A 144,179-nucleotide genomic window follows, 5' to 3' on the forward strand; every position below is an offset into this window, starting at 1 on the left:
TTTGCTGTTTCTTTGTTGAGCATGAAATGAATGATATGTCTTCTGTTATTATTTAATCTTTGACACACTAAATACAACTCAAGTCTACCTTTTTTAATTCAAATGGTACTTCAACTGCAGGGGCCACTAGGTTGCATTTTCCCAAATGCAAAATGTCCTTGGACTTACTGCTTGCCAATATACCATGATGATTGGTTAAATATTATATCTTTTTTCTTTAGTCACTCACTGGGATGGATGGATCATCAGTGTCGGGTTAGGTAAGAACTATGGGCAAATTGTGAGTGGCAAACAGGTAAACCAGTCTACAACAACTACCACAGCAGAACTACATGTCTGTCTAGTCGTTTTATGGAGTTGTCGAGGCAGTGTAGTGTTGTTATGCCAGGCAGATTACAGAGTACAGCAGTTCATGTAAAATTGGGGCTATGTGGCTTGCTGCATACAATTAGATATGTTTTGTCTGTCTGTTTCAAAGAGCCTAGGTATGCTACATCAGGTTGCTTCACTCAGTGGTGCCTGCCTTGACCGTCTGCATGGCCCTGCTGCAAGCATGGCCCAAAAATCTGTTACGCTCAAGAGTTTGCGAATTTTCGGCAATTTTGTGAGATTCGCGGATTGTGAATTTGCCGCCGAAAAACAGCAAATTTCGCGTGCTGAACAGATTTTTGCCCCAAGCTTGCGGCAGGGCCATGCAGACGGTCAAGGCAGGCATCACTTAGTGAAGCAACCTGGTGTAGCATACCTAGGCCCTTTGAATCAGACAGACAGAGCATATCTAGGGTTTAGTGTTCAGTGCGGTTTACTAGGGTTTTTGTGTTTAATTAATATTTTGGTAGGGCTCCCGGAGTCTAGGGTTCAGGGCCCGATGCAGGCTCTTTCATAATGATGTTGGCAAGGTTTTAGGCAGGTTTACTGTTTTTTCAGAATTGCCCGAATTTTGGCCTTTTTTGGTGTTTTGCGGGCGCGTGTTTTTTGGGTGAACTAGTCGTACTCCTTCCAGTGGATAGATTTTGTTTTGCCTTGCTGAGATTCTTGGGAATCACTGGAACAAGTGTCCTGGTAAGTTTCAAGAGAATCGAAGTAGTGGAAGTGCTGAAAACAGCACTATTTTGTCAAGGCGCAATTTCCCATGTTTTGGGGACAGCAGTATTGCATGTTTTTGGGGGGCTGCTTGGGGGGTTTTAGATCTTTGGGGGTGGGTTGAGGGGTCTGGGAGCACTGCTGGGAAGGTCTTATTTTGATTGCAAGTGGTTTGAATAAAATCCATGGTGGGAAAGGAGGGTTTGGACCTAGTTGCAGACAGTGTTTTGGCACAATTTAATCTGAAGCCAAGCAGTATTGCATGTTTTTGGGGGGCTGCTTGGGGGGGTTCTAGATTTTTGGGGGTGGGTTGAGGGATCTGGAGCACTGCTGGGAAGGTCTAATTTTGATTGCAAGTGGTGTGGAGAAAATCAATGGTGGAAAAGGGGGGTTTGGGCCTAGTTGCAAAGAGCGTTTGGGCACGATTTTAAGTTGGGGCTCGTGCCAGGTAGCAGTATTGTATGTTTTTGGGGGGCTACTTGGGGGTGTTCTAGAGTTTTGCAACTGGGTTTAAGGGTCTGGGAGAACTGCTGGGAAGGTCTAATTTTGATTGCAAGTGGTTTGAAGAAACTCCATGGTGGAAAAGGGGGGTTTGGGCCTAGTTGCATAGAGCGTTTTGGCATGTTTAAACTTAGGCCTAGAAGTTTTGCATGTTTTTGGGTGTTCTAGATTTTTGGGGGTGGGTTGAGGGATCTGGCAGCACTCCTGGGAATGTCTCACTTTGATTGCAAGTGGTTTGAAGAAAATCCATGGTGGAAAAGGGGTGTTTTGGGCCTACTTTCAGAATGCGTTTTAGCAAGATTTTCAAGTAGGCCTCAGCCAGGTCGCAGTACCGCATGTTTTGGGGGGGCTACTTGGGGGTGTTATAGATTTTTGGGGGTGGGTTGAGGGGTCTGGGATACATTCTGGGAAGGTCTAATTTTCATTGCAAGTGGTTTGGAGAAAATCCATGGTAGAAAAGGGGGGTTTGGGACTAGTGCAGAGAGCGTTTGGGCACGATTTTACGTTAGGGTTCGTGCCAGGTAGCAGTATTGCATGTTTTTGGGGGGCTACTTGGGGGTGTTCTAGAGTTTTGCGACTGAGTTTAAGGGTCTGGGAGCTCTGCTGGGAAGGTCTAATTTTGATTGCAAGTGGTTTGAGTAGAATCCCTGGTGGAAAAAGGGGGTTTGGGGCTAGTTGCAGAAAGCATTTTGGCATGTTTAAACTTAGGCCTAGCAGTATTGCATGTTTTTGGGGGGCTGTTTGGGGGTGTTCTAGATTTTTGGGGGTGGGTTGAGGGGTCTGGGAGCACTGCTGGGAAGGTCTAATTTTGATTGCAAGTGGTTTGAAGAAAATCCATGGTTGAAAAGGGGTGTTTTGGGCCTACTTTCAGAGTGTGTTTTAGCAGGATTTTCAAGTAGGCCTCAGCCAGGTTGCAGTACCGCATGTTTTTTGGGGGGCTACTTGCGCTGTTCTAGATTTTTGGGGGTGGGTTGAGGGGTCTGGGAGCACTGATGGGAAGGTCTAATTTTGTTCTAAAATCGCAGTTTACACCTAGCTTGAGGGGAAAGATCCGCAAAATTCACCCACACTTATTTATCCTTGAAAAGGAGACTCAGAGTACACACTTTCGAAATGATGCTTGTATGAATTGTAATACTGTCGTCTCTGAAACTGAAAGTGTTATTTTTGCACTACACAGCGTACCTTATATTTTTTTCTCCGTGGTGTTTTAATATCACTTCCTGTTTTTCCATCAACAATTACAGGCCGGCTTTTACCCTGTGCAATGGGAAAAAGGATGAACTCAGGCTTACCATTAGTGAGCCGCAATTCAGCATCCGTCAGGCAGGCAGTGGACAAGGTGTCTTCTGGTCTCCAACATTGATCGACGGAGCGTCAGATGGAATGGAGGAGTACCATGAAAAAGAGGAATGGCTATATGCATGCAACTTCCCAAATTCAACAGGACAACTACAAGAACATACAGTTACAGTATCCATCTTCATTTCTACTTATCTTTTTTTTTTTTTAATTTTTATTTTGCCGTATATCAGTTGAAAATAGAAGGGGGGTAGACAGTAAGAGGGGAAACAGAAAGGAAAAAGAAAGATAGGCGACATACCGCCACAAAACCCCACACAGGGGGCGCAAAAAAGGGGGGAGGGGCTCATCCAAAGAGAAAGGGCGGTATGGTTCCATAGTCCGCAGGCAATGAAAAGCTCAAGTCCAGTATAGGCACCCTCAGGTCGACAAGACCGCCCAAACTCCGCTCATGGCCCAGTGGCCCTCCCAAGGCATAGCTAGTCGCCGCGAGAGAGCAGGAAGGAAGAAGAACATAAGACACTCACCCCAACTATCCCCCACCCTCGTCCCTCCCCAACATCACCCTCCCCCCAGTGGCGGCGACCAGCAAACATAGCAAACAATACAGACATTCTGGAGATCAAATTTGGAAGAGATGGAGAGATCGCAGCGTTGACGGGCATACAGCCGAGGGCAAACCTCGGGACAGAAATCGCACAAGTGAGCCCCAGTTGTACATGAAATTCTTAAAGTTCCCCAGGAAGATGTCAGAGAGGCGTTCCATGCTCAACAGACGCCACAGTCGGGCATGCCACAAGGAAATAGCCGGGGTAGATGGGGACTTCCACGCTGCCGCCAGAGTCACCTTGGCCGCACCCAAACACAACCACATAACACGCTTATCCGCCCTGGTCTGGTGTTCAAGCAGTGGATCCCTAAGCCCTAATAGGACAAAGTCCATGGAATTCGGAACCGGATAACCCAAAATGTCTCTAATGTGGGACAGAATCTCAGCCCAGTACGGCTGAATGGTGGGGCAATCCCACCATATATGCTTAAAGTCTCCCAGCATCCCACAGCCCCGCCAGTACCTATCCGAGGTGGCCGGGAATATGCGGTGTAATTTGGCGGGGTACATGTACCAATCAAAGATGAGTTTCATATGTGTTTCTCTGAGGTCAGTAGAGTGATTGTGCATTGTCACATCTCTCCATAGGGCCCGCCATTCGGTGGCAGAGATGTCCCTCCCCAGTGTGGATTCCCAATGGTCTTGATATCGAGGTCGTGGTGACACGGCAGAATCTAATAACAATTTGTACAGGAAAGAAATCGTACCCCTCATGGTAGAAGTGTGAAGAAGGAAGGACTCAAATTGTGACAAGGGTCTGGTGGCCGCGTCTACTACGGCTGGCGACGTCGCCCAATGTAGGAGTTGGAGATGCCGAAAGCGTTCTGTCGGGAGGATATCGTAGTCCCTCATACAGTTGTGGAAAGTGAGGGGTTCGGCGCCATGGAACAGGTGGGTGAGGGCTCTACAGCCCCCCTTCCTCCAAGCGTCGAAGGGACCCTCCGCGAGGGCCGGGGGAAAGGCCGGATTGAAGTGAATCGGGGTGAATGGGGACGGGAACGTGGTCCAACGGCCGTCACCGCTCACCGTGTCCCACACCTTCAGCACCGTACTCGTGGGGGTGCTAATGTAAGCATTCTTGGGGCGGTCTGCCTTAGGCTTCCAGGCCAGATCCCAGAAGGAGCGGCCCGCAACGCTACGATCCATGTGGAGCCAATGCTTTTCCGACTTCTGTTGGGACCACTCCACGATGACCCTCAGTTGAGCAGCTTTGTAATACAAATGCATGTCTGGGAAGCCTACCCCCCCCTTCCAAGCGTGGGCGCCTCAGGACGTGGAATGGAAGTCGTGCTCGGCCTCCCTGCCAGACATATCGTAGCATCATGGTCTTTAATCGGCGAAAGTAGTCTAGCCCTACCGGAATAGGCAAAGCCTGAAATGAATACAACAGTTTGGGAAGGAGCACCATTTTAAGGGCGTGGATCCTGCCCAGCCACGAGATGAATTTGGGCTTCCAACGGTCCAGCTCAGTCCTTACCGAGGAAAGCATCGGAGGGAAGTTAGCGTGGAACAGGGCATTCACGGAGGAAGTCAACCGCACGCCCAGGTAGAGCAAAGACTCCGTCGCCCAAGCTAGCGGAGTGAGCTGCCTGGTCATTTGCACCTCCCCCGCCGAGAGGGTCAGGTTTAGGATGTAGGATTTATCGAAATTAACCTTGAAGCCCGCGACTTCCTCGTAGGCAAAGAGCACAGAGTGGACATGCGGCAGCGACAGCGCCGGCTCCTTGATAGACAGTAAGACATCGTCCGCAAAGAGCGAGATTTTGTGCTGCTCGCCCGGAAAGGGAAGTCCTAGAATCCTCTCATTGTCTCTCACCGCTAACGCCAATGGCTCAATGCTAAGAGCAAAGAGAAGGGGTGAGAGGGGGCAGCCCTGGCGCGTCCCTCGGGAGTGGCGAAAACTCGCGGATCTATGGCCATTGATCAGCACACGGGATGTGGGCCCACTGTAATTAGCCTCAATCATCTTCACGAAAGAAGGCGAGAAACCGAAGGCCAATAGAGTCTGGTGCAAAAACCCCCAGTCGACGCGGTCGAAAGCCTTCTCTGCGTCGAGTCCTACTAGCACCGCGGGTATGCGGAAACGCTCCGCCTTTTCGATGAGGTGTATGACGCGGCATAGGTTATCGTGGGTCTGTCTGCCTTTAATAAATCCCGATTGATCAGGATGGATCAGGGCAGGCATCAGGTCTTGCATCCTACCCGCCAATATAGAAGAATACAGTTTGGCGTCCAGGTTGAGAAGTGCTATCGGGCGGTAGGATGTACAAAGAGCAGGATCCTTCCCCGGTTTGGGAATAACACTGATCAACGCCTCAGCCATAGAATCCGTGGTCCTGCCGTCAATCGCCATTGCGTTGAAGAGGGAGACCAGGTAGTCGCACACTTCAGAGGCAAACGTTTTGTAAAAAAGGGCCGTGTAGCCGTCAGGCCCGGGGGCCTTGTGCAGCTTCAGGCCTTTAATGGCCTCCAAGACTTCCTCCCGAGTGATGGGGGAGGATAGGGACTCGTTCCACTCCCTAGAAACCTTTGGGAGAGACAGGCCCTCCAGGAATCTGGATTGTGCGCCGGGATCGAGAGCGTCGCTCGAGTAGAGTGCCGCATAAAAGCGCCCGAAAATGGCCGCTTTGTCCGCGTCTCTATGCTGAACAGAGCCTGCTTGATCACGAATGCCCCCGATATAGTCCTTCTCGCGTTTGTCCCGGAGTTGCCGGGCAAGATGGCGCCCGATCTTGTTGCCCTGGGAGTAGGAGGTACGTCGAAGTCGCAAAAGAGTGAATTCCGCCCTGTTATTATAATGGGCCCTCAGTTTCCCTCGGACCGCCGTCAGGGGGCGAAGGGTCACCCTGGAGGGGTTCGCCTTGTGGGCCTGCTCCAAAGTAGCCAATTCCAATTCCAGAGCCTCCCTCTCTTCGCGCCTTAGCTTGTTCAGATTTGCGTTGAGGGCGAGGCACGTGCCCCGTAAGGAGGCCTTGCACGCGTCCCATGTGGTATACACCGACGTGTCTGACGGCGGGTTAAGGAGGAAAAAATCACCAATTGCCTTGCGTAGGGCCTTACACGATACCTCATCTCGCACCAGCGCTGCCGGGAAATACCACTTGCGCCAACCATCCCCCCCGGTGGCCCAGTGCAGTCCCAGAACCACAAGGCTATGATCCGATAGCGAGAGTGGAAAAATACTAGCTAATTGTACGTCCCCTCGAAGGGCCTGACTCAGCAAGATATAATCAATGCGGGAGTACGAGTGGTGTACGTTGGAAAAAAGGGTGTAATCTCTGGTCTGTGTGTGGAGAAAGCGCCAACTGTCGATCAGTCCCAGGTCTCCCAACTGCCTTTTAGTTTCGTCTGAGAAGACACCAGTGTCTGCCCTGCGGCCCCCAGAGCTATCCAGACCCCTGTCCCACACCATATTGAAATCGCCCAGCAAAAGTAAATGACCCTCCACAAAGTCCCCCATCTTGTCCAACAGATCCTGCAGAAAGCTATTCTGTCCCGCATTAGGGGCATACAACACAGCAAAAGTACACAAGCGCCCCCGCAACAGTCCCTTCACCAATAGCCAACGGCCGTCCCTATCCACACTCACCCCCATGGGCTGAAAATGCAGGGAAGCCCGAAAGAGTAGGGCCACCCCCCTGTGCTTTGTGGCCGCAGAGGCCCTATAGATAAGGGGGAACTGCCGATGTCGAAGCCTCAACTCATCCTTCCTAGCCAGGTGGGTCTCCTGGAGGGCCACCACATCCAAATGGTGATCTATGATGTACTTCCAGAGTTTCTGTCTCTTCTGCGGAGAGTTAAGGCCCTTCACATTCCATGTTCCTATGCTGACAGGCATAAGGGATTATACAGAGTCCACGCCATGCTCACAGCCAAACAGCCACGGTGCTCGCACCGGACCCACACACGCTCCACAAACCAAGCCCAGGGGAGGTAGATAAACACGGGGACTCTAGGGAAGAACCCCAGCCACAACCAACCCAGAAGGCCCGCTCGGTCACTCCGCAAGCCCCGTGAGGCATCCACAGTCCCAGGGTACGCAATGGTCAACGAAGGCAGATCCCCAAACCATATACAAATCACAAAAGAAACTATCGACAAAGGTCCTCTCCACACACACTCGTCACACAACGTCGCCGCCACTCCCCGAACTCCCTTCCCCAACCCAGAACATCCCGCCATGACACCCATGTTCAGAGCGCTAACAATCCCACCCCTAACCCCCCCAAGAACAAAGAATAACAAAATGCAACTCAATGCACTGAACCTGAACCACGCAGTCTTCAGTTCCAGAAGGTCCTGGTTCAAAAGTTCCCCGCTGGTCCGGGGTTGGGGCAGGGGTGACCACCTGGGGACCCCCAGGTCCAAGTTCCGGGGTGTCTTCTCCAAAAGTACCATAGTACCCCGAGGACCTCAGGCCAAGAGCCCCTCCGACGCCACTCCATAAGACCGGGGTCACGCTGCTCCAGAGCTCATCTGGGAATCCGTCATGATGGCGGAGGCCACCGAAGCCACCGCGGCTCCCCTCTCCTGCTCACTAGTCGCCGGATCCGGCCGCCGCCGCTCCGGGGACGGGCCCACCCTGTGCCACGAGGAAGAACGACGCCGTCTCCGGAATGGAGATCCCCGCGGCTCCTGCGACGGCTCTGTGTCCTCAATGCCCAGAAGATCCTTCGCCTCCCGCAGGGAATTGATCTGTCGCAACCGATTCTCCCATCTAAAGATGATCCGGAAAGGATGCCCCCAGGAGTAGGATATGCCACGCTCCCGGAGAAAGGCGGTCACAGGACGGAAGTCCCTTCGTTTCTGCAAGGTCGTCGCTGCCAGGTCCTGGTAAAGCTGGGGGTGATGGCCCCTGAATTGCAGCGAGGCAGTGGTTCTCGCTTTCCTCAATATCTTTTCCTTCAACTGGAAGTCATGTACGCATACGAGGATATCCGGCGGCGGACCCCCGCCCCTCCTGGGCAGCCCCACTCTGTGCACCCTATCCATCTGGACGTCGCGCACCTCTTCGTCCTCTAGGATCTGGAGAAACAGCGCCAGGACGTATCCACGCAGGTCTCCCGCTTCCCCGTCCCACGGCACTGCTTTGATACGAATGTTATTTCTTCTGGAGCGGTTCTCCAAATCCTCCGCATGGGTTTGCAAATCCAGATTTTGCTCTGTGAGGCGTATGATATCCTGTTGGAGTTGGTGCACATCGTTCGCAATGCTAAGGTCATGGTCCTCCAACGTTGCCACTCTCTCCCCAATCCCATCCACGTCTCTCCGCACCTCCCTGAGATCCGAGGCCAGCTGGGTACGAAGCTCTGAGATGTCGTCTTTGATAGTCGCAAAGAGTTCCTTCATGAAGGCTTTAGTTGCCGGCGCTTCATCATCCGATTACCTGGAGGAACTGCTGGCACCGGGCGACGCCGGTTGCTGCGACGATTTGGGGGCTACCTCCTTCCCCGTCTTCCCCCCTCTGCGCTGTGAGTTGGACATGGCTGCGGTCTGCTCCCATGCACTTCCACCTGGGCCCAGGATAACCGCAGCCGGGAGGTCGAGGTGCGGGCCGGCGATGTACCGCGCCGGGGCGGTCCACTGAAGACGCTATTCGCCCTCTCCGATACTAGAGCACCGACCAAAGTGCGGCTCTTCTTCCACCAGGCCACCTCCACGCAGTGACGCCGCTAGCATTCAGGGGTCCCTCTGGCCCTAGGGAGGCCCATACCCCAAGGCTGGTGACCGGCGCGGGTTCCCAATACAGCTTGTGTCCTCACCAGTGCCCAGGACCCGGGAGGGGCCGGTCCAGACGGTCACCGTCAGAACCTCTCCAAGGTAGCGCCAGGCGCTCCGCCGCCAGTAGGGCCCACCCAGGTGGGCAGCAGTCCAAGTGCCCCGCTCTCCAGAACTGCGCTAGCAAGCCGCAAGGTCTCCGCTCCCCCTGGTGCCAGTGTATAGCTGAAGGTCGTAGCTGCGCCGGCGGGGCTTTCCTCGGGGGGGGGGTGCACCACAGTCGCAATGGCAGGCCACTCCACAAGGTCCATCAGCAGGGCCACTGAAGAATTAAAGCCCCTCCACTACTACGGGCCAGCCACCCACGCTGCACGGCACTTCTTGCGTTATGCCGGCGCGTAGAAGACCACGCGCCGGCCCCCCAGCCACTCGTAGTCACCCGGCCTAAGTATGGAAGGCCTCAGCGTGGCGTGTGTCCCAGGGAGGTACTGGGCCTCGCTACTCTGCAGCTCCGCTTTCCTTCCCCCGCCGGTACGCTCACCAGTCCGCAGCTTTCCGAGGGGGGGGGATCTGCTCGCTCTGCTCCCGCCGGGCCTGTGTACAACGCCCGTTGTCGGCGTTTTCAGGGGCTGCCCTCAAGCTCGTCGCCGGCTCCTCAGTCAGCTCCCGGCGGCTCCAGTCCCCGGCGTGGTCCGCCAAGGCACCTTCAAGCGCTGAGCAGCAAGCGTCCCTCGGCTGGCGCGGTCCGCATTCCGCCTCACCCGGTCACCGCGGCATAGCCCACGCCGATGTCGCGTCAGGGCCCAGGACCGCTCCGCCTCCTCCGGCCTCCGGGTCACGCGAGGCCGCTGCTTCACAGGCCTCAGCTCGGCTCCCTCCGAACAGCTCCTGACGGTCACCCCTCACCGAGGCGACGACACCGGGACACGCCGCCAGCAAGCGGCAGCCTCCGCCGATCGAGCAGCACAGGCAGAACGCCTCAGGACCCCGCTGTAAGTTGCTGTGCAGGATCGGGGTCGGAGAGGCTCGAGAAAGCGTCCTACTCCGACGCCATCTTGGCCACGCCCCCAATCTCTACTTATCTTTTAAGTAATGTTATTGATGTGAACTTCTTTGAGTGTGACTCTGTGCATTTGTTTGCTCTCTGCTTCAATTCATCCCTCCAGCCATTGTATATTTTTTTCTTTGCTATCTTTTAAACAAATTTAATGTACTAAGTGGTTCTTCTCTCTGAGGGCAGATAGGCAAGTGAAATTGCCTAATTGCTGCAGCCCTGTACTGTCACATTGTTTCTTCATAGTTAGTACATTGTAGAAAGTACTACTTACTTTTCCGTAGCCTATCCATTTAGCAAACAGCTTCATGCATGCAGTAGTGCATGCACTTCCTTTATGTCCCTTAAAATATTTATGGATAGCTTTGTATCCAAATATTTGTTTATGTTCATTTGTTTGTCCATGCTGTGTTTTTTTTTCCTCTCTCCACAAAACTTTCCCCACAAACCCCATTCCCATCCTAGTTTCAAACCCTAACCCTTTTCCCCCCGCTCTGTGGTTTTCATTGAGGTGTGAGTAAATTACAACAATAATTCCACACACTTGCTGGGGAGGATAAGGTGCAAGCAACCTCCTGAAATCAATTTTAAGGCAGCTAGATGAATCCTAGGAAATTGTAATTCTGGTTAAAAAAACAACAATGAGTATTTTTAAATAAATTCTGAATTTCATGCCCACCATCGATTGGATCCATCGTCAACATCATCCTCCTACATGTCAATAAGACTTGTTACGCTGCTGTGTCACTGTTCTTGTTATAGCCATAATCATTCATGCAATCCTTTTTTCCCCATACTTATCTTCAGCATTGCTTAGGCTACTCTTCCTTCCAATACTCCTCTCAGGCCACTCAATGTCTCATTGTTTTACCTTGTTTTTCATATGCTGCTACTGCTAGTGTGGTACCACTCCTAATAACACCACAAAAACGGAATTTCGGTCCGGGATGGCGTAATCACCATTTGCCATGCAGCCAGTGCTGTGCCTAGCTCTATTCTAAAACACGAATCACAGGTAAGATAAGCATTTTGAGTAGGTAGAATAATGGACTAGGACTCGGGGGAGAGACTGACAGTAGGACTAGTAAAGTACTAGTAGGCCAATTGAACATTTTTGGATGTTTTAGATAATTCATGCTGGTAAGTTTGAGGAAACCAAACGTGCTGTAACCACCGCCCACCACCCCACAAAATAACATCAACACGTACACTATGTTGAAGTATGTAAAATAACTAGTTATATATTTACCCCAATAAAAATTAACTAGTCCCACCCCTCCCTAACCCAGACAATTGTCCATTTCAAATAGTCCGCTGAAAAGGCCCAAATAATCCCCAGCTCCCGATTCCCACCCCCCAACAGTCTTTAAAAAAAAGGGCAAGGGACACAGTCACTTCCGGGGGTGTGTGGACAGGCTGTCCCGCCGCTCCTTGCGGAGGTCCCGGAGCTGTTGCTCAAGATTGTTTACCTTGCGTTCCAGGTAGTCCACTCTGAGGCGTAGGCGGCACAGGCGTGCCATCCAGGCTCTGGGGGGGCCAGCTGCTGGTGTTTTTGCAGCTGAGCGGCGGCGGGAGGCTGTTCGAGCACAGCGCCGTGCTGGAGGCTGCTGTCTGGTGGACTTGGGGACACTGGAGGACGTTGTTGATGCCCCCTCCTCCTTTTCCCGAGCCCACAGCCGGTGATATTCCACACAAATGGTCTCCAGCTCCCAGGCCCTGGCCCGGACAGCCATCTCCTGTCTGGTGAGCTTTTTTGGAGCATCTATATGAAGAAAGAAAGAATAATAATGTAACCAATACTCTTTAACAATAACACAAAATAATTCAACAAAAAGTTGTCTCGCAGTAACACTAGCAATTTGCAAACACAGTATAACATTTTGGCATGTACCTTTCCACCGTCTTTGTAGGCCTGTAACAGTGGGAGTTTCATGAATTCTACTACCAGGCAGCACTATGGACTCAATTCATAGCCAGAGAGTCAGAGAGTACACCAGTATTCTTCTTTTTTTCTCTAGTTTTGCAAAATAAATTACTTGTACGTGAACTTGTGGTAGCGGCATAATGCCAGCTCAGTCAGCTTGCACCCAAGAAAAAGAGACACGAGCCATGATGACGCAGACTTGCATGCATTACTTTAAGCAGTACATGCAGGAGGGGATAGGGAAGCTCTTACTTTTGTAGAAGGGTGGCACTGGCCATACTCGGTTACATCAAGGGCTACTGCTCAATGTAATTTATATTTCCACTGCCCCCCTGGGCCTTCAGTACTACAAAAGGAAAATGATGATTATTCATTTCTGATCATGTATCCATCCGATCACATGATCTCTTTGCTTATATGATGAATGACTTTAGGTGCTTTGTTGTGATAGATTGAGTGAACAACAGCGATAGTCCACCCATGATTAACACAGCAAAAAGAAAATTATGAACATAGGGAATGAGTGTGGTAACCATAATTGCCGGAGGAAGGGACTTGACTTGATATAATTGTCAACTATACCATACATACACAATATATGCTGTACTTGCAAAGTAAACTACTGTACTGTTACTTTAGTCAAGGGAGAGTTTCTGAACAATCACAATTTGTAGTATTTGGATTTCCTCTGCTTTGCTACTCTGGCACAGACATGCTGTTCGAACAAAGTAACACTCTTCACGCACTGAGCCTCAGTTCTACATACACCTCTGCTGTGTATGAGGAAGAAGATACCACCCAGGCTTCCAAAGTAAACGTCTATCATTCTTCTTAATGTGTCAACTGTAACAACTTTACTTTTTCTCAACAACCAAATAACACCCTTTTCATTTTATTTGGTAAACCACCGTCTTGACTTGCATTTGAGTTTCACCCAAATGATATATTGCAATGACCACCACACATGAATTTTCTGATTCGCCCACACAGGCGGTAATATTTTCTTTCTCCTCCAACCATCCTTGCTTCAAGCAGTCATGCATATGATTCCTTCCTATCAGCCACCTCTGCCTGCATTCAAAAACACGTATCATTCTTTACAGTCATAAATGTTACGACTCGCTCGTCCTTCCATTGACCCTAAGTTCTTTCCCTTTTCGTTCATCACATCCCTCAAGTTCATCTGATATGACTTGGCTTCACGATAAGAGTTTCCCAGCTGATTTGAAGTCAAATAGAGGGGGCCATTGCTTACTCAAGAACTACAGCCGCTAATGCTATTGCTAAGTCAAGGGTGACTGTCTTCTCCGTGATTGGATAAAATGTAGTTCTAAATCAGTAACTGTTCTTAACAGTACAGTGTACTTGTAGTAGTGTACTGTCTACTGTACAGTACATCATACACTCCTTTGCGAGCCTACTCTAAAATGTCAATAAGTAAGGAGTATAATAATAACTTACCACCGTCCGCCGCTGCTGAGCCATCCCCCTCAGCTCCTCCTGGTGGTACTTGTGGCACCGCCGCATCCGCCCCTGGAGTGGACCCCTCCACGCTGCTGGCCCCGGCACTGGTGGTGGGAAGTGCTGCATCAGATGTTGTGACGCCTAGAAAATACAAGTCATATTTTTAGATGCCAGACACCACCCCCTATTTCGTCTCGTAATGGAAGAGAAAATATTAAACAATTTTAAATTATTGGGACTGAAAAGAAGTCACGGTTTTGGGTGTTAACTTATATGCTTAGCCATAACATGCAACTCTTTTTGGCACAACTGATGAATGCTTGCTCTTTAAGGTGCAACATTTTTATAATTACAGATAGCACCAACTACTCCTCATCACCACCAGGAGGACTTGAAGTTCCAACAAGGTGAGGGCTCCCGAATCCCGCACAGTTACTTCTGACTGAGGTATGTAGAAAGTCGAAGTGCACCTATCGTCAACATTGTCCTATTTCTCTTGTCCATACTTCTGTATGTGCAGAATAGTCCCTGAAACACTAGTGGTATGCTATGTGCTACTAACAAATCAAAAAGCCAACTGCTAGCTTATTCTTGGTGGACATTGACATTTTGTTTTTTGGAAATTGTCAAAGCACTAACATTAAGAAGACTGGAATAGACAGCAAGGGCAACACAGAGGACTGCACTGAGTGCCGCTAGAGCTATTGCTGGATCAGAGTTTTGTTTAACACCGTTTGCCAACTGGGCAAGCTTAGCTACATACACAGACCAACTCATAATAATAGTAAATAGTAGTAGCACAGAGAGTGATGGTAGAGAGGCAGGATAAGAATGTAGAAACAGTCTACAAGAAGATCAAAGACTATTTTGTAAAAATTAGAATTAGGAAACAGTTTGAAATGAATAGGAGTAGTAAAAGTAAGGGACCTTTAATTATATTAACAACAGAACAACTTAATGGGGCCAGCAGAAGAGCCTGCAGAGGACCGTTCCTGCCCACTCTGTTCTGCCGGAGTCTGGGTTGTTGCTGTCTTCTTGCCCCTGGGAGGTTGCTGATGATCATAAAATAACCACAAACATGGATGATTGTTTTTTTGAAATATTTGATTTCTTTGACCACAATCTAAAATGATCTCGGGGAAACAAAGTAGCAACAATTGCACTAAATGTATTGACCTATCTGATCTGGTCAACTAGGAGGATACTAGTACAGTATTGCTGGATTCGCAGACCGTCTACTTGGAAAGTTATGTAAATCACTAACTAAACCAACAACAAAAAGGTTCTACTACGACTGCCAGCACTCAGCAGCACGCGACGTGACAGCCACAGTCGGTCATCATGATTGCAGACCACTAAAAAAAATCCTACTATTAAGAACAAGTCATACTATACTCAACCTATCAATCCACCACTATCTCTTCTTCTTAGTGGCAGCAAGATTGCAAAGGAAGGACTAGACTTGAGTCTCTAGTCTCTCTAGCATTACGCAGTTCTGTAAAGTACTACACTCATACATATTCAGGCCAAATGAGCACAAAGTTGCAAATAGGTAAGCATAGTAGCAACACCACTGAGCAGGCGAGCACCCACAGAAGCTATTTAAACATTAATTTACCTGCAATGTAATCGAATCGACAGCATTCTTGATCTTTGGGAAAAACATATTTTAATTAGCAATATAACACAGAGAAGAAGAAAACAAAGTAGTTATTAAATAGCTACTCACCAAGGCCAGGGATCTCCACGCCTAGCAGGTTGAGCAGGTCCTGCTCCTGGTCGAGGATGTCGGCCCACCGGCGCGTCGCTTGGTCATAGGTGCGCCGGACCCCCGACTCCCTACGCATGGCCTGGCACACCTTATCCCACCGCTGGCGATGCTCCCAGAGGCCATACCCTTGAACGGGGCTGCCCCTTGCTGCCACGGTCTTAGGGAGGTGGCGCAGAACAAAAAATATAAGAGCAGCCACCTTCACCGCGGTGAAAATCTCCCTGGCCACTACATCCTCCCTCTTCAATCGCCTGCATGGGAGCCGGGTACGGGGTGTGGGACCCTTCCCCTTCCTCTTCCCGGGTCCCTTTGCCATGGTCCTGGACAGCTGAAAAAAAATAGGAAAGAATAGGGAAAAAGTAAAGAAAAGAGTTAAAAAAAAATAGCTTTAACCCCTTCCCTGCTCATGACGTGCTCAGCTCGTCATGCAGTACACTGGTCATGTGCTCATGACGAGCTGAGCTCGTCATGATACATGGACTATAACAATTTCCAGCACAGGAGGGGAATTGCCTTAGCAGTCATGTGGTTAAAGTTAGCAAAAGTAGAAAAAACGCAAAATGTAGAGGTAGAAATATAGAGAGATAGATAATTAGCAAAAAAGATTAAAAAAAAGGTTAAAGAAACAAAGGATAATAAAGATTAGGGAAGGATTAAAAAACAATGCCTAGAACCATAGCAATGAATGAAAAACAAGATGGCCGTGCCCATAAAGGACCGCATGGGTAAGTTCGCGCGATATTTCCCCCACGAGCACGCAAAAACGCACGTGACCAGGTATTCGCGCCCCGCGCACAACGCGAGCATGCAACTGTGCCCGGAAACGGAAATACGCAATGCCGACAAGATGGCTGCGCCCATATACGACCGCATGGGTAACTTTGCGGTCAGTGCGCTGCAAGAGGCCTGCGAACACGCAAAGCGCCCCGTGAACACGCAAAAAAAATCTGCAAATTTGCATGAATTCACAGATTATGCGGACCGTGAATTCGCTTTTGCACGAATTCGCGGACCGCAAATTTGCAAATTTCGCCCATACTTAGTCAGCAGTAGCATTCTATTGGGTACCCGTCCTGCCCTGTGGTCTTGCCGGATTGCATTTCTGCCACAACCTCCCTATCCTCTACTGTGATGGGCTACTTAAGGGAGCAGTGCACTGAAGGGCTAAGCTATGACAGAGAGAGGTCTATGAAGGGCAGTGCGAAGTTTCCTGTTTGGGACGTTTCAGGGCAGCATACAGGTTTTGGTAATATTCAGCAAACTCCTTTGCAATATCATTAGTCCTTGATAACTATTCACCAATGTCCTGTATTATGTGGTTAATTAGGTGAGAGGAAAGGTCAATGATTGCCAGAAAGGTCAATGATTGCCAGCCAGTAGATAAACTTGCCAGACATCATCCCATTCATATAGTCTGGTTGTTGAGGGCAACCGACACTGTTTGGTCTCCATAAGGAAAACCTACCTGAAAGTTGCATGTGCATCCTCCAGTGGTTTTATTGTCCGCTTGTTGGGTTGGCCATAGTAGGAACACTCCAGTGTCACAGTCTTGGCATGCAGGAACATCACCTTTTAGTGTTTTGCCCGCTCCTTTCCTTTGCAATAGGAATGTGCCTTCACTCCCATGGTGGCCTTCTTGGCCTCCTAGGGTACTCCTGGAGATGACATGGAGTCCTTGTTAAGTGTTAAGAGCTCTTGAAATTAGTGTGTCAGAGTCAATGTCAATTTCTGAGTAGCAAGTCAATGCTTGAGCGTGTTTTGTGTGCTGCAGAAAAGCTGTCTGTCTTTAAAGGTGCCCTATCCGCCATGCGTTGCCATCCACCCAATCTTTCAGTGGATTACCGTCACCTGGCCATCGGGATTCAGTAGATTCCAAAGCAGGATTTCTGACAGCATTAAAACCATCTCCCATTTTTGTGGTTCTCTGGGGTAACCACTGTGTGAAGATTTTGTAAAGTAGCTTAGCCAGGAGGAGTGGAACATATACGTTTAGCAGTTGAAGGGGGTGACCTTCGAGCATGTTTTCCAGCATCACATATCTCCCCAAGGTATCAGAAGTGACCCTGGAAAGTGCCATGGGATAGGATCTGTGTAACAGAGTGACTATTTATTTATTTATTTGTGTATTTTGTATAGCGCGCAGCTACCCCAACTGGGTGTCCCGGCGCTCATGCTCAGAATACTAGGTCTTGTCCGGAGGGGCATTTAGCAGAAAAGAAAAGTTTTATGGAGGGAAATGGGGAGTTTGTCCCACTGGGAGGAGGCACACACTTGAAAGTTTCTACCACCAGAGCGAGCTTTTTTATATCTGGGAGTGGTCAACAGAAGTTTCGCATTTGATCGAAGGTTTATGGCATTGCTATAGGGCAGGAGACAGGATGAAATATAGGCAGATCCATGCCCTTTTATTGCCCGATGAGCCAGAGTCAATGCTTTAAACTCTGCCCTTTTATGGACTGGCAGCCAGTGCAGATTCCGCCGATGAGGCGATATGTGCTCTCAGAGGGAGATGCCACAGACAAGCCAGACCGCGGCATTTTGAACTATTTGTAGTCTGTTACACAGAACAGAAGCGAGTCCGAGATAGAGACCATTGGCATGGACCAGGTGAGATGTAAATACTGAATGGACGATGATTTTCCTGGTATTGCTGGGTAGGTAATTAATGAATTTTTTAATCATAATGATTTTTGAGAAGCAGGCAGCAGAAACAGCATGAATTTGGCTGTGGAAAGAGAGACTTGTGTCCCATCTAACCCCAAGGTTTCTTACTGATTCCTTGGGTGAGGGGGCCTCACTCAAATCCACTGGCCACCAGAGGTTCGAGTCCAGGGGGAAGGCTAATGGAAGAAAAGGACCTCGTTTTTTCCTGCGTTCAATCTCAGGAAGTTGTAATCCATCCAGCAGGCTACATCACGAAGGCAATCTTTTTTTAAAGGGTCCAAAGTGGTCGGGTGGTATCATCATATGAGAACAAGAGCTGTATGTCATCAGCATAGGAAGTCACCTTTATTCCTGTCTGGGAAAGTAACTCAGCCAGCGGGGAAAAATAAACATTAAAAAGAAGAGAACTCAATGAAGAGCCTTGGGGTACTCCCCATTTGAGCGGGCGACTGATGGAGGTGTAAGGTGGTGCAAACACTGTTTGCGTACGATTGGACAAAAAAGAAGACAGCCAGTTGAGAGCTCTGCCCTGGATGCCTATTGACCGAAGACGGTCCAGCAGGACAGGGTGAGAGACGGTGTTGAATGCTGCGGAAAGATCCAGCAGCACCAACACCGCCCTTGAACCCCTGTCCAGCGTCCAACATACAGAGTCGGCCATCTCTATCAGGGCTGACTCAGTGCTATAACCGGATCTAAATCCATGTTGGGAATCATGGAATAATCCATGAGTTTCTATCACACCTGCCAGTTGTTGATGCGCCAGCTTTTCAAGAATCTTAGCCGGGGCAGGAAGTAATGAAATAGGCCTGTAATTGGCCGGGTTGTCAGGGTCGGCGCTGGCCTTTTTGAGGATGGGGACCAGACGGGCGTGTTTCCAGGATTCCGGGTATACACCAGAACTGAGGGAGTCATTCCAAATTCAATTAAGAATAGGATTAAGGAGAGAAGCAAGAGCTTTATATTGCTTGGCCGTTCAGGGGTCACTAGGTGATCCTGACTTACACTTAAGAAGCTCTGAGAGAGAACGATCTTCAGAAATCTCCTCAAATTCTGAGAAGACTGGAGCTAGGGCGTGATGGACAAGTAATTTTTCCCCAGTTCCATAGCTGTCAGTATTGGTGAAAGAATCGTATAAAGTTGCTATTTTCTCATCAAAGTAATCAGAGAGTCGGGTGCAGAGAGATTGCGACATTGGAAGTTGGGGGTTAAGGGCCTGAGGGTCAGTGAAGGTTTTTACTGCGTTGAAAATCTCCCTAGTGGAGCACTGCGCCTTGTTATTTTCTCCGCAAGGTTGCACCGTTTATGATTTATAATCTTTTTCCGATAATCCTTAAGGGCGGCTCTTTACTTAGATTTACTATCCGCAGAATAGGAATTTCTCCAGCAGCGTTCCAGAAGTTTACATGCCGATTTACATTTGCAAAGTTCATCGGAATACCAGGGTGCGGCGGGGACAGATCGGTGGGTTTTTATAGGATGGAGAGGGGCAATAGAGTCAATAGCCGTGGAAACCCAGTTGTTAAGATTGACCAGGCGTGAGTCAAAATCTAAAGCATCTGGAGGGGCAGCAGAAGGGAGGTGGTCAACTATGCAATCCAAGGAGATCTTACTCCAATTTCTGCCAATCTCCTTGGCCGATATCCTTGGTCTGTCCTGATGGTACAAAAGGACGGAAAAGGGAATAAGATAGTGATCGGACCAGATCACCGGGCTGGGTTCGCTGACCATGATATCCGCAACATTGGAACAAATAAGGTCCAGAGTGTGGCCATCCTTGTGAGTGGAAAAGGTGATCAGCTGATTTAGTCCACAATCGGTCAGGGTAGATATAAAGTTATTACTTGTAGTATCAGAAATGTCCTCCACATGGAGATTAAAATCCCCAAGCAGGGTAAAGTTTGCGTAACGGGAGCTGGCCTGGAGCACGAAGTCTAAAAATAAAGGTAGGTAAGATGAACTTGATTTCGGGGGTCGGTATACTAGTAGGCCTGAGCATGTAATGTTGGGGGTGAGTTTTATACAGAAAGGCAGAGCTTTAATAGATTCAGTTTGATTATAGGGGAAAGACGAAATCGTCCATTGCGATCTGTATATGATAGCAACTCCTTCTCCACGGTTGTTACTTTGCTGATTGGCGCATAAGATGTTATATCCTTTGGGGATGGCCAGACACAGTGCTGGATTGGTTTCATCTCCCAGCCAGGTTTCTGTTAAAAAGAGGAGATCCCAATTATTGTCAGTGAGAGTATGGAAAATATCTAATGAATGTTTCACAAGAGAGCGACAGTTAATAAGTCCCGCCTTAGGAGTTAAGGCCTTTTGATTAGTGAGGGGCAAGGCAGGGAACTTGGATACTGGGTATTGATGCACACGACTCCCTCCCTTTAGTATGGGGCTACAGGCTACACAAGGGTAGGACTTGAAGGCGAAATCCTGTGGAATAGAGTGTAGATAGGCGCACTCATTAGACCTAAGGGAAAGCAATATCTGTCTAATATAGGAAATAGAGTGCAAGGGGCCAAAACTTGCAGCATCTCTGGCACCGGCCGCGGAAGGGTCGCGGACGGGCGCAGACGGGCTCGCCTTTGGCGCGGCCGGATGGAGATGGCCATTTAAAGCGGAAGAGGGTGGGAGGGAACAGGCTGCTGAACCGATACCCTTCCAATTCCCCCAAGATGGTGGCTATTGCTATATCGCAGCCCCATAGCAGCACCTCAATCGGCTGCTGGGGGGCCAGTAGTGAGCTAAATACACCGGCTCTCCGGCGGGTGCAGTGGGTAGGGTGATGTGCAATTTAAAATAAAACAAAAATAAATGGAACAAAAATTCCGCAACTACTCCCCTGGGGCCCTTGTATGACTAGCATGATATACTGTGCTGTTCTCATATTGTACAAGTATTGTACAGTTAGTACCAAGCAGATGTGTTTCATGCAGCATTAGGACAGCAGGGGCATTTTTCTTGGCAAAGCAGAGAATTGTCTCTTGCTTTATCCTGTCATTAAGGTCATTAACATGCTAAGACATGATTGGTACAGATGGCCTCCAAATGTGTGTTGCACTCCGCTAGTGGTAGTGAAAGGTAAACAGTACTAGGCCAGGGTGTTGACTAAAACTTGAGGTATGCAACAACAACCAGAAACATGCCCTGTGGACAATCAATTTGAACTCCTGAAGTACCATAAAAATATACCATAGAGCTATACTTACTAATAGCCCATATACCTTATTTACCAAGAATAAGTCAGCCGGCAATGGAGAAGGTTCAAGCGTTTATTTTGCAAAAGCACCCTATATAGGGGAGCCTGCCTCTCGTCACAACTACCAAAAGTGTGCAGAGGAGACTGCTGGATCACTTTGAAAACAATGCATATATACTTTCAGCATACCTCATTGAAACCTCGTACATGGAAAAGTACCAGTAATTGAGAAACCAACAGGAAAACCCATATAAGGCACAATAGATTGATTCGAAACTCAGCTCAAGCTATTCTGGGGGTAGGTCAGTAAAGGTGCCTCTCTTTTGTTCTGGTGCACGGGAGTACAGGCATGGCACCTGAATATGCTCATCCTAGAAGAAATACGGATGTGACCTTGAGTTTCCTAAGTTAGAATCAATGCTCTGTTCATAGCCCGGGCCAACCCTTCAGACTCTCCTCTTAGCAGTATGTCATGTGTTTTCCTTGCTAACAAGAGAGGCCCAGAGAAATGAAACCAAGATGGCGTTTGTTCAGTTGAGGCCCAAATTTTTGGATATACATGGGTCGAGTGTATTTACAAGGGGTTTCTGTCAGAACAGCATTCATATATTGGATACATCAAGACAACATCATATAGTACCGATTTTATATTTCTTCACTCCCCTGAACAACTCTCCACCCTACACCTCCCAAAGAAACATCTGTTACCCTCCCAACACAACTAGGTGCAATTTCTGTATGTGGATCCTTCATCGTCCTCCCGATGTGATCAGGGTTATTCAGGATACCATGGTGCTGTCTAGAACAGGGTCAGGGGCTATTGGAACAGCAGACACAGTGTTGGAGTAGATTTCCAGATCCATTGAGAAAGGCGACACAGATTTCAGTTTCCCTCTCATGTTGAATTTACAACTTGTGACATGGCACTGGGTACCCGCAGAAGAGCAGACTTGTCCATAGACCCCCAGGAAGGGAGCAGGCTATGGTGAAACTACTGCTATTATGTTGCCCATTCCCAGACCGCCTCTGGTAATTCAAAGAAGTAGGATTGGAGGCTGTTAGACTTGGCTGTCTCTAGTTGGCAGAGGTATACACTTCTGACAAATAGGGACTCACCTCCTCTAGTCAGGGCAAGGGGATCACACACTTAGATAACACCTGCTCACCCCCTTGGTAGCTTGGCAAAGCAGACAGGCTTATCTCAGAGGCAGTGCGTTAAGCAGTTATGACCACATACAGTAATAAAGTGAATACACTACAAATGGACACGACACAGTAGTATTATAAAAATAAGGATTTTTATATAAGGCTTAGCACAAGACCAAATAACGACAAAAATATACCACCATAATAAATACTCTTGGAAGGAAACAAATTAATAGTTTAAGTGTAGTTTCTTCTTAGCACAAAGTCTTTAGTAACAAAAGCAACTCTTCTTCTTTAAATCACAGTTCTTGGCAACAATGTAACCTACACGGGAGTCACACGACGTCGAGGCAAAGTTAATCCAAAGGTTCGGCGTCGACTGCGAGGAGCGCTACGTCGAGCCCGGAGTCACACGGACCCACCACAACACAGTACCTTAGAAAACCGAAGCACATGATGATCAGCGGGCGCCGAGATGTCCGGCGTCGCGTCTTCGCCGTCGATCGGGCCTCAGAGTCGGGGCGATCTGCAGCGGCGTCGAAGATGTCAGGCAGGAGCAGCACTCCTGAGGCGAAGCAGGATGCGGCGTCATCAACGATGTCAATGTTGCAAGAGTGAGCAGCGTTCACGGCGTCGAGAGGGCTTGGGGTTGATGCGATCAGCGGCGGCGTCGACACAGGGTCACTTGAAGCTGGAGCCGAACTCGCTACTCACTGGCGTTGCTACTGGCATAGATCGGGCCCGGCGGCCGGCGTCGAGGAAGCGGGACACTGGAGCCGTTACTCGTTACTCACGATGTCGAGCTGGATTCGGCGGCGTCCGCCGGCGTCGAGATTGCTGGATTCTTTCAGAGGTGCTGGATTTTCAGGTTCCAGAAAGAAGCACTTTTAGCAAATAAATGAAGTCCTTTAGCCCTGTGACTTCAACAGGAGGCTGGCACTCTTCCAGCCCTTGGAGATTTTCTTTAGCAAAGTTTGAGAGTACACACAGTTCCTCTCTCCTGGTCCTTGGCAAAAATAAAGAAGCAACTGCAGTATTCCCCCCAGCAAACAGCACTCTGGCAGAGGGGGTAGGCAAGTCCTTGGATCAGCAGGCTTCTTGTCCTTGGTTCAGGGTTCCTTGTCATAATTGATCTAAAGTCTTGGTTCAGGGGTACTTCTCTTATACCCCTTTTTGGCTTTGATCCCTTTGTCCATGCAGGGGAATTCCCCTCATCCTGGGTTTGTTGTGGGTGTAGCCAGGCAGAGGCACCTGGCCTATTCACTGTGCAGGTCTGGGTCCTCAGACGCCCAGCAGGAGGTGGAGCCAGAATTGTCACTGGCAGGAGCAGAGTTATCAGTCGCCCGGCAGGAGGTGGAGCCAGCATTGTATCAGGCAGGGCAGGCTATCAGGAACTACTCTCCCCCTACTCTCAATGCAAATGCAATACTCACCCCACACTGACTCATTCAGAACTCTGGAGCCACCCGGCCCCTGTCACACACACACCAAACCTGCAGAAACCAGAATTAGTTAGACAAGAAAATAGCCACTTTCTAAAAGTGCAATTTTCAAACCCAGAGTCCAAAAACCATCCACACAAACCGATGCGTTATTAAACCCTGAGTTCAGGGATACCAAACTCGACATTGCACCACGCTCCCCGAGCCAGCTAGGATTGTAGCAATAATAACCCCGGCAGCCCATTCTAACTTATGGAGAGCAGGTAACCTTACAATAGTGAAAAACGAATATGGCTGTAATTCACTATTAGGACATGCCAACCTAGTCAGGCTTGTCCTACCTTACGCTTACAACGCACCCTGCCCGTGGGCCTACCATAGGGGTGACTAACATGAAGTTAAGGGAAGGTTTAGGGACTGGCAAGTAGGTGTACTTGCGCAGTCTGCGTGACAGTACCAGACTGCACGTAGGTCTAGCAATGGCAGACCTTTAGACATACTTTTACTAGGTCGCTCTTGTGGGTGGCACAACATGTGCTGCAAGCCCACGAGCAGCATTTGTATTTACAAGCCCTGGCACTCCTGGTGCACTAGACTAGGGACTGACAGTAAACCAAATAAGCCAAACATGGAATTCAATCAATACAGCAATTTTACATAGGGAGCACTTGCACTGTAGCACTGATCAGCAGTGGCACAGTGCCCAAAGCAATATACCAGCAAAAACATCGTAAACAGAGGAAGCAAACAGAAAAAAATGGAGGAGAGACTCAGGCCAATGATGTCAGGTCTAACAGAGGCATATATTACTTTCTGTTTTGCAGGATTTATAGTTTTTTGGACCCTTAATCTCTGCTTGACTTTATCAGAGGATTTCCTCAACTGTTACATGTTCCAGGAGTAGTCTGAGAATATCATGATTCATTGTGTGAGTGTGCTGATCTCCCATTGTACGTGTTACATATAGGATTTTCTCCAAGTATTTGTAATTGAGGATTTTAGAGATCATGGGTTACTTGTTAGCTCCAGGTGGGGGGTTTTGCATAAGGACTTTGTGGGCCCTTTTGATGACAAAACACAAGGAATGTATCTCTAGGAGGGTCAAGGTTTGAATCCATTGTTCCAAAAAAGTCACTGGATTTTTGCCCTCTACTCCCTTTGGAATACCACAAAGTGCAGGTTACAGTGCCTTGCTCTATTCCTGGCATCATCCACTCCATGTTCCATAATTTGGCAGTATCAGTACAATAGAGATACTTAAATCCCAACTTTCCCTATTTTAGATTTGAGTGTGTGGCTGCACATATGTGGTATGATCAGGGTTTCCTGATGTCGGGGCAGTAAATTTGTCTATTTTACTTTGGGGCTGTGATGCCGGAGTTTAGTCTCGGGCCATGGCTTGTTGCAATGTAGGTTAGGGCTCTGAGCAAGAAGGGTTGCTGGTGAAAGCTGTCGGTCCAAGCTGGGCAGAGGCAAGCTGCGGTCTCTATGCTTTAGTTGCAATCTGAGTTGCATACACTGTTGGACATCAAAGCGGGAAGCACGAACAGCAGGTGTGGGTCACCCATTAGACTGACCCAGATAATCCAAGCCAGCTCCATGTCCTTGAGCATCACTCACCGATGGAGGCCTCTGTTGTGCTCTCCATTGTGATAGTTGTGCCCAGCATCCTGGCAGCCCGAGCCCCAGCAGTCATATCCTCTGGCCCCACACAATCTGGGGCTATTTAAAGCATGGGGTTGCAGCAGCATTGGGGGCTCCTGGGTCGGTGTTCTGCTGCCCCCAGAATGTCAAACCCACTGTAGGTGGTTCAGGAGTTCCCACCCCATTGTCTAGCTGCCCCAAGGTGGACTGAGGAGAGAGCGAAAGAGAATATTAGCTTTAACCACAGCCACCTTAGTGGCCGCGACCCCCCATACCACTCACTACACCAGCCAGGGACCGCCGTCAAGCAGGTCCAGTCCTGCCAAAGCCTCTCTCCTCGAAGTCATTGGTGGAGATGGGCCTCGGCTGTCACAGACTCCAGGCACTGGCCCTGCAAGCTCAGGCTTGAGGCCACCAGAGTCTATGCCCAGAGTGAGGCTGACATCGCCCGACTCCACGGCCAACCGGCATCCCCCTCATCCATGCGCCAGCCCGCGCTCCACACGTCGTGACCCGTGGTCACCTACATCAACTTCACCTGCATCGAAGTCAGCCTCACAGGACTTGGACAGGCCCCAGATGCAGTGGGGCACCAGCGCCGGAGTCCCCAGCTGTAGTCCTAGAACCACCGGAGTCCACACCAGGCATGAGGCCTGTCTCGCCGGAGCCTTCAGACTGTCGATTCTTACAGCAGGCCTGACCAGTAGAGCTGGTCTGCCATCTTGCACTCTTCCCAGCATGGTCTGCTCCTCCTGGACGCTCCAGCCTTGTGTGCCGCACTCACTGCCCTGGACTCCTGGGAGTTATAGCACCAGGATTATAAAAACGCTACCAGGAAGTGTTAGCTCAAGCAGGTTTTTCAACTGTCTTGTCCTGCTCGGCCATGCCCCCCACCATTGGATTATGCGGTTTTTTTGTGTTTTTTTACAAAAAGTTTTTTTTAGGATTGTTGATGTGCAGGAAGAGTCACCTTCCTACACATAAACAATCAAAGGCATTGTGCTTTTTTTGCAAGGCGGTACACATGGAAAAAGCAAAAACAAGGAGAAATAAAGCATTTCTCCTCATTTCGGCAAATTAAGAACAGATTTTTCCTGGTTTTAATTTTGGCGCTGCCTCCTTTCTACGCTGCCTTTATAAATAGGGGGTAACATCAAAGTCAATAAGTGTTGCTGTGGAACACCCACCACAACACCCACTGCCCATCCCTTTCGCACTAAGCATAGTGTGAAATGGAGCCTTATTTTCGAGGCAGCGGTAAACCACCTTAAGTTGTTTAAAGCTGCCTTGTAAATAAAGCAAAGGCCATATCGCCACAGAAATGTCACAAAAAGTGACATTCCCGTGGCGATAGGAGCTTGTGCATATGGCCCAAGGTCTCTTCTAGACAGTGCATGCACTATCACTGACCTAAAAAGGAGTAATATCAGGGAAATCAACAGTACAAACTGGCCATAAAACCAGTGCAAAACAGCTACAAAAATGGCCCACACACTTATCTGTTGGATCAGCCCATCCGGCACTACCTAATTGCCTATAGATCGTTCAGACCCTGTATTCCTTACTTTTTGTGGCATTATCTTAGAAGGGATTAATTACTGTATGCACCATTCTCTAGGCAGTTAGATATGTTAAGAGCTTCTAGCTGCCACCCAGTTTCAATTGCAGATCCCAATTTTATATCTTGAAAGGGACAACCAAGACTTTTGTCCTTCCAAGTCAATAAAATAAAATCCTATCATTTCTTTGTCAGTGACGTCTGCTAATTAGAATACTTAGGAATAGCTATGCTGTGCTATTAAATATTGTATACAAACATATTTTGGGTAAAAAAATGTTCCAATTATCACAGTGAAGGTAGTTTACAATTTATTGAATTTTATTGTCACAAAGGGGGCTACCTCAAATTTGTATACGTGTGATTAACAGATATATACAGATCCAATGTTACGGTCAATAGTTTTGCAACACTGTCTTCTTTCTTTTATTCAGTAAGGTTCTCTATAAAAATCTGCGGCTTAAAAGTTAGAAAGTAACCATTTAAGTCCCAAACTAACGGATTATATAATAAAATGTACATTAAACCAAAAGTAATAAACTGGGGCAAGCTAGTATCCTCCTCTTTATTTAAAATATTGGCCTTCATTAAAATCCCAGTTCAAGGGTACAGAAATTCCGCTAAAAAGTCTGATAATATTTCGTATTTCAGCTAAAGGTGATACTTTAGAGACCTCATAGTTAAATCTTATCATTGAGACCCATCTTTTGGACAAATAATTGCTAGCCACAATCAATACAAGCTAAAAGGTGATAGCTTAAATCTCAATTACAGAGAGTGAGCGAGACATGTAAAGACATACTTAGCGAGCATTCACGATTTGATCAGCCCTGATAAGTTTTCAAATTAGTGGAAGACTGCAATTGTGTAACAGCAGGAAGTTCATTTTCTCTTGTATTTCACGAGGTGCGCCTAATTACGAAAAAGACAGTTAGGTCTCCAGATGTTTACTGGATTAAAAGATCTGCACGCAGCAATAGCTGTAGTCGCTTTACAAAGTGAATTAATTGATTGTAATGAGTTTGCAGGGTTTGGAAAAAACTCCCCGATTCAAGCACATGCATTAGGAAGCCCTCTAACCAGCGTGCTAAAGCAGAACTCGCATCTAATTGTCTAATTTATACACAGACATACACCCACACGCACACACACACACAATGATAATAGAAAACAGAAGGGGCAATTATAAAATGAATATATTCCAAATCTTCTGCAGTCTTTTTTTAGTATTAGGAGTCCGCACTTATATAACAATCCATCTAAAACACGAAAGCTCCAAGGGCCAGATGCATAAACATTCACATTTGCGAGTCGCAAATTGTGTCAGATCGCGACTCGCAAATTGTGACTCGCAAAAGTGAATGTACAACAGTGTCTCAGACACTGAAAGGCGATTCCCGGTCGGGTCGCAAATTGCATGCCTCATTAATATTGATGAGGCAAACTCAATTTGCGAACCCATTGGGAATGGGTAGCACTCCCAGGCATGGTGGCCTGCTGGGGTCTGCAGCCCACCAAGTCTGGGACTGCTTTTTAAAAAAGCAGTTTTTTCATTTTTTACCTGCAGTCCATTTTCCTTAAAGGAAAATGGGATGCATTTTTTAAAAAAAAGAAAGGTTTCAGGTTCATTTTTTTAGGGGAGCCAGAGGTCCCTGGGACCACTACCTGCACTTAAAAATATTCATGCACCCATTCACAAAGGGGAAGACCCCTTCCCGTTTGCAAGTGGTTTACCATCCACTTGAAGTAGGTGGTTAACTGTGAGTGTTTTGCGGCCGCAAAAGTAGACACTGTCTCAGACACTGAAAGGCGATTCCCGGTCGGGTCGCAAATTGCATGCCTCATTAATATTGATGAGGCAAACTCAATTTGCGAACCCATTGGGAATGGGTAGCACTCCCAGGCATGGTGGCCTGCTTGGGTCTGCAGCCCACCAAGTCTGGGACTGCTTTTTAAAAAAGCAGTTTTTTCATTTTTTACCTGCAGTCCATTTTCCTTAAAGGAAAATGGGATGCATTTTTTAAAAAAAAGAAAGGTTTCAGGTTCATTTTTTTAGGGGAGCCAGAGGTCCCTGGGACCACTACCTGCACTTAAAAATATTCATGCACCAATTCACAAAGGGGAAGACCCCTTCCCGTTTGCAAGTGGTTTACCATCCACTTGAAGTAGGTGGTTAACTGTGAGTGTTTTGCGGCCGCAAAAGTAGTCCCAAAACAATAGTAAATGGCATTGAGTCTTGCTATTATGAAGGGACGCCCCTTCCTAAAAGCAAAAGTTGCAAATGCTATTTTGCGAGTCAGTGCCTCGCAAAATAGTGTTTGTACATGCCATGACCCTTTTTTGGGGTCGCAAACGGGCCAAAGTCCCATTTGCGAGCTCAAAAAAGGGTCATACATCTGGCCCCAAATTCCTAGAGCCCAAGTTGTTTTAGTAGCTTTACTACTTCTCTTGGAAGGAAACAATACCAGCCTTTTTTAATGTCATGTTGAATTACATTTTATTGTTCCCTTTAATTTTACATATATATATATTCACTGAAAAAACCATAGGTTTTAGCCCATATATAGTTAGGGATTAGCATTTACAAAACCTTAATTTACTCGCACAAAACCATAGAAATTCGCATATATAGTTAGATGCAATAACTATATATCGCGCACCCGCAACCCACTGCTGATGATGTCACTTATTACATCATCCATGACATGGTCAGTGACATCACTGATGATATCACTGATGACATCTCAAATGAAATGTGGTATAATTTGCACAAATATACACCTTCTTGTATTAAAACATTGTTTTTTAATTGTAGACATACCCCTGACGAAGGGCCATGTTAAGGCCCGAAATGCATTGGGTTATCGTGATGAAATTATGAAGATTACTTGAGTACACTCCTAGCTACTGATTAAGGCCTCGGCATGTCTGTAGCTTTTGAGGTTACAGTGATGAAAGTAAAACGCCTCGCACGTGACTATGGATTAATCCTAGATACTGTGAACAACTTTGATGAACTTAGAATAAACGTTGGATTGAACTTGGTCTAAAATGTTGCATTATTGAAATGCTTCCATTATCGCTGTGCGTCCGGAAATGGGGTGAAAGGTCGCCCCATTATTTCAAGTGTGTTTCACAAGTACGTGGTTTTCGGCAGACCACGATTCTGGGCCAGCACGCAAATAAACTCGAAAGCAACGAACAATTGACTAAACCGGTGTGCACTCGGTCACTCCCCCTTTGACATCTCAAATGACATCACTGATGACATCTCAAATGACATCACTGATGTCATGCCATGACCCTTTTTTGGGGTCGCAAACGGGCCAAAGTCCCATTTGCGAGCTCAAAAAAGGGTCATACATCTGGCCCCAAATTCCTAGAGCCCAAGTTGTTTTAGTAGCTTTACTACTTCTCTTGGAAGGAAACAATACCAGCCTTTTTTAATGTCATGTTGAATTACATTTTATTGTTCCCTTTAATTTTACATATATATATATTCACTGAAAAAACCATAGGTTTTAGCCCATATATAGTTAGGGATTAGCATTTACAAAACCTTAATTTACTCGCACAAAACCATAGAAATTCGCATATATAGTTAGATGCAATAACTATATATCGCGCACCCGCAACCCACTGCTGATGATGTCACTTATTACATCATTCATGACATGGTCAGTGACATCACTGATGATATCACTGATGACATCTCAAATGACATCACTGATGACATCTCAAATGACGTCACTGATGACATCTCAAATGACAACATCCAGTGACTGTATGTTTCTGTAAAGTTAAAATATGTCTTACATATTGAAGAATGAGTGGATGTATAAGTGTTTGGATGAAGGATTTAGTAGGTGCATGACTGACTGTATGAGAGAATGATTAAATGTGTCTCACTGAGTGCATGGGTTAGTGACTAAACTGTCTTAATTTGTGCATCATTATTACTGTAGTTCTGTAAACTGCTGCATGTGTTGATCAGTAGCTATATGAGTAACTATATGGGTTATTGATTGGTTGCCCAAATATTTGTATGGGAGAGTGAGTGTGTGTGTGGGGCTGGCTGGGAGGTGTGTGACTCTGTGCATAGATGTGTGAGCAGTTGATTCAGTAGATGTATGGGTTCAAAAGTGCATGTGGAAACAGCTGTATGGGCGGTTGACTATCTGCATGAGTGCATTGGTGAGTAATTGGATTTCTCAGTGCTACATGTCAAAGTAAGTACATATGTAAAACACAGTACATGTAAGAGTTGACATATATAAATAACTGTGCACAAGAGCCAGTGAATGTGTGAGTGGCTGTATGGATCATTGTGAACTTGTATCAGGGATTGTATCAGAGAGTAAATATGTGTTAGTATATGTTTGATTAAGTAAGGTGTGTATAACTGTGTACTTGAGGAAATGGAGGTGTGATTGATTCTTTGCATGACTGACTAGGTGTGTGAGTAACTCCATGGATGAGTGACAGTCTGTGAGAGTCTGTTTACACTGATTGTATCTAAGGTTATATTAGAGTCTGAAGAGGTTGATCGTATTATCACATGAATGATATCATCAGTGATGTGATCAGTAATGACAAATGAGATGTTATCAGTGATTTTATCAGTGATGTCATTTGAGATGTCACCAGTGATGTCATCAGTGATGTCATTTGAGATGTCATCAGTGATGTCATTTGAGATGTCATCAGTGATGTCATCAGTGATGTCACTGACCATGTCATGAATGATGTAATATGTGACATCATCAGCAGTGGGTTGCGGGTGCGCGATATATAGTTATTGCATCTAACTATATATGCGAATTTCTATGGTTTTGTGCGAGTAAATTAAGGTTTTGTAAATGCTAATCCCTAACTATATATGGGCTAAAACCTTTGGTTTTTTCAGTGAATTTCAATGTTTTTTTAATAGCAAATATCAAAAGCTGTCAAATGTCAAGTACGTGATAGGTAAAAACATTTTCGTGTTTATGCACGCTGATGTGCTTTGAACGCTGCCCCCCCCCTCTTTTCTCTTAGTAGTACTCTCTCTTTGCAGATAGTGAAGGATACTTAACGCAGGCCTTTTCCCCATTGTAATCCGTCGTGCCTGCTTGTCTCTCCATTTGATTGTTATCCAAGCATTTACTATTTTAGAATTGATTCTCTTTGGTTCATTCTCTATTTACTAACAAGCACAAAGTCGCAATACTCTGTTTAGTCTATGCAGATAGTGAAAAATCATGTAAAAAAAAAAATAATCGAGCAAAATCAGTAGGCCACTAATGGGATCTCTTTTTGACCTCGCTAAAATAGAAACATTAGGAACAACCCTTCGTGAGAAATACGAAACTAGTGAGATGAACTGAGCTCCACACCATGATGGCTGCAAGACAGCTCGGCTCCGCCAACCACCCCGCCCAAAATAACGATAAACTCTATGCAAATATTATAAATATATACAACACACCAGCAAAGTAACAGGGTAAAACGTTTTATTAAATAACTATTTACAAAACTATTTTATACTTTTTGTTGCCTGATCCGGCTAGCTCAATCGATCGAGCATGAAACTCATGCACTCTGATAGCAAGCGTTGCTGCTGATGCTATGCAGACAAAAACTGATTTTCAGTTTGTACATTCTTCAAGATTTTTCCATCCAAGGCTGGTTGAGAGTTTGTAGAACGATGGCTTCAGATTTTCAACATACGGTGTGGTGGCGCGGACTGGGAGAGGGCGCTTGGCTCCTGCCCCCTCCCCAAGTCGTGTTGCCCTGGCGTGGCCTAAGATCGCCCCCAACATAGGCGGCCGGCTCCCGGGGTCCGGCGGAACTTTTTGCCTTTTGATGACTCTTCCATTCTGGACCTTGTCCCACAATCCGTTTGACCTGAAGACACGCTGTAGTGGGGCGCCCCTTTACCGTTTCAGTTGCCATTCCGCCCGCTGTTGCTACACTGTGCCTCTTCCGCCATTCAGCTGTTTACCGCCCGCTCTTGCGACTACAGCGTCTCGCTGACCATGTAGTTGAGTTGCTCCCGCTCTTGCGATGCAGCGATAGGCGGCTGCCACAGGACTCTCAAAATGGCGGCCGGCTCTTCAGATTTGGGCGTCGTCCACTAAAATGGCCCTGGGACACCTTGGAACTCGGACGCTTGTCTGCTAGGGCTTGGGCCCCATTCTTGAAAGCGTCCACTGAGCCTTGAAGATTCTACAAAAGTCTTGGGGGTGCCGACTCCCGCAGGCTTCTGGTGGGGAGCGGCTGCCATGATTGCTCGTGGAATGGCCACGACTGAGCTACGAGATGGTGGTGCTCTCATGCTGACGCCAGCTTCAGTCTGAAACATCCAGAAACACTGTAGACTACCAATTCGATCAGTTCCGGTAGCGCCCCAACGTGACCCGGTAGGGAAGAACTTGCCCTCCCCTCTTTGACTGATGGTTCTTGTTGCCTGTCCCTTCTGTTGTCATTTAACAGAACTTTTTAGACTGCTGAGAGGGGTTGTGTTCCGACCGCTGGTTGGTGGAGACATTTTGACTATATTCTGGACCTACGTTGTCGCGTAATGCGTTATATGACACGCCGCGTTAGCGCACCCGGAAGTGCTCCGGTGCGCGAAGCGCAGCTTCCCGGAAGCGATCCGGGGCGCGGCGCGCAGCGCGTAACGTAAGCATAACAGGTCATGTGACTTGTTAATAAAACTTTTCATTGGTTCATTTTACTTTTGTTATTCTAATGATGAAAGGCTTGGTCATATGACCTAAAAATTACGCTTTTTATTGCTTTCGAACATTATTTTTTCTTAAACATATATGTTATAATGTTCCAGGCTAATGTACTTTCCCGGAAAATTTACAACTGTCCTGCAAGTAAAATATATTCCTTTTTCTAGAAAAAGGGCGATTCTTCGTCCCATGACGGAGCCGTTGAGCAAAAGATGCTCGGCCTACTGTCTTAGTCTCCGATACGCCTGAATATCAGATTCTTATCGATCACTTTATGTTGCAGGGGTAGAAAACACAACAGCCCTTCACCATTTATATTTACTGCGTTCCTGCGTATTATACCTTTTATCCGTCATGTAATTGGACTGCTTTATTTCACTTGCCTTTTACTGATTCGAAAACAGTGACTAAAATTAAAAACTTTACCAATGTAAATACTACTACCATGTTTTGTTTTAAAAACCTTTATTGTGAAAATGTCAGTATACAAATACGGGCCTATAACCACGTGGGCCGGCCACGGAGCAAACTGGAATCGTATATGATGAGGAGACATTTACACTGTAGAGGAACGTAACGAGCGGGCCATTAGGTTGCAAGAACTAAGGTGTCTAACAGTTGCGGAATCGCTGGACGTACATTTTGTAATTAAAATACGACAGGGCCACTTACAATAAAATTATCTAGATATACATTTGAGGGCAAGTACCATGGGTGACGTTAATTCGAACTTTCAATAGTACAGTAATCAATAACACATCAGAACTTAATATCAATAGGGATGTCGAAATATTCAATCAATTCTCGTCCCCGCCCGCCATGTGCTTCAAAACTGCATACGTATCTCGTGATATCAAGGTTGTGCAACCAGTACACAACAAGGAGTTACGAGTCCCATTTATACCGGCGCCATTTTGGGCAAGGCCGGGCAGGTCCAGGATATAGTCAAAATGTCTCCACCAACCAGCGGTCGGACCAGAACCCCTTTCGGCAGTCAAAAAAGGTTCAGTTAAATGACAACAGAAGAGATAGGCAACAAGAACCAATAGTCAAAAGAGGGGAGGGCAAGATCTGAAGCCATTGTTCTACAAACTCTCAACCAGCCTTGGATGGAAAAATCCTGAAGAATGTACAAACTGAAAACCAGTTTTTGTCTGTATAGCATCAGCAGCAACGCTTGAGTCAGCTTTGTGTGAAGCCGCCATTTTGATTCAATCAATAGCGTCCCCCTGCACACATTCAGGGACCTGGTCGTGTCTTCAGGTCAAACGGATTGTGGGACAAGATGCAGAAAAGAAAAGGAAAAAAGTTCCGCCGGACCCCGGGAGCCGGCCGCCTATGTCATGGGCGATCTTTGGCCACACCAGGGCAATAGTGAAGCTGCAGCAGGTGCAAATAAGCTTCAGACAGTGTTACAAGCGCTGCTCAGAACTCTCAACTATGACACCACCTCCGTGCCATCCGGATCTTGGCGCCTTGTGCTGGTTCCGACCTATTCACACATCGGTCCGCTACTGACACCACCTCATAGGCCAACGGGGCACCCCACGCCAACTTTCGGCGCAGCATTGTAGGATGGCCACACCAGTGCGGCAACTTGCTACACACCACCTCGGTGCCATCCAGATCTCGGCGCGTTGTGCTGCCTTCGGCCTACTGTAGCCGCAAGTGCGGACGCAACTCAGCTGGAGTGTGCTTCAAAACTTTAGACCTTGTGTCATTTTCAAGCTGTGCACTGGGGAGCCTACCTCTCATCAGGGGTAGCTTTGTAGTAGTCTTTGAATATACGCTGACCGGCGCAGACAGCGTTCATCCCTGGCTGCACGCTACACATTGTTACCTGTTAAAATTACAGATCACCCACAGCTGTGCAAATACCTCCTTCCTTATCTTTGTGAGTCCACTACTTTTCTGTCCCGAGGATTTGGCACGCTACTCTAACCTGCAAAATGAATTATGATTTGGTATCTAACATGACAGAACTCAAGGCCGACACCTTCGCTTTCACGGCGGGGGATGCCGACAAAATCTATGGCATGATTCAGGAGGATGTTGCTGCGGCTACTAGCTCCAGGAGCGCTGAGAGTAACATTCAAACAATTGCTCTACTTACTGAAGAAGGAATCGAATAAAAAACTACACGCATGTACCCTCATGCGGTACCATCGAGCCCAACGGATCCCTAGGGGCCTACGGGTCCCCCTCAAACCCCTACTATGCAAAAACAATACGAGATTTGTTGAGAGGTGGTACGCTATCCTCAACAAATGCTCGTTGGACTTGATCCTACTTATAGTGGAGGAACTGTCTAAAACACTGGATGATTTGGCACAAGAAATACAAACAGTACGCACTGAGCTAGACAATGCCATGGATCCAGCTGAGCTGACTAAAATGTTGGAAGACGTGAATGCCCAACTAGACAAGCACACTCGGGAGACACAGGAACGGAAATTTCGGAAATATAAGAGGGACACCATTGATTATAAGCTCGGCGAGGTGTACACTTGGGCAGAAGTGTACGCCCGCCGACGCCCAAATCGCCCTTATAATCCGTACTCTGAGAATGAAACTTCATCATCTGATGGTGACACAACAACACGTAAAACCCAGAAGCCCACTACTGAACAACAAGCTCAACAACCTGGCACTTCGAATTCTGCGGTTCATTTTTTAGAACAGGATCAGGATCAAACCAGCGACCCAGGCGGGGCAAAACCCGCAGAGGCCGCAAAAGAACAGGCCAAAGCAAAGAGGGGCAATCGACGCAAATGAGTCACCATGAGAACCTGGTTATCAACATCTCTTCCACCCAACTGAATGAGGAAGAAATCCGAGTGCTACAAAAGGGGCAATCTTTTGTTCCCACTACCGGAACCAACACCTTGGAGCTCGAAGTAAGCGTTTTCAAACTCCTACGCAATGTACGCTTGAGACACTACTTTCAGAATGTGATTACCATCCCTTCACGTGATGATGACATGTTGAGAGGACTACGTCCCCACAGTACCTTCATGGCTCCCGTGAGTCACAAAATAATTTATACATTTGAGAATTTAGTAAAATGTGACATTGCAAAACTACCATTCCAATCTAAGGTGAAACGTGAGAATCTAACTAAAACTGAGAAAAACATCATTCAGAAGATTGCCAATAATTCCTCGATTGTTTGCCAAACTGCTGACAAGGGCGGTGCCCTGGTGATCATGGATGCGACATACTATGTTGAACAAATTGAAAAACATACGTCAGACCCCAACACTTATGCTCCTTTACCTACTGATCCAACCAATGAATTTGCTTCAATCCTAGTTAAAATCATAGGTCAGGCATTTGATAATGGCACCATCAATGACAGAGTAAGACGTTACTTGACACCCACTAATCCGAAGCCACCTGTACTATACATGTTACCCAAGGTGCACAAGCACCCCACCAAGCCACCCATGAGACCAATCGTCTCTACCAGAGGGAGCATTCACGAGAACACTGGGAAGTTTCTGGACAAATATCTCCAGCCTTTTGTGTTGAACTCAAGATCTCACGTTAAGGACACAACTGACTTTTTGATTAAGCTTCAACAAGCCGTTACCAAGTTAGAAGATCAAGATCTGATACTGTGTACAGTGGACATTTGTTCGCTGTACACCTCAATACCTCATGACCTAGGCTTAATGGCAGTTGAACATGAACTTTCTCATTCCAATCTTGACTCGGATTTGCAGGTACTGTTGATGGAACTATTGGTCTTCACCCTGTACCATAGTTACTTCACAGTATCTGATAAATGGTTCCACCAGCTCTGCGGGACCGCCATGGGCAATTGCACAGCGCCGTCGTACGCTAATACCTTTATGAAATCTTTTGAGGAATCCCATATACTGAACCAAACTGCTTGGATCAATTGTGGGAAACTGTACTTACGATTTATTGATGACATTTTTATGTTATGGTCTGGGCCTGAACAAGCTCTCTTGGATTTTCTGAATACATGGAATCAAGTCAATGACCGCATACAGTTTACTTGGTGTTTTGACAGATCAAGCATTCACTTCCTGGATGTCAAGGTTGAGAGACATGCAGGCACAGTGACCACCACCATTTTCCGAAAACCTACCGACCGCAACTCAATGTTGCATTACCAAAGCTTTCATCGATTTGGGCTAAAACAGAACTTACCTCTTTCCCAATTGATGCGCGTCAAACGCATCGTTACATCTGATGAGACTTGCCAACTTGAAATGAACAATATGGTTGAGAGGTTCAAGGCTCGTGGCTACCCATCACAAACTCTTCAAAAGGCAGTCACCCGGTGTGGGAACATGACTCGTGATGAACTATTACAGACTCGCACCAAAACTGAAAATACTAGGATGGTTGTAGTATCCAAGTACACAGTGTTGAGCAAACTGTTCAAGAATATCATCTCTAAACATTGGACACTATTAAGCTTGAAACCGGATTTTCAGGGAGCCTTCTCACAACAACCTTTGTTTGCATACACTAGGGGAAGAAACTTGAAGGAGATATTATGCAAACCCAAATCGGAATGTTTACCAGTGAATTACAAGGGCTTACGTCCTTGTTATAACTGCAGCAATTGTCATAATTGTATTCCAGGGAATATTGTGAATCACCCCATGAAGGGTCACCCTATTAAACTGCGTGTCAACGCCACGTGCAACTCTGCAAACGTCATTTATCTACTCAAGTGTCCTTGTGGCAAATGCTATATTGGACACACAGAACGGAAAATCAGGACACGCTTGTTGGAACACAAGAGCAACATCAGGACTGGCAACGTGAAATCCACTGTCGCAGCACATTTTTTGGACCACAATCATACAGTTGCCCAGTGAAATATCAAATTCTTGAACAAGTACCACTGACCCATGACAACAAAAAAACTTTATTGAAAAGGGAGAACTTTTGGATCCGGTACATGGCGACCATGCAGCCGCACGGGCTCAATGATCGTATGGAGTTTCTGTGTTATCTGTGAATTATCCCTGTGTTATCTACCTATTATCTGTATGTTTTTGTTTTTGTTTATCTGTTCTAACCTTTATTCCCCTGTTTCACTTTGTTTTACATTTCTGTTCCACCTTTGAATTCAATGTGGAGGTATATGGTGTACATTTGCCTTGGAGTTTGTTCACCAGTCCAAGATGGCACCCATTTTGGACGCCTCATTGTCCATCTTTTATGTCTAGTAACGTTGTTTTAAACCATGGTACACTCGCGCGTTTACATCTAGCAACCCGATGTCTAATGTGATCTTGCGCTGACAGCGTTCCCTGTAAGTACCTCCTGGTGGTGACTGTTTTTTTAATATGCGGGCGATAATTGCATGGACTTTGTTTACAAACTGTGCGCTAATCACACCGGGGTGCACTCGAGCTCCGTTTCAATTTCAGTATCACGCATTTACTTACACGCTCTGTACACGCTTTGGGCTTTACTGTGTATAGGAAGTTTGGGCTTTCGGCGGCTTCTTATGGAGTTACAAGATCATGATTTATGCAGCAACCTTCACATGTTTAGTGTTTTGCTTTCTATTTTTTGTGACACATGCATCTTGGCAAGTCGGGTTCTTTCACGCTATTTCATCCCTTGTTTCATTTTTTGTTCTTTACACAGTTGGATAATTCAGTATTCTCACACTTGCAGTATTGTTTACCTTACACTAGAATTAGACCTGATGATGATATTTCCTTTGTTTGTAGAGCTAACCCCTGAGGAAGGGCTACGTTTCAGCCCGAAATGCATTGGGATCATTGAATATCGAGATATAATTTTGTGGATGATATATATTACCAATATCTGGAGCATGATGAGTTATACATGGAGCATAATGTATATTCATTAAAAAACGAAGAATCATTGAATCTTGTGGATTGAACTTTATATGAAGTGTGCTTCAAAACTTTAGACCTTGTGTCATTTTCAAGCTGTGCACTGGGAAGCCTACCTCTCATCAGGGGTAGCTTTGTATTAGTCTCCGATACTCCTGAATATCAGATTCTTATCGATCACTTTATGTTGCAGGGGTAGAAAACACAAAAGCCCTTCACCATTTATCTTTACTGCGTTCCTGCGTATTATACCTTTTATCCGTCATGTAATTGGACTGCTTTATTTCACTTGCCTTTTACTGATTCGAAAACAGTGACTAAAATTAAAAACTTTACCAATGTAAATACTACTACCATGTTTTGTTTTAAAAACCTTTATTGTGAAAATGTCAGTATACAAATACGGGCCTATAACCACGTGGGCCGGCCACGGAGCAAACTGGAATCGTATATGATGAGGAGACATTTACACTGTAGAGGAACGTAACGAGCGGGCCATTAGGTTGCAAGAACTAAGGTGTCTAACAGCTGCGGAATCGCTGGACGTACATTTTGTAATTAAAATACGACAGGGCCACTTACAATAAAATTATCTAGATATACATTTGAGGGCAAGTACCATGGGTGACGTTAATTCGAACTTTCAATAGTACAGTAATCAATAACACATCAGAACTTAATATCAATAGGGATGTCGAAATATTCAATCAATTCTCGTCCCCGCCCGCCATGTGCTTCAAAACTGCATACGTATCTCGTGATATCAAGGTTGTGCAACCAGTACACAACAAGGAGTTACGAGTCCCATTTATACCGGCGCCATTTTGGGCAAGGCCGGGCAGGTCCAGGATATAGTCAAAATGTCTCCACCAACCAGCGGTCGGACCAGAACCCCTTTCGGCAGTCAAAAAAGGTTCAGTTAAATGACAACAGAAGAGATAGGCAACAAGAACCAACAGTCAAAAGAGGGGAGGGCAAGATCTGAAGCCATTGTTCTACAAACTCTCAACCAGCCTTGGATGGAAAAATCCTGAAGAATGTACAAACTGAAAACCAGTTTTTGTCTGTATAGCATCAGCAGCAACGCTTGAGTCAGCTTTGTGTGAAGCCGCCATTTTGATTCAATCAATAGCGTCCCCATGCACACATTCAGGGACCTGGTCGTGTCTTCAGGTCAAACGGATTGTGGGACAAGATGCAGAAAAGAAAAGGAAAAAAGTTCCGCCGGACCCCGGGAGCCGGCCGCCTATGTCATGGGCGATCTTTGGCCACACCAGGGCAATAGTGAAGCTGCAGCAGGTGCAAATAAGCTTCAGACAGTGTTACAAGCGCTGCTCAGAACTCTCAACTATGACACCACCTCCGTGCCATCCGGATCTTGGCGCCTTGTGCTGGTTCCGACCTATTCACACATCAGTCCGCTACTGACACCACCTCATAGGCCAACGGGGCACCCCACGCCAACTTTCGGCGCAGCATTGTAGGATGGCCACACCAGTGTGGCAACTTGCTAGACACCACCTCGGTGCCATCCAGATCTCGGCGCGTTGTGCTGCCTTCGGCCTACTGTAGCCGCAAGTGCGGACGCAACTCAGCTGGATAGCGAGTGAAACACCAAGGGGCGCCCCACTGCAGCCGAGGAGCCTCCATCTTGGGGGCGACGCACAGCATCACATTGCTTTCCAATGCAGTCAGATTCTCAAACAGCCCCCACTGACTGAAGCGACCTCACAGGCCAATGGGGCGCCCCACGCCGACTTTCGGCGCAGAATTGTAGGATGGCCACACCAGTGCGGCAACTTGCTGGACACCACCTCGGTGCCATCCGGATCTTGGCGCGTTGTGCTGCCTTCGGCCTATTCGCACATCGGTCCGCTACTGACGCCGCCTCACGTGTAAACGGATTTTCTACGCTTTTTATAGCAGCGCGTAACGTAAGCATAACAGGTCATGTGACTTCTTTCTAAAACTTTTCATTGGTTCATTTTACTTTTGGTTTCCTAATGATGGAAGGCTTGATCATATGACCTAAAAATAACACTTTTCATTGGATTAAAACATTTTTTTTTCCCAAACGATGAAAGCCCCACCTTGTTTCTGGATGTTTCAGACTGAAGCTGGCGTCAGCATGAGAGCACCACCATCTCGTGGCTCCGTCGTGGTCATTCCGCGAGCAATCATGGCAGCCGCTCCCCACCGGAAGACTGCAGGAGTCGGGGGCCCCCAAGACTTTTGTAAAATCTTCAAGGCTCAGGGGACGTCCGAGTTCCAAGGTGTCCCAGGGCCATTTTAGTGGACCAGGCCCAAATCCGAAGAGCCGTCCGCCATTTTTAGAGTCCTGTGGCAGCCGCCTATCGTTGCACCGCAAGAGTAGGCGCAACTCAACTACATGGTGAGCGAGACGCTGTAGCCGCAAGAGCGGGCGATAAACAGCTGAATGGAGGATGAGGCACAGTGTAGCAAAAGCGGGCGGAATGGCAACTGAAACGGTAAAGGGGCGCCCCAGTACAGCAGACGAGCCTCCACCTGGGGAGGCCCGTTCACGCCGCCTCCCCCCCCCCCCCCGGGGCGCCCCACGCCGTTTTTCGGAGCAGCATTGTAGGATGCCAAAACCAGTGCGGCAACTTACTGGACATCACCTGGGTGCCATCCACATCTCAGCGCGTTCTGCTGCCTTGGGACTATTTGCACAACAGACCACTACTGACGAGGCCTCCCCCCGCACTCCCCGGGACGCCCCACACCGTTTTTCGGAGCTGCATTGTAGGATACCAAAAACCAGTGCGGCACCCAGGTAACATCACCTGGATGCCGTCCAGAACTCAGCACGTTGTGCTGCCTTGGGACTATTCGCACAAAACACAGCTACTGACCATTGTTGCTTCTTTTTTCAAAAAAATGTTTAAATGTATTTACTGTTTTTGTTGCGTTGTATATATTTATAAGTTATTAAAGTGTTATAATCCTACTACTTTGTTGGAGTGCTATATATTTTTAATGTGACACATAATTGTAAAAACTTTGATGTACAAAGAGGCATCCCTGGAATCTTCCGCTTCAGGCTCGGACCCACACACCCTCACAGTGAGAATCCCCTCCTCAAGCACAATACAGGATGGTTATCAGATAGTAGGAACGCGTGTGGTGTGACGGATCTCATCGGGTGGGGGCCTTGATCTACTGTAACTCCTTTGAAGAGGGGTGATTCTCTACAGCTGGGGCCATAAACTACATCTGCAGGGCTAGGTGATAGCCTGGGACCGGCCTGGACAATCGGACACAGAGGAAGAGGAGTGTCAGAGGATAGTGAATAGGGTGAAAGGGAGGTGTCGGGCGGGCACAGGGTGGGATTCTCAGAGAAGAACAGCGCAGATGGGAGGAGGTTTCTGGCCCATGCATGAGAGAGAGAGCGGGGGTGACCAGTGCGTGGGGGAGATGCTTGCGAGGGTGGGGAGCCATGCTGAGGATCGGCGGCGTGCAGAGAGTGGGTCTGGTCAAGGCATCTAAAATGGCTGCCGTGCTCAACAAAAGTGTGGCATTGCAAAAAAGGCAAGATGGCGCAGACAATGTTTATCAATAAGGATTAATTTATGACAATTATTTTTAACAAAATATTTACTCGCAGTGACAAAATGGCGGTCAACAGTTCCTGATTTCCATCGAATCGAACGTTAACAGACGTCACGCAGCAAAAAAAAAAAAACGCTCACGCACAGCCGCTGGAAGACATGTATCAACATATATGAGCCTCCTCAGCCACCCTCAGAAAACATAAGGGGTCAGGATACGTCTCCCGTACCCCCTTATACCTAGTAATTTAATTAAATCGAAACACAAAATGGCGAATTCACGTTTCGCTACCAGTTTGCGACCCGGTTCGCAAACCTTGAAACGCTTCTACAGCGAAAAATCAAATTTTTATTATTTGCCCCACGGGACCCTTTAATAACCCCAACATCATTCCTAGGGGGTCAAGAGGGGTCTAACTTGCCCCCTTTCATTAAATTCCCCCTTTGTTTTTCTCCTCCTCTTGTCTCTCGATCCTACCTAGAGACAAGATGGCGGCCGCACCGGACTGTTTAGAATGTTGACAGACACCGGAGAGCCAATCAGCTTCGCTACGCAAAGCTCCGTTACGCAAAAAGTACGCGATCTGGAGCGCTATCTGGGACGCTGTCACAGATATATCTGTTTTTTTAAACGTTAATTTCTCAAAATCCACTGGAGCACATATATTGAGACCCAGCAAAGGCACATCGGGCTAACAGTCCCTATAATTTTGCCAAGTTTCGTGTAAATCCATTCAGCCGTTCGAGCTAAAAGTGAGGCCAAAGGCCCTATGGAAAAATGAATGGGAAAAACGCGTTTTGGGACCCCCCTTTTTTCTCGGCCCCCCCTTGACGGAACCCCCCCAAATTTTCAGAGGCTGCTCAGAAACAAAATGTCCCATTTTCCTGTAAATTTCAGCCGATTCCGTCCACAAACGCCATAGTTATTAGATATAGAATTTTCAAAAGTTCCATAGAGAAAAAATCCTAACTATATATACCTACTGGCGACCGCCAGTAGGTAATATGTATATATATATATATATTTCTTTAAAGCCTGAAAATCTGGGATATGCAGTGTGAAGGATCCCTTCGTTTTATCCACCAATATTTAATTTGTCAGGCACCATACCATAATTTTTAGATATTAACTGAAGGCTGCTGTTTTTGCTTTGTGGTAAATGAGGCAGACCAACTGTACAGTAACATGCAATCCGGTATGCCTACCAGTATGTAATATACATGTGGGTATCTTATTTTAATTAATTGATAATCCGCTAAAGTATTTCTTTCATATCCGTACAGATGCTTCTCAAATTTTCTGTGCCCTAGGTATTGGGCAGCAAATAAAGTGGGCCTGAACAAAATGCATTTGCATTTCTCTATCTATCAGCTAACCTGCCTTTGTGCTGTGGCAGGTGGCACAGATATAGACACAATACCCCTAAAGTCACTTTGTGAATTGACATTAAAAGTGATCAGGGTCCTTTTGTTTTGGTAGTGGTTTAGAGCCCTAACATTCTTAAAACATAGGAGGATGTCGAAAATATACACTCTAAAAGAATGAATATGGCCATGTTTTCTGACGGGCTCAGAAAACCAATTCACAATGACTAAAATAGTAACTGAGTTCAATTTCTTTGCTAATGGAGATCACAGGAAATGTTCTGGGACTGACTAACAAGTAGCGGCGCCCATCTTCATACTAATGACCTCAATGAGCAGAAACAATAATAACAATGGGATCCAACAACATACTCCTGTGACCAAGCAAGGTGAACGGTCCCCTCTCATTCGCTGACAGACAGCATAAGTTCAGGACATAGCAGATCAAGAAGCTCATTCAGTCACATTCCTGTTTTCCTGGTTATCCTTTAATCCCTCTCTTCTACAGATGTTAAACTGTCAGGCGTGGAGACCTTAGGTTAATAAAAGGTGCACATTTCTGATTATACCAATGTCACTTGGTGCAACTCAAGCATTATCCACACTGGCTCTTGCTACTATCCTTGTAGTTTCTGATTCGTCTCATCTCTGCATGTTCTGTATTCTTTGGGGCATCTTACCCCATCTGATCTCCTTCTTTCCAAAGCAATGCTTATTCTCTTGAATTCATTACAACCTTTGAACAACCTAAACCACTGGCAATATGATCACGTCACTTACACTAATTTATTTTTATTGCAAATAACATTATTTTATTTTGCAACCCACCCAAAATCTTTAGACCATTGCTGTATATCCTTTTTTTGTTTAAGAAGTTTTTATTAAGTTTTTCAAATACATAAGAGAAGAGAGAAATGGAAACAATAAAATGGGGAATGGATAGAAGCCATATTAAAATATACATAACATAATTAAAATGAACAATCAGGCAAACACCATATGATAAAATAGAAATATTATAATTAAAGAGAAGGAGAAAGGAAAGGAAAGAAGGCAAGAGAAAGAAAGAAAGAAGAAAAGGGAGATATAGAAAAAGACAGGGGAGAAAGAACCAAAATGGTGTGGGAGAATAGTATAGAGAAGGAGAGAAAAATAATCAATGTATAGAAGAGTGTGATGCAAGGTATGTAGTAAAAGGAAGCCAAAGAAGGTCTGATTTAATTTTTTTGAGAAAGAGAAGAGAAGGAAACAGTGGCAATCCTGTGTTCATCGTAAATAAAATTCCAACAAGTTAGCAAAGAAATTTTAGAATTGTCTTTCCAGGATGACAGAATAACTTTAAAAGCTAATGTAATGAAAAGATCAAATAATCTGGGAACAGAAGATACAACATCCACATCAGGAGATATGGAACCTAGAAAAACATTCTGTAGTGTTAAAGTAACATTGAATTTAAATACTAACATGCAAATATTCCAAACAGAGTTCCAAAGGATAAACCATTAGAACACTCATAAAGTTGATGCTTTAACGTGCCCGTTTTAGTGGAACATGACCAACATAATGGAGAAGAGATTGGAGAAAATTTACAAATACTAACAGGAGTAATAATCGCTCTATGATAAATAAAATACAAAGCTTGGGTTATTTGAGCAGGAGTAGAAACTTTAAATAGTTTGGACCATAGTTTATCCCAGGTGTTAATAGGTAAAGAAATGGACAAATCTGTTTCCCATGCAATCTCAACATGGGACTTAGGTCTTTCAATAACATTTGCCAACAATAACTTATATACAAGAGCGGCTTTAGGCCTGTGAGTTGAAAATAAAGAGTAAAGAGGTGTAGAAGGGGATATAGACGGTGTGTGAGGTAGAAGGGAAAAAGTGGTGAGATGGGATTGTATGGCATTGACAATAATATTATATTAATTGAGGAAAGAGTCAGGTAATTGATAGCATGCTTGTAAGGTATGAAAGGGAACAACGGAGTAGTTGTGCAGTAACTGATGAACGAAAATAATACCCTTTTCTTTCCAGTATTTGTAGTAGAATAATTTTCATTTATATTTAAGACATGTATTATACCATACAGTGGAGGACAAGAAACATTGAAGTGAAGTAAAATCCTTAGAAAAAGTGTTATATAGTAAAGTTTGGGAGTATTTTAAAATAGGACTAGTAGACAAAAAGGTGCAATTTGACATAAAGAGTACATGTTTGAAAGAGAAATCTTTGATTAAGGAGTGTTCAAAAAGGAACATCTGGGAACAAGAATGTCAACAAAATCATAAGCTAATGTAAAAGATTGTTTAATCAGGAAAGCTGAAAGGTAAGCTGTAAAATTTGGGAAACACAGACCACATTCATCCTTAGGACGTATGAGTTTGTTTAGAGCAATACGTGGGTGTTTATTGTTCCACAAACATTGTGTACATATAGAGTTAACTCTAGAAAAATATACATTGGGAATTCTGAAATAAAGCATAGACAATGTATATAAAACATGAGGTATAATCATCATTTTAATGGTATCTAACCTGCCCCACCAGGAGAGATACAGGGGTGACCAAGTAAGGAGGAGTGATTGGATTTTATTTATTAATGCAGTAAACGTGAATTTAATTGTATCATTTAGCGAAGATGAAAACCAAATGCCAAGGTATTTAATTTTAGAAGGACACCAGGCAAAATTAGTATCACTAACCATAAATTGACAGCATGTAGACTTTCCGGGCAAGACTTCTGTCTTTGAGAGGTTGAGTTTGTAACCCGAAATACTAGAATACAATCGAACTTCATTCAAAAAATGGGGGAGAGATTCACCAGGATTAGACATATAAATCAGTATATCATCTGCATATGCAGATATTTTAGTTTCTTCAGAGTTATGGTTGAAACCAGCAATTTGGGAATTAATGTGACTGCGCTCTAGGAATGGTTCAAGGCATAGGATAAATAATAAAGGGGTAAGGGTGCATCCCTGCCTTGTGCCTTTGGATAAAGAAAAAGGTTTGGAGAAGTGATTATTGACAAAAATACTGGCACGGGGACAAGAATACAAAAGTTTAATGTAAGAAATAAAAGAGGGCCCAAAACCAGACCATTGGAGAGTTTGAAACATGAATTGCCAATTAATACGATCAAATGCCTTTTCAGCATCCAAAGACAGGGCTGCAAGGGGAGTTTTATATTTTTTGCCATAAGAAATGATATTCGCAAACATCCGAGCATTATCAAATGCCAATTTGCACTTCACAAATCCAACTTGATCCGTTTTAATCAAAAGAGGAATAATAGTTTCAAGTCGGGATGCGAGATTTTGGAAACATTTTACAGTCATAATTAATTAACGATATAGGGCGGTAATTTTAACAATATGAGTGATCTTTGTCAGGCTTAGGTATGATAACAATTAAGGCATCCATAAAAGAACCAGATGACTTTGCATCAGCAATACAATAGTTAAAAAGTTGGAGGAACTTGGGGGCAAAAATGGAATTAAAGGTTGTGTAAAACTCTACAGACAAGCCATCAGGTCCAGGGGCTTTTGACTTTTTGAGGGATTTGATAGCATTGGTTACCTCTGGAAGAGTGATGTCTTTTTCTAACGTGTTAAATTCATCAGGTAAAGATGGAGGGGAAGGTAGGCCTAAGAAGAAGGTGTTGAAATTTGGATTAGTAGGAAAGGTATCGTCAGAGTAAAGAGATTGATAATATTCATGGAAAACCTCAGCAATGTGTTCGTCTGACGATACTAGTTTTGTGGTAGATTCATTAAGAATAGGGCCAATAGTCTTACGTTCAGATTTGATTTGTAAATAATTTGCTAACATTTTACCCACTTTATTTTGCCCTCCATGGTATTTAGATTTAATTTTAAGTAAAATATTACATGCTTCAGTCGTCGCTAATTTATTAAGTTCAGTTTTTGCTTTAATCAAATCATAAAGGGCATCAGACGATCGAGAAGTAATATACGTATGTTTTAAGCTTTTGAGTTTTTGTAGTTGATCTTCATATTTCTTTGTTTTGGATTTCATCTTTTTCGATACATAAGAAATGGTGAAGGCACGAAAAGCAGCTTTAAAAGTATCCCAGTTATTAGGAACAGAAGTATCCAATGGGTCATTAATAATGAAAAATTAATTATTAAAAGTGGTAGCTTCTTTGATAAAAACTGTGTCTGATAATAAGAAAGTATTACATTTCCATCGGCTAAATTGAGAGGATGTAAGTGAGAGATCCAAAACTGCATGAACAGGGGCATGATGGATATAAAAATTGGATCCAATTTCAGATTTTTGGATAGAAGGGAGCAAAGATTTACTGGTCAAAATATAGTCAATCCTAGAACGAGTGTGATGTACATTAGAAAAAAAAGTAAATTCAATTAAATCAGGATTACAAGTCTTGCAAACATCATACAGTGAACTAGAGGCAATAGCCGATTGAAAAGCTTTATGAGATTTATCAGGCTGAAATTTACAATTGGATAATCTTCCTTCAAATTATGGTAGGAAAAAACAAGCACTAATGGATCAAAATGACAGTCATGAGAAGGCACTTGGTACTGGAAGCACAAGGCTGATAACTTGACTGAGAAAGCACTGCACACAATATAAACTTGTAAATATGAGTATAGCAGCAACACTGTATAGGAATGGCAAAGCAATAGAGAACACAGAGACATGAGCTCAGCGACCAAAAATGGCGGCCGCCCACTTCACCAATATATGAGGTATTGCCAGATATTGCCAAAGGTCTGGGATAGGCTTAGAGGGAGTGAAATCAGAATCAGGGCATACTTAAATCGTTGCACATGCCCAGCAAGCCGATTATATCACTCCATAAATTGAAGATAAAAGCCTGTCAGTGTTGAAATAGCATCCTGATAAACATGAGGAGGCATTTGTCAAAGTACTAAGCAGTACTATGCAGTATTGCCATTCAAAAACATTGTGCCAATAATAATCCATGAAACAGGTTACCAGTCTTAAAGTTCTGTCGAAGAAATTGAGTGAAGGAGCGAAGAAAAAAAAATAGGTCGATGAGGAGACGCGACCGTTATGACCTAAAATGGCCGTCGCTCATGTCTGAGATGCGATAAAAATGACTGCATTCCAAAACGTAGAATTGCGTTCAAGAAAATGGTTCTAATGCGGTCAAGAGACTCACCGCATGTTCTGACCTCGATGCCCAGCACTTCGGGGAAGAAAACGGCAGAATAGAGGCTCGAAAGATGAATACGAGTTCCGCCTGAGAGCAGAGCTCACGCTGGATCTGCTATTTGCTCTCGGCGTCCAAGCCAGCCCTCATTGCTGTATAACCTTAACCATAAAATGTCATATGTGCTCCGCTGAATGAATCTCTCTTTTACCACCCTTGCACAGCATAGAAGTTTGCAATCTACTTTGCTCCAAAAAATGCTTTTTTTCTTAACAGCCAGCTGCACCTGCCCCGTACTCTGGGGTATCTGTATCTTCAACTGCAGTCTGCATGTTTTTCATATGTTTCTTACTTGGAACCATGACATTTTAGTGCACATTCTACTCCATCTCCATATGAACTAAGATTTCTCTGCTCAAAAATGTTATATAAGCAATCTTAGTTTACTTCTTTGCTATTTATCTATTATCTCTTAATGTGCCTCTTTACAACTGCTTTCTGTCAATCAACATTTCTTGTTATTTTATTCTTCTAAAATGGTCTGATATCTCGCTTAGGCTCATCACCACAGGTAACCCATGGATACAATCAAAACATCCTCTGATTGCTACCCCCTGTCAAAGGTAACTTCCAATACGGAAAATGCTCAGTTTGCCATCTGACTCAAACATAAGTGCAGATTGGCCAGTGACTTAAGATTCCCTGGGTGTTGAATTCCAGCACTAACTCTAAAACCAGTGGGGTTGTTTAGCTGAGCACATGCCCCTGCAAACTCCACTATGATGGGTATGGTGACCCGCAAGATAAAGACAATAGTATTTGAACATCGCAGTTCAGTGAGGTGTCGAAATCTAAAATTAAACTGGCTATACACTCCACAATGGACGGATCATTTCTGATCTTGGGACTGTGGGGCATATTATCAAGCCTGGGCGATAAAATTATCGCCGCTTTATCGGCAGGAAACTGCCTGGAGGGAACACAATGACGAATCATGCCACCCTCAGTGGGTGAGAATTATTGTCCTTTAAAATAGGCATTTTTCCACATACAAGAACATCCTTTCTCTATGATTTGGCATACTCTTATGTGTATTCAATCTCTCTTACACTGTCAATGAAAATTTGTTGACAAAACTGTTAACTCTATAACTCTCTTGTTAAATTAAAGTGAGGCAGTTTTACAACTCCAACCTGGTTTTCTTGTTGAACATTTTGTAGAATCAGCATTTCCCTTTGTGGAAAAAATCTACACTTCAAGCACATCATCAAAAATGTATTCTTGGTCTTAGTTATCCTGACATTTGAGTAAATAAATCACACTCTTTGGTTGCTCAGGCTGTCTTATCTTGATATCTGAGGCACATTCATTACATTTGTTGATATGTTTATACATTTTTACACACACATTCATGTACATACACACTGTAGGCTGTATCAGACCCTTCATTTTGTCAGCCTCATGATTCTTATTAATCTCACAAATTGTTAAAACTTCTCTAAGGTTTGATAGTGGATTATCTCTTTATTGTACAGTGTTCTGCTTCACTCTTTTGTCCAAAATAAGGCGACCATATTTTCAAGCCCAACAAAATGGGACAGAAAGAAGAAGGACTGTAATTGGGCCGCACCAATGAGAGGGCAATGTGCACATGTTCTGGCATATGATTATAATAACAAAAGATCCAGGAAAGCCATATACAATTTGCATTTAAACCTACCAGTGAGATGACCAGTAAGCAGGTAATGAATATTTAATGATTAGTTTTTAATTTGCATATTTCTCTTCAAAGGCATGATTGCGGTTTTGATGCTGGGGCAAAATGGCTCTGCTGAGCTATTGTTGACATGAGACCTGCTGCATGCATGCCTTTTTCATTCCTATTTTTGTTTATCAAAGTCACATTTGTCCTGCATATCATAAAACAAGCATATTTTTGAAATACTATGGAAAATGATATTTCACTCAAGAGTATGACATCCCTTATGACATGACAAATGATACACACAGCTCTTATCCATTCTCTATAAGGCAGCAACGGTGCAGGAAAATAGGTCCTTGCCTTTCTAAAAGCATCATCACAAGAGAGGTCTGAAGAAATTGTGAGTACAAGCAACATTGTAAATGTAGTGCTCCTGCTCACCAGGGGCTCTATTATACAAAGTGCCCCGAGAGTGCAATGCGCGTTTGTGCCCACTCTGCGCATCCCCGGGGCACTTTGGTATTATACAATGGGCAGCAGTCTCTTGAGCGGCCCCTTCTGTAAAACAGATAGCGCTGGTGTGTGAATAGCTCCAGACTGTTCCCTCATTTGCATGGGGGAGTGTCCAGTGGCGGCTGGTATTTGAAGCCGGAGGGGGGCAGGTTGCGGGAATGAGAGGGGGAGAAGGAAATTAAATCAAAACATTAAAAAACACATTTAACTGTCTGCCACCTGCTATCACCGCCCCCTCCTCTAGGTCCTCTTACCCGCTTCTAGGACGGTAAGCAGTATGGACCCATCTCCCGGCCTCCCGCTAGCCAATCACAATGCTGCAATGCAATGTTGTGATTGGTCTGAGTGCCATGGATCTCCAAGCAGGCTTTAATGCAGCCGGCATGGAGAACATGCTAAGTGTGCATGGGTGTTTGGGCGACCACAGGGGGGTGGCCAAACATTCATGCCCATTTTAGGGAATTGTGTGGGGGAATTAAGGGCTTCGCTAATGCTAATTTTATAACACAAGCTTTCCTTATCTAGTTTTCCCAATATGGATTTCAACCTAATGAATGACCATTTTAAGATTGTGCTTGGATGTTGAAGCCCCGTTTAATATCCGCCCAGGTTTTCCAACAGTTCCACTTGGTGAAATCCTGGATCTGGATATACCCGTTTTCTTCCCACAGTCTTGGTATATTGTTCTCTAACAAACCAGTTTCCCCCATGTATATATTCGAAAGCCTAGTTGATATATTGATTCTTAAAATATTGTAGTGTGTTAAAAGCTGAGTTTTTTGTTTGAGTAACTATTGTAAGGTCTTACAGCGCTCTTTTTTAGGGTACTTAGTAACTCTTGTAGGGTCTAATATGTTATACTCCCTTAGAATCATTTTCATGAAGAAGTTATCTGCCTCTTGAGGATCAAAAAAAAAGAATCTAAAACTGTGATGTGCAAATGTCGCATAATAATAATTTCTGATATTCGGAAGAGACTGTCCTCCATCAGCAACAGGACAGTTTAAAGTGCTAAGTGCCAATCTTGGTATCTTGTTTGTCCATAAGAAAGAGGAAAACATACTGTCTATTTCTTTACAAAAGGAGGTCTGTATTGCACAAGGAGCAGCCCTAAAAAGAAAATTGAACAACGGAAGAATAGACATTCGGATTAGCGCAACTCGTTCTATTATTGATTACGGCAACAGATTCCATTGTGTTAACTGAGAGTGTACCTTTCTCGAGAGTGGAATATAGTTGGTTTGCATTATCATCAAAAGCATGTAACATAAAGGTACATTATGTAGCATATATATATTTTTACGCATACACGGATAGTTGAAAATATTCCCAAAACACACACTATTTGCGCTAATTAGAAATGAATCTCGTAAGTATGAATAAACAAAATTAATGTTCAGAATCACAATGCATTTCGGGTTTCAAGAAGAACCCTTCGTCAGGGGTTTAATAATGTATAGATGTAGGTACAAAATTCTTGCAAATGTCGACGTCCTGTAGAGTAGATTCTACGGGATCTATAAGACAGCAACAAAGAGAAACTGTATCCAAACACTGTTCAATGAAAAAGAACTGGGGAGTGCCACTGAGAGAGAGTCCCTTAAATCAACAAACCTGACGCTAGTTGTGAAAGGTGATACCTCCAGATGAGGAAGAATGTGTGGTTCACTATAAAGATAGTGAAAGACCAGGTTAGGTTAGATGGGTATCATGCAAATTTAAAAGTGTCTCAAAGAAAGCGGAACGTGTGATTTGGGTAAATACCAAGTCAAAAAGCCAAAACTAAATAATGATTAAAAAGTTACATGCTGGATTAAAACGTACTCATACTTTCACTATAATACACCCAAGTCGTATTTCCCGAAATAGCTTCTTGCGGTAATGCTCGTACCAATCCCGTAACCTAAAGGAAAACGAGCAAAAGTCAATTGCCCGGTCTGTATTGCACAAGGAGCAGCCCTAAAAAGAAAATTGAACAACGGAAGAATAGACATTCGGATTAGCGCAACTCGTTCTATTATTGATTACGGCAACAGATTCCATTGTGTTAACTGAGAGTGTACCTTTCTCGAGAGTGGAATATAGTTGGTTTGCATTATCATCAAAAGCATGTAACATAAAGGTACATTATGTAGCATATATATATTTTTACGCATACACGGATAGTTGAAAATATTCCCAAAACACACACTATTTGCACTAATTAGAAATGAATCTCGTAAGTATGAATAAACAAAATTAATGTTCAGAATCACAATGCATTTCGGGTTTCAAGAAGAACCCTTCGTCAGGGGTTTAATAATGTATAGATGTAGGTACAAAATTCTTGCAAATGTCGACGTCCTGTAGAGTAGATTCTACGGGATCTATAAGACAGCAACAAAGAGAAACTGTATCCAAACACTGTTCAATGAAAAAGAACTGGGGAGTGCCACTGAGAGAGAGTCCCTTAAATCAACAAACCTGACGCTAGTTGTGAAAGGTGATACCTCCAGGTGAGGAAGAATGTGTGGTTCACTATAAAGATAGTGAAAGACCAGGTTAGGTTAGATGGGTATCATGCAAATTTAAAAGTGTCTCAAAGAAAGCGGAACGTGTGATTTGGGTAAATACCAAGTCAAAAAGCCAAAACTAAATAATGATTAAAAAGTTACATGCTGGATTAAAACGTACTCATACTTTCACTATAATACACCCAAGTCGTATTTCCCGAAATAGCTTCTTGCGGTAATGCTCGTACCAATCCCGTAACCTAAAGGAAAACGAGCAAAAGTCAATTGCCCGGAGGTGTGGAATTTAGAGAAACCACCGTGAACAAAGATGTAAAGAACACTTACCGCCTGCGTTGCAAAACAGTCAGGCTGTTATGAACAGCTGAAAGGTGAACAATCTGTAACGATATGTGTGCCATAGGTATGTTAAAATAGATGCCAAGGGATACAAACATCTGTAAATTGGTTATACATGTCGGACTTCAGTCCGTTCACCGACCTGTATCCGCCAACACCGACACTCTGATTCCAACATTAGATGCGAGTCCACCCATCTGGTCACGTGGTGCGGAATTCGCTGGTTTGTAAAGGGAAAGCCGGGAAACAGAAAGAAGACTTTCTGTTGTGGAAGCAACCACAACCTATGTACACCCTATCAATTACGTGGTTTACAAGGAAACAGAACATGAGGAATAAAGAGCCCATTATAGGGGTAAATACTGGAAAGTCAATTGCCGGATGTACGGGGGAGATCCTAAAAAGGATTCAAAGAGAGACCTGAATAGTGATACAGATACCGTCTAATTAATTACCTAAAGGTGATACAGTGATGCAGTGGAACCTAAGATCAATCATGCCGAGAAAAAGGCGTGAAACCACTAAAGTTAATCTACAAATAGAGTGATACCACAGTGGTTAATCTGATAAAAAGTGCTTGTGTGTGCAAAAACATGCAACTAAGTGAATTCTTGAATAGACCAGTGTGGGGTGAATCCCAGTGTACTCCCTTACAATCTTAAGTAAACATGTCTGCCTTTAAAGAAAACATAATAATTCATAATGGTCATTTAGACCTGCAGGAAAAACAGTTCCTAACAACGTTATCCAATGAGTTTCCCTCCTAGCTAGGAGAGTGTTGAACTCTATGCCTGGGGTGCGTTCAATGCGTTCTAGAACTGTATACCTCAGTTGGGGAATGGTGTGTTTTGCTTCTACCCAATGTTTGGCTAGTGAAGAGGTGGTATTCTGGTTCCTAATGCGACTTTTGTGTTCCACTATTCTTATCTTAATCTTTCTGCTGGTTCGTCCCATATAAACCAACCCGCATGGGCATTTAATCGCATATACCACTTCTCCCGAGGTACAGTCTGAATTGTGTCTTAATTTTATGCTTTGGCCAGTATGTGGATGCATGAATTGGTCACCAAGGATAACATTACGACATTGTCCGCGAATATAACAAGCCCTCGATCACTTTTGCTAGCCTGTTGGCTAGAATCTTTGAGTACACTTTAGAATCTGCATTCATCAAGGTGATTGGCCTGTAAGAACCTGGGGCTGTAGATATCTTCCCTTTTTTAAGAATGACAATGACATCTTCCCCGCCCCAAGATTTCGGGATGGAATTCCCCTGTTGAGCCTGCAGCAACACATTCAGCATCTCTACGACAATCACCCCTTGAAATACCTTGTAGAATTCGACTACAAATAAATCCAGGAGGTCTCCTACTGCTCTGAGCACTTCTTCTAGGCAGATCGGGGCCTATAAAGCTGTCTTCTCTTCAGCCGGGAGGTGTGGGACAGTTCCACCTATGCTCAAGTATTCCGCTATTCCTACTCCTCCGCAACCCTCTTCTATACTATATAGCTCTGCATAGAATTGTCTGAAGACTTCTCTAATTCCCTCTGCATCCCTCGTGAGAGTCCCTTGATTGTCCATAATCTCCTTAATCTCCCCCAAAGCTAATTGCTGCCTGGTCCGGACTGCCAGGATATGTCCGACTCTCTCACTTAGTTCAAACGCTTGCTCTTTTTCAACTAAATATTTCGCCGCTGCCTTACTAATAATATCCTCTACCACCTCTGCTTTAAGCTGGATAATTCTAAGTAGCTGATACTCCAGAGGCGCATTCTGCTGTATTAGAGAACTCAGTTATTCCTCTACCTGCCCAATTGTCCTCACCAGCTGCTCTACCCTGGCTCTTTCCCGTTTCTGATTAGACAAAGTATAGCTCATTGTCTCCCCCGGGCCCCTGCCTTAAACGTATCCCACACAACCCCCGCTGACGCACTCTCTCTATTAAACTCCCAAAACTCCTGTATCCACTTATTCATATGCGTGATATATTCTGAGTCCTTCAGGAGAGCTCTCTCAAATGTCCAGCCGTTATCCTTAGCAGTCACCCCCTCCAGATAAACCACCAGGACGAAAGGACTGTGGTCTGATATGATCCTCGGATATTTCTGAATTCTAGATTTTGCCAGCACGGAGTTAGAAATTAAGAAATAATCTAGTCTTGCCAAAATTCTGTGAGGTGCGGAGTAAACTGTGGTACCATCTACCTGAGGGTGAAGCCCTACCCATACATCACAAAGTGAGTTATTTTGTGCCATGGCTGTGACCGCTCGAAATACTCTTTTTTTCCTACCAGCATATCCCTGACCTACTTGTACTCCAGTAACAGAGGGCATGCTAATGTTGAAATCCCCACAGCATATTATTGGTTCTGGCCAATGCGCCAGCTCTGTGTCAAGGAATTCAAACAACTCTGGGTCATCCATCGTCGAGCCATATACCGAGACAATTGTAACCTTCACCCCCTTATGCCTTATTTCAGTAATCACCCACCTTCCCCACTGGTCTTCAAGTTTCTTAATCACTACACTATACCTCCCTTTGGCCAATATAGCCACACCCCTTGTCCTAGATCCTTGCCTTGTGCAAGCCAGCATATTGAAGCCCAGCTGATCTGGGAGAAATGTCCTCCCTCCCTCAACATGCATTTCCTGCAGGCATACAACATCTAATCTCCTTGTTTTAAGCAATGCGGCCACCCAAGTCCTTTTCTGAGGATCATTCAAACCCCAGACATTAATTGAGGCTATTCTGCAAATCATCTAGAATACATCAAAATGTTCCTCCAGATACCTATCTGACTCTGTTGCTAAAAAAAGTAAACAAGTGCTGTGCTGTATTTGCCCCCCTCTCCCCCTCCCCCCTTGCTCCCACTCCCCTCCCCATGACCCCTCCCCCCCACTTTACCGGCAAATAGGTCAAGCATGACCTATGTGTGTCCGCTTCAGTCTGCACATGCCCCATCACCCTGGCCCAACACCCATCTATTAACTCAATTATTGATATTTGCCCAAGCCCCGGAATTCCCATCCCCTACTTTCTCTCCTATTTTTTTTTTTTTAGGGAAGCCTTTAGTTCCCAGCATGTCAGCGTCCTGGTTCATTCACTATGTAGCTCATCCACTTATTCCTGTGCTTTTATCTCCGAGAAGAAATTCTTGTTTGCCCCCTAGTCAATACTTTTAGTTTGGCAGGATACAATAAGAAAGCCTCTGAGCCTAGGGCCTGCAGGGGGATATAAGCTGCCTCAACCTTCATCTCCTCTCTACAGTCACATGACAGAAGTCAGGCCTTGCAAAAAACGTGATGTTGACTTCCCTCTTAGCCTCAGGTCTCGCCTTATCCAGGATTTCCTTCCTGAGTAAGTAATTGCTGACATGTATTAAGATAGCCCTGGGCCTGTCAATCCTGCCTGCCCATTGTGCCTTCCTAACCAGAGGGAATCTATGTGCTCTCTGAATTTCGGTCTCCCACTGCCAACTAGTTAACTCCGGGAAAGTACCCTTCAGCAGGCCTACCACAAAACGTCTTGTATCGTTCCCCTCCAGCCCTTCCTCCACTCCCAGCAATCTTATGTTGTTCCTTCGCTGGTGATTTTCATAATCTTCCAGCGTACATTGCATATCCGTCGCCATCTTCTGCTGTTCTTGGAAAGGAATTAAAATTGTCCTCCAAACGGCCCGTTCTTTCTTCTACTTGCGTTACTCTTACTGCTACTTCTTCGTACAGCTTATTCATCTTTTGCAGTGAGCTCTGTATTTTTTTTTGTTCCTTGCCTAGCTCTGCGGTTCTCTGCTCTTGCTTCGCTCTGCATCTGCTTCAGCATCCCAAACAGGAGATCTAGTATAGCAGGTTGCGGGGGCTGTGCCTCTGGCCAACAACCTCTGACTGTGGACTTCCCTGCTCCCGATAGATCAGTGAAGTTGCCGAGTAATTCCAAGTAAGTTTTTACTGGGGTCAGAGGGGCTTGCTGATGAGTTGCCTCTCCTCCTGGACCTGTGCCTTTTTTGCGTCGATTTCTGGGCCAAAAGACTGCTGGCAGAATCTGAATGGCTGCCTGTGTCTACTTCGGTTGAGGGGAGAGACCCAGAATCCTTATTCACTGAGTAAAATGTGTCTGTCCGGTGATCCTTCTCCCGCCTTTGCCTGAGCCCCCTCTCCACCAGAGTCTGATGCACCAAATTTTGAGTTAGTACCTTTGTGCGCCGCATTCGAAAAGCCCTCAACAGTCAGCTGGCTTCCCACCTCGCAGTTGCCCTATCCCCGTTTAGCACCTGAATGGTTTTGCTGAGTAAATGCTCCCTCTGCGGTCACCTGTGTATTTACAGCAGCGCTGGGGGCTCCCTCGGGTCCAAACTGCTGCTGCTAGTTTCCGTTCGTGCCTGTCTGTCCTTGTGTAACCGCGCTCTCCTGCACCATCGCTGCCTGCTCCGTCTCCTGGCATTGCCTGGCAACCACGGGTTCTGGCCCCCTTGTAATAAATAATTTGCAAGTCTTAAAAATTTGTGGCAGAGTGCTGTAGAAAATGCTTTAAAAAATTCTGCGGGAATTCCATCCTCTCCGGTAGCTTTACCGTTGGGCAAAGAGCCGATAACTGCATCCAATTCTTCCTTAAGCTAGCAGCAGCTCTTTAAAATTATTTTCCAAAATTGGAATTTGCAGTTCCTGTAACAATTCATTAATCATTTCTGAGGGGGCCTGATGCAATGTCTGATAGATATCTTTATAGTGTTGAAGAAACACCTCACCTATCAGTGGTGTAGTTTTACATGAGTTTTAGTTACTTTGTGCTGGATGCATTTGACTCTATTTCGGACTTGCTTTTCCTTTGCTTGCCAAGCTAACAATCTTCCTGTATACTCGCTATCTTCATAGCTAGTCTGAAGATATATACGACTTGCCCTATCCCCTAAGTCATAATAGAATTCTCCTTCTCTAAATCGGCACACCATTGCTTACCTGCTAAGTTAAGTTTATTAAAATACCACCTTCTTGATGTTTCTTCATCTTTCTTCCCTAAAAGGGTTTCCATCTTAATGAGGGCATGATCTGAGAAGGCATTCACTATATGTTCATATTTACTGACTTCCAGATTATGGGAGGTCAGGAAAAAGTCTAGCCTTGAGGACGAGTCATATTTCGCTTAATAACAGGAGTACTCACATTTGATCGGATTGTTAAGCTGCCAATTAGCCAAAATATATAAATCTGTCTTACAACTCAAGAGTGCAGTGGCTACTGGCGTTTTATTTTGCCCTGGGTCTTTTTTGTAGAATCAACCTCTGGGTTTTGCAAGTAATTAAAATCACCTCCCCATATGATCTGGTCCGGTACACCTGACAGTGCTTGTTTTAACTGTAAAATGGGGAGCGGGTCATCCACAACTGGTGCATAGATTGTAGCAAGTATCACGTTTGTATGGTTTATTTTCCCATGTAAGAAAGTCCATCTGCCCTTCGCATCTGAATGAGATGCTTCAACCTTCAATTGAAAATTGCAGGTGCTGCCAATCACTTACTCTCTTATTTTTGATTTGAACATCTGACCATAAAACAAATGTTGCAAATGACCAAAATGTGTCCTTTTTGATTGAGTTCTTTTATTTAGAAGAATATTTATTTTATATTTTTAGATCTCACCCATTTGGAAATTTCAATGAAAATTTTTTAAGACCTTATGTACAACAACAAAAGATTCACTATTCAAACAAGGAAAAAAACTTTTTTGTCACAAATGGAAATTTTTAGACTTTTTTGGACAACATGTACTACATGCATTCAATCATACCACTCACAAACCACACTATTTACATATATACATACACAACAAAGAACATATAAATCGTATCTACAATGTAATAACTTTGATTTACAAAGAAGCCTAGAAAGCAATCATATTTTTCAAAAACATTTCAAAAATAGATATCACAGGTTTTTTGGTTTTTTAAGGCTTGAAAAGTCTACGCGTTTCGAACTCATATAGATGGATGAGTTCTCGTCAGGACCAAGGTCTGTGAAGAGAGAAGGGGAAACTTATTGGTATGCTATTTATTATGACCACACTGACTACCCCTACTGCTAGCTTCCGTCTCTTACCTCTCAGTCACTGGAGGACCAGAAGTATAAATAAAGTTGCTTGACACCAAAAACGTCTGATAAAATGGTGATAAACCTCATCAAAATCTATCAATATAAGGCCATGTTTCACCACAATCATATCACAAATATTCATATCATGCTTACATGAATGGGTCCGGGCTCCGTACTGATAGGAGGTAATGTGGTCCGGCTGTTTGTAAAAAAACGGAGGGGTATTATGAGTAATCAGAGCTTCTATTTTGTATTCTAGAAACGACATGTGGCTGGAAGGAGAGAGTATGTTCTCACCTGTATAGCCGTAAATCTGTGAATCTGTCCCAATGGTTTGGTACAAAGTCTCGTTAAGAGGCGTTGTCTGCGCGTAAGGACTGAGTCTGGGGAACCGAGAAAAGCAGACTTTGTTTTAAAAGGGGAAATTGAGTGCGATCGGTTTCGTCAAAGGCATGCAACGTGGCTGGAGTAAATCTTACCTTATCGCAAGTGCCCCGGTGCCGAACAGCGTTTCCTATTGCCGGTCGTATGAATGGCGCGAGCAGCGTTTCTCTGGCCGGTCGTCTGAGTAGCGCAATGCTTCCGGGTCCGCAAAGGATCCCGGGAGTATGGGCGGATACCTGATGTTGACTGTTTACGTTCTTTTAAAGGGCTACGAGGCTTGTTGATTAGGCACTCAAACTTCTTCCGTGACTTGATTGTTTGTGGGATAGTCATTCATTTCAGCTGACTCAAGGTCCAAGGAACCATAGTAGTAGGAAAATTAAGGGTGGCAGCCAGAATGGGGCATTGCTGGAAATGACGTGGCTTGGTGTAAACACATGATAAACCTCGATGATGTGTTTATGATGTTCCAAGTAGGAACAGTTGGCTTAGTTGTGATCTTTTGCGATCATGTGCGCGGAGAAGTGATTTTATTAATTTCAGCTTGCCAAACGTTGTAAAAGTCTATGGGTGTGACAAAGTCCGGATGGAATCCAATGTTTGGACATATCTCAGGGCGATTGTGTTTCCTAATGTTTAGACATTTCTCAGGGCGATTGTGTTTCCTAATGTTTATTGGACAGAGTGGTCAGTCCAAGGTGGCGTAGATTGGTATCGACTGAGATTAGCATGACAGAACTTGGTGTCATATTGATTTGATGTGGTTTAACACACGGTTGTACTGACTGGTGTTTTAAGCTACTGTGGAGAATTAGAGTTTATACATTTCTGACATTTCGTTTAACCCATGGAATGCTGTGTTGTATTTGACTATTAGCATTGCTTCCATTCTTGCTAGTTTTGCCTCAAGATTACCACCTCTCGTGTCACTTTCTACTTTAGCGATGACTGTCCAGATTAAGTCTGTCTCATTGTGTTGTTTGTCTTTCCAGTGGTTCACCAAAGGAGCTGTGGCTACATTGTTACGAATTCTGGATTTGTGCTGTTGTATCCGTAGGCGGACTTCCTGATTAGTCTTCCCAATGTATGCCAATTTACAAGGACACACAATCCCATACACCACATTGCGTGATTTGCAGTTGGAAAACTTTTCATGCTTCCAACTGATGTTGTTGTAGGTAAACACAGAACCTTCGATTGTGGTGTCACAGCATGTACATGTACCGCATTTGTGGTGTCCCTGGATAGGTGGAAAATTTAACATAGTCCTCAAGTCTGGGTTTGGTTTTTTGGGCAGAGCAGCTCTGATTAGTTGATTGGCGACACTGTAATTCTTTTTGAAAGCAAAAAGTGGCTCTTGATTGAATGCTTGATCTAAATTGCGCAAAAGATGCCAGTTTTGTTTAACCACTTTCTTCAATGCATTCGAATTAGGGCAAAATGTCGACACAAAAACTAACCTGTCTGTGTCATTCTTTGTTCGTCTTTCGAGAAGGCTTTCCCGTGGCGTCCACCACGCTCTTTTGGCTGATTTTATTAGCAGTTTTTTTGGGTAACCCCGTAGTAGTAGATTTTCCGTGAGTTTATGCGCATGCTTCCAGTATTCATCTTTGAGTTGGCAGTTACGTCTCAGACGTAAATATTGCCCATATGGGAGGTTTTCTTTTAAACTCCGAGGGTGATTGCTTCGGAAGTGTAGTGCCTTATTTCGATCAGTTGGTTTTTTGTATAGCGTTGTTATCAATTGTCCTTCATATGGGTACACCTCTACATCCAGGAATGGCATTTTCTCTGATGAATGTTCCATGATGAATTTTATAGTTGGTACTCTGTTGTTTATCCAGTCATGGAATCTTTTAAGTTCCTCTATTGGTCCAGTCCATATGAAAAAAATATCGTCAATATAACGATACCAATGGCTTATCCATTGTATGTAGGGATTGTTCTTGTATACAAATGCCTCCTCATATCTAGCCATTAATAACACTGCCAGTTCCGGGGCAAATGGGCACCCCATTGCCACGCCACTGACTTGGAAGTAGAATTCTCCATCAAAATTGAAATATTTCTTTTTTAGTGCGAATTCTGCAAGTTTCAAGATGAAATCCGTTGGTATTGGGTGAGGTCTTGATCTTTCCTCCAGAAATTATTCGAGGACATAGATTCCTTCATCCTGCGGGATTGAAGTATAGAGTGAAGTAATGTCCATTGTCACCATTACTTGAGAGTTTTTTTCAAACTTTATTGTCATCAATTTCTGAATAAAGTCCGTTGTGTTTTGTATATAAGATTTTACTGTAGATAAGAAGGGTTTCAGAAAGAAATCAACAAACTTGGAGATAGGCTCCAATAAGGAGTCGCAGCCCTCCCCTTCTCTCTTCACAGACCTTGGTCCTGACGAGAACTCATCCATCTATATGAGTTCGAAACGCGTAGACTTTTCAAGCCTTAAAAAACCAAAAAACCTGTGATATCTATTTTTGAAATGTTTTTGAAAAATATGATTGCTTTCTAGGCTTCTTTGTAAATCAAAGTTATTGCATTGTAGATACGATTTATATGTTCTTTGTTGTGTATGTATATATGTAAATAGTGTGGTTTGTGAGTGGTATGATTGAATGTATGTAGTACATGTTGTCCAAAAAAGTCTAAAAATTTCCATTTGTGACAAAAAAGTTTTGTTCCTTGTTTGAATAGTGAATCTTTTGTTGTTGTACATAAGGTCTTAAAAAATTTTCATTGAAATTTACAAATGGGTGAGATCTAAAAATATAAAATAAATATTCTTCTACATAAAAGAACTCAATCAAAAAGGACACATTTTGGTCATTTGCAACATTTGTTCTATGGTCAGATGTTCAAATCAAAAATAAGAGAGTAAGTGATTGGCAGCACCTGCAATTTTGTTGTTTAGTAGCTTGTGGCAAGCAGTGCTGTTGGGAGCCCGAACCCAGTAGCTTTTTGTTTAAGTTCAACCTTCAATTGGGCATGCTTGTCTATGTAGATGCTCACACCCCTCTGGTTTGTCCCTGACACAACTGAGCAATGAAAACCCGCCCAGTTTTTAAACATTTTACTAGCATCTGCTAAGGCTCGTAAATGTGGTGACCTTTTAGCCAGCTTTCTATTGCACAAGTGTTATGCCTATTGTATAAACCATTAACATTCAGAGACAGGACTGACAATTTACTCTTATTCATGATGTAACTGAAAACATAAAAATATGGCCTGCTTTATCCATATACCCCAGGGTATCCAGTCTAAAGTGCAGCTTGTGCTATATGTGCAAAATGCATTTCTAAAGTACAACTTGTGCAAATGTGCAAAATGCATAGATAAGTGACCGCTTAATTTGTTAAATCTCTTCTCCCGATAGGACAACGATAGACTAAAATACAGGGCATCGAGTTGTGCCAATTGCGCAAATCTGCCAAACCCAACATGAGAGTTGTGCAAATCATACAAAAAAGTGCAAATCACGCATTTAGACCGGCATACTACAGTACAATTTGTATCAATTGTGCAAAAAGCTATTTAAAGTGCAAAATCAAGCAGCTATTAGACCAGTCAGACCAACATATTACAGTACAAATCGTAACAATTATGCGAGCTAAACACTAAAATGCATTAAAGTGCAATATTCAATGTGTGTCAGAACCCGACAATTGGGCTCGCGAATATGTAGTTCTATATCTGCCCAAGATGATGCTAGTATCCCTGCCTATGCTTCATGGTCAGATAGAGTCCGAGTCTGGAGGGACAAAATGGCCACCACAGTGGCCGTGATGCTGTGAGGTTGACGCTCTAGTCGTTTAACCTCGTTCTGGTGCTGAGAGTACGAACGGAGCGCGAGCACTGGAAACTACGCACTTCACCTGAACTGTTAGCGAAGACGAACCTGTGTGCGTAGCTCTGGTGAAATCCTTGAATCCCTAGTTCACAGAACCCCTGTTGTAGTACTCCATTTGTGTTAGCGCAAGTGTCGAGGAAATATTATTACGGCGCATTAATTCAAGCGCGTAACAAATCCTTTCCCAAACCCGAGTTCGAGTTTCAAGTTCTGAAGAAACCCTTGAGGTGTCGTTCTAAGAGGAGGAGTTGAACCGAAGAGGTGGCAGGAAGATGTTTGACAGCTCGCAGTTTCCTGAGGAGAGAGGCTGCATCATAGTACCTGTGGAGAGAGAGAGAGTCAGCGTTGGAAACCGTCACAGAACTGAAGCTAAGTAATAATTACCTGTGTTTGGCCAAACTGAAGAGTTCAAAGAACGTAGTGCAACGTTGTAAGTCATGACGGAAGAAAGACTATTGCCTAAGGTACCTATTGAATAGAGGATGAAAAGAACTATTATATGAATATTTCACAATCTTGAAGCATTGTTACAAGAAGGAGATAAGACAGCAATACTCACCCAGTCTTAGTCCTTGGCCAAGGCACATGAAAACCTAATAGATTAGAAAAGGAGTAGACTTGGCCGATCGCTATATCAAATAATCACAATTCAACAGAATCCAATTACAGTGCTATCGACTAGTTAGTGAAGTAAGTATATCCTAGACAAATAATAATAAGATAAATAAATAGTGTAGCAGAAGGAGGTCATTAACGCATTCGCAATTTGTCTTAACTATGTAGTGACAACTGACTAGACGAGAAAAGAACCAATAACTCCTAGAAGAGAAGCAAGGTCCAGAATAAGTAAAAGTGAGTTACCAATATTAATCTTAGAATTCGAGGGTCAGGATAAGGAGAGTAGGGAACTAATGATGTGCTCCTATTCCAGGTTTCTTGACATACAGACACCCCTGAAGGAAGTAGTCTGAAGAAACTTTCCGGACCAGTCTCTTCTCTGTTTATTATTTTATCCACACCCCCTTCCCGGAGGATGATGTAGGAAGGTTCTATTAAGACCTGCCGGCATCGTCTCTTGGGATTTGGGTATTAGCATCTCTGCTCCTGTGTAAGAAAATCAAGAAGATATCAGGTAACTTGCTTGGAGCTCTGACAATGTGCAATATATGCAGTATGTGCAATAACTCAATTATATAAGACAGTATCCTTCCTTAGCAGCATTCCCTATCCTTTTCCTTAACTTACTCAAAAAGAGAAAAATATTTCTGTTTATGAACTCTCTTTTACTAACTGCTTCACCCCCACCACTACCCCTGCCCACCCTCCCCGAAAGAAGAAAATCCCAAGTTGGCCCACCATCCTTCCCTCTTCCTCCCTCTTTTTATTGGATGCAATCTTGTTGCATCCTGTTGCGTCCCCTGATTTACCTCACATCCGCCCCTCGAAAAAGGAAAAAGGGAGTATATATATTTTATTCTTTTTTCTTGTTACAGCTCAGCCTTATCGTCACAGACTCTCTTCATCCTTTATACAGTTATAAGAGCATCCAAAAGGTTTTGGGCTTCCGATATTTCTGTGAAGATAAAATATTTCCTTTGGCTATGACTTTTAATTTAGATTGTGGCACAATCATCGCATGTGCCCCTTTAGCTTTAAATGAGTCAATCATTTTAACAAAATCCTTGCGCCTATGGGCATAGGCTGCTGACATGTCAGAGAAGATTTTAAAGTTTTTGATTTCATTGGTGATAAATGATCTCCTTGATATTGCCAAATTTAGGATTTGCTCTTTAATTCTATAATCGGAAAAGTTTATTAGGATGGTTCATGGGTATGTAGGATTCGCAGGTTTATGCGCAGGTACCCTATGGGTTCTTGTAATTGTGAGGTCTCCTTGCAACTCAGGTATTTCTTTTTTCAACAGAGACTCAGTCCATTTCATCATTTCCGCTCTTTCCAGGCCCTCCGATATTCCCACAAAGTGCAGATTGGATCTTCTGTTATAATTCTCTAAATCTTGTAGCTTCGAATCCATCTGGCTCTTTTTCTTGATCAACACCTGGAGATCTGTTTGCATAATGAGAATGTTATCTTCCAGGGCTGAGACATGAGCCTCCACTTCTGTAAACCGTCTGGGTAGATTACCTAGACTTTCCTCCATCTTTGTTAACCTATTATCCAGCTGTGATATTTCAAATGCTTGCGAGGTCTTCAAGTCTCGTAGTTCCTGCATTATAGATGTAAGCATTTTTTTGTATTGAGGTGTCTTGGTCAGATCTTTTATTACCCAGAGTTTCATTGATTCTTGAAGTGAGGAGTGTCTCCTTCGCCTTTTCTTTTTCTGACTCTGATCCTGGTTCCGACACAGAATCCGGCATGTCTGTCAATATCTCTTTCCCAACTTCCTTTTGTGAGGTCTGTAGAAGTGCTTGAGATACTTTGATAAGTGACTAGCTAGTCGGAGGTGAGGCCCATGGATAGCTGTACTTGCTTCTAGAGGCTCTGGCCCTAAGTGCAATTTCAATGTGGGCTGTGGGTTTGTAACTTGAGCATGGAGGGCATAGGCACGGGCTGGTGTAGATACATTTTTCTGGCCTTGCGAATCCTGTAGGCATATTTCATCTTCCGCCTTTTGCTCCTCCCTGTTTGGTTGCAGTGTACTATTTGTTTTCTCCCGTATCACGGGGGGTTTACTAAAGAAAGGATACTGTTTAGGGTTTGCCAAGTTGTCATTCTCTCTTGTATATATATATCCCCTACTCCATCTCCCTCTTCTTCCCCTCCACCTTCTTACCCACCCACAGCCAACATACTTAAATCAGCTGAGAGCTCAGATAGGATCTCTTCTTCCTCCTCCTCCGATGTTTTGTCAGAATCATACTGTCTAGGCAGTTTATTTTTCTCAGCCAATGCCAGTACTTTAGCTTTTAAGTCCATTCTTTGTTGGGCATTCTTTCTCCCTCTCCGAGCACCTTTAGACGCTAGGACTGGTGCCGGAGGTGATTGACCGGTTTTTAAAAAGTCCTTTCCTGTCCCAGCTTTAGATTGTTTATTCAGCAGTTTTGCCGCTGCTTTTGTGACTACTGACATCTTCTTTTTTCTTTTGTCCCTCAAGGCAGAACACTGCGCAAAGCACTGCTGGAAAGCTGAGGGGGTGAGTGTCACCCCTAAGTCACTCTCTTAGAGAGCTTAGAGAGCTTCTGGAAACCTCCTAAGTACTTTTTAAGGATTTAAGATATGCAGCCAGGACCTGCAGCTTTGTCCAGCTTCCTGCTGCCTCACTCCTGCAAGTTTTTTTAAGAGGGTTAAAGAGGCAGTTGAAGAGGGATTAAAAAATATAAGAGCCAATCGAGTTGTACAAGTAATGTCCTCTCCCCTACCCCCTACTCAGGTTAAACATTCAATAGTTCCTGCAGGAGAGGGGGGGTGCACACTTAACACTGATTGCCCCTGATTGCTCCTTGTCCTACGGGCTCCCTCTATTCAGCAACAGTTTGTATCTTCCTTGCTTTTATCTTGCTGCAACACCGCTGTCTTCACTCAGTATTTATCACTAGCGCGTGCATTCAGCTTGTGCCTCTCTTATCTCTCATAGATGCAGCACAGGACCTCCATACATAGTCCAAGGGTTCAACATATTGTGGGTCTTACGCTTACCGCATTCCACCTGCTCCTGCCTGCTGTCTGCACCTCACGTGTTCTCCTGACCTCAAAGCAGCAGCGATAGATGCAAAAGCAGCACCAAAGGTTACCGCAGCCCGCTCAGACCGCTAGAGATTGCAGAATCGCTACAACTTGGTGAGGCAAACCCATGGCAACGTGCTTGGGTCATGTTCGCCGCATTCTCCCTTCTCCCTTTCGGTGAGACTTCATCAAACATAGTGACATTGGTGTATACATGATTGGCATCTTTAGTTTACATGTAAGTCCCTTCTAAAGTGGTATACCATATAACAAGGGTCTGTGATCTAAATAATACTAGTGGGCCTGCAGCACTGGGTGAGTCACTCACACAAGTAGTCTTTCAAACCTGTCTCAACCTACCATTGCATGGCCTGTGTGTGCAGTTTACTGCCACTTCGACTTGGAATTTAAAACCACTTTTCAAGGCTAAAACTCCCCTTTTATTACACATAAGTCACCCCTAAAGTATGCCCTACATCACCCTAAGGGCAGGGTGCTGTGTAACTGAATGGCAGGTCATGCACTTTTAAGTTTTAAACATGACCTGGTAGTGACAAACAATCAAATTTGATCTTCAGTACTGTGAGCCTACTCATTTCGTAGGCTAGCTTTGATGATTCCTTAAAACACTTTTATGCTGTAATTAGAAAGGAGTAGCTGCATCAATCAATCAATCAAGAAAGCTTTATTCGACTGTTGCAATTTTACAATCATAAAAGCACAAAGAAGAAAGTGTACATTGCTTCCAAGCAAAAAAGAGTTACGGAACAACAGCAGTATTATAAGGCAAACACATTCATAAATAAAATTCATACTAAGGTTTTAAAACAGTAAAAAAAACAGTTACAATTCATCTGTAATAGTTAGACTTTTCCTTAAACGGAGTACTCTCCGTTAAAAAACATAGCAAGCCTCCATACTACATGTTCGTTATCCAATAGCTGGAGTTTTTAAAAAGCAGGGCGACATTGTCTTAGCCCCTGGGTTTTTAAAAGTGGAATTAACCACACTTTCCTTAACTCAGAAGAACATTTGCAAAAAAGGACAGAGTGGATGGTAGACTGACATGATTGATTATCGCAAGGGCACGATGGAAGGTGTCTCGACCAATCATTCATTTTAGTCCACGCCACCAGTCTGTGAAACATATTAAACCTAAATCTGGACAGTAACATTCTATCATAAGTTACCGGAACAAATGTCAAATATGGCTCCATTCCAAATGTAGTTAAAATAGATTGGTGTTGGTTAACGGTGGGCTTCAAAAGTTCACCAGACAGTCTGACCTCTCCCAACATACAAAGCCCCTCCCTTTTTAATGTTTCCCTTGAAATCATCTGTAAGGAAAAAATCTAATCTATGGTATTTTTAAGGCTCTGTCTCATTTAAGACAATCAGCAAGAATATCCCTGTTTAACTGTGTATGCACCTTAATCCAGATACTATGCCACAGGAGTATCAGTTCTATTTTAATTAGATCAGAAATAAAGGGGAGACCCAGTTCTTCATGGCAAAGAAAAGATGATGTACTAGGGGGGGATAGATAATATAAATCTTAAAAAAGAATTCCTAACTTGTTGCAGCTGCATGGTCTTTGCTAGCCCCCACACCCCGGCTCCGTACATTACGGAAGTGATACACTTTGCTTTGTAAATTTGTATCAACTCCCCAGGAGGTTTCAGACAAATTTCTTTGAAAAGGTTACCAGGGCGTTCGATGACCGAATAAACATCATTTTTTTTGGCAATTATAGTTTGAGCCCACAATTAGTTTTGAGTGAACAGCACACCCACGTACAAAAAACTCTTAGTTGAGGTTAGCTTCTGCCCCTCTACAAAGATATATTTCGCTCTCATGGACCCACAGCTTCATCTCATTAAGTATGTCTTAGAAATGTTAATACTGAGGCCTAAATCCTTCATAAAAACAAAGAATCCATTAAGGACCCTTTGGAGAGCAATTTGGGTTCTTGCTAACATAAGAGTGCCGGAATAGGCCTGCAACTTGGGGGGAGGTCATGTGTAGTTCTTACTAATGCTTTCCCTAGCCCGTTGGTATACAGGTTAAAAAGAAAGGTGGCCAGCACGCAGCCCTGTCTCACCCCCTTCTAACAGGAAAAGTAGCTGTACGTTCCCCCCCTGTTCCAAAATGCACACTAGCTGATGCCCTACTATAGAGGTTCCTTAGGAAGACAATAATTTGGAGGTCTACTCTCAGATTCTCAAGGACCTCCCACAGTCTTGCATGTTTCACAGAATCAAAAGCAGCGGTTAAGTCTACAAAGATCATGTACAATCTGCTATTTTTTGCCTTGGTATACTTTCCTATGAGCAGGGCCAGATTTAAACACTGCTCCATGGTTCCAAGCCCCTTTCAAAAGCCATATTGTAGGTCTGTTAAAATATTATTTTCTTCTGCCCAATCCTGCAGGCGCTCTAAAATCATGAGTCCCACCACTTTCACCATTGAATCTAATAAAGAGATTAGTCTATAGCAACATGGATTATGGTGCTCCCCTTTTTTGAAAATGGGAACTATTATTGACACTCCCTAAGTCTCAGGTAGTTGAGTTTGACAGCTAACATTAATGACCTGCGTTATAATAGGCCCCCATAGTGAAATATTAAATGTATACAGGTCTACTGGGACGCCGTCCGGACCGGGTGCTTTTCCGGTATTACTCAAATGCAGAGCTCTATTCACTTTATATAAAGTGAGATTTAAATCGACATTAGACTAATTACTCTCTAAATTATCAACTGATACAATACAGGAAGTGTCAATGCCATTATATACCTGTGAGAAATATCTAATCAATTCCTCCTCTGAGATAGCAATTGCTATTAATGGGCCATCATGAATGGTTAGGAATGATGTCTTCACTGCCCTCCAAAAAGCTGCACTATCTTTCAAAACTGATGCTGTGTGTAGGGCTTCCCATGCTTTATCTCTCAAAGTATTCTTTCTTTCCTTTATTGCCTGTCTATATTCGAATCTTGCAGATCTGATGTTACTCGTTATTCTAGGTTGCCTGTGTAATTCAACTATCATATTGGAGTATACTTAGGTACATCTTGAGTTAAACCAGCCTGAGTCCTTATTTTTCTTGCAGTATTTTGCTGATAATAATTTCCTAAGCGCATTCGATATTTCGACATAGGATGCTACAATACTTGCACTAGGGGCTGACTCAGACAGGCAGACCTCAATCGCTGACTCACAATTTACCACAAGAGATCTGGTTATTTCTATGGGGTCCACCTTTGACCATTTTAGTGTGTAACCATTAATTGTATCTAATTTTAAATTGCCCAGTCAGTCAAAACTTTATTCGGAGACATGTAAATCATGTCCATAAAAGTACATACATATAATACATGTTAAAGGAAAATACACTTTACAATCGCAATCCGCAAAAAATACAGTATGATACATATAACGAATCAAATAACGCACTTTAAAAAGTTTCCAATGAATAAATTATTTTAAAAATTATTTTAAAAATTCATGCTTTTCCTAGAACTAATTGCCTTGAGTAAATAACTAGCCGTATAAAAACAGATGTCAAGGTGATGCAAATTAAAAAGTAATTTCATTGCCGCTTTGATGGTTCTTGCTCCAAATTTAATAAATAAAGGTTTTAAAAAGAATTTACGATATTCACTATACAGGTTACATATAAGTAGAAAGTGCTCTGTGCTTTGTTCTGAAATGTTGTCGCACCGACATGGACCTGTAGGGCGCATCTTAATCTCAGGGAATGCAACCAATAGGTGGACCGTACCCATCCTCATCCTGGTAAGAACAAACCGATGTTGCCCTTTAGTTACCCGGAAGAGGTAAGGGTGTAGGCCCACAAATTCGTTCAATTGGTTGTAACGTATACAGGTGGAAAGTTTGAGATCATCCGTGGCTCGTCTTTCAGCACAGTGATTTAAAAAGATTGATTTCAGACTGTCTTTAGAAAGATCCGAAGCAGAACAGTGATCTAATGTAACGTTTAACCCAAACACATTAGAGAAGGATTCAATTGTGTATTTAATCCATGGGATTTTGAGAAAATAGTCTAGACGTAAACAATCCTCAATGATAACCCTATTAAATGAGGTTTCGTCTTTCATCCAGACCGAACGCCATAGTGTCAGAGGTCTCAACAGTAATAGGTCATTTAGATGATTTAGTCCTAGTTCTTTGTGTACCAAATTATTAGCAGTGGATGTCGGGAGACACAATAATTGTTTCAGAAATTTATTCTCTTCTACCTGTAAAGGTTCTACCCTGGATACCCCCCATACCCCTGCTCCGTAGAGAGCAGCCGAAAGACACCTAGCTTCAAAGATCTTAAGCATTTCTTTGGGCCTTCTACTACCTAATTTGCTTGCAAAAGCAAATATTCCATTGGCGCTCCTGATCATTTTGTCGCGCACCACCTTATGCTCGACATCCCAGCGACCATTTTTGGAAAAGGTAACCCCCAGGTAGCAGAAATTTTCCACACACTGCACCACTTGACCATCAATAAGAAACCTATAGGGTTTTTTAGTTTTGACATTTCTAGCTCCACACTCCATCACATATGTCTTGCTCTTGTTAATGACCAACTTTCTTTTTTCAATAAAGGCCACAAAGTTGTCCATCAAAAGCTGTAGACCCTGAGGAGTCCTAGAAAGCAACACAGCGTCGTCCGCATAGAGTAACACGGGGATGGTACTTGTGTTCACTCTAGGGGCATCCGCTGGTGCTTTCTTAAGGATCGAGTCTACTTCATTAATAAACAGAGCGAAAAGCAGGGGTGCCAAACACACCCTTGTCTGATACCTCTCCTGACCCTGAATTTGTCTGTACATTCGCCCGAAGGCCCGTACCGAACACTCGAGCTAAGCCTCTCGTACAAACGGGCCAGAAAATAGATAATTTCCCTAGGTGCTCCCATTTCTAGCAAGGTAGTCCATAGTATGGCATGATCGACCAAGTCAAAAGCGCTGCTCAGATCAGCGAAACAGAGGTAGAGTGAACCATTTTTTGCTCGGGTGTATTTCCCTATCAGGAGTTCCAGGTTTAAACATTGTTCAATGCAACCTCTTCCTTTCCTGAACCCATATTGGCAGTCTGTCATTATCTGATTAGACTCTGCCCATTCTTCTAATCGGACAAGGAGTACACGGCTCATAATCTTGACGGACGAATCCAGCAATGAAATTGGCCGGTAGTTTTTAACGTTTCCTCGGTCCCCTTTCTTGTGAATGGGGACTATTATTGATTCAGACCAGGTACACGGGATAGTATAGCGAACAGCAGCATTAAAAACTTTGACTAGTACTGGCCCCCAAGTCTCAGGTGCGGATTTATACACATCAACTGGAACACCGTCGGGTCCCTGGGCCTTTCCGCCCTTACTAGCCCTGATACTACTTAGAACCTCCTGTAAGGTGATATCTAGGCTAAGTACTGGCCAAGAGCAACTTGTCGGCAACATTACCATATTGGAATTAAAAATGCCGGAGAAATGCTGTACCCATGATTCCTTACCTACGTTTGAGGTTAACACGGGGAATTTATCATCTTTTAAAAAAGGGCTGTTTACTACTGTCCAAAAAAGAGTACAATTTTTCGAAACAGCCGCTAGATCAAATCTCTCCCAAGCTTCCTCTCGTAGTTCAGCTTTCCTTTGCTTAAGAGCTAAATTATAGTCAGATCTGAGCTTGGCTACAACCGTTTTGTCTCTAGGTTTGGTGGATAATGCCTTTTTTAAGGTCTTCAGGGCCACAGTACATGCATTATTGAACCATCCCCTGGCTTTATTGTTAATATTTCCAGCAGCCCTAGTAAACTTACCACTAATAAAAACATTGATTTTAGTAAAGTAAATAATACAGGCCTCCATATTTGACTTCTCATCAATGATTGATGTAATGTCATTTGAGCAGCATGAGATAATGCAATTAGAAGTTACTTCAGCTTTATCCCCAGCCCACCTTATTCTAAATCCGTTCGGCCTATGTACATCAATGTTTGTGATAGGGCTACTATCTGGAATTATACAAACTTTCCAAAACCTAGTTTCAATAACAAGACAGTTATGATCACTAACCATATAGTCTACAACCTTGACATCAGAACTAAAATGAGCTAATTCGGAAGACATACAAATAAAATCAATTACAGTGTTCGCCCCCCTCCCTACAAAAGTTGGCAAGCTATCACCCTTCCCATCCTGCTCAATCTCTAGAACCTCCATATCATAGGCGAGTAGGAAGGAATTCAAAGTTTCTCCATATGTATTGTGTGGGAAATGTGTAGCTGGCTCTCCAACACGGTTCAAAGTGCCACACAACTTTTGATTAGAGAGAGGGCAAACAGAAATATTAAAATCTCCAACATATATGAACTCAAAAACTGTATTAGAAGCTTTCATCAATTGTTTGATTGCGATGTCTAATTCTAAAATAACCATGTGTCTGCTAGCATCAAAAACATTATTATACATATTAATCAGTAGAATGTTTTTGTCTGCCTCATCAGCTAACCACAGCAGTTGGGAATTATTGCCCAAGGTGATATGCTCCTTCACCCTAATTCGCATTTTCGCAGAAATCAGAATTAGCAAACCACCTTTGGCCCTCCCTGAGGTAGTTGCCACTGCTGGTAGCTCATATGCTACAAAACCATCAAGGCCCTTAAAGTTTAGACACCAGGTCTCTTGCAGACATAAGATATCAAATGTTCTGATTAGTTCTAGCCACCCTAATACTTCAAATTTAGAAGCTAGTCCTGCTATGTTCCAACTAGCAATATGGCAAGATGTTGATGCCCCCTCTAAGATATTGCAAGGTGTACCCACAGACTTAAGCAGTGTACTACCTATAGTATTTGGGGACTGATTTAGGTCTACTCCTGCGGATGCTTCGGCAATCTCGTGTCTGACCTCTTGTCAATCGCAGTTATTAAGACCAGACAGGGCATCAAACCTGTTTTGTAATAGCAGGCTTGGTACTAGGGGAGAAGCCCAACGGTTATGCATATTCAAGTTGTTGTCCCATCCTAATGCTGGCGTTTTTGGTAGGGTTACATTTTGCTGTTCCCCATAAAAGAATTTTAATGTTAGGGGAACCACCGTACCTCTTCTACGCTGAGGCGGAAGAATATGCGTTAGGACATTTGGGAGTACTCCAGGGTGTGCAAAGGTCACCGCCACACAATCCCCTTTAAATCTTTTGGGGCGATTCCCAATCCAGGGAACGCGTTTAACTGCTTTAATATCGTGTGCCAGTTGCTGTATCCCTCCAGGTGCTAACCTCATATTACCTGAGAGCCAATGGAGGGCCTTACTAGTCAGAGAGCTAGATGACTCGGTAGTGCCGGCGTCCAAAAGGGGAACATTAGCTAACACCAGCACAACAGGTGAGGCTTCCTCAATAAACTGCAGTGGGTCTATACCGTGAACTTGTGCTTGTGGTAAATTTACTATCAACGGGCGCCCTTCTGCTGTTGTTACGTGTTGATTATCTTTTGGGGCCGGCATATGGACTTGATTAGTCAGCACACCAGATGTCCCTTCTCCAACTTGGTTAACCCCTTCGGTAGTATTTCTTGTTGTTAATAAGATATTAAGACTGCCTATTTCCTCCGTCAGCTTTGTTTGCACACCTCCAAGTCTTTTTACTTCAGCCTGCAATTTATCAATTTTAGAGATCAGGGGTTTTACAATTTCATTAAGTTTACCCTCTAAAACCTCAAGCAGTTTACTAAACATTTCGTCATCCCCTCTGTTTCTTAAAGTCCCTTCCCCTACAGCCTTTTGGGGAGCTCTCGAGGAGCCTGGGGATAATGTTCTTTTCCTTTTCACTCTTGGCCTTGGACCGCCCTGTTTCCGCTGATTCTTCACACAGGTGCGCACAGGCCGGGGTGTGTGCTCAATCGGTGGTAAATCGTCCTCCACAGGGCCAATTACAGTTTCTGGGTCTGAATCTATAACATTGTCAAAGTCTACATCCAGAATAACAGGGGATGGTAAAGTGATCAATGGCTGGCTACCAGACTTAATAATAGGTGATGCATTTGATGAAACCCTGGTTTCCACCAACACGAAAGGGCTATCGTCAGTCGACAGAGGTAAAGTAGGGCTTATCCTGCGCAGATCTGGTGACTGGCTTAGCCCAAGTGATTCCCTCCTTTGTTCGTTTATTTTCTTTACTGTTTGCACAACATAGTTATCCATGGTGTTTGCGGGCAGAGCAGCAGGTTTCTTTTTGGACATCATCTGTATATAATGCAGTTAACAAACGACACAGGGACGACAACAGAGTCTTACTTGTAGGAGCGTCTCTGAAGGAACAGGGGGTCGGGCCCTGCCCCTGCCTCTTCCTGCCGATGACGGCCGTGGACGGCCCGCCCTTTGCCCGGGCTTAGCCCGGCGTCCCGCACGCGTCCCGCGCAGCGGTACGTTAGGTCAGTTATGTAGTATATGTGACAACCTGGGGGCGGGGCTCTCAGGGTGCGCAGACCAGCTGACTCGGGTCACGCAGGGACTCCTGGACAAGCGAGTCCCTGCAGCGCACACACCTGAGGCTGATGACTTTCTCCCCTCGCCTGTGCAGGCAATCCAGGCAGCAAACTTTCAGGCAAGGCGCTACGGCGGGTCCAAGTCCACAAAGAAGCAATGCGGACAGAGCAGCAGAGTCCCAGAGCGTCCCGCAGCAGATTCAGGCAAGGCGTTTCCCACAGGTGCCACGGAGGGAGGGCACTTATCCCGGTTACCAGCCTGGGGGCGGGGCTCTCAGGGTGCGCAGACCAGCTGACTCGGGTCACGCAGGGACTCCTGGACAAGCGAGTCCCTGCAGCGCACACACCTGAGGCTGATGACTTTCTCCCCTCGCCTGTGCAGGCAATCCAGGCAGCAAACTTTCAGGCAAGGCGCTACGGCGGGTCCGAGTCCACAAAGAAGCAATGCGGACAGAGCAGCAGAGTCCCAGAGCGTCCCGCAGCAGATTCAGGCAAGGCGTTTTCCCCATTGCAATGTCCTCTCAATCCTTATTAATCTTGGAGGCCTTCTTTAAGGGCAAAGTAACTATCAAGCATAGAGGAAAATGATTGCTAAGGGGATTCTGGTCAACATCAAATCAAAGTAATCTTGAAGCATAGTTATATGAAACTAATATGTAATCAATTGTAGAAAAACCTCTTCCATTATAGTTATACGGCATTATTACTGGGGGCTCCATGAGTTAATTTACAAAGCCTAATTAATTTGTAACTAAAAATTCAGTAAACAGCTCTCCCGCCGGGGAATGGCATAAATGGGTTGTATGAGTACTTTCTTCGTATATATGGCCACATAGTTTGTTATGCTCAGTGGAGCACATTGCACAATCAAAATCACACATCATTATTATCATTACATCTGCTGGACTAACATTGCAGATTACATTTAAATCCTCACTTAAATTGCTTGAAGCCTGGCAAAGTTCAGCTGAAATAATGGTATTATGAAAATTTACCAATACTACATATTGATCCGAACTTATAAACACTTTAATTATCTGTTAAAAACTGTCCTCAAAAATGTCTGTTTGTTGGAGATATACATGCTCAGGCCACCCTTCAGCCTACCTCCAAGGCCCTTCACGGCCGGTGTGTTAAATGTTTTAAAGCCATTAATGTGGAATGAATCATTAGACCAGGTTTCCTGTAGGCCTATTATATCTCTATCTTGAAAGAATTTATACCATGCTGGGTTATCTTTTTTTGACCGCCACCCAGCAATATTCCATGAAGTAATATCCCAAGTGGGCACGTCACTATTCTGTAGCGATTGGGGTGGGGCAAGCATACAATTATTAATATCACCAAAACTGGTCAAATTTAGTGTTTGAACAGAGGATTACAGTTTAGAGGTGAAACCCCTCATTACTGGGATCTAGGCCCCTCACTTGCTCACCCCCTACTCTTTGCTGGTTACTAACATCAAACCTCTTCTCGCTTATCTCCCATGGTGATGTATCCTCACCACTAGCCGTTCCTGACCCAGGATTCTCTGGCAGGCGGTAAGCCCCAAGAGTCAGTCAATCAATATCACCCAAGGAGCTTAAAACTTCAAATCGATTGCTAATTGGGACAGGAAACCTTTGTTGAACCTCCCCCTAGCGAGTTCTCTATCTCAGTGGGGTATTGTAAGCACCTGGGAGGTTGGTTAAAGAAACCCAGAGGTAGGATGTTTATCCCCGAAGGAGTGATAGGTCTAGATCCAGCTCTCTCCAGTAAGTTTGAATCGTATTAGGTGATCTAAATGTTAACACTATGCAATCTCCAGGCATAGATTTGCTAGATCTTCCTACCCAGGCAATTCTTCTTGCCATCTTGAACTCTGCAAATAATGTGTTAGTAATACCTGTCCTTGTCCCCTTGAAGTAAAGGGACTTGTTTCTCAATGTTGTCCAATGCTCCACTTTACCAGTTGGTAGTGGGGGAACATTCGCCATGACGACAGAATGTGGAGTTATCTCCAGGGGAAGATGCAAATTCATGGTTTCCGATAGACCTTCCGTCCTCGATGTTGCGTGCCCTGTCGTATTTATGGGCTTACCTGTACGTAGTTGTACTTGCATGTCTGTCATGGAGACAGCCTGCATGGAATTGTTTGCCGCCTCCCCTCTCCCTGAAGAAATGCCCTGTCTAGCATGAGTTGTTTGGGGTTGATTTTGGCAGGGGTATGGTACACTTTCTCTCGACAAATCTGGCCTTATCGGGGTTTTTGTAATATTCAGATTTAATTGCGTCTGCTGCTGTTGGACAAACCCACTCTCGCAATTATCTATGGGGTGGCTACCTGACATAGCTCTTTTTGTACTAGGTTGTGCCACTTGCTTACTGCAGCTGCACACTGTGGTAGTAATATTCGTTAAACTCTCTAATGTTTTCAACCTGCTTTCAATTTGTGTAAACATTTGTTTTAGTGGGTTAAGCAGGGTCCCTACAGTATATGTGAGATTTGTCAAAAATTCCTCCCGCCCATTGTCTGCCTGAAGACCTGGATGGTCTTGAGCACTCAGGGTTAAGGTCTGCTCTTGATAACGTACCTTTTCCACAGGCTTACTCTTACAAACCTGGCCTTTTGCAATGTGTCTCTGTTTGTTTATACCCTGCCCCTACCTCTTTTTAGATGGGGGTGTAAGAATACCACAATCAGTGGATTTTGTCTATTGTCTTCTGGTGGTCCCATTAAGCCTGGGCCTTTTGTTACTTATCTCTAGGGCCTCAGATGGAACAACCTCCTCTATATCGGCCGCTATGAGTTGGGGCGCTGAGGTTGTACATAAACCACTGCTCTGAGAACTGTTTACAACGGGGGAAATTGCTACAGGACAAACTGGGGGAGGCTCCAGCGAAATCCTACGCTCGGTAAGCTGTATTTCATTAATTAGCGCTGTCTCTGCCCTCGTTAAAAACATATCTAAAGTTCCCACTACTTACCGCCCTGTAAGGGATTTTTCCCTGTTCAAACTTGATTGCAATCCCTCCACAATAACTTGCATATACAAGTACAGCACTAATCAGTTGGTTACCACCAGTACAGAATGTTAGTACCTCGCCCGGCCTCCTCCAATCCTGGTCTCAGACGGGGTCAAAGTGATGAGTTCCTGCCTCGGTTTATAAGGCCCCAGATATAGGAGATAAGTCCCTTGACACAGTACCTTGCTTTTGGGCTGTAGATTGTATATGGCGCAGTCCGGCAAGTGGGTGTAAGGGGAGTGGCCCTGCCCTGCATCTTCCTGGCGATGACGGGCAAGGACGTGCCTGCCCTTGGCACAGGCTTTGCCCGGGCATGCCCACGCACATCCCACTAAGCAGGAGCCGCGGTTGCCTTTGCGCGCCTGCGGGTACAGATGAATGACAGCACCTCTGGGCGCGAAGGTGTCAGCAGGGCAGTATGGTGGCTGAAGTTTCCCCTCCAACGTAGGTGTTTACGGTAGCTGCATCATGTTTTATGTCTTTGGAATGATAATAATAAATCCTATTTACTGGAAAAGTTGGATCTAACAATCTTGTTTTTGAAATGCCACTTTTTGAAAGGGTACGACAAAACAGCTAGGTATGCCCTCCTTTAAACAAAAACATGTGTCAAATTATAAATAGAATCCTCTAAGTATGTCTATTTGGTGTGCACTTGGGGCCAGATGTAGGTAATTCCCATTTACCGATTCATAAATACCGACTTATACCGAATCGGTATTTCTGAATCGGTAAATGGTATGTAGGTAAAAAATCGGTAAACGTTACCGATTCGGTATGACTCGGTAACTCAAATAGGTAATTACCAAATCGGACAATTCCGAGTCGTTAAATTCCGAGTCGGTGAAACCCAAGCTTTCCTATGGGCCTCCTGACCCATAGGAATGAATGGGGTTTACCGTATCGGATAAATCTGAATCGAATTTTTCTGAATCGGCAATTACCGATTCGGTAATTACCGAATCGGATGTTTGAAAAACGCCATGTGAGCCTGCCAACCAATCAGGGACACCCTACACACCCCACAACCAAGGACAGAGATTCCAACCAATCAGATTGAAGCACCCCACCCCAGTACCTGGGAGTGGCCACACCCATGCAGGTGCAAACCAACAGAACAAACAATTTAGCAGAGGTAAGAGGAGCAGAGCATCCACAGGCAAGCAGTGCTACAAAATGGAGTCACATGAAGGCCAAAAGGATGGTGGGGAGAGAAAAAGGAAGATCAAGTTAAGCCCAGAATAACTACAGGTGGCTGTTGAAGAAATTGTAAGCCACTACAGCCAAATTTTCGGGAGACAGTCACTGCATGTTGCAGAGACTGTATAGAGGAACATTTGGATTTCCATACAGTTGGTTTGCCCTGTTCCCATCATGCACTGGGACAGGAACAGACTAATTTGCATGTAGCCAGGTTCTGAGCTGGGATGGTGCAGTGAGCTAACAAAACGGTGATGGATCAAGCCCTGATCTTTGGACTGGGTAAGAGTGGTCTGCTTAATTCAGACACTCTGTTCATCACCACCCCCTTTTCTGAATCAAAACTAACACAGGCAATGCTGGTGACACGGGTGTGGAGGAGACAAAGGGGTCAAGCAGCAGGAGTGGCTTCAGCACACCTGTACCGGAGGTGCGCAGGAGCGGCAGGCGCAGCCATGCTGAGTCAGGCCCCAGCAGGGAATCTGAAAGCCAGGCACAACAATTGCGCAATGTAGTGCATGGACGTAAGCACTGACCTATGCTGCAGATTGACTCAACTGCACACAGTGACGGCAACTGAGCAGGAGCAGCCAGAGACATTGACTTTGATGTATGAAGCTCTTCCGATGTGACAATGATGATGTAGTGAATATTAAACTACACTTGTCAGACACTACACCTGTCTATGTGTCATACATGACCTATAAATATCGTCGTGTGATTTCTGTCCGTCTCAATCTACCATCTAGTGCTGCTGGTCCAGTTGCCTGTGGCTCTGCATGTTCTTGGTCATCATCGATGTTCTCGTGATGTGTCACCTCCTCCTCTGTGCCTTCCTTGGTGGCAAGATTGTACAATATGGCACAGGTCACTATTATCTTGCAACACAGGATGGGGCTGTACTGTCGGGCACCTCCACTCTTGTGGAGGCAGCGGAACCTGCTCTTGAGGAGTCCAAATGTACCGTCTACCACGTTGCGAGTAGACCTGTGTGTCACATTGTATCGCCTTTCGGCTCTGTTGGTTGGGTTGAGGTACAGTGTGAGCTCAAAGGAACGCAGGGCATATGCACTATCACCTCCGAGGGAATGAGAGGTACATGAGTTACAATCACATTGCACATGCAGCTGCCATTCATTGCAGGGTGTATTACACTTATTTACCTAGCAGATATCCATCTCCAAAATCTCCAGCAACTAGCCACGTGTATATTCCGCTGTTCTGGAAATTGTAGGAGTCCTGCGTGCTCCCTGGAAATTTGGCCACTATGTCGGTGATGATGTTGCCTGCATTGCATATTACCTGCACATTGATGGAGTGCGTAGACTTACGGTTTCTGTAGATGTGTTCGGTGGCTGCAGGTGGGCATAGGGGAATGTGGGTGCCATCTATGCAGCCTATCACATGCGGGATGTGTGCCAGTCCATAAAAGTCAGTTTTTGCTTTTGCAAGTTCCGCAGGTGTGTCAGGGAACTGGATGTAATGTCCCATTCTCTGCGTCTTGGCATCCCAGAACTTTCTGAAAAATCGCGACAGACAGCTCTGGGATATACCTCCTACTGCAGCTATCACACTCTGGTAGCTCCCAGAGGCCAGCAGGTGTAAGCTACATAGAACCTGGACATAGGGTTGGATGGCGTGGGCCCTGGGTGTTGGGTGGTCCAGGTATGGGTGGAGGTCCCTTATTAGGTCCAGGATGGTTCTGGGGTGCAGTCTGTACCTCTGGAGTATCTCAGGCTCAGTCAATTGGAACAGAGTGATCCTCTGCCTGTACACCTGCTCCTCCCTTAGCCATACCCTCAGACCTGCAGCCTGTAGCCTTCGCCTCCTCGCAATCGCATAGAGTGCCGCCATTTTTGCAACACTGTTGCATTTTGGACCCTTTTTTATAGCCTGCACATGGTTACCACCTGCTTTCAGTCCATGGTAAATACCAACTCTTAAATACCGAATTTCATGGAATTCGGTATTTTTGACCTTTCCTACGTCTCTTTTTTTTTTTATATATTTTTATTGATGTTAGCAGGATGACAAGAAAAAAAGAAAACAGCGAAAATTCATAAATAGATTCCATACAAATGTATATGCTAAGAGACATTTAAATTATATATGTTATAGGCAGATTAATTTTGATATGTAAACACAGTAGAAAGAATTTCTTATTACAGAATTAAACCAGAAATGTTGAACAATTATACAGTATTAGAATAAAATAAAGTTTTTAGTCTAGAAAAGTACCCCAGATTCTATTGAATTTAATCAATGAGCGTGTTCCCCTTGAGATTTGCTAGGGCTAGCTCCATGGCGTGTATCTCTGTTACTAGAGTCCACCACTTCCAAACCGTCGGTGGTTCTGGGTCTATCCAAGCCCTGGCCAGGGTTAATTTAGCACATGAGAAAAGTATAGTGGTTAGGATTGGTTGTGAAGATGGGGAGAGATTAAGATCTAATAGGAGCGAAGCAGCCGTGATGGTAGGGAGCGAGATGTTTTTTATTCTAAGGACACTCAGTATATCGCCCCAAAAGGTCTTAAGTTTAGGGCAGGAGTACAAAATATGAACTAAATTGGCTGCTTCGATCGAGCATTTGGTGCATTTAGTACGGCTGCTAAAGGAGGGGTTCAGGGACCATCTGGCAATTCTTTCAGGTGTGTAGTAGAGCATACAGGTCGTTCTATATTGTTGTAGCCTGAGGCTGGATGAGCGTACAAGTTTGTTTATATTAACAAAAGAGTGCTCTATCTGCTTAGAAGTGATGTTTAGATTTATTTGGGTGCTCCACTTCACGGCCAGTTTATCACTGTCATTTGTTTTAAACGTGCTAAGTGTTTTATAGGATTCACTAATAATTGATTTATTCTTATTTGTATAGAGACAGGTCCAAATGTCACATTCAGAAATATTTTGTATCTTTTTCTTATTAATCAGATAATCATGAATTTGTATGTGTTTGAATCTTGAAGCTTCCGGTAGATCGTATAACTGTTTAAGCGTATTGAATTCTAAAAACCCCTGCAAGCCGTATAGATCCGCTAATGTCTTGATCCCAAGAGACGCCCAGCTATGAGTGATAGAATCTGTAAAGATAGCCGGGAGACCTGGATTGCCCCACAGCGGTAATTTTGGGTGAAAAAAGGTTGTTTTGCAAAATTTTTATATATTATCCCATATCTTAGCGATATCTCTATTAGTCTTGAATCTTACCCTTTTGTAGTAATTCGGATCGTTGATTCTGAGCAAGAAAAATAGTGAGTCTTGTTTCAACATAAAAGAATGGAAAAAGCGAGTTCTACCTCCATGCAATAGAGAACATATACGTGTAATAAACGAGGACCAAAAATATAATTTGAAGTCTGGGACGTTCAGTCCTCCCTTATTTATATTGTTTTTCAGCATTTTTAGTGACCTTCTGGCCCTTTTGTAGCCCCATATGAAGCTGCTCAGGAGCCCGTCTAGGTGTTGGAAAAATGTATTATTTAATGCCAGTGGAATGGATCGGAATAGGTATACAAACTTTGGTAAGACTTTCATTTTAATAAGATTTATTCTGCTGATCATATTCAGAGGCAATTTATTCCATTTTTTCAAAATAAGAGTGTTTTTTTTGGTCAGATCGTTATAATTTATATTATTGATATCTTGTAGTCTAGCTGTTAATTTAACCCCTAAGTACGTGGCCTCTTTGCAGATCTTGGGTATAGGCACGGTAGGAGAGTAATTAGCTATCACTTGCGTCTTCTGACGATTAGGCTTATAGCCGGACACCTACCCGAATTTCCCAGCCTCCATATATATTCCTTTCAGCGCTTTGGCAATATCCGTGGTGTATACTGCGATGTCGTCTGCATAAGCTGTAATTTTCAGCTCCTGTGAGCTGGAGCTGAAAGGGACAATCAAATTTTGAGAGTGGAGGGCAAGTAAAAATGGTTCAAGTGAGAGGGCAAATAAAAGGGGTGAGAGAGGACATCCTTGCCGGGTCCCGCGCATAATGGGAAATTCTGATGAGGTCAGGCCCCCATAGCTAATACAAGCGGTGGGTTTGTCATAGAGTGCTTTTATACCCTTCAAAAAGTTTCCCCCAAAACCCATTTTGGACAGCACACACCAGAGATAGATCCACCCCACTCGGTCGAAAGCCTTTTCAGCGTCTAGTAATATCATGCCGAGTGGGGTGGATTCAGTCTCCGCGATATCGGACGCCGTAATCTTATCTTATCTTATCTTATTGTTTTGGTAAAGCGCTACAGCTGCCCCAGCAATGAGGCGTCCCGGCGCTGGAACCCGGATCCGCTCCTGATCGTGGAGAGTCCATGGACAGAGGAAGGATTATAGGCAAGGGAATAGAAAAGTTTTCACTGCTTTCCGGAAAGCTGATAGGTTGTCTATCAAGCGAATGTGATGTGGTAGTTCATTCCACATCTTGGCTCCCAGGAACCTAAAGGAGCGGCCGCCCATGCGGCAGAGTTTTATGCGTGGGACGCATAGAAGGTTTTGATTGGACGATCTTAGGTTCCGTGACGGCGCATAGGGAGTAAGAAGGGGTTGAAGCAGAGGGGGGGTGTTGAGTTTGAGGATTTTGAAGGTCATGATGAGGGTCTTGAACTTGATTCTGGAGTCTACAGGGAGCCAGTGCAGTTTTCTGATGGTCGCTCTGGCTGAGCATCTGCGGGGAAGGCCGACCAAAGTTCTAGCCGCAGAGTTCTGCACGCGTTGGAGTCGTGCTAACTCACATTTATTGGCACCAAGAAGGAGCACATTGGCATAGTCTAGACGCGAGAGGATGGTGGCTTGGATGATGAGTTGGTGGGTCTTTGCGTCGAAGAAGCCTAGAATGTAGCTGAGGCTTCTCAATAGGCCAATGCAGGTGCCGGCAACTTTTTTGGTGTGGGCTCGAAAGTTGAGTGAGTCGTCCATCCAGACACCTAAGTTTTTCACTAGGGTCTTGGGGGGAGGGATGGTACCAAGGGAGGACGGCCACCAGTGCTCATTCCAAAGGCTGGTGTTTTTGCCAAGGAGAAGCACCTCTGTTTTTCCGCCGTTAAGTTGTAAACAGTTCGTAGTCATCCATTGGGCGACCGCAGAGAGTCCGTTTTTGAAATTAGAGGAATAGTTGGAAGGACCATCTGAGAGAGCGATGGCCAGTTGTGTATCGTCAGCGTACGATACTAATGTCAAGCCCCATTCTTTGGCTACTGCCGCCAGAGGCTGAACATAAAGATTAAAAAGAGAGGGGCTTAACGCAGAGCCCTGCGGGACTCCCTGTTCAATAGGGTGGGGCTTAGATAGAAAAGGGGGGGCAGAAACTCGAAAAGACCTGTTCTCGAGAAAGGATCTGAGCCACTCCAAGGCATGACCAGTTACTCCAAAGGTCTCCAGACGTTTAAGAAGGATGACATGGGATACCGTGTCAAATGCCGCGCTGAGATCCAGAAGGATCAGCGCAGCACTTTGACCGGCATCTAAGATCGTTCGGAGGTGCTCTGTGGTGGCTAATAGAGCAGACTCAGTGCTATGGCCTGGTCTGAACCCATTTTGTGATGGGTCCAGAATGTTGTTTTTGACCATATGCTGGGATAGAGTGCTGTTGACATGCGCTTCAGCGAGTTTGGATAGCCATGGGAGCGGGGAGATTGGACGAAAATTCTCCGGTTTAGATGGATCTAGGGTGGGTTTTTTGATGATAGGCGAAACCCACGCTTGCTTCCAGACAGATGGTACACACGCTGAAGTGAAGGAGAGGTTCAGGATGTCGGTTAGCGCTGGTAGGAAGAAGTCGAGTGACTCCAGGAATTGAGCCGGGCGCATGGGGTCTGCGGGGGAGCCAGATTTGACTTTGTTGCATAGTCTGATGAGGATGTCTTTGGAGATTTCTGGGATGCAGGTCAAGGTCGAGTAGCTGGGAGAAGCAGAAGGATTGCTGATGGTACTAGGGGCGTGCTGAGGGAAGGAGGTGTAGATTTTCCGTACCTTGTCAACGAAGAACCTGGCAAGTTCTTCACATTGTTGCTCGGAGGAAATGGTGGGGAGGGGTGTTTTGCTGCTCTGCAGTTCTTGTACCAGTTTGAAAATTTCTTTAGCGGGAGTGGGACTAGATTCGATTTTGTCGGCGTAGAAAGCGGTCCGTGCAGCACGAATGGCTTTGTGATAAGATTTCTGTACCAGAAGGTATTTAGCTTTGTCTTCTTTGTTATATTCCCTACGCCAGAGGCGTTCTGCCTTTTTGCACTCTTTCCGTAGATTTTTGAGTGTGTCGTTGTACCAGGGGTTGAATGGGGAGTTACGACTTTTTGTCCATTTTGCTGGGATGAGACTGTCTAGTCCACCCGTAATCCACTCATGAAACGTGCTGTAGTTGGCGTTAATATCAGAGTTGTTGTCGAGGTGAAAATCCCCTAGGGTTTTGTGAAAGTCCTCTTGGGACAGTTTATGCCATGGTCTTTTTAGGCGGCTGGTCGATGCCGTATTGAGCCTGCTTTTATTGACCGGAATGGCCATTTTAATAAGGGAGTGGTCTGTCCATCCCATAGGAAGGGGTGGCTCTGAGATGAGTTCTTCTAAGTTTGAAAAAACTGGGTCTAGGATGTGGCCAGCTAGGTGAGTTGGAGTGGAAATGAGGGGGTTGAGTTGCAGCGCGGAGAGGTCTGCAAGGAGTGTTTTGATCGTAGGGTCATTCAGTAGATCAAAATGAAGATTAAGGTCTCCCAGAATAGTAAAATTGGGGCTTTTAGTTATTAGAGAGGTTGTTGATTCAAGGAGGGCCTCGATGAATTTTGAAGAGGGGCCAGGTGGGCGGTAGATGTAGAGACCCGTTACGGTGAAGTTGGGATTTATGGTGATTTTGAAGAGGGCGCTTTCGGAATCTGACAGATCTTTCTTGACAAAGGAACAGGAGAGTGTTTTTTTGTAGATTATAGCGAGACCGCCTCCTCTTCCCTCTCTGTTGATGGCCGACATTAAGTAGTCGTCTGGTAGCATAAGGTTGGGAATGGTGGATGTGCCATCGCGAAGCCATGTTTCACAGAGGAAAAGGATATCTGGATTTTCATCCAGGATTAGGGTATTAACCTCAAGGTGGTGTTTGGCTAATGATCTTACATTGAGGTGAAGTATCGTGATGGAGGTGGTTTTGTCCGGACCTACGAGCTGTCGAATGGCATGGGGTTTAGTAGTAGAGAAATTGCAGGTTTGGCATTGTAGGCTGGTGCTGCCGGGCTTACCTGTAATGTTAGCGCAAGTTCTTCCGGGGTTCCAGTTATGGAGTGTCTCACTGTCGTAGGCAAGGGGCGGTGACGGAGTATGGCCAGGGGGTCTGGCGAGAGGCGATGTCTTGGCGATGACGGGCGCAGACGGGCTTGCCTTAGGCGCGCCTTCGGCGCGCAAACGGCGCTCCCGCTGCGCTCGTCCGCTGCGCTTCCTATACTGGCACATATCAGGAAAAAGGGGGGGGTGTGTGGCCTAGGGTAGGCGTGGCCTCGTGACGTCGCCGTCAATGGCGGCAGGCAAGAGATTTTGCCAAGTATTCGTTGCAGCGAGATGCGCTGTTTAGGGGGTTTCTGTCACTCGTTTCTGGAGAAGCCAGGTGGGTGAGTGAAGCTTTAAAACAAATGATTTGGCGAAAAGTGACACAGAAAGTACAAAGTTTTTAAAATGGTGGGCTCCCGGCTTCCGCCTCAGGAGTAATCAGGTTCTGTTTTCCGTGGTGCTGCGAGCGCTGTTTTATACTCGGTTGGGCGGTGGGCGTGGCCTAGGGTAGGCGTGGCCTCGTGACGTCGCCGTCAATGGCGGCAGGCAAGAGATTTTGCCAAGTATTCGTTGCAGCGAGATGCGCTGTTTAGGGGGTTTCTGTCGCTCGTTTCTGGAGAAGCCAGGTGGGTGAGTGAAGCTTTAAAACAAATGATTTGGCGAAAAGTGACACAGAAAGTACAAAGTTTTTAAAATGGTGGGCTCCCGGCTTCCGCCTCAGGAGTAATCAGGTTCTGTTTTCCGTGGCGCTGCGAGCGCTGTTTTATACTCGGTTGGGCGGTGGGCGTGGCCTAGGGTAGGCGTGGCCTCGTGACGTCGCCGTCAATGGCGGCAGGCAAGAGATTTTGCCAAGTATTCGTTGCAGCGAGATGCGCTGTTTAGGGGGTTTCTGTCGCTCGTTTCTGGAGAAGCCAGGTGGGTGAGTGAAGCTTTAAAACAAATGATTTGGCAAAAAGTGACACAGAAAGTACAAAGTTTTTAAAATGGTGGGCTCCCGGCTTCCGCCTCAGGAGTAATCAGGTTCTGTTTTCCGTGGCGCTGCGAGCGCTGTTTTATACTCGGTTGGGCGGTGGGCGTGGCCTAGGGTAGGCGTGGCCTCGTGACGTCGCCGTCAATGGCGGCAGGCAAGAGATTTTGCCAAGTATTCGTTGCAGCGAGATGCGCTGTTTAGGGGGTTTCTGTCGCTCGTTTCTGGAGAAGCCAGGTGGGTGAGTGAAGCTTTAAAACAAATGATTTGGCGAAATCGCCCTATTTACATGTATTGTTGTATCTCTCCCAGAGATAAAGCCGTGCTGCTGTGGGTTAACAATTTTGGGCATATATGGGGCTAGTCTAAGTGCAATAATTTTGGCGAATATTTTCGCATCAGTATTTATCAGAGAGATGGGTCGATATGACCCTCTCTCCTCCTTAGGCTTGCCTTTTTTTAAAAAAAAGATTATTTTTGTCCTGTTCCAGGATTTGGGGGCCGTTCCATTTAATCCAATCAAATGTATAACTTTTAATAGTAGCTGTTCTAATTCTGATCTGCAAATTTTATAGAGTTCCAGGGGTATCGTAATCTCTCCTGCCGCTTTTCCAGTTGGTAGAGAGTTAATAGCCTGATGTAATTCGATCAGTGATATGTCATTAGACAATGCGCCCAAGCCTAATAGGTTCCCTGTATTCACTGGGTATTCATCGACATATTCCTGAATTAAGTCTATATCTGCAGGGCTGTCTGGAGTATATAGATTTTCATAGTATTCTGCAAATTGATCGAGTATATCTAGTGGCTGACTATATAACTTGTTCCCTCGTCCTCGAATATGAGATATTAAAGTATCTGCTCTATCTTCTGCCACTTTGTAGGCTAAAATTCTGCCAATTTTGTCTCCACCCTCATATTGAGCTATTTTAAATTTGAGGATCCTTGCACTGTTTTTCCGAATAAAGTTAGATTTTATGTCAGTTTTCAATGCACTAAGTTTTACATTAATTACTGTGACTGCTGGGGAGTTGAGCTGTAGAGCTTTGACTAGTAAATCTTCTTGTTTAGTTATATTATCTAATAGTGTGACATTGTGTTGCTTCTGTTCTGCATTTTGCCTAAAAACATAGGCTTGAGTAAAGCCCCTAATGCTTGCCTTACAGGAATCCCATACCATGCAGCACCCAGTTGAGTTTCTGTTAATATTTATAAATTTGTTAAGGTGAGTTTTAAGTTGCGTCACATAAATTGAATCTGAAATTAAGTATCTAGGAAAAGAAAATGATCTAGGTGGTGTCCTAATGCTGTGTGTGTCGAATGTCATTATTAGTGCATTATGGTCAGATGTTATCTGGGGGCAGAGGATCACAGTCCGGCTTCCGAGCCAATCACAGCACCGAGACCGCCCTCATCGCCGCCACCGATGACATCCGAGCCCTGATGGACAATGGAGAAACAGCGGCCCTCATCCTCCTAGACCTCTCCGCGGCATTCAACACGGTCTGCCACCGCACCCTAGTACAGCGCCTCAGCAACATCGGGATCCAGGACAAGGCGCTGGAATGGATCATCTCCTTCCTCGACGTAAGAACACAGAGAGTCCGCCTACCACCGTACAAGTCAGAGGCCTCCGAAGTCATCTGCGGCGTCCCTCAAGGTTCATCTCTGAGCCCCACCCTCTTCAACGTCTACATGAGCCCCCTCGCGGCCATCGTACGCAAACACAACCTCAGCATAATCTCCTACGCCGACGACACACTGCTGATCCTCTCCCTGACCAACGACCCCACCACCGCCAGAGCCAACCTGCACGAAGGGATGAAAGAGGTAGCCGAGTGGATGACGACCAGCCGCCTGAAACTGAACTCTGACAAGACGGAGGTCCTCATCCTGGGCTCTTCACCCTCCGCCTGGGATGACTCCTGGTGGCCTCCCGCCCTGGGCACCGCACCCAAACCGACAGACCATGCACGCAACCTGGGCTTCATCCTGGACTCCTCCCTCTCCATGACCAGGCAAGTCAACAACGTCTCCTCAGCGTGCTTCAACATCCTACGCATGCTACGGAAGATCTTCTGGTGGATCCCCACCGAGACCAGGAAGACCGTCACCCAGGCCCTCGTCACCAGCCGACTGGACTACGGCAACGCCCTCTACGCCGGTACCACCGCCAAGCTCCAGAAGAGACTCCAGCGGATCCAGAACGCCTCAGCCAGACTCATCCTCGACATCCCACGAACCAGCCACATCACCGGACATCTGAGAGACCTTCACTGGCTCCCCGTCAACAAAAGAATCACCTTCCGCCTCCTCACCCACGCACACAAAGCCCTACACGACCAAGGCCCGAGCTACCTCAACAGCCGGATCAACTTCTACGCTCCCAAACGCCACCTCCGATCAGCCAACCACGCCCTCGCCGCCGTCCCCCGCATCCGAAGAGCGACTACAGGAGGAAGGTCCTTCTCCTACCTGGCCGCCAAGACCTGGAACTCCCTCCCTCCCGACCTGCGCCTGACCCAAGACCACCTCTCCTTCAGGAAGAAGCTGAAGACCTGGCTGTTCGAGCAGTAGCGCCCCCCCAGCGCCTTGAGACCCTACGGGTATGTAGCGCGCTATATAAGTGTCACTGATTGATTGATTGATTGACTGATCATAGTGTCAGCCTGTAGTAGCTTGTCGCTGACTAAGGCCATGTCTAATCTAGTGCACATCTTATGGGGTGCAGAGTAATACGTATACCCTGGTACAGTTGGATACAGATGTCTCCAAGCGTCTTTCATATTATGTGTCCGGCATAGATCTAATATAGATATCCTGGTCCTATGCATCCTTTGATGAGCATGCGGCTTAGTCGTGTCAATTTTATAGTCCAGAATGCAGTTAAAATCCCCCATTATAATGATTTCCCCCTCCCAGTCCAAGAGTTTCACGTTTAATTGATCAAAATGCTTTGGTTCGTCTACATTTGAGCCATAAACTACACATAAAACATATTTGGTATTTACATAATTATTTTGCGCTATAGCCCATCTACCATCCTTATCGTGGGCAGTTTGGAGTACTTCTGCCCTAAATCGCTTATCCTTAAGGATAGCAACTCCTCTTGTGGGATTCCCAAAGGTAGAGCAAACCAAAACTTCATACCCCATTTGGTTTAGGACTTTCCTATCTTTCAATATGATATGGGTTTCAGATAATAAACAGAAATGAGGGTTATGTAGTTTCAGCTCTTCTGATACTAAAGATCTTTTGTTTTTGCTATTAAGCCCTGCCACGTTCCAAGCTAGACATTTTATTAAATGCATTTGAATGTCAATAAAAATGCTACGCCCCTCTTCAAATAATAGAGCTTGTACTCTCAGGCCTCTATAGCAAGCAATAGTACTGTCAAAAAAAAAATGAATTGCAAACTTTATCAGATTGTTTCCCCCTGTCATCCTGCAAACAATTTTTACTATATTCCCCCCCCCCCCTGATTCCCCTTGCCCCCAACCTACGGAGATAGAGTCCCTCCCCCTCCCACCCCCCTGGCTCTCTCCCCGGCCGGGGAAGAACCACCCTCCAGTGACCGCTGCCGTTGGTGAGGCAGCGCGTGTGGTGACGCACCCTGAACACTCCCACCCCCCTCCACCTTCCTAAAGCAAACTTCATTGTGCATACTACAAAAAAAGTAACATAAGTCTTTCTTTTCTTTTCTCTTTTTCCCCCTTTTTTTTTGTCTTTATCTTAACCCCTTAGTCCGCCTTTGCCTCCCCTCTGACTTTGTGACTTTGTGAATTTGTGCATTTGTGCCCCCCGACCTCCCTTTGAATAACTTGTTCGTCAGCCATTATGCTGGTGCAAATTAGTTTTATGTCTAGCTCTGACTAGAGCTAATGCTGGAGAGATAGTTCTCTGCTTCTTTAATGTCATTGAAGGAGTGTGTTCGTCCATTTCTCATAACCTTGAGGCGAGCAGGTTCTTGGAGAAATACTTGCCCGCCGAGGGCCTTAATTGGATCCATCAATTTGCGAAACTGCCACCTCCTATCCATGGTGTCCCTACTAAGATCAGATCGTGCAAAGAATGAAAACTCTCCTACAGCTATTGGAGAGTTGGGGCGGGCTCTCTGCCAAACCGCTTGACGTAGAAGAAAGTTACCGAAATGTATTAGAAAGGGACGTGGGAATTGATTTTCTCTATTCCTCTGAAACAGAGGCAGACGATGGGCCCTCTGGATTTGCGAGTCCCAATCCCAATCTACCAGGTCCGGAAAAGCCTTCTGAAGCACCCCTACAATATAGGCTCTAGGGTCTGAGCCCTCTGATCTCTCCGGAATACCGAAAAGTCTTAGGTTGGATCGCCTTTGTCTATTCTCCAAGTCCTCAACCTTTAGCTGTAGTACCTTTAACTGATCGTCATGCTTTTCCACTGTTCCTACCAGTTTAGTGTTTGTCTCCTCCACCTGAACCACCCTTTCCTGTAGTTCCATAGTCTCTTGGGATATCCCCCCAATTTTAGTGGTAAGATCCTGTGGAGAAGATTGCATCTTATTGTTGTCTTCCCTGAGTTGGAGATAATATTCCTGTGCTTCTGCCCGCTGATTACTCAATTGTTTGCTCAGAATCGTAAGTATTTCATCCAGGGAGGGGGTATCAACTCCCTCTCTTCTTGAATCAGTTGTAGGAGAGACTGGGGCGGAGCCCGTGGGTGTCTCCACTAAGGAGGGAGAACTTGCTATTACAAGGTCAGCCAGTTGAGTGGCTGGATACAAAGCGCTGGCTTCATCCAATGAAGTTAGCTCCAAGTTGTTATGTGACCCGTTGACCTGCTCTTGAGGTTGTAGCTCCTCTATCTGATCCGCCAGGGATGTATTATCAGGGTCGATCAGAGTGCTTTTTTCAGGGGAGATCACTACTGGCAAAGAGTCTGTAGGGCTTCCACCTGACAATCTTAGTGTCATAGTTTTAACTAAACCCTTTGTTACAATCCAGTTTCTAAGCGGGCTTTTCTCTGAGATGTGCTTCTTCAGGGCTAGATTATTATTTATCTTTAGTTTTAGCCGTTTGGAGATAAAACCAGCCTTATTGCCTTTATTTGCCTTTTGTTTGCCCTTAATTTTATTCTTAGAGGTGCACCCCCTATTAATAAATCGACAGACGTGTCATCTTCAGTTTCTGATTCAGCCTCGTAGTCCTCATAAGAGTCCTGCTCAATATCCATTGAAGTCAGGGTATGTGCTGCGTTTTCATTTGGTGTCCCAAGTTCGTTACCCTGGGCTTCTGGTATCCCCTCTAAGTTGTTTGGGGTGAGGTCGCCGGGGGCTAGCTTGGGTACTGGCTTGGGTGCTGGCTTGGGTGGTGGATTGCGAAGTGTTTGTACTGTTTTGCCGGTATTAGCCTCCGGAGCCATAGGCTGTACACATAAGGGATCAATAGAAATTTTCTCCCCCACTCCCGTACCCGCTTAGGCGTTAAAGTTAGGGTTAGAGTCGGCATCTTGGCCGCTTAGAGTCATTATTACATCTCCCCCCTGTTGGGTTACGCCGGGATTTGTAGCTATTTTCTTTAAATGTTGTGTGGCAATCTCTTCCGCCGCCCCCCCGGTTTTGCTAGCGGGTTTGACCCAGTTCTGTCCGCCTTAGGGGTCGGACCCTTGATCTGTGACCCAGCTGAAAAAATGGGTGGCCTCAGTACCTGTTTAGCCGTGCCAGTTGAAGATTTCTTTTCCCCCGTTGGGGCAGGGGCAGATGCATGAACCTCGCTGTTCTCCGGTGAGGCATCATTGATGGATGCCTCCGGGGTCTGTAGGGGGGTGGCCGCTATCGTCAAATCTGCAGTTGAGGATGTAATGGCAGTAGCGGCAGAAGAAGAAACTACCGGGGGAGGGGCTATCACCGCCGCCGTTGTCATAGTGGCTGCCGCCGCCGCCGCCACTACCGCCTGTTTGCTGTTCCGTGTTTGGCGTGGCGGCATTTGGGTCGGGTTTTTTGGAGACATCGTTCGAATCCAGTGCACGCCGGAATTCACTCGCCGGCTGATAGTGGGACCAACCCAGCCGATCCCAGAGTTACTGATCCGCCCTCCTAACAGCTGCCGTAGCAGCCAAGCGGCATCGGAAAGCAAAAGCATCGGCTTGTCAGGACGCGGATACCATCGTCAAGAGGACTTTCTCCCGGGAATGTAATAGTAAGGACTCGAGGTAAGCACTGTTCAGCTCCGGAATGGTCCCATCAGCATTCCCCGTTCCTCCGTAAGCTCTAGGAAAGAGAGATGAGCGGAGCTCACAGGTGAGTCCACGGCACGGACCCTCACTCCGCCATTTTGGATCCACCTCCGCCCGAACCTTTCCTAAATCTCGATGGACATTTTTTCCGATTTCTTATTTACCGATTCGGTGAATTAGGACTCGAAAAATAGGGTATCAGTAAATACCGATTCGGTAATTATGGATTCGGGAAATACAGATTCGGTATTTTACCGATTCATATTTTCCGATTCGGTATTTTTTTGTCTCCTACATCTCTTTTTCCCAATACCGGTCGGTAACGGCCGATTTTACCGATTTTGGGCCGTTACCGACCAGTTTTTGGCTACCTACATCTGGCCCTTGGAGAGGAGGTACAGCCTACCCCCTACTGAGAAAGTGAAATAATGCTCGGTCTGTGAAGACTTCGCCTCCTGGTGCACTACACTATGGCACTCAAACAAGATGGAAAAATCTTATCCGAATAATCTGTTCTTGCAAGTCTAATCATGAACATTACATCACTTGAAATCAAATACATTTTAACACACGATGCACAAAAGCATATGCAATAGTTGTTTGCTCCAAAAAATTCTTCTTTTATTGAGCTGGCTTTAAGTCCATCCAAAATTAAGGAAAATTCAGATCATGAATGACAAAAATTTCTGATGAGAGCTTCTTGTTGCAATGCTCGGTTCCCAATATATTTTGGGCGATCTAGTCTGCCCTTCGTCAGGGGAAATTACAATTCAAATGAGCAAGAATGACTATATATATTATAACATTTTAAAGTGAAAGCTAAGGATAACAGTACGCATAGAGGGAGTACACAAGACCCCAAAAGGGGAGTTAAATAGAAAGTGCCAGGTATGGATAAAAGATGCCGACAGCTGGGTGAAAAGAACGTACCGACAAGGAAAATAATTATACAAAATAGAGCCAGGAGAAACAAATAGCCATCACCAGTAATGTGTCCGTCGAATGTGCAAAAAGATCTGAGTTTAATGAGTGTCTTCAAACAACAGTCCCATAAATTAGTACTTGTCTAGAACAATGATGGAAACTTCAACCGTAACTCTGAAGCTGATATGAGGTGCCTGGTCAACAAAATGCTGTTCACACACGGCGCCACGAGTATCTATTAGAGGCAACTAGTTTCCCAGGAGCTATGGCCAATATAAACAAAGCTGTGGTGTTGACTAAACAGAGTCAACTGGCAACCATAATATGACTGCGTAGACGTAAATACCTGAAACGTAACATAAAGGGTAATCCTATATGTGAAAATCTGGCAGAACACGCTGAGCACAAAAGACTCAAAAAACATAAATGCTCACCAGCAAGTGAAATGGAAACGCTTGGCATGAAGATGCACGACCCGCTGCCAGGCTTCACAAACGTGAATTAACTGCATTGAAAAATAAAACATACCCTAGGTAACATGCAAAAGCGAACAGTACCTAAATAGTTGAACGTGCTGAGTTTAAACCAAAGATAGACTACAGTTACATGACTACACTGGCGGCAGGGAGAAGTAACAAACATGCATTCACCAAATGGGATGAATCTGTGACAAATTCAAGTCTTGAATTTGCATAATAGATAAGGGCTCTGGGCCTGGATTCTCAAAGAGGGTTATCTCTTCACAAAAGGTGTTATAAATGTCAGTGAGGTGCTCAGTTTGGTCTGTTATATTTGGCATTTTAACAGATTTGTGATTATTACTATCTGACGGTTGCAATTCCTTGCTTCCGGAGTCAGTAGGATTAGTGTGATAGATTACAATCATCCTCCCAGTCAGGGTTAAACATAATGGAAAGTGGTCACTCTCAAGTTTGCTGTCTACCTTGAAGTCCTGTATGTAGGCCCAATGTACTGTGCTCACCATTACATAATCTATTCGTTAGTTGTAGTTCCCCCTAGTGAAAGTATTTGAGCATTCAACAGCTGAGATGAAATAACCATTGCAGGCTCTAAGGCCTCTTTCAATGGTAAAGTGAAGTATTTGCAATGCTGAGACACAGCACGGGATGTTATGGCTTGTATTGAGGAGGGGAATCTCCCTTGCCAATTCTTCCTCCTCAAAAATAGAATCCATTCCTGCCAATGGTTCATAGCAGAAGTTAAAATCACCCCCCACAAGGACGACTCTATTGGGCTCAATAGGTTCAAGAATCTTTTCTAGCTGATTGATGGTGGGTGATTCTTTTGAATGCACTCTCGGGCTTATATGGAGAAGGATCTTTGTCTTATTAGGGGATTTTAATTTTGACCCTAAAATGTCTGGGAAAGTGATATTCATATTTTCAATCGTAATCTTTAAGTTTTTTTTATCCACATTATCAGCCCCCCCGGAGGTCTCCATGAAGGCACAGCTCATACACTAAACATTCTATACCCAAATGTATGTACTGGCTCTCTGAGCCAAGTCTCTTGGAAGAGACAAATATCAAAATTACTGATGTATTCCTGCCAATCTGGTGCTGCAGGTTAATGTTTGAGGTCAGCTATATTCCATGATATTATTTGCAGATTTTCTATAGACTTGTCTATGGGTAGAGTTGTAGCATAATCAAGCTGGGTACCATGAGCTGTGATGTCGAAGATTGGGGTTTTAAATGCCTGGATTTCATGTGAATGTGTCCTGGATAAATAGGGGACCTGCGTGGGTAGATGACCGAGCATTGATGGATATGAAACATTGTCTAAATGGCTCCGTGCGACATTGGCGGTTGAATTCGCTCTACCCTGTTCAGCTAGTCAATCTACAGCATCCAAGGTTGTTAGACCTCTCTACGGCATGCAAATCATTATTGCCCTTTTCTACAATAGTTTTTATTCAATCTAAAATGAATACCGGTCTCAAACACTGAATGGGGTTGAAAATTCAGAGGTACCAGTTTGTCTGCAATGTACTTAGAATGAAAAGTTAGCTTTAGATCATCCATATTTTCTGGTTCTTGGTGAAGGCGCTCAACTTTTATTATAACTGATCTTACGACAGAGAGGCAGTGGCGCTTAGTTCTTATCCAGTGAATTACTTTATTTTTTAGCAAATTTGCATCCTCTCTAAGGTCTTGCTTTACTTTGGGACATTCGTCATGAAGACGTTGTAGGTATTCATCTTGGACTGGTTTAAATATTATGGTGCGGAGAAAAGTTTTAATAACTGTTGGATACCTATGCCCTCCCGTCCTGGTCCTAGGTTTTCCCGAAGTCCTTCGTATCTTACATATTTGGGCATGCTTATGGTGTGAGCATTTAAAGACATTGCATTAGAGCCCTCTTGACTAGTTAGAGAAGCCATTATGGGTCTTACATTTAAATAGCCTGCTTGGTTACCTAGCGCAGATAGTTGAGAAGTTGTGTTAGCCAAGTAGTTGTTATCATTTATGGGCATCCTAGGAGTAGGGAGATGGGTATGACTGGGAGGGCACCCAACCTGAGATGTCTCATTCTTGGTACAGTTTGGTGTCCTATTTTGATTGCTACTATTACTTTGAGAAGTATCCATCTGCAGGCAGAATAGAATTAATTTGTGGTGGGGCGCCCAAATTACTTTTTGGAGGGCCAGGACCTCATATTGTATTCTATTTAATTTTTGTGATAGTTCAACCATGAAAACATGTATGTCAATACTTTCAGTTTAGGTCCCAGCTTCCCTGCAACTGGTGATCTGTGAGTTGTTATATTGAGCCTGTTTTGATTGTACCGGTTGGTCTTGTTCTTGCAAGTTTGCCAGCGGGGAGTATCTGTTAGAGCTATCCACCAATATATTATCACCACTTGTCAGCCTATTTTGGGCAGAAGTTGATTGGCCAGAATTAGAGAAGGGCAGAATTAGAGAGGGGGAATTAAAGTGGATTACTCTTCACATGCTTTGTGGGAGAGGTTACTATTTGAGATATTGTCTCGCAAAGGACTGTAACACTAGGTGTAGGTGGTGTTTAATGGTTAGGCTTTTCCTGCCTTCTATAGTATGACAAGATCTTTTTTATTTCGTTATTTGTTATATCCTTCCCATTAGCTAGTATTATCTCGATCTACTCGATTAGGTTATCAATTGCATCTAAAGTGCAGTTGTCTGCTGCTGATTTAGCTGATTTATTGGTCTTTTGAACCTTCTTCCTTCCAACAGCAGCCTCTAAAGCCTTCCTCTTCCCCATTTGGCAGGTATAGCATGATAGTTTCTGGTGTTAAGTTCAAAACAAGGGAGGAGGCAAAGGCGTGTATATTTGGCTATTTGTATGTAATCAAGGAGAATATTGTGAGCCAACCGGGCATATTGCAGCATGATTGACCCACCAAATATTCAACTATTCCACACCCCAAGGAGTAAAACCAACAATTATATCAGTACTACCAACAGTGGCCCTGTAACAGTGTAATCTACTGCAAAAAAGGATATAAAAAGAATTTTAAAACAAAAGAAAAGGGTGTGCATATGAAGGATGTTTTAGACAAAATAACAGTTTCTTTCAAGTTCCCTTCAAGAGAAAAACAGCAACTTAGAGACTTCTCTGGGGCCGAAATTATTCTATTTATTGGGGCGAAGTCTCAAAGTCAACACCCTTAAGTTCCGGAAACTGAATTGATGTGGAGTACAGCAAGTTGCAGTTTATAAATTAGCGCAGCACCCAGTTCCAAGTCAAATGCGAGATGGTGAAAAAAACGAAGAATCAGGAGGGAATTGAATCACCCAATTCTTACCGGTAAAGCAGCATTACAAAGACAGAAACAAGGAGGGTGATCCTGCCCTGCCTCTTCCTGTCGCTGACAGGTGCGGATGGGCCCGCCCTTGGCCCGTGCTTTGCCTGGGCGCAGCCCTCGCGTGGCCTGTGCCGCGGAGGTGAGGCAGCGCTTTTGAGCGTGATGTAAGCGCCTCCCCTTCACCAGCGGCTGTGGTAGGGAGAGAAGTTGTAGTGGAGATACTTGTAGTTCTAGCAGGATGGTTGGCGTCCCAGCGAAGGTCAGTACAGGAGACGGGTGACAGGAGATTGACCCTGGGACTGGAGTCCCATCAGGGTGTTAGAACTTGATGGTAAATGCCCCCAATAGCAGCCTGACCACGTCCCGGCAAAACCAGCGTCCTGTGCTGCCGGGGCTGAGGCAGCACGTTTGAGCGCGATGCAAGCACCTCCTCCTCAACAGCGCTGCGGTAGGGAGAGAAGTTGCACCCTGGGACTTGTAGTCCTAGCAGGATGGTTGGCGTTCCAGTGAAAGTCAGTACAGGAGGCTTGTGACAGGAGATGGACCCTGGGACTGGAGTCCCACCAGGGTGCTAGAACTTGATGGTAAATGCCCCAATAGCGGCCTGACCACGTACCGGCAAAACTAGCGTCAGTGTCAATCCAGCAGTCGAGGTGATGCATCAATTTTCTTCACACAGTGGTGGCGATACATTGGTTCCATAGATGATACTCTGAGTTTCTTTACACAGTTGAAGGAATGTGTCGATCTTCCCACACTGCACCAGTGGCAATGCATTGGTTCTAATGTGTCTGTTCTTGAAGGCAATGTGCTTGTTCCAACTGTGAGGCGCAAATTCTGCTTCTGCAACAAGGTTGATGCACCGATTCTGCTACACACTGACTGGAGATGCATTGGTTTCCCTGGAGCAAGTACCTAGGTCCCCTTCCAATGGACCAGGCACAAGTCCAGGTGATTATACTTTGATATCCTTGAGTCTCAAGCAACAGGAGGCAAGGCAACAAGTCCTTGGAGATCACTTTTGGCTCAAGTCACAGTTAAGCTTTCCTTCAGCAGGGTTAGAGAGCAGCAGGCAGCAGGGCAGCACAACATAAAAGCAATTCTTCTGGAACAGCAGTTAGTAAAGCAACGTGACAGTCCTTGAGTCAGCACAGCAGCACTTCCTGGGTCCTAGTAAAAAAAAAATGAGATACACAACCTGTGACAGTAAGGATAAGTGTTGTTTCATCTGTGTGAGTGTTGAGGTTTTTAGCCAATCAAGGCACAACTTTCCCACACTATTGGATTTCACTACTACTACTACTACTGTAATCTCTTTCTGTAATGTTATTTTACTCTCGGTGTGTGATGGAGTTGGCAGCCGAGGTATGTTCAAGTCTTTCTTCTTGGCTAGTCCCAGGAAAGACGTCTGTTGCACTGTCTCAATCAAAAACATGATCTGTTGAGGAATAAGGCATGCTCTAAAACAAAGCTTCTGTTCCCTGAACTTGCCATTCTTTTGTACCCCAGACTGATTTTATGTCTATAGTGTCATTCCATAAGTCGAAACCTTGTTCAGACAACTGGGCAATAAAGGAAGTAAAGGAAATCTATTTGGTGTTTGTTAACATAGTTTTCTGTGCTGATGTGGGTGCAACCTTATAACAATATGAGGCTGGGTCAGACATAATATACCCTGAAAAATATGGAAACTTCTATGCAAATGTTTTTGAACTGCCTTTCGGCAGTGTTGGACAAAGTTCCCACTGGTGGTATGTGAACACATTTTTAGGATTAGCAGATTTATACAGAAAATGATGGACATAGTGTTAAAACAATACATTGTTTCAAAATCTGATGTGCTTTCCAATGTTTCACTATTAGAAAATGCATCAGATTTTTCTAAATCATACAAAATATTATTTAGAGTTTCAAAATCCCAAACATCGGAAAGTGTAGTTGAGGTAATTATATCACTCAACGATATCTTAAATGAATGTGGAATTCTTAAAAGTTTGGTCGGACCAAATATATTGAAATCAACCTTTCTCAAACTATACCATCAGGTATAGGAACTGCTGTAATATTGGCTGATGAAAAGTCTCTTTGTTCTGGATGAGATGATTGGTGTGGTTTTAAAATTAAATTCACCTTTTGGGCTGCAGAGCTTTGTCGAAGGTATTTTCCATTACAAGGATGCTAAAAACTATTACTAAGCGTAACTAGAAAAGAAAGAAAAGTATCCCGGTAAATACCCATAGTTCTACCCAAGGTGATACCAGGTAAGTCTTTTTAAGAAAGATCAGAAAACCTTTAACTTGCTGCTTACGTGATTGTTGGGCTGGCATCATTTTAGGTTCACTTTGATCCGAAGAAAACTTATTAAAGTTTATGAAGTAGCCTGAAGTAGTTTGATTAATTGTTGGGATTGCATCAGGATTTGTGGAAATCCAAGTTTACTCTTGTCGAGGCATGTTGCTGTAGACATCTGTATTTGGTTGAATTGAAATTTGTCTTTCATTTTGATTCTGAATTTGAACTTCAGGTTCAAGAGGAACGAGTTCCATAGCATTGTTGTATAGTCCATCATTTCGTCTAAGGGATTCTTTGACCGTGATGAGTCTTTCCATTTGAACTTCTTGAATTGTAGCAAGAGGAGGGTGTCTGTTACTATGGAGTCCACATGACCTACTACACAGTATCAGTCACATAGTGTGGTTTGATTAGGTCAATTGAGACACATATTTTGTCCTCAAGAGGTGGTAGAAGTACAGTCCTTGTTCCTTTATTGTCTGTGAAATGTTGCTCTTTGTGTGTGTGTGTTGGACTTGTAACAAAAGTAAAACTTTGAGTCCCCCTCTTGTTTTTTTGCTCTGCCTCTGAGTCTTATTGAAACACTCCTCATGGAGATTACATTCCTTCTGTCCTTCAATCAATCAATCAATCATAGCATTTGTAAAGTGCACTACTTACCCATGAGGGTTTCAAGGCACTAGGGGGTGGGGAAAACTTCTGAAGGTCAGCAGATCATAGTGCTGCTGCAGGTGGATGGGGAGGGTGTTCCAGGTCTTGGTAGCGAGGTGGGAGTATGATCTGCCGCCGGAGGTTGCTCTTTGGATGCGGGGGACTGTGGAGAGGTCGAGGTCAGTGGAGCAGAGCTGGAGGGTGAGGGTGTAGAAGCTGAGTCGATCTGTTGAGGTACGCTGGTCCAGTATTATGGAGTGCCTTGTGTGTGTGGGTGAGGAGCTTGAAGATTATTCTCTTGAGGACGGGGATCCAGTGCAGGTCTCTCAGGTGGGGTGTGATGTGGCTGCGGCGGAGCATGTCGAGGATCAGGTGTGCCGAGGCGTTCTGGATGCGTTAAAGGCATTTCAGGAGTTTGGCTTATGCTCCTACGTAGAGGGTGTTTCCGTACATCCATCCTGCTGCTGACGAGGGCCTGGGTGACCGTTATTCTTGTTTTCGGTGGGGATCCACTTGTAGATCTTGTGGAGCATGCGGAGGGTGTTGAAGCAGGAGGAAGAGACAGCGTTGACCTGCTTAGTCATGGAGAGGGTGGAGTCGAGGATGACTCCTAGGTTGGTGCGTGGTCGGTGGGCGTTGGAGCTGTTCCCGGTATGGCCGGCCACCAGCAGTCGTCCCTGGCCGAAGGGGTGTATCCGAGGATGAGGACCTCCATCGTGTCCGAGTTCAGCTTCAGTCGGCTGTTCCTCATCCATTCGGCGACAACCTTCATTCCTTCAAGGAAGTTGGTTTGAGTAATGTGGGGTAGAGGATCAGCTGGGTGTCATCGGCGTAAGAGATGATGTTGAGGCTGTGTAGTCGGTTGACGCGGGCGAGCGGAGCCATGTAGATGTTAAACAGCGTTGGGCTGAGGGATGAGCCCTGGGGTACACCGGAGATGATCTTGGTGGCTTCAAAGCAGAAGGGGGCAAGGCTGACGCTCTGTGTTCTGCCGGAGAGGAAGGAGGTGGTCCAGTCCAGGGCCTGCTCTTGGATCCCGGCGACATGGAGGCGTGTGCGTAGTGTGCAGTAGCAGACTGTGTCGAAGGCGGCTGACAGGTCCAGAAGGATGAGGGCCGCAGTTTCTCCGTTGTCTAGCAGGGTCCTGATGTCATCGGTGGCGGTGATCATGGCAGTTTCGGTGCAGTGGTTGCTGCGGAACCTGGACTTGAGACCGGTATAGGATGTTGTTCTCATCGAGGTAGCAGGTCAGTTGTTTGTTGATGGTCTTCTTGATGACCTTTGCTGAGAACAGGAGCAGGGAGATTGGCCGGAACTTCTTGAGGTCCTTGGGGTCCACCTTGGGTTTCTTTAATAAGGCGTTGATCTCGGTGTGCTTGGAGCTCTCCCGGAAGGTTGCTGTCTTGAAGGAAATATTGATGGCTTTCCGGACATGGGGTGCGATGGCGGTGCTGGCTTTGTTGAAGATGTGGTGTGGGCATGGGTCTGACGGAGGTCCAGAGTGGATGGTGCTCTTGATCTTGATGGTGTTGTTGTCGTTTGTGTTGGTCCAGTAGAGCAGGCGGTTGGTGCAGATGGTGGTAGTGGGGATGAAAGTCTAAGTGGTTGTCGTGGCGGTTGTGGCATTGAAGTTGTCGTGGATGTCTGCGATCTTGCGATGGAGGAGGGTGGCCAGCTAGTCGCACAGGTCTTGTGAAGGTGCTATGTCTTTGGTGTTGGAGCTGGGGTTGGAGAGTTCCTTCAAGATGTTGAAAAGCTCTTTGCTGTTGTGTGCGTTGTTGTCTTTGTCGTTTGTGAAGGAGGCCCTTTTGGTGGTTTCTGATGAAGTGGTGGTGCCTGCGGGTGGTGTTCTTGTGGGCAGCGTAGCTGTCTGGTGTTCGTTCACGGAGCCAGTTCTTCTCTAGCTTTTGTCAGGTTTGCTTGGAGGCCTGGAGGTCTCCAGTGAACCAGTTGGCTTTTTTGCTCGTGTGGCTGTTGGAGGGTTTCTTGAACCAGGCGAGGGTGTTGGCGCAGTCGTCTTGGTCGATGGGTTCAGCGGGTGGGCTATGGGCGAAGGTGGTGGTTAGCTGGTCTTCTGTGACTTTGCTCCAGCAGCGGCGAGGCATCTGTTGGGGGATATGGTGCGCGGTATGTTTCCGGAAGGTGAAGTGGATGCAGCGATGGTCGGTCCAGTGGAGTTCGGTGGTGTGGTTGAAGGAGAGGTGGGGGCTTGCGGAGAAGATGGGGTCAGGCTTGTGTCTGGCGGAGTGGGTGGGTGTAGTGATGAGTTGTCTGAGTCCGAGGTTGGCAAGGTTGTCAATCAAGGTGGTGGAGTGGGTGTCGTTGTTGTTCTCGAGGTCGAAGTTCAGGTCTCCGAGGGGGATGTAGTCCCTGGAGGCGATGGCGTGTGTACTGATGAAGTCAGTGATGGAGTCGCTGAACTATGGTCAGGGTCCGGGGGGGCTGTTGTTGAGGGTTCCTCTGAGGGTGGTGTTGGGGTCGGTGTGGATCTGGAAGTGCAGGTGTTTGGCGGTGCTGAGGGTGTCGTTGGTGTTGGTCGAGACTCTGAGAGTGTTCTTGTGGACAATGGCGATTCCTCCTCCTACTCTATTCGGGTGATCCCTGCATGTGATCTTGTAGCCTTCCGGGATGACTATGGCGATGTGGGGTGCCAAGAAGGGGTTCAGCCAGGTCTGGTCAGGAAAGCGACATCTGGGGTGGTAGAGTCGAGCAGGTCCCAGAGTTCAATGTTTGCGGGCAGAGCGGGTGTTGAGAATGATGCATCTGAGGTAGTTGGGTTCTTTGGTCCGGGTGGTTAGTGAGTTGGATGCTGGTGAAGCTGCAGTTCCGGCAGGAGAAGGGCCTTGGGTGTGCCAGGAAACAGGTGTGTGATCATCCGGTGTTGAGTGTGTGGAGGGTGCTGGCATCATATCGCAGTCGGGTGTCGTGGTGGTCACGAGGGCCAAGGGATCTGGCGCTGAGCGCGGACCAGGCGCAGACGGGCTTGCCATAGGCGCATCTTCGGCGCACCAGTGAATTCATACGCGACACCTAATTTTGCAATACAGTATCATTTTTCTTTTAACAATCATATTTGGAGAACTGGGTGGGTTATCTCCCCAACCTAGAACACAGAACATTTAGATATCTTATGACTTGGGTCGCAGGGGTCTGTTTGCAATGCATGTATCTGTACTCTGTCATAATCGTTCCTTTGTTTCCTTACACAACAGATTAATGGTGAATGATGTGCTGCTGCTCATTGCCAAGGTGAATGCTGTCCTTGTCTAGTGTTTGTCTTTGGCAAACCCTTCCCCAAAGCCCCCTTCCCATCCATTCATCAAACCCCTAAACCTCTTCCCCGGTTGTGTGACTTATTAGGTGTGGCTTAATTTACACCTTCAATGGATCACACATAGAGTGGGGCAGATGTGGTGAATACAACACCAACCTACTTCAGTATCCTTTAAGCAATAGTCCACACTGCCTCCATTTTCCCACCCGGGCATGAAAAGTGATCCATATTTAGGATATAGAATAAAGAACGTCAGTTGTCAGCATCATCATTCAGGCCTTGTGCTCCGTAACCGTAAACGCCTAACCTAAGCTTGTCCACTCCAGACTTTGATTCATTTTTTTAAAATGCGAGTATTTCACAAATAATACTACAAGCTCCCCATTAGCCAAAACCTACTAGTATTCCTATTTATTGTAATTTAGCACCATCAGGCACTCTCATTATGTCATCATGTAGTACTCAGGTACCAATTCTTTATAAAGCTTTGGTAAAATATAACCCACTAACTCAGTCTTTTTATTTTCATTTAGTTGCCTACAATGCATAATCAATCATTCAGATTAATCCTACAGTTGGAGATGAGCTAGGTGGAACTGGAAGTGGGACCTCGCTTGTGAGGTTGTGATGCCTTCCCTGTTATTGCTTCATCTATATTCATGTTAGATAAGTAGTATAGATGAAACTGAACTAGTTAACTTAGTAGGTAAGTACCTAACTGCTAATATTGTTTGTCTAGATTATTGTAGACAATATCGGTCATCATGGCAGCATTCCTGCTATGGTCAAAATAGTTACAGAATTGTAATCCTATACCTAACTGCTACACTTCCTCTTATAAATACATAAACAGGCTGCGTAAAACTAGCTGAAGGCAACACTGCAAAATAGGAGTAAAACAAATTACTTCAGGCATAAATCTAGATTAAATAAAAGAGTGTTACCCCTTATTTTATTTACAAAGAAACCCACCCTCTCAAACCAAACAACACACCCACCTGTTACCCCAAACAAAACTGACCACAGTCCCAAAGTTCCCAAACTAAAAATGTCCAAGGAAAAAGTCACTTCAGTCTGAACTCCCTTCCCACACTATCCACCCAGCCCCAGCAAACAACAAGTCCCTCCCACCAAAATAATAAATGTAAAAGTGCTGGAAGAGTGCATTATGGATGTTGGTACGGAGCTGGTCCAGGCTCTGCTCCCTCGTGGTTAGTCGGCCCTCAACAGTGTCCAACCGCTGCCGGATGCAGCATAGCAGTGGCCTATTTTCATTGTGGTAGGGGGTGACAGCAGTTGGCTGGCAGCGACTCCAGCGATGGGATGCCAGGAGGCTGGAGGCTGAGGGGGACCAGTTGCACTGGGGCCTGGCTGAGGTATGTTAGTGTCCTCCTCCTCTTCTAGGACCACTCTTGCTGGTCATGCTCCAGCCTCTCCCCCCACAAAAAGGCTGCTGTCACCTGCCTGTTGGGTGGTTGGACCAGCAGGAGAAGCTACATTGAGAAAAAACAAAAAGACAAATTGCAAACAATTGTTTTAGATTACTGGGTGGCACAGTAGCAATACGTTGCTGGTCCCCTAGGGCCATTGGAGTTTGATGTGATTATAATTCACAAGGCCAATTTGATGTTTTTCCCACACATGCCATGCATATAAATACACTGACTGTGTGACAGAGAAGAATTAAAAGGCAGATAATATCACCAGATTAAAAAAAACTGTGATTTGATTATTTTTTTCTTCTAAAGGCTTTTCAATTAATTGTAAACAGGCACTTTGAGTTGAAGAAAATGACCTCTTATTAATGAGTATGGCAAAATGCACTACATGGACTACAAGTTGTGTGTTGTGCTAAAATAATGAAAGCATGCTCATTGCTAGACAGAGTATCTGGTAGTTTGCTACTGTCTGCAGCTGGGGCAGCTATAGTTGGCAATTATCTTTTTTAATTCTAATGGCCCTGCTCTTCTCAAAATGCATTTCTCTATCTACCCTGACTCCAAAAAGGTAGATTTATAGTATATAAGATTCTACATCACACACCTCTGCTGTAAGTAGACATTGGGGAAAATGTATATGATGCACTGCACTGCAGGGAAAGAAAAGGGCTATATAGATTGTATTTGGCACATTCATCACTGTGTATCCAATAAGCCAAACTTGACATCAAATCATGAACCTACTCCCACTTTACTTTGTGGCCTCACCCACCACCACATATTTCCAACAACTTAATTCGCTGGGCTTTAAGCAAGGAAGGAAACTTGATTAACTCTGCTGCCAAAACGTCCAGTAGCCAATCCGGCCCTGGCATGGACACATTCTATTCCTCTCTGGGATTCCACTAGGCTGCTTCCTAAATGCTGTGGTCCTTCTCTGTATTTTGACTATGCCATAAATATAGTACTTGTATTTTTGTTGAATGATTGATCATTTAGCTATAAAGCATTTCATAATGTAGTCTTCACTTATCACTGAAACATCTATTTGAGTTTTGTCAGGATTTAGCCTTTGACATGGTATGTGTGCCTCCCTTCATTAAAAACGAATTCACAATGATCAAGTGAAAATCAACTGCACTCCTGCGGGGTTACTTTTATTTTATTTTTTTCATTGACTTCTCCCAAGAGTCCGTTTCAGAATCCATACAAGTTATGCACGAAAAATGATCACCTGAGAAAAAGGTGTAAATATTGCACACATTTAATTTTGAAAATATAGTTTCTTTCTCCACAGGAAAATATTTTCCAAGCAAAAAACCGCTTATGCAACTAACATTAGGTTACTTTGAATTTGAATTTAAAATATTTATAGAGCGCTGCATTCACCATACGGTTTCTTGGCGCTATGGAGGCAAAATTAGCAGAGGAGAGGCAAGAGAAACTGGTACAGTGAGTGGGAACAAATGAGGACGATTTACAGCGGGAAGGCCTGCTTGAATAAAAAGGTTTTGAGGCCTTTACGAAAGAGAGAATAGTGCTTGGCCGACCGAAGGTGGTCGGGAAGGGAATTCCAAAAAGTGGGTGCCAAGAATGCGAAGTTGGCCCCTCCCCCCTTTTTGCGCTTGTAGCGGGGTACCTGCAGAAGAGATTGAGAGGATGAGCGAAGCTCTCTGGTAGGGACATGCTCCCTTATCAAAGAGGTGATGAAGGCGGAAGCTGAGCCCTGGCGTGCCTGGAAAACCATGCAGCCAGTTTTAAAAAGGGATCGCTCCCTGACAGGTAGCCAGTGAAGCGCCTTCAATAGCGGGGTTGAGTGGTGGGAGCGGGAAAGGCCGCACACTAGTCGGGCCGCCTGGTTTTGAACCAGTTGGAGCTTCCGTAAGCTGTAAGCTGAAATGCCGTTGTACAGGGCATTGGCGTAGTCCAGCCGGGAGATCAGTTTTAGTGCCAGGGGAGAAAAGAAACGGGAAACAGTGCAAATAGTGCGAAGAGTGAGAAAGCAAGAAGAGACAACGGAGCTAATTTGTGAGTGAAGGGTAAGATGATTATTCATTTTGATGCCTAAGGTCTTAACTGTGGGAGAGGGAGTGGGAGGGGAACCTAAGGAAGAGGGCCAAAATAAAGAGTTCCAGGGACTGGAAGAGCCACCAGTGAGAACCACCTCAGTTTTATCCGGGTTCAACTTCAGGTGGTTATGGCTCATCCAGTCCCTGATAAAAATCATATTAGTCTGGAAATTGGAAATAGAATGGGAAGAAGAAGAGAGGTTAAAGATGAGCTGGAGGTCATCCGCATAGTTATATACGGTGACCTCCAGCTGCTGGAGTGCAAAGATTAAGGGATAGATATAAAGATTGAACAAGAGAGGGGAAAGAGAGGAACCCTGGGGAACACCACAGGTGACCTTAAGTGGAGTAGCCGAGAAATCCCCCAGCCGGACCGCCTGGGTGCGGTCCCTCAGGAAGGACGATAGCCAAACCAGGGCTGAGCCCCCGATTCCCACCGCTCTGATACGTGAAAGCAAGATGGAGTGGTCCACCGTATCAAAAGCGGCGGAGAGATCGAGGAGCACCAGGGCCTGGTGTTTGTTTTGGTCCATGCCCTCATTGAGGTTGTCCAGGACCGACACCACGACGGACTCAGTAGAGTGCCTAGGCCGGAAACCCGCCTGACGAGGTGCCAGGCCCCCAGTTGCTTCTAAATGGGCGCTGAGTACCGATGTTTCATGGCGCTCAAGCACCTTGCCCAAGTAGGGCAACAGCGATATAGGGCGATAGTTGACTGGGGCGGACGGATCTGCGCCAGGCTTCTTCAAGATAGGCACTATTGTGGCAGATTTGAGGGCTGGAATCACAACCCCCTGAGCAAGGGAACAGTTAAGAAAAGTGATCGGGGGCTGGGTGCAGACAGAATAAATCTGTTGAAGAATACGAGCCGGGGAGATGTCTGCCGGGGAACCTGACTTGACCTTAGGTAGTATTTCCAGGAATACTTCTTCGGTAAGAGGGGGAATCGAAAAGAGACAGCACTGGACAGTAGGGGAAGATGGTTCAACAAAAGTGAGAGAGGGGGGAGGGATATTGGTCTTGATATTAGTAATTTTTTCCAAAAAATAAGAGTTCAATGAATCACATAAGGACTGGGTAGGAGGAGGTTTGAGTGTAGCCCTATCAGAAAAAGCTAGATCGTGGACAATTGTGAAGATATCCCTAGATGTATTCTCTGCTACCAGAATCTTTGCTGAAAAATAGGCAGTTTTGGCTCCTCGTATAGCTTTTTTGTAGTCACTTAATAGTGTGGAGTAATGGGTTTTCAATAAAGGACAATAGTCCCTTCTCCATTGCCTCTCAGCCCGCCGGAGGGTCAGCTTTTTTTCCTTCAGATCTCCACTAAACCACCGATTTGACTCCTTCGGTCGTCTTGTTGAAATCCGACGTAGGGGGGCTACTGAATTGCAGCCTCCAGCGAGCCAGGTGTTAATGACGGTGGCTTGAGATGATGAGGATAAGCCCGCCAGGCTAGGTGAGGAGTTTAGGAGAGAAGAAGATAGCAAAGGGAGGTCGACGCGGTTCCAGTTCCGCGCCCAGGTGTTTTTGGCAAGTGGGACCTTGGTTACAGGGTTGTGATGGAGGGAAAAAGAAATTAGGGCATGGTCTGACCAGGGACATGGAGACACAGACATGGACGAAACAGAAGTATTGAGAGACCAAACCTGGTCTAACACATGTCCGTGTATGTGTGTCGTGACTTGTATGTGGGAAACAAAGTTCAGGAATTGAAGTGATTCTGTAAATTGTTTGGAGGAAGAGCACTCAAGGGGGTCCGTAGGCCAATAATTGAAGTAGCCTAACACTAGGACTGAGGCGTAATTAACTGCCAAAGTGGCCAGTAAGTCCTGAAAGGCTGGCATAAACAAGTGGGAAGACTTGGGCGGGCGATTAATTAATAGACAAGTGAGCGGGGGAGAAAAAGTAAGAGAGCACACCACAAGATGCTCAGTGGGAGTAATAGGAGGGGAGGGAAGAAGTTGGAAATTGTACTCGGACCGGGCAATAAGGGCCACGCCGCCCCCTGTCTTGCCCGCCGGGCGGTCTGCACGGAGGGCCACGTAAGAAGGGGGGAGAGGAGCCAGGAGGGATGGCAGAGAGGACTCACAGAACCAGGTTTCGGTTAAGAACAGTAAGTCAGGCTTGTGGGAGTCAAGCAGAACAAACAGTTCCAGATGGTGTTTAACCGCTGACCTGGTGTTGAGCAGGATGATAGACAAAGGAGGAGGGGAAAGAGAAGAACCAGAGCGAGAAAAGGGCTGCGTCGAGGGCGTCAGCGGAGAAGACTGAAGAGATGAGGGGGCAAGACCAAGAGAGCGGATGTAGCTGATGGTGGAGTCGGGTAGAGACCTATGGCCCTGTATAGCTTTGAGATCCTAAGAGGAATAGGAGATAGGAAGGGCATGAGGACACCCCCTAGCCCTGTCCGGCCGCGGACGGGCGCAGACGGGCTTGACTCCATTTCTATAAGAAAACATTACTTATTCTGCTGAGGACGAGTAAATATGCAGAAAAAAACGTGATGTGTGAAATGCTTTAATTAATCTCAACCAATGGCCATTACTCTGGCCTTCATTCCACTCCATCGATGTTTACTTAAAGTGCTACTACATACAGTGACCAGTCTTATGCAAACCAGCGTTTCCTACTCTATCATGAATACTCCAGCATGAACTGCCAGGATCCTTTCCGTCTGAGTGGCTACACATGCAGTCTGAGGCTGATTTCAATCTTGTTGGGCATTCCAGGGAGGTGGAGCTAAATTCCTAGGCACATATAGCTAGTGGACTCAGCAAATCTGAATTGTGCATGCCAGGTTAAAACTGTAGGGTCACTCAACTATATTTGGCAAATTGTTTTAATATCATTCCCACTGGATGCTTGTTTCCATATCACTTCTTGAGCCGTGAAAAAAAATATGCCTTCTTTCACACTAAAGAAATAAACTTAGGAAATATACCTTTATTTTGAGTTTTTTACTACCGGCAAAGCTACTTTTGATTCTTTCAATCATTCCTTATAGGAGCTGTTATCCAAGACTAACAGTGATTAATTTGTAAAACAATAGGTGCTGAGGCCCAAAGTTTTGTTCTTGACCCTCGGCAGGTGCTACATATATCAGGGGTTACAAATACCAATGACAAGTAGCCTTGATTCCAGGTCATGCCGTTTTAGCTTTCACCCACAACAAGACACTCCCTGCTTCTTTATCTCGCTGTTGCTGGGTATTTTTAGGTCTCCCATGGGCAGAGCATGCGCTGTCTCTACGTGGCATTAAGTAATTTGTATATTGGGAGAAACTCGCTTAATTTCGCCTGCCTCTTCCCATTTGCTTAACGTTATCATAACTTTTCTTATCAGGCTTATTATTGGCTGTAGAGGTGATGCTTCACCTCCGTTCATTCCGGAAGCAGCTCCGCCTAACTACAGTTTCCCTCCGCTCTTCAGGGTAATCTGTGTTCAAGGGGAACTTTCTTAACTATCCACAGACTGAGAAGCCAGCACCCAGGCTTCCGTATCCACCTCCTGCTTGTGTGTGCTGCACACCGTAAGTGCTCTTGTCCAACAGAGCTGCTGCATATGTGGTACACAGAGCATCTAGTATTTTGGTCACACCATGTTCCTATCGGTGTCTCCGGGTGTGCTGTGCAGGTTTCTGTTATCAGCAAGAATGATGGCTCACGTTTCGGAGCTGTGCATACCTCGATGGAGGCTGAATCAGTGAGTAATGTCCTCTTCTTTTCTGCACTGGCAGCTGCCCTCCTACCCCTTGTTCTTCCTCTTATCCACTCTCTTTCTGTCTTGCTTCTCACTTACTGAAAACCATGACTTGATGGAAGGGTTCACACCCTCTCTTTTCTTTTTTCATTTATTTGCTACCCTGTGAAATGGATCCAAAAAAGAAAAACACTCTTGCGGGGAAATGCCAATTTTCTGATATTTTTCAATTCCAAAGTGCAGCCTCTGGATGGAGATAAATAGAGTTTTTTAAAATATGAATAATAAATACATAACTAATTAAATCAAGTCAGAGTGCTTGCAAAGTGACCAGTTAGATTGTATTCACACCAAAACACATTAGCGCCACTTTACAGACTTTGCAGGGAAGCGCTACTTTTATTTTCTTGTCTTTCTTTGAACAGCATTGTTTTCCCCGGGTGGGCAATTTTACTACTCCTGGATGTATTGCAATACCTGGTTGATGGGTGGATTGGAAAACAAAATGTGTACCATGGCTCTGTGTTTATAGAAGTGTTTGTTTAAAACCATACTGCTTAGGTTTTGTATGGATAGAAGCAATGGACAGGGCCTTTCCAGGTAAAAACACTCACTGATTTCTAAATAGTGAGTGAGAAATTATTAAGGTAACATGTTGCTTCTGCTTACATTACACATGCTTTACTTAATCTTGCATTCTCTATGAGTGTTTGATTTTTCCAAGATGTTTTTTTTTAAGGCAGCATATTACTCTTGTCTAGTGCGTAATTTGAATTGAGCCACCTCCAGGTGTTTATAGCGGGGCATAATTAGGTTATAGCTGAAGGCAGTGCGACTTTCTCTCACTGGGGCAGTATGGTGTTCATTGTGGGAGAGAATGTCGCACTATGGCCAGAGCTGCTGAATTTGTAACTGGGGAATCAGGTTCAGCCTTCATGACCAGTCCACAATACCACTTTTCTGAAGGAGTACATTCACATTCTAGACCTTACAAGGCCCCACTAGACCTTAGAAGCCCTGGTGTCTTAGCACCAGCAAGTGGACCCTTGTGGTGGCAAGTGTGGGTTAGCATTGAATTCTTGTCCACCACAATCAATACTGAAGTTCATCTCCTGCCTTGCAGGCAGGCCTACGAACCAGCACACTCTAGAGCAACAGTGATCCAGTCACTAAGACTCTGTCACTGAGGTCACAGGAACCTTGAGCAGTCTAGGGTGGTGCGAACGGCGTGACTGCACTGAGTACCTATTTCAAGTGGGTGCGTAGTGTTTGCAAGTATATTATGGTGTAAAAAAACTTGCTGTCTCCTTCCTGGCCTCCAGCAATTTTCATCAACAAAAAAAAGGCATGATAGCTTTGGTGATTAATGTTCTTCCTAGAGAGAGATCAGAGTTTTGTCTAGTGGAAGAGTTCACTCCTGGAAAGGTAGCACAGAGGGGTAATGTGCCTGCTGCAAAGAACATGTACCATGCAGATCACAAAGTGCACATAATGTTAACTAGGTTAGTAGGTTGCTGCTTTTGTCAGAGAGATCCTTTTGTTACTTGCAGTTTATAAATTAAAATCCTAACATAGAACAGTGAGCTATTAAACTATACTGCCTACTGATATGGTTGTCATGTGGCTCCTACACCTTGTAGTCATTTGTCTTATGTAACATTTCCTATACAGTGATTTACACTCTTATAAATGATTGTCTCCGTGTAGTGTGTATGATGTGAAGTGCTATGACACCGTACACCGGTAAAAGTGGCACTGTAAATTAAATTAAATGCATCTGAGAAAGAGTGTGGTTATGGAGACTTGAGGGGGACTGTTAAAGGGTGGTAGTGAGGGAGTCAGAGGTGTAGGTGATTATTGGGGGCACCAACAAACATTGTTGCACAGGACGCCACCAGCACTAAAGCCAGCCCTGCCATAAAGGCCAGTCCGCCTCACCCATTGGTACGTCCATTGGCCTTGTTTCTGCAGTAGGAGCTGCAACTTACGAGAGATGAAACTTCACAGTCTCTCTGCTACATGCACAAACACTTTTAACATGTGCTACTTGCTCAGGAGCCACTGAAATTATGCAGCAATGGGGGACAAAATGATGTTGCAGCGTTGACTAAATATTGCAACGAAAAAAAGGGCTGCAGCACAATGCAATATATTTTCTTATACTTTATTATTTAGACATTTTTACACATGTTAAGTCTCTGCAAAGATTCTGCCTCATTAGTATATGTATAACATACAAATGCAGCAGTGAGAAAGGTGATAGTCATCCTTTGCAAAGGGACGTCCACTTTGCAGCAACTCAAGTCACGGTTTTTAGTAACTATCAGTTTGAGCTACAAAAATTATTAGTTAAAACTGTAAGATTATGCAGTGGATCATGTATTATGTGGCCAATATGAATTCACAGTGTCTTCTCCATGACGAAGGGCACAACTTTTGGCCCGAAATGCATTGGATTTGTTTGAAAGACTTTGTTATATGTTGAAAATAATGAAAAATCTGATTACCTAATGTTTATACTTCGAACATTTCTGCAAATTACCTTCGGAATTAAAACTACGAAACATTTAAACACACTCAAAAGTTTATGACTCCTCTGTCCTTGGGAGGAATGATTTTGTGCCCATAAGGATAAAACCAGTGACCCACTGGTTCCACAGTTGAATCATATTGTTACAGACGCCGTAGGACACTCGACGTCACTCATGGAGCACCTACAAATTTGAGAAGCGCAATACACTGTTAAAACCTGCTGTGCACCTTCCCTACTAGTACCAGTGTTATATTTTTGTGTGTCCACATAAGGACAGATAGCACGCAAAACAACAAACCATGAGTAATTACGAGGACATTTCAAAAAGCACGGAGGCTAGAGCCACCACCTTTGCGTACAAATCAGACGAAGCGGATCGCATTTATGCACTAATCAGGGAAGAAAACTCACAGGAAACTACTACCCGTACCAAGGAGCAACACATATGACAATTACTATACCTCACTAAGAGACGAATTAACCAACAACTTCATGCAAGCACTCTCGTAAAAAATCACCGTAACCAACGTATACCGCAAGGCCTAAGAATTGCTTTAAAACCATCACTCTGCAAAAATTCAAAAAAATTCCAGGAAAGGTGGTATGAAATCCTCAATAAATGTTCCCTGGACCTGATTCTCTTAATTATCGAAGAATTATCCACAATACTTGAAGAACTAACTATTGAGATTTCTGAAGTATCCACGGAATTATCGAAAATGATGTCTGAGGAAGAACTAAAGAAAATATTGGATGACATACAAGTACAAATGGATAAACATACTAGTGACATCAACGAACGGAAAATTCGGAAATACAAGAGGGATACCCTCGATTATAGACTTGGAGAAGTCTACACGTGGGCTGAAGTTTATGCCCAAAAAAGACGGAATAAGCCTTATACCTCCCAAACAGAGACCTCTTCATCAGACAGCGATACTACCCAAAGACCACGGAGAACACAACTGACAACCAAAATTCCGGATACTGCACAATCAGAACAACCAGCCACAAGCATTCAAACTGAACTGAATCCTTTTTTAGAACAGGGTCAAGCACAAAAAGGAGACCCCGGAGAGGACAAAACAAAAGAAAAAGAAAAGGAGAACGAACCACCTTCCACGAGAAGCACAACGGGGACCATCAAAGACAAGAAAGGGAAGAAGACCTGAATTCGGAACAACTGGTCATTAATATCAGTGACCACCACATGAAATTCAACTTTTACAAAAAGGCACCTCGTTTGTACCTACTACCATTACAGACAATCTAGAATTGGAAGTGAGTATCTTCAAACTTATGCGTAAGCTTCGACTCCGCCACTTCTTCGACAATGTTCTACCACAACAACAAAAAAGATGAACCGGACCAACTACTAGGTTTAAGACCACCTAGTACCTTTCAATCACCTGTTAGCCACAAAACTCTTGATCTATTTGAAAACATGGTGAAACAAGACCTCCTTGGTATTAAACATGACAACAAAAGGGGCAGAAATATAACACAAAAAGACCTGGATACCCTTAAAAAAATATCAACCAACAGTAAAATCATTTGCACCAAAGCCGATAAAGGGGGAGCCCTTGTCATCATGAATAGAACAATGTATGAATCGAAAGTAATGGAACACATCTCTGACACTATGATTTACATGAAGTTGGATAATAATCCTACGAGTGAACTTATGAAGAATTTACTTAACATTTTAGAGAAGGTCCATGAAGCAGGTACCATCAACGATAGAACTAAGAAGTTTCTTACTACACTGAACCCGAAGAGTACAACCCTAAGAATGGTACCAAAAATACACAAGAACATTATGGATCCACCGCTGAGACCCATAGTCTCTACATGCGGCAGTCTACATGAACCAATTGGCCAACTATTGGACAAATATCTCCAGCCTATGGTACAAACAATGAGAACATACATAAAGGATACTACCCACTTCATATCCATACTACAAGATTTAACCTTCGACTCAGAAGATGCACTAATACTTTGCACCGCGGATGTGCGTTCACTTTATACCTCCATACCCCATTCCTTGGGGATAGAAGCAATTGAGCAGGCACTACTAAATACCGATCTGGACAGACCTTTCCAAACATTTTTGATGGAGCTCATGCTTTTTACACTATACCAAAGTTATTTCACATATCAAGACACATGGTACCAACAATTGGGTGGAATGGCTATGGGCAATTCGGTGGCGCCGGTATACGCCAACATATTTATGCAAAACTACGAGGAGACCCATATCTTTGGTAACAAGAAATGGACTGACAACCTGAATCTCCTAATACGTTACATTGATGATATATTCATCATTTGGAAGAACACTAAGGAAGAACTACAAGTGGCCCTCACTGAATTCAACCAAATCGATGAATGGATCCAGTTGACCTGGGAAATATCTGATAAATCAATACATTTCTTAGACGTTAAGGTTTCCATTACCCAACAAGGCTTGGAAACAGATCTGTTTACAAAACCCACAGACAGAAACAACATGCTTCATTTCACAAGTTTTCATGAACCAAATCTTAAAAAATACCTTCCTTTTTCACAGATGGCACGTGTCAAGAGAATAACATCGGATCCCAATAAAGTTGAACAAAGAATTGACGAAATAGCAACTAAACTTCACAAAAGAGGGTACCCCAAAGACATTATTGAGGAATCCAAACATAAGATCTCTAACATAGATAGAAACAAACTGTTACAACCAACCCACAAGAAACAACAGACCCGCATAGTGGTAGTCTCAAAATACTCCACGTCCAGCTCTAAATTCAAAAAGATCATATTCCAACATTGGTCACTGTTAAACCTGGAACCGAACTTCAATCAGATTTCTTTGGAACCACCCCTGTTCGCCTTTACCAGAGCACGTAACTTAGGGGAACTGTTACAACACAAACCGACAACCACAACTGTATTCACAGGCACCAAAGCATACCTAAACTGTGGAAATTGCAATAATATCATTAAGGGAAACAAAATCAACCACCCTATGAAAGGATATGAGATAAAACTTAGAGTTAACGCGACGTGCGACTCTTGCAATGTTATATATGCTCTCAAATGCCCATGCGGCAAACTATATATTGAAAAAATGGAGCGCAAAATCAAAATCAGACTTACTGAACACAAATCAAATATTCGCCTGAAAAACACGAAATCTGCAGTGGCAACCCATTTCATTGAAGAAAAACACAACATTTCCCAAATGAAGTTCACCATTCTGGAAACCATTCCTAAAGTTGAAGGCAGAGACAATACTAAATTTCTTCTCCAGAGAGAAAATGCTTGGATACAAAAACTTTCCACACACAAGCCATTTGGCTTAAATGATAGAATTGAACTATCTTGTTACCTATGAAATTGCTCTGAGGTCGATGTCGTAATCCCTGTGAAGTTTCACATTTATATGTTATGTTTTGAATATGTATTTGTACGTATGTATCCTGTAACTTCTGTGAATTACTGGTACATTTCCCTACATATACCCCCTCCAGCACCTGACTGCATCCAATAGCGTGTTATACTAAGACATGGGTGATCTAAGTTGACCACCACGAGTTTGATTCCCTCCACACGATCTTTTTCACCCCACTAATCTTTTATTTTTCATGACTTTATTTTTTTACTCTCATATAACTGTATACACGTCCGCTACACCCTAGCATGAATTTACCACATCCATTTTTACATGTTTATGGTATCTCATGACCTGATACCCAAACATGAGTCTATCTTCCGTACCAGTCGTCACGTGATCGGAAGCAAATATTTCCATGAAACGCGGTCAATGGCGGATACGTCCCGACCGGCCTCTACGAGAGGAGAATGATAGTGCCGATACCAGCACAATCTTTCAGGTCAGTTATCCGACAACGTTAATCTTGACATAGCAGCTATGTGCTTTGCTACCGCATTTTAGTACGTCCGTTTTCAACAATTTTTCTCTGACCTTTGATTCACAGACATAATCTCGCTAGCCACTAAGTGACATGTAAGAGACCCCATATCAACTTTTTTCATTCTACACATTTGGGCAACGAGGTTTTTTAAGGTGATACCTTAATCATTCACCCAACACCTAGCACGGCCCATCTTTACGTCAGCACATACCCCATTTCCCTTACACCATATAGGATACATACTGATAGTTTGTTCATTTATGTTTCATTTTCACAGTGTCTTCTCCCTGATGAAGGGCACAACTTTTGGCCCGAAATGCATTGGATTTGTTTGAAAGACTTTGTTATATGTTGAAAATGATGAAAAATCTGATTACCTAATGTTTATATTTCGAACATTTCTGCAAATTACCTTCGGAATTAAAACTACGAAACATTTAAACACACTCAAAAGTTTATGAATCCTCTGTCCTTGGGAGGAATGATTGTGTGCCCATTAGGATGGAACCAGTGACCCACTGGTTCCACAGTTGAATCATATTGTTACAGACCCCGTAGGACACTCAACGTCACTCATGGAGCACCTACAAATTTGAGAAGCGCTATACACTGTTAAAACCTGCTGTGCACCTGCCCTACTAGTACCAGCAAATATGGAAGAGCCATAATTCTATAGAAAACATTTGCAAACTAGGATATTTTGCCATTCATGTTTGAACTGCTCTTGTGGAAGAAGGGAGGAGAAGTGCTAATGAGAGAAACTGCATGGCTTGGAGACAAATGGCTTGTGATTCCACTTTTAAGCATATTTGGGAAATTGTGTGATTGGAAATATATCCCTCTTAGTGAATGTATTTAAATGCCAATAACTCATATTAAACCTTAAATAATCAAGTGTATCCATTTGTTGAATTAAATAGCACAATAAGCTGTAACTGGTCGGTGAAATGCCAAACAAATACAAAAAATTAGGATGCCTGGCACATTCTAGCCACACCTCTGACTCCGTCTGTTGATCCAATCCTTGAGTTATCCCCATCCTATGAGTCTATGCCCAGAGTTCCCGTAGTTTTTTTCTCCCACTTCGACCACTGTTTGTATGCATGGCCTATGTGTGTGCCTCTGCACTCATGTCTGGTGTGTGTCTCTGTTGAATGTTTATATCTGTTCATCCGTATGCACCTCTAATGCACACAGGCCTGTGTTTCCACTGTTTCTGTATGCATGTTCTATGTCAATGTATCTGTATACCTGTCTTGAATTTGTGCCTGCTTCAGGCGGGAGAAGGACATCTGATATTGTGCAGGCACTGGTAGCCATCCACGGTCCACCGAGAGAAGTTAGGGTATGTAAACACGCAGTGCTGCCCTAGTTTTAAACAGTGAGATCAGTTTGTAACTAAAACAAAGGATGCATGTTAGTTTAGTCTTACTTTTTTAGTGAGAGATTAAGGCCGGTGATTTAATTAGGTCAGATTAACCCTTGCATTGGGTACATTTAAACATATATTGTTTAAAGCAACAAGGTTCAATAAGGTGTCACATTTTCAGGTATCAGAAGGCAGCCGATTTCCTTTTTCAGGTTATTCAGAAACACTCTACAGGGCATTCTAGAAGATGCTATTATATCCACATAAGGATTCTTCCAAAGGTTGTTTTGGGAGGGATTGAGACCATGTTGACTTTCAGCATTTTTTAAATTATTTAGATGGTACTTGCTGGGTTCCTTCTTATATTGATAACAGGCAGCCGGCACGTAGGAATTATTTACTCTGTAAGCACTATTTTTCTTTAACGAGTTTCTCCTACTGAAGGCACCACATGCTTTCCTGCAACATTCAGCATGCCATGCACACTTTCACTTTCTAAGCAGCCCAGGACAATGTTTGCTGCTTCTTTGCAATGAAACAGGTCTCGCATTTACAAGAGTTTGAGATATTGGAATTGTAAATCACAATGCCTTTTATGTTTTTGTTAATTATAAAAACAGATAAATAAAAAGCATTGGCATTTACAATGCAATTAGCTTAAACTCTCACAAATGTGAGACCTATTGCATTGCAAATGTTTGTTTATCTTTTCTTTTTCCAGTGGCTACTGCTTTTCCACCTTTCTCTTCCTTTTTCTGTCCCCTTTTCTTTTTTCTCTCTGTTGCTCAGGGTGGAAGTTTGAAGAGGAAAAATAAGTAGGGACCACAAAAATGAGTGCCAGTCAGCCACACCGCCAGCCACCAGGTCAAATTCAGTACTGAGGACCAAGGAATAGAGAGGTGCATCCGAATGCCCTGCACAGTATGAACCCAGACTTCGCAGACTTCCTAGAATGTGAGTCACTGACTATTGAAAGGAACATGGAAGGTTGCAAGTGTAACTCTATTGGTTCACCTTGGATTAAGATTTACTGAAAATGAAAAATTGCTGCACAGGTTTGCAAGCAAAACATATTTATCCAGGCGACAGCCCACACTCTGACCTTTATTACAAAACTCCAAATTTGGGATGCAATTTGTAACCTACCCTATAAATTCTGACTCTGCAGGGTTTTGAATTTATCTGGTGCAATGAATAGCATGTTGTCCGAGGTTTTCCTTAAAAATACAGTTTAACATGGGTATTTTGGACTCTGCCAATTCAAAATACACATTTGTATCCTGATAATGAACTCCAGCAAGATACGACAAGGGCAGTGGATGAGTACCCATGCAGAGCTAAAGAAATTGCAATAAAAACCAGCCTTGACTCTACCAAAGACCAAGAAATCCAAAACACTTCGAATCCGGAAAGCTCAGATACTCACCATCTGTCCCGGAAAAATAAGAAAAAATGTAAAAAGCTGAACAAAAAAAAAACAAATTCAACAATAATGGCTCCATTCGGCAGAGGCTGCTGCCGGAAAATAAGGAGATCGGCGTTCACACTGTTAATCAATATGAGACCAATATTCCTCCACTAACTCAGAACCTAAATGAAAACACTACATGTTCAGTAATACAGGGTAAAACCAACCTCGAAACTAACTCTGGCGATACTGCGGATGACCACACGGACCATCGGTCAAACTCTGTGGATATTAGGGAACAAAAAGTCAGCTGGTGCTCCAACCGCCTACAAGGACAGCTAGCCTGGGATGGAAAGCACGACTTACAAAGAATACAGGAACCCAACTTAAAGAGCCCCTTGCTGACTAAACCGGTGGATAAAAGTTCAAGCAGTATGAATCGAGAAACTCTAAAAATAAATAAACAAACTACCATCCTAATACACATGGCCACAATGCATCTCAAGGCAATATTAAGTCTACCGACTGCAGAGAAATGGAATCTACACCAACCACATCATAGATCAAGAGGAAAACCCAGCAGATGGTTGCCAACTCAAACAGGGCAGAGGTTAATGTTGATACCCTGGCACAGAAAACCATAAACGACACAAAGGGCCATGAACTGCAGTAGGCTATTATTCAACAAAACCTGCCTTCCACAAATCAGGAAGACCTGAAAATACTGCTATATCCTGAATATGCCTCACAGGGCAAGTGGGATATCCTTAACCTAAAACTTTGTGCCAATATCCCAGGTCTAGAAACCATAAAATCAACAGACAGTGTTTCCCTCCTTACCCCAGAACCAGGCGAGAGCAATGAGACCACAGAGTTGCTTTTCACTAACTTAGCCATGGCTGAGGCCTTAAAAAGAAACAAGAAGCAACTGGAAAACTGGGGCATAAAAATCATGACCCAGCCTGCGCTAAAATACCCAATGCTCCTGAAACACAGTAACTTGAAGAAACAAACAGTTTCTCGGGAACAGAACACTCAAAAAAAGTCTCCCATGAAAGAGTCACTGTACTTACTGCCACCAGCGCTGTCCATTCTTCACGGGACTATAAGCAGCACAAAAATAAATTTAACAAGTGACAACATAATTAAAGTAACAGCACATCTGGGTCAAGGCATTCGGTCTTGCTCCATCAAGGGCAATACCAGCGAAGACTGGTCTTGGGTGTCAGGGGCCTTAAATCCCAATTCCTAACACCTGTCCCCCTGCAAGATGGCCCAGTCAAGCATAGTAACTCGACGGTCAGTACTCAAAGCGTAATCATCATGACCTGGAACGTCGCAGGGATTTCAAAGCTTGTGCAAAACCAAGAGACATTGGCTTTTTTAGAAGGAGCCGATATAATTTGCACCCAAGAAACGTGGGCAATTAAACCAATATCAATAAGAGGCTACGCGGAATACATCAAACCAGCTATTAAGGAAAACATATTTGGAAGACCATCTGGAGGGATTTACATATAAATCAAGCACGCTCTGAAAATACAATTTACAGAAATAAAAACAACATCAAGTATGTTTATGGCAGGCAACCTGAAAGGCCTATCTACAACTTATGGTCCGCTCCCAAAACTCTTATTTAACGTTTATCACAACCCTCATGGACCGGGTGCAAAGGACAATCTGACCCAGCTAATAAGTCAGATAGAAAACCTTCTCCTACAGTTCGCTCCTATGGAATCAATTATCCTTGAGGACTTCAACACACATAACATAGGGGTCTATGTAGCACAAAGCAACCATTCTATGGCTACAGATGTCTTCAACGCCCTGATGCACTCGTATCAGCTGCTAACAGCTCACTCTCTGTTTTTAAGGGACGTACTGGGAGCATTCTGCCCTCCCACATACAACAATCAAACTACAATAGATTACATCTTATTAAGCAGACGGATACAAAATCTCATGGTAAACTATAAAGTAGACCAACGAAACGAAAGCGATCAAGCCGCATTAACGATCACATTAAATCTCACAGCAGACACTCGCCACACTTTACAATGCTTTGGGGCATCAAATAGAAAAGAACTGTTTATACTATCAAGAAGAATCAAATGGGGGCCAGTGCCAATTAACAAGTTTGAGGAATGGAAAAAAATATGGGCTGGCTGGCAACAAAGCGAAAACAACAGGGGCGCCATAGACGAATAGGATCGGTCTGCCTGCAAATTAGCTTCACTACTCCAAGGAGGCACAGCAAGCAGAACCCCTCCATATCCATCGCACACCTTTGGACGCGTCCCAGCAATTAAAGAGAGTGCCAAACAATTAAGTGCCAAACATAGGGCCTACCAGAAAACTGTCTCAGCATCTGCCAAAAGGCTACTCCAAGAAGCCGCAAAAATGCACTCGAAGGAGGTCTGGGCCGCGAAGCGCGAATGCATTAGGGTGAAATGGCTGAAGACCTTTGACCAACTAAGACCCTGTAAGTCCCAAGAGTTCTGGCAATATCTAAATACCCTAACCCAAGGAGTCAACCATAGAGAGAACTCACTTGAAGCCGGCACCTGGGCCGCTCATGTGAAAATACTGTACAAAGAGGATGGAAGCATAACTCTGCAGAATAAAGACCTTACTGAAGGTAGAGAACTAGCCAGCAGTGACCACTCCTCAAAAACTTTGGGTGACCAGTAAGCATGGGCGAATTTTGCGAATCTCGCGTTCGCGAATTTTGCGGATTTGCGAACTCGCAATCCGCGAAATCCGCGAATTCTCGCAAATTTGCGGATTTTTTTTTTGTGTTCGCGCGGGTTTCTGCCAGTTCGCGAGGGTTTTTGTACAATTTCGCAAACGCGAACTTACCTGTCGGGTCGCAAGTTTTGCGAACTTGTTGTTTCTACGTGTCCAGCCTGTTTGGGACACTCTTCTTCGTCACTGCCATCCTCTGTCACCACTGCCACTCTCTGACTACTCATGCCACCCTCTGACTCACCCATGCCACCCTCTGTTTCATCACAGCACCCTCTGGTTGTCCAGTGTACATTATTGTGGCAAAGCAAAGCACACCTTCCCTGCCTCAAGTGACCTGAATTAATTTGGGGCTGATTAATGTGTCACAGAATATTTTTTTAGCTGGCACCTGCTTCCTTAGTGCTTCCTGATTAGTGATCTTTTACACTTGCTAAGTGCTTTCATTGTTGCAAAATTAGTTACAACACCTGCCCTGCCCCAACTGACAATAATGAATTAGGGGCTGATTAATGTGTCACTGGATTTGAACTTCCAGCCTGGCTCCTGCTTGTCTCCCTTAGCTGTAATTCAGGACCTTTGTGGCATATGTGTAACTATTCTGAGGGTCAGAGCAGGGTCACATAATAGTTGCAAGTAGGCAACTGAACTCTGGAGGGGCCCCTCAGGAAGCACTACAGGAAATGGCTACTAATGATGAGCTTGAACTTTTGAACCTGGTAAGTAGTTTCAGTTTTGCTAAGATCGTATTTCTGCAATTTAGCGCTTATTCGTGGGGCGCGAAGTTGAACTGGGAAGCCGCGAACTCACGCGAACAGTGCGAGCAAGCCATAAAATCCGCTGCTCGCGGATATGCGGATTTTGCGGGAAATTTGCAAATCTCGCAGATTGCGAATTTACCGAAAATCCGCATAATCCGCAAAATCCGCGAGCGGAACGGATTTTCCGCCCATACTTAGTGACCGGGCAACTGTAGTTTATACAACCTTAAAAAAGATCAGACACAATGGGGCACCGGGACTCAACGGCCTGCCTGGCTCCCTCTTCAGGGCCGACACAGATTTCTGGACGGACAACCTGACCAAGCTATATGCTGAATGCCGGTTCATGGGGGACGTTACAGATTCCTGGAGAGGGTCGCTATTGTACCCAATACATAAGAAAGGGCCAACATCTAACCCACAAAACTATCGCATGATTGCCCTGCTTGACATTGAGGGCAAGGCCTATGCAAGCACCCTTCTTGTGGAACTTTCAAACTGGGCCAGCAATGAAGATCTCCTGCCCTTTTTTCAAACAGGGTTTAGACCTGGAGCATCAACAGTGGACAATATAACAGTGATCTCATATCTAGCTCAAAAAGCTGTGGCATGACAAAGCCTGCCGCTTTTTGCTTGTTTTATTGACTACTCCGCAGATTTTGACGGTGTAGACCGTTCCATTCTCTGGCAGAAGTTGGCATGCTGGAACATCGATCCATCTTTACTACAAGCCATTCGCTCATTATACTCAAGAACCTGGGTCAGAAACAAACTTTCGAGCGTATCTGCTACAGGGAAAATTGACATGGATCGCGGCCTAAATAAAGGGTGCGTTTAAGCTCTGATGCTTTTTATTATATACACCACAGACATTGGTCAAGCCCTGACTGGAGCACATTAGCAACACCTAGGATTGGGCACACTAAGATTCAACTAATGCAATATGCCGACGACCTGGTACTCCTAGACTATACTAAAATTGGCATACAAAAAGCACTTACGGCCCTGGCAACCTATAATGCCAAAATTAAATCGGTTGCAACCCATCCAAATCAAAAACAATAATCTTTGGGCAAAAACCTAAGAAACAACTGTAAAATGGAGGCTAGGCCAGCTCACTTTGGATTATACACAACACCACAACTACTTGGGAGTTTGGTTCAGTGAAACAGGTCGCCCAGGAGTACATCTCGATAAAATGCGTACGAAAGGGAAAAGCATCACTTACGCCCTCTGCAAGCTATATGCTACTCTACACAGCCCCACATCAACGGCTATCCAAAGAGTCTTGAGGGCGAATCTAATACCATCACTAAATTACGCACAGCAGGCATTTCCAGGGAAACTATTGGGAGACCTAGAAAAAATCCACTGCTTAGCCTACAAAAAGTTGATGTTGATGTTGAAAATATTTGTAAAGCGCACTGTGACCAAGCGGTTTCCTGGCGCTGGGGGGTTAATAGTGTCAGATGGGAGAAGCGGCCAGGGAATTACAGGTTTGTATAGGCTTGAGTGTACAGAAGGGTTTTGACCGCCATACGGAAAGGCAGGTAGGCAGTGATGGATCTGATGGTGAGTGGAAGGCTGTTCCAGAAACGGGGAGCAAGAATGGAAAATCTAGTGCCACCGGTTCTGGATTTGCAGAAGCGGGGGACACTGAGGAGAGCCTGACTAGAGGACTGAAGATTGCGACAAGCGTGATAGTGGGTTATCATGGATTAATGAAAACAGGAGCAGTGCGGGCCCGGGCCATAAAGACTAGGCATCCCATCTTGAAGAGAGTACTCTGCAGGATGGGGAGCCAATAATTGGAGTTAAGGAGGGGGGTGGTATGATGGAACCTAGAAAGCCGATGGTCTGGATGGTCTGAAGGCGCCAGACATCATAGGCAGGAGTGCCCACATACAGGCAGTTCCCATAGTCCATTCGTGAGAGAATCATGGCCAAAACGATTATTTTAAGGGCATCAGTGGAAAAGAAACAGGAAATTTTGCGGATTATCCTGAGGGAGAGGAAGCAGGATGATACAACAGAGCTAACCTCGGGACGCATGGAGAGGTCCTGACTGATTTTGATGCCCAAGGTTCTGACTGTCACCGAAGGAGCCGGAGGGAGGCCGAAGATGGAAGGCCAAAAGGCAGGAGTCCAAGGGCTGGAGGCACCCCCAGTCAGGACCAACTCTGTTTTGTCTGGGTTAAGCTTGAGGTGGTTTTGGTTCATCCAATCAGAAATAAAAATAAGTACGGATTGAAATTTAAGGAGGGAATCAGGGGCAGGGGAAAGATTAAAAACAAGTTGAAGGTCGTCTGCGTAGTTATACACAGAGACCTCCATGTTAAGCAAGGAAATGATAAGGGAATAAATATAAAGATTAAAAAGAAGAGGAGAGAGGGAGGAACATTGGGGGACCCCGCAGGGCATGGACCGGGGGGGGCAGAAAAACCAGGGAGACGGACGGCCTGCGTCCTGCCCTGGAGGAATGAGGAGAGCCAAGAGAGGGCGGTGCCCTGGATGCCCGCTGCCCTGACACGGCCAAGGAGGATGGAATGGTCGACAGTGTCAAAGGCAGTGGACAGATCAAGGAGCACCAAGGCCTGGGGGGAGTTGGAATCCGCCTTGCTCTTCAGCTCATCAAGAACGGAAATGACCACTGATTCGGTCGAGTGGACCGGGCGAAAGCCAGCTTGATTGGAGGCTAAAAGATGATTTTCCTCTATATAGGTCAACAGGCATGAAGTGATATGACTCTCCCGGATCTTACTAAGGTAGGGGAGGAGGGAGATGGGTCTGAAATTAACAGGAAGAGTAGGGTCGGAACCTGTTTTTTTTAGAATGGGGATAACTGCAGCTGATTTAAACAAAGATGGAACTGTGCCTTGGGAGATGGATGCATTAAGGAGGGATAGGGGGGGTCAGGACAGCCAGAGAACAGCTCCCTTAATATACGAGCCGGACCACAGTCCGCAGGGGAGCCTGACTTGACCTTCCCGAGCAGAACGAGGAAGGATTCCGTCGAGATGAGAGGAAAGTGGTCAAGGGAGGAAAGCAAAGAGGGGAGGGGAGCAGCGGAAAGGGGGGAAGATGGAGGGGGTATGTTCCGTTTGATATTAACAATCTTCTCAAGAAAGAAGTCGTTAAGGGAAAGGCAAAGCGATTGGGAGGGGACGGAATTGGGATTAACTTTGTCTTATGGAGCCAGGTTATGAACAATGGAGAATATCTCCTTAGATTTGTTAGCTGCTGATAAGATTTTTCCAGAGAAATATTCCAGCTTGGCTGAGAGAATGGCTCTCTTGTAGTTTTTAAGAAGAGACCTGTATCGGTCCCTCGAAAGGGGGCAGTAGTTGCGCCTCCACTGGCGCTCTGACTGACGAAGAGCCAGTTTGAGGACTTTAAGATCACTGGAAAACCATTTGTTGGCTTCGTGGGGGCGACAAGCCTTGACCCTTCTGAGGGGAGCGACCAGGTTGCAAGAGGAGGACAGCCAGAGATTAATAGCATCGACTTGAGAATCAAGAGGAAGGTCAAATAGATCGGGCAGAGAGGTCGCCAGGGAAGAATGGAGGGTGTTAAGATCCACCCGGTTCCAATTCCGTGCTAAGATGTTCTTGGGCAGAGGGGGCTTGTCAGTGACTGAAAGGTCAATAGAAAAAGAAATGATTGAATGATCCGACCAGGTGCAGGGGAGAATGATAGTAGGAGATATGATTTGACCAACCAACCATATCTGGTCAAGAATATGGCCATGGACATGGGTAGGAGCATGAATGTGGGCGGTAAAATTAAAACAGCGGAGGGTGTCGGAGAAGTCCTTGGACGTTTGATCCTCCCTGGGGTCGCCGGGCCAATAGTAGAAGTCACCCAGTAAGAGAACAGACGAATTGTTAATAGCAAGAGTGGCCAATAAGTCTTGCAGGGTGGACACAAAGTGAGGCACGGTTGTTTCACCTACCCGCATGCACCAGGAATAATCTAGTGCGGTTAGAATTTAACCTGAACCAACAAAAGCTGGAAGAGATGGCCTTTCTGAGCAAATACTTCTATCTCACCATGACGGCACGAGAGAATACAATGAAGTATATTATAAAAAGTATTTTTCTGGAACCTGGCAATCCCTGGTCAGCCAACCTTTCCGCCGCCAAAAACGCTTTGAAACTTGCAAAAGAAAACTGAGACCCCAAGATAATCAAGTATACTGCTATCAAAAGAACAATAAAAAAACAAGTCCGCCTTTGCTCTCGCACTTCAGACCTGGATCATTGGAAACAAGAGACTTTCACGAGTCCCAAAGCCTCCCACACACAGAATACAACCCCAAACTTCATCTCACGCAGGCGGTGGGGAGACAAGCCCTACATAGGATCGTAGCATTTAGATTACATCCTCTCCCCGTTAAAGAATTATACCCCTCCAGGTCAACAAAAACAGTGATCACGGAGTGTCTGCTCTGTAAATACAAACATGAGAGCTTGGCCCATATCCTACTTTGCTGCCTGGCCTTGCGCCTAGATCGCAGTCTTTACCTCAGGCCTATCTTAATACAACGGGGGACTAGAACTGTAAAGGAGGCTGTGCATCAACTGTAAACATTGGACACAGTGAAACATGTGGCTATGTTTGTTAAATTTGTACAACAGACTCGTATGATGCTGATGGTCCCTCCCAGCTAAGCAACCGGGCTAGTACCTGGGTTGAACTTTTATACCATCTGCAACTAACAGCTTAGCTCAATGAGAGCATGCACAACTGCTGGCCGAGTTAAAAAAAAAAAAAAGTTTCTTGGACTTAATGATTATTGAATTTTAGACTTCAGATTTTCTTCACAATGTTTATGGTTTTAATCATTCAGTTTTTAATAATGGAATGTTTTACTTCGTTGTTTTATTGTAATGGTTTTGAGTAACCACACAAATAAATGTATTCATTCATTCATTCAGTATAGTAAGGGGAGAGGAGTTGGCTAACTGCTAGGGCGGTCGACCTCGAATCTGGGGAACCGGGTTCAAGAGACTCGGCAATGACGCTGAACATCCTGTGATTCTGGGCAAATCACTTAATCTCCCCGCTGCTACCAAAAATGAATGAGTCCTCATGTAACGCAACTGGTGCTATTTAAAGCTCTCTGATACCCGATACTGGGTCAAGTTTGCGCCATATAAAACTTGTTAAAAAAAATAAGTGCTTGTAGTAAATTTCTCAGAACTGGTCATTGTGGTTCCTGCTCATACAAAATGGGTGTATATGCAAGGATAGTGAAATCATGAGGCAATAGTGAGGAAGGTCTAAAAAGGATTTTTAATGATACTAAATAAAGATTAGGTGCTATAAAAATACTAGTAGTTTCCTTGAAGTCAACTACTTTTGGTTTCTGTTTACATTCTGCTCCCGCTGGGTTCTCTCTCCTCGCACTGTTGTGGGCAGGGAACAGCAGTGTCTCGGGATGAGATATCTTGCATGCTGCTACCATCAGGTCATGGACAATAGGGTCCCCAGAGCCACTGGATAGGTCATAGGTAGTGGGCCTATGTCCCTTTCCCATCCAAAATATTTTGCCCCAGGGGTTGGGGTCCCTGGGAGCCCTTCCAAACCTCGGGTGGAGGCCCCCCTAAACAAATAGGCCCCAGGGAATGGGGTCCACACTGCCCTTCCATTGCTCAGGAGGGAGTGGTGCATGACCCAACCCCATTAAAAATATATCTGCTTGAAAAGGCTTTGGAGAGGTCTGCATACCCCACAACCCTTAAAAAAGTGAAAGAGCACAGGATAAGGTTCAAAGGGCCATTAAATAGCTGGGGGAGGGGGCTGCATTCCTCCTCTCAAATAAACAAGTGATTGCTCACCTGGGAGATGGATTCCCCAGGGACCTGAAAAGGTTCAGGAAGGGAGCCGTACACTCCCTTCCACTTTAAAAAGTGATTGGGCCCAGGTGTGCCCGTGTGAGCCCAGGTGATGTGGTTCCAATGGCCAGGAAATGGCTCAGGGAGGGGGGCTGCATGCCCACCTAAAAAAAGCATGAATTTTAAAAAATTGAGTGGCCGCTCACTTCACATTCACTGATCCAGCTGGACAATACCACTTGATTCCTTTCAAGGGCTTTAAAAAAGATTGTGATGCGCATGGTGCCCCTAGAAGGGGCAGGGGAACCACCAATCAATTTTCCTAAATGCTGTAGGGAGCTGCCGTCAGCACAGCAGCCTCCCTAATAAAAGTTTTTTAAAACTGTGGTTAATCTCCTGGGTCATTGAATCAATGACACCAAGACAGCTTACCAGTATTGTCTGGGCTAGAGCTGTATGATCCTCAGCTGCAGTATAGAAACCACTTGTGATTGATTCTATGGCTGTGCTTTGTGGTCTGAAGAAAATGTTAAAAGAGACTCAAAGGCGTAATCGTTTTTTCTAATGTTTTATTGAAAATAATTTGTGATAATCACTATTATTGAACATTCCAATGTGTAAAATTATAAATCACACATTTGATTATACATAAAGGTGACTTTTTGATAAAATCAACATGTCTGCTTTATATATGTTGATTTACTGTCTCCTTCATAAAGCCAAAAGGCTTGCTTTTTATAATTTGGTGTACGGTCCCTTTGAGAAATCCAGTAGGTCTGCCTTACTTAAAATGACATCCTTTATACTGTTACATTACATAGTTAGCGGTGGACGGTGGGGGGCAGGTGCCTGTGGGCAGTTGGGCATTTTAAATATAAAAAACACTGAAATTCACCAGTTATATTTATCTCAAGTAACTATAACTTGTGCCCTCTGTTAATTAATAATTCATGCCCTGGTCATGCATTGCTAATTTCCTCACACAACACTCATGACATGTTCTATGTCAACATTGATAATATCACTGCATTATCTAAAATGGCATAATTGAAACACACTCTGCATAGCAGGGGCACGAGTTATAGTTAACGAGTTGTAGTTAGTTTAAGGCACAAGTTATCTATTCTGTAACCTGGAGATGTTTGTTTTGGTTACGAGGCGGCAATCTGGCTCAGTGACTAAGATTATATACACAGAGCCAATTAAGCAGTATGTTTGAAAGCAATCACAGGTTGTACAGTTCTATTTATATCTTTCACCAGTGCCTCATATTTAGTGGTATTACCAACTTGCTAGTTGGGGTAAAAAACATTACATTGTAGAGCTTGTCAAGCTGCCGCTCTCTCAAAGGTACTTCTCATTATAATAATGGTTAAATTCAGGTGATAACAAGCAGGGCTGGACAGGCCATAGCGGGCACTGGGCTTTTCCCCGGTGGGCTGCCAGGATGGGGGCGTCTTTTGGACCACTGGGGCCCGTTTCGTTACCGCGGCCAGTTTTAGAGCAATATCGCCCCCTCATAACAAAAGCGGATTAAAGCGGCCCTGGAAACAGCTTGCCGTGCCCCCCCCCCCCCCCCACTAGCTGTTTGCCAGGGCCAGTTTCTGTTCCTAGTCCGGCCGTGATAACAAGTCACAGTTAGGAGTGTGCCTTTCCAATGTATGCAGGTGACTTTGGTTTTAGAAGAATTATTCAAAAGATAAAATAGAGAAAGACAACTAATAGCCTGTGAGTCAAATTAAAAACATAAATCTCTGACTCAGGGAATTATATCTTCACTGGGCATACATATATGCATTTTTTCTTTTTAAACAAAATCTTATAGAAGTATGCTGATAAATATATGTAAATTGAGCATTCACAGGTAAACGCCTTGCCAAGCACATCTACTTTAGACCCACATGCTGTAGTATGTATTGCAGATGTTTGCAAGAACACTCTGTCTATAGTAAAAATAGGTTTTCAATGGAGAAAGACATCCCATGCAGCTCCATGAAATCTGAGGGAGTTGATCTTCAATATTCAGCTCTTTAGAGGGGTTTATTTTCCAATGTACCCATGGTTCAGAAAATGTCCTGAAAGTATTGTATTAACAAATGTACCAGATTACCAAATGTTGGTCATTTCATTGTGCACTTTCATGCCCTTGCACCTACAAATAGGACTGTGAACAAACCGCCAAAGTAGTTGATTCTCTAAATTTGTACATCATAACTCTGAGCAGAAATCTTTACTAATACTGTTTTTGCTACTCGTGGGATTTTTGCCACAGATCCAAGTTTTGCACAGGCTAATTTGTTTGAAAAAGATCTTTGCAGGCAGCACTTTTTTTTTGTTCTTGTCTCAACCTTGGTTAGGTGACCTCATTCTATAATGCAAAAACATTTTCTTCTATTAATAGAAGGATTGAGCATTGACAAACAGCTGGTTCAATGTTTGTTCAGCTTTCTATTGACTTTGACAATGCTTAGTTGTGTGCTGGAGAAAAAGAGCAGAAAAAACCATCGTCAAAATGGATGCTACAGATAAAAGGTTGCTTTATTTTCTGTATCATCCATCATTCATATCCTTTTATCACTTCATAGTGCTAGTGGGCTAATAGCAGTCCTATTATTAATTATTATATCCAACATTCCAAATGAGATTGAAGGGCACACATGAATCAACAATATAAAAACAGTGGCACCAAATTATTCTCATGGGCTGCTCCAAAATGTGATTGACATTGTTGAAGGCCAATTGCTGGGGGTTCCGAAGGTTTCAAGGGCAAAGAAGTCAATAGGCAAAAGAGGCTGAGCCAGAGCCCCTTCAAGTATTAAAATGAATGTTTGCTTTAAATGTCAAAAATTAAAATGGCAGCCTACAGATGGACCTCTATTTTTGCTGAAAAGCCAGCAGAAGAAAATGTCTGGTGCTAGTCAAAATAAGAGGCAGCAGGGCCAGACTGGGGACATAAACCGGCCCTGGCTAACTGCTCAGCCGGCCCCCCGGGGGGCAGTAGGGGGTGCAGCCGAGCTGTTTGCAAGGACCGGTTTTGGCCATGTTTGTTACATGGGTGGCCGATATTGCAGACCCTGGTATCAAAAACCACAGCCAGGGGCCAAGAACCAGCCCCCACCATGCCAGACCTCCGGGGAAACACCTGCTGCGTGCTAGGGCCAGTCCGGCCTTGGTGGTGGGGCAGTATTGGCCACCAGAAAATAGACAGACACAGTTTTTAGTTTCTGCTATAGCCTTTTGCTGCTTCAGAAAATGCTTTTTGATGAGAGCTCCTATACTCCTTAAACTCATTTACTGCTGCAGGGCTTTTCTGGTCACATTATTAACACAATTACGCTGTAAATCTCACTGACTTGTTCATTTATTCTTGTCAAACAATTACATTGTGCTGATTAATAAGAAATTATAAAACCAGACTTTCTATTATTTTTAATAACATATGTTCTGATTATAATTTGCATATGAAATAAAAATTGAGAATTATCCCTGAATATTAATGCATTGTATTTATGGCTTGGTACCATCATTCCTCAGTGAAAAATTGGGGCGATCAGAGGGATTCATTTCAAGTGCTAACATTTTGCTAACGGATACTTTCCCTCCATATTCCTATTTACATGTATTTCTGGTGTAGCATATTGATGTTATGCAATCTAGGATCTTCATGGTTCTGGGCAGACTTTGAACACGAAATATGTAAAATGCTGGACAGTGTTAGGGTGTGGATAATGGGATGTATGATGTAATGCTCAATGTGTGTGAGTGTATGCTGAAGAATAAAGTAATGTTTGACCACAGCTCCTGAGTGGCATAATTCATTTGGATGTTCCTGGGCTGGGGAAGATACAATAACTGTGATGAGTAGAGGATATGTGCCAGAGAAGACAAGACTGCTCTCCCTGAGAGTTTGCAAGGATATTGTAAACTGCGCGTGCATGTCATGTATGCTCAGAATCGATGCAGCGCAGTCTGCGACCGACACATATGGAGTCAAAGCCTGGCTCCGTTCCATACACGGTTGCAGAAGAATTCGAAGGCCCTACTGAGGATCATATTTAAAACGACCCTAAACCTGCCGAAAAGGTGGTCCACAAAGACACTGCGCTGCAGTCCAAATGCATAACAACTAATCAGATGAAGCAATAAATTACGATCACATCAGCAAGGTACAAGAGAACTTACTCATGGTCACAGGCAATTGAAGCATACTGAGATGCATGCTTTGAAGGCAACTTCTGCTTGCATGAGTTTGGAGAGAGCCTGCATCTCAGACATGTGAACGGTACTTACCAATACAATAGCAGTAGAAGGGAGCACAAAATACAATGCAGCCATGTTTTTGAATCCACCACAGCCTTTAAACACTTCTAAGAAGCAGAACATTAGTCCCAGGTGGGCTGCATGGATCAAAACTTTTGTTGGCTTCATACATTTGTTAGAGGAAAATGATGAGAAGATGATCAACAAATATTTGAAAAACCTTTCAGATGATGGAGTGAAAGAAGTACTAAAGAAATTCTAACAGACTGACGTAAAAACATATCAAAAGGTAAAGATACTTTGAAGGCCAAGTTCAATCCAATTGCAAATATCGACTAACAAAGGTGTATCCTCAACATAGCACGACAACAAGTTGGTGAAACAATGGAGGAGTTTGTTGAAAGACTTGATGCACTCATTAAATATTGCAAGTTCTGTGACTTCACGGACAAAGAAACCATGAGCCTCTGGGTCATTGATAGCTGCCTTTCGGATTCATTTAGAGGCTAAATGCTGAGATAAACACAAATGGCGATGGCTGAGAGAGCAGAAGAACAAGCAGAACAACAAGCTGCTGACATGGAAGCAGGACCTGCATACAATGAATCAGCATTTATCATTAAAAGGAAGCACAAGCATAAATAAGATACATGTAAGTGGACACCTTAAAAAAAACAAAGCTATGCTTCTGATGTGGATTTTTGTTTCCCCATGAAGTTAAATATCCAGCCATAGGACAAGACTTCAAACGTTGTGCGAAAGAGAACAATTTCATAACTGTGTGCCTACCTATAGAAAAATCAAGTGCATCACAACAGCAAGAAAAAATGGACACTACAGTTTTCCAGAATCATTCTTGCCATGTCCCGAAAACCAAAAAGCAACATAAGCTACACCAAGAAGAGACCAGACAAAATCAATCTCCATTAAACTCATTGTACAAGGGTTCTTCAACGTCAATATCAAGTACCAGCAAGTACCAGCAAGGAAGATGGATGTGCACTGATGATATCTACCAAAGGACAGCATGCACATGTGGGGTTAGCTGCCTGTAAAGATTACTGTTCAAAGAAAGCTCACCAAACAAAGTAAAACACCTAATTTGGACACTGTGCCAAAATCACAGTGAAAGTGAACAATCACCCAACAACTTTCGTCCTAGACAATGGTACATCAATTAATATCATGACAGTGGAAAGGTTTAAAAGATTATCTCTTGTGACTAACCTCACTGTGTCAGGCACAAAGGTATATACTTGTGTTGCTTCTTAGTCAGTGCAAAGCCAAGAGTCGATCACAGTGACAATGCGACACAAAAAGATATCGGTATGAGCCACCATTCATGTTCTAGAGGGACTTAATTAAGTGCCTGTCTGTTCTGTTTTATCACCACTGCTAACACTGGGTTGATATCCCTCAACTAAAACCTCTGTGCTGTCTGCAGAAGGAGTCTCCGAACCACAACACTTGGCTTGCAACTCAGTGCTAGCTAGCACGATTGTCAAGGTGAATCCAGTCCTGCTTTTTTGACTGTCCGGACTGGAGCCAGAAGCAGAAGCAGCCAGAGAAGCGGGAGCGGAGGACGCTGAAGAATCCGCTCCGCTGAAAAAAAACCCGCTGAAAACGCTGAAAGCCCCAACTGCTCCAGCCTCTTATATGCTGCTTATACACCGAAATCCCTGCATTGGGGCCCTTTACCGGCTTCCCAACAGCCGCAAGTTGTGTCCCAAAAGCTGCATGGGTCGTTTTAATGCGGCGGGATCCGTGAGTCGCGCTACCAACTGGCTGGCAGCCTGAGCGCGTGACTGTGGCAGTTGCCGAGGTATTCTCCCACCAACCCCTTATCTTTCATCTTATCTTTCATGATGGCAGGTTGTGGCAGCAGCGTTAGGGATGTGGTTTTTGGAGTAAGCCAGTCTTCCACAGACCCCCTTTGAATTTATTAGAGGCCGTGTCAACACAAGCAGTGATTGGGGAGCAGGTAAGTCTACTGTGTTGGGTTTGGCAGTAGTGAGTGTGAGTGTGTTTAACAGAGGCTGGTGGCCGCGCTTGGCTTTGTATTGAAAACTCACTCAAGGTTACTCTAGGTTACTGTAGGACCCAAGGTACAGTGGGAGATCCCTAACAGGGGCTAAAAAGCTGTGAGTCACAGTTGCATTAACTAAACAGAATTGCAGCGTCCCTTGTTTCGTTCCACCGGAATATCTGCTGATTTTGCCCAAGTTAAAATAGGAAACTAACTATCGGGGATGGGAGTAAGCAATCAAGGATAATGAGATCAGGAAAAACGCGACAAACACCACAGAGGAAACATAAAAACAGACTGTTAAAAGCAGATCTAAATTCTACTACAGACACCAAGAGAAGGAAAGAAAACTTTTCATCTCAAAGGGAAAAGTTGGTTTCTGTTTTAACACCAATAAGTGAATTAAAAAAATTTGGAGGAAAAAACGAGAACCAGAGATTTCAATTTCTTAAAGATCCAACGGCCTCAATCTAGGCCGCAGATGGGGCTCAAGGACTGCAGAGTCCAATAACACCAAAAACACAGGACAATAAAAGCCAACAGCGGTCAGGAAGCCCAGGTACCAATACTAAAATAACACAACCCAGCCCTGTAACAGAAAGGTCTGAACATATAAGAATGAGGGATCATGAAACAAATAAATGTAAAGATGCCTTAACTAAGGCAAATAAAGATGCTAAAGTGAGACAGCCAGAATGGATGTTCCACCAAATAAAGTTTTGATAACAACTACAGCGCAGGTGCACCCGTCCAAGGCCCAACTTAAAGATCAGCTTGATCAGCTTGTTCAAAATAAGGATGGGAAACTTGAAGAATACCCAAAGGATAAAGGAGACCTCAGAGTAGCAAAAAATAAAGAATATAACAAAGTGCAATCCGATTAATAGTTTGGTTCCTTTTCCATATCAGACGATGTGGACCTCATTAAATCATTGAACTTCAACATACAATTAAATGAGGATGTATTTACTAAAGAAGGGGTTAAGAGTTCAGCTATAGGCACACCTCTGTTTCAACAAATTGAGGAAGAGGGAGGAGCAGCCTCTACCTCAATAAAACAATTAGTATGTACCGACAGACAGGAGGAGAAAAACATCATGCTAAACTCTAGCCCTACGGGTAGTAAACCGTTCCGGTCACCCCCAATTACAATCTCTTCAGTGATTGGAATCGATCTAATTTCAGAATTCCAGTCACAATCGACTAACTCAGTTAAATGGAGTGACAATCTGCTGAGATCCTTACAGAAAGCCATAGACGTATTAAATTTCCAATCAGACAAATTCGATGATCAAATTCAGTTAATGAATTTGATAGCAACTTATATTGCAGGGATTAACACCAAACTGGATTCATTCACTGTATTGTTCACTAAGGATAATCAGAGTAATGCTCCCGCTAGTGGATTCCTAGTTAACTCAAATTGGGGATACAGCCAGATAATAGATAAATTGGCATCCCTTCCTGAAATACTAACGGAAATTCTACATGTCGTCAAGCCAACAGAAAAAATGGCTGATAAAGAACACTCAGATATGATTGATAGAAAAGACACGAAGAACAACAAAGTAATCACAGAAGTAAAGATTCAATGCCCCCAACCTGAAGGAAGTTTAAAAAAAGATAAAATCAAGGAATATACTTATCCAGGGGAAAAGCAAACTGTCCAGGAAACTATCTCTACACCTAAGTTATCAAATTGTGGATTAACAAAAAGACAACGAAAAAGAGCCCGTAAGGCCCGCCGAAATGTGAGTAAGCAAATTAGCCAAGAACCAAAGCAAAACTATCCAATATTTTCACAATTGTATAGTCATAAAACCAATCAACTTTGTAACAAAAACCTCTTCGGGGTTATGGATGGAGTAACGTCTCTTTTGCAACATCCAATTGTCAGTTTAAATAAATCCCTTCAAAGTAATATATCTTCATATACACAAACAAGTAATATACACTTACATGAAGAGGTTAAAAGAATAAAAAGTGATAAAGGGTGCTTCACTTAAAAAAATCCTCTGTGAGAGACAACATCATGGAACAAAAACAAGAAAAAATTAAAGATCTGACAAGAGAAGGATATAAACAAATAATTGGTAATGGAGATATAACAAATTTGAATTTACGGCTTGATGTTAAAACCGTACCTAATAGACAAAACGGCAAAAATAGAATCGCACAAACTTTAACAACTATGTCAACAAAGTGCGAGGAAATTTTGAATGACCAAAGTATGGTTAACAACACTCAAGATAAAAGTACAAGAGGATCAAAACAAACAAAAATCAGATAGGTTGTTAAAAAACAATTCGGAAAAACAAACCAGCCTTTTGAGTGAATATACGGAAAACAAAGATTGGAATATTTTGAAAATATACATGGATAAAATTGGACGTGTCTGCGAGTTTTCTAAAAATAAATCTATTCTACAAGACCTTACAAACACGGAAGTAGGTCAAAAAATCGATAAAACATTGAGTGCAATAATGAGTGATGGACAAGATAATATATTAAAGTAGGAAAGGGAGATTACGGATAACATAGTACAAATCAGAAATAGAGTCGGTAATACAAAGATAGAACAGAATAGTTCCATCCAAACGGGTATTCAACAAAGTAAACCAGGAGTATCAACAAATAAATTGATCTTCAAGCCAGAATCTCAAACAAAGGGAAGTTTGGACGTTTTAAATAGGGGAAACCTAATGACATTATTTAAGGAGATACCAAAACTGTGTAATATCACAACAGCAGATCTCCTGTCGGTGGAATTTTTGCAAAAGGAAAAAGGATCTGAAAAAGAGGTTACTCTGAGAACTTGGTCCTCAAAGGAAGTAACATCCCTGATTTTCTCTGAAAGGGAAAACATTGGGGTATTTATCTATCTTATCCAAAATCTTCTTTAAAATACCCATTCCCACTCTTATCTGATACAGCGATCGCGATTGTATCTGGCAAGGAGATTGGCCCAAAAACTTGCCTAAGGGGGGCACGAAGTACTGCTCCTAAAAACACTGAGCAGGCAAATAGCATATTAGAGACAATAAATCAGAACCAAGTTTGTTCAAACCAACCGTAAGAAGGACTTCATGATTGGTCATGGGTGCCCCATTTCTTAAGCCAAAAACAATCCTGATGAATTTAATAAACCACTCAGGTTAAATTCCTCAGTTATATACCCGGATACGCCAAAGGAATATAAAATAAAAATCTGCTCATGGAATATCCATGGGTTTAATGAAATGGGCCAAGATCCGGATACTCAGTTGTTTTTACAAAGTTTTGACATCATGCTTTTACAGGAACTTGGAATTTGAATCCTAAATCTATCATTGGATAAGTAGTATTCCATGTTCTGGCAGAACAAATTTATAAATATGGGCACCCGAGAGGTGGTTTGTCCACCTTTGTAACAGAAAAATTAGATTGGCAAATGGAAGAACTCGATACGTGTATAAGCTGGATTCAGATTGTGAAAATGGAAAGCAAGAACACTGAAAATAAAATGCCCTGGCAGCTGCTGATGTTAAAAACATATATTCACCCCAATAAAAAGCTGAAAAAGAAAAGTTTGTATGCCTGATTATTTTAATCAAGGTTTTACAGAAAAGTCATCAAAATTGTGAGGTGATAATCACAGGTGATTTTAATTCCAACTTAACAGGGAACAAGTTAAATAAGAGTTTGCGTCAAAAGGAAACAGAGGCAAATGAATTTAAAAGTCATTTGAACATCTTGGGACTACACATTCTGAATGGGAAAATAAAGGAAGATCAACCAGCAAGGATCACCTTTTTTAGTAGGAAGAACCAATCAATTATTGACTATACTATGGTCAGTAATGAACTTTATTTGTCAGTGGACTCATTTTTCATACAATCCCTCCTGGAAAGTGATTATTTGCCGCAAATATTGACCATCAATGCAAAGCTGTTTGCAAAAGAGAAAATAACTGCTCTGACAGTAATCCCAGTAACATACAATCTGAAGAAATTAAAATGGCATGGTACGAATATTACGCAAATAATCGATGCTGCACAACAATTTATAACCAATGGTGGGGTGCAGTGTACCAAGTCACCAGAAGATTTTTGGGAACAATTAGAAAAGTTTCTTCTAAATAAATTTCCCGTCCTACTGGGACGTCAAGGTCAACAAAATAAAATTTATGAACCATGGTTCGATATATAGCTGCGAAACCTGAAGAGGGAAATTACAAGAGAATCGAGAAAAGTATTTATGTCAGTAAGATCTGGAAAATCGGTTATAATCAACAATATTAAAGAAATGAAGAACTTTAAAGAGAAATGTAGAGTGGCAAAAAAGAAACGTAAGGAAAAGATCTGGGAAAAATTACTCAGGGCAAGTAAATTACCTAACAGTTGTGAATTCTGGGGCATAATAAAAAAGCTAACCAAGGGAACAGGAATGTCACAGAAAGCGGAAATAAGTGAGAAAAGTTGGGAATTACATATACACAATGTACATAATATTATAAACCATGAAGTGTTGATGAAATTGGAGCTTGGGCAAGACACCCAGCAGGAGGATAAAAATACAAAAATTTACAATGACCGCTCTTCAGGGAAAATAGCACAACATAAAGAAATTTTAGTTCAGCTCAATAAGGTTCAATTTGAAAATAGTTCACAGGTTCCAGTTTATAACGGCTCAAACATCTTAATTGACAATAACCGACTAAAAGAAAAATAAAAAGAATTGGAAACAGAAGGAGCTGCAGGGCCTAATGGACTTTCAAATGCAATCTTCAAACACGATGAAGAATTTTGGGCACATTTTTTCACTCCACTCTTTAATTACTTGTATATAAAAATAAGATCATTAATTCGTGGAAAGGGAGCATTTTTCATCCTATATATAAAAACTGTAATTGGAATGAGCCTAGTTATTATAGGCTCATTGCCCTAACGGATGTTGATGCAAAACTCTATGCCTCCTGCCTAATACTACATCTACAGGACTGGATGGAGGAGAAAGGTTTAATTCCCAAATATCAAACTGGTTTTAGGCACTGAATGGGCACAAGCACAAACCTGGCAGCGATTGCACGCCTTACAGAAAAAGCAATTTTAAAGAAATCGGGTCTATTTGTATGTTATATAGATTTAAAATCGGCTTTTGACAGAGTTTCACGAGAACGACTATGGCCAAAATTGAAAGGATGGGTGGTACCCCAAGAACTAATTAA

Source organism: Lissotriton vulgaris, chromosome 4_1 (assembly GCF_964263255.1).
Source record: "Lissotriton vulgaris chromosome 4_1, aLisVul1.2, whole genome shotgun sequence".
Lineage (NCBI taxonomy): Eukaryota > Metazoa > Chordata > Amphibia > Caudata > Salamandridae > Lissotriton > Lissotriton vulgaris.